General features: G+C 37.9%; 3 protein-coding genes and 1 pseudogene across 4 annotated transcripts; 2 read left to right on the forward strand and 2 right to left on the reverse strand.

Annotated features, from left to right (window-relative positions):
* Nucleotides 1-6,440: 6,440 nt before the first annotated feature.
* LOC105036994 (ABC transporter D family member 1-like) lies at nucleotides 6,441-61,435 on the forward strand (annotated as a pseudogene).
* Nucleotides 61,436-66,224: 4,789 nt separating this feature from the next.
* On the reverse strand, nucleotides 66,225-68,736 carry LOC105036979 (uncharacterized). Of its 2 annotated transcripts, none has more exons than XM_010912700.4 (3): nucleotides 68,219-68,736; nucleotides 66,729-67,006; nucleotides 66,225-66,540 (listed from the first exon to the last, which is right to left on the reverse strand). In XM_010912700.4, exons 1-2 carry the CDS (start codon nucleotides 68,666-68,668, stop codon nucleotides 66,731-66,733), a joined length of 726 nt encoding a protein of 241 aa, XP_010911002.2. In that variant the 5' UTR covers nucleotides 68,669-68,736; the 3' UTR covers nucleotides 66,225-66,540; nucleotides 66,729-66,730. The 2 variants fall into 2 exon arrangements, with proteins under 2 accessions (XP_010911002.2, XP_010910996.2); XM_010912694.4 differs by having other exon boundaries at nucleotides 66,225-66,601; nucleotides 68,219-68,735.
* A 28,426-nt stretch (nucleotides 68,737-97,162) lies between these two features.
* On the forward strand, nucleotides 97,163-106,836 carry LOC105036968 (ubiquitin-like domain-containing CTD phosphatase). Its single transcript, XM_010912687.4, has 6 exons — nucleotides 97,163-97,549; nucleotides 103,836-103,980; nucleotides 105,668-105,782; nucleotides 105,861-105,924; nucleotides 106,058-106,223; nucleotides 106,321-106,836. The coding sequence occupies exons 1-6, from the start codon at nucleotides 97,191-97,193 to the stop codon at nucleotides 106,564-106,566; spliced, it is 1,095 nt and encodes a 364-aa protein (XP_010910989.3). The 5' UTR covers nucleotides 97,163-97,190; the 3' UTR covers nucleotides 106,567-106,836.
* A 14,867-nt stretch (nucleotides 106,837-121,703) lies between these two features.
* Nucleotides 121,704-124,649, reverse strand: LOC105036959 (protein DETOXIFICATION 54). Its single transcript, XM_010912678.4, has 2 exons — nucleotides 123,145-124,649; nucleotides 121,704-122,703 (listed from the first exon to the last, which is right to left on the reverse strand). The coding sequence occupies exons 1-2, from the start codon at nucleotides 124,102-124,104 to the stop codon at nucleotides 122,161-122,163; spliced, it is 1,503 nt and encodes a 500-aa protein (XP_010910980.1). The 5' UTR covers nucleotides 124,105-124,649; the 3' UTR covers nucleotides 121,704-122,160.
* Nucleotides 124,650-144,179: the final 19,530 nt, after the last annotated feature.

A 144,179-nucleotide genomic window follows, 5' to 3' on the forward strand; every position in this document is an offset into this window, starting at 1 on the left:
AAAGGGCTCGCCTCCACGGGGCATGCAAACTTCACTTTGAAAAAAAAATTTTACAAGAGGAGACCTCACCCACAACATTTGTACACCCAATTCTCTCTCACCTAAAGTTTCCCTCACAAAAGCTCTCTCTCTCTTGGAGACCCCCCTGAACCCCTGAAGAGCCTGGCGACCGCTGTCCAGGAGCCTCCTGCTCTTTCTCTCACAGCACTCTAGCCTCTCTCTCTCCTCTGATTTGTACGGCGCGAGAAAACCAACCCACACCTCTCTGTTTCACGATCAGGGCTTTTATAGATCTTAATCACGACTTAGATCATGATTAGGACTCCTTAATCAACCCAAATCATGTCCCAGGCCTTCCGATCAAGATCGGGAGTCACCCATGCCGTCGGATCGCGCTCCGGTTCACGAAATAGTGCCGTGGACCACGAGAAATACGTAGGAAATGCCCACGCGGTCCACAGGCCCCACCGTGGACCGCACGATCCATGGTGGACCGGGGCAAAGGGGCCGCGGGCCTGGGTTGCGCGTCCCGCATGGGCCTAGGTCGCGCATCCCGCGTAGGCCTGGGTTGCGCGTCCCGCGTGGGCCTGGGCCTGGGTCGCGCGTCCCGCGCGGGCCTGGGTCGCACGTCCCGCGCAGGCCTGGGTCTCATGTCCCGCGCGCCGCCGCCTGCGGCCGCGCCGCTGCCGCCCGCCGCCGGTCCTTCGCCGCCTCGATTCTCGTGCCGACTTCAAAAGCTCGTATCTCCTCCATCCGAGCTCCGTTTCAGGTGATCTTGGTCTCGTTGGACTCCATTTTTCGCTGCGAACTTCGTTGTGGGCTCAATGTGGGCTGAATCTCGAGGCGTCAAATCTTAACAATGTTGTTCTCTAGAGTTAGGGTGATCGATGATAATATATTGTACCCAGGTCTCCTATTCTCATAGTTATCATTTTTATGGATTTCTATGCTTACTATTTGCAGGTCTCCTCTTAGACAATACTTCTTAACAACTATTGTGCAAGGGGCCATGTCTTTGGGGTGGTGCATGTTTAACAACGATGCTCCTATTCTTGAATGCAAAAAGACTTATGAGTGTGTTTGTTTCAGTCAATGATGCTTTACCATTATATGGGGCTATGAAACTAGTACAGATTGGTACTATTTGTATGGCACTAAGCTGTGTTTATGGTTGATCATATACTTTGTGTGCTTCATTATTTCTTTATTTAATGCTATTTGGGTTGATATCATTCTTACTTCTACAAGTCCTCTATTTTTTTTATTACTTACTACATGGTTTCTGTGCCCGTTTTTTATCTTGGTTCATTTGTTCTGTTAATCTATGAGAATTGTCTCTGTTGCCTCGAATTAATGAGTAATGCTGGCTTCTCATGGTGTGGGGCTGGGTTATGTTGTTGGTATTGCTACTTGATCAACAGGCTAATTTATTTTTTAAGATTTGGACTCTTTTCTATATGTATTTATGGATGGATCATATATATAATGAATAAGCTGCAGATACCTCAGGATCTTTTATTGGTTTTTAAGCTGTGCACATTGATTCTCTTGACTGTGCATATATCATCTTTTAAGCTGGATTTTACAAGATTTAGAAGGAGCTATACCTTCGTGGAGATCATGCAGTTCTATCTATATCACCTAGTTTTATTCTATATTGTGTATATGTTGGAACTACTCTTATATCCATTAAGGATGGAGGTCTTCTAGTTTGGAGATTGCTTATATGGGTATCTATTCTGTTTTGTAATTACTTGACTCAATAATCTTGTTTGCTTTTGAATTCAAGCTAGGGCCGAGCATGGATCGGATTCGGTTAGGTTGAGAGAAAAATTTCATCCGATCGAATCTAATCAGCTTGAAAAAAATTCAATCCACTGCCGACCGTCTATCATGTATAAACCGTTGGAATCCGAAGTGAACGATTTGCAGTGGGTTCGGATGGATTGTGTCGATTTGGACTTCAATATTGATCTAATATCAATTTTAAGTCCAACATTAGCCCATTTAAACTTACTTACTTTTTTTTTTGTCAATTTAATATAAAAAAAACCTAAATCTTTAGAATGAAGTCTAATCGAAGTATTGAAGTCTAAATGATACTGTCCAAAATGAAAGTGAGTTTGTGAAATACTACATCAGTTGGGTTCAATTTCATGTGTGTTAAAAATGTAGGAACCGAATCTGATCGTAAATAATCAATTTTTTATAAATTCAATCAAATTCCATTCGATTTATATCTTTAAACTAATTGAAACCAATATTTATTAGGTCGGATTGGGTTGGTTTTTTTGGATTTTGATTATTTGCTCAATCCTAATTCAAGCCTTATACTTTAATTTCTATCCAAAAAAAAATCTACACATAAAAAAAAAGTATAGTTAAGATCTAAGATGTAGGTAACATAATGCTTGTCTACAGTGTTTCGTTAAAGTTCATTTTTATGAAAGACATCATAATTACTTATGCGTAGTATTTTATAAGTTAAGTAAAGAGACAAAAAAATGCACAGCTTCAAATATTTAGATTCTCACTTCAACAAACAATCAGATTCGATAGTTTACGAGAGTAATTTTATTGATCAACAATAAGACACTTTATAATATATGCTACATAAACAAAACAATACATACAATCAAAGGCTCCTTCAAGTGTCCGTCTTCTCCATGGGTATCCAAATGAGCATTTTCTCCTTCAATTGAAGACAGCGGAGGCAGCGGAGGCCAATAATAAAAAACGATGCATTGTTGGAGAGAAATGGCAAGGGAGGAATATGAGAAATGGATATTTCTGCTATAATCATTTCAGTATTGGTCTCAACCACTTGATGTGAGAGCATGATAAGAAGATAATGAGAACAAGAGGGTGTCGATCTAAATTGCCCAATTTTTTCTCTTTATCTATCTGACCTGAGCCGGCTTTGTACTTAATTTAGTTTACAAAAAAATAATAAAATAATTTATTTGAAAAAGAAAAAAAAAATGAAGCTTGGTAGTCAATTAGCAAAATATCATCAACACTCTTAAGTTATTGGAATGTTAAATTTGTTTTTTCATTTTTTATGAAAGAATATAAAGGTGTACGTTGCCAAACCTAAGAAAGAAAAAAATTCTTGGAACTAGTTTGATTCATGAAAGTATAGAGGAAAGTATGGTCAATCAGAAGTGAAAAAATTTCTTTGTTTGATTGAAATTTTCAAAGGAGAAATATTGAATAAAAGATATTCCATAGAAATACAATTCTCATATTTCATGAAAAAAATCGATGTAAGATATGGATTTTTGAAATTTCCATGGGATGAAAATTGGAGGCTCTTTTTTTTGTTCGAATTTTTTTTTAATATATAAAAAGATTTATCGGATGAACTTTATCCCCATCATAATGCCTCAAACGCTCCTTCATCATTATTTAGAACCAAAATTATCCTTAACTATTTTAATTTTTTATTGCAAACCATAGTAATGTATAAAATAAGATAAGATTTTTTTTCTAAATTAGGGATATAATAAGTATTTTCGACACTTTTCTTAATAACTTGGATACTCAATCAAATATAAATCATTTTGCAATAAGCCAATTTTCTATAATCGATTAAATATATAAAATTATTTTTTTAATATTATATTTTTAGAAATTAGCTTTCAAAAATAATATTTCAGGGAAGCTAAACTAGTCTTGATAGAAACTTTTTATCTGAGCCCATCTTTGTCTCATGGACATCCAACAATAAGAGAAAGTCATTGTGCACCGCGTGCAATGCAATAGGAGCGTACCACCCAATAACATTGGGTACATAGTATACTTAGATGGGATAAATATTTAATACCGCTCAGCTTTTTTCTTTCTCTAATTTTCAATGACTCAAATATTTTTTTCTCTATAGAACAAAGAAGGAACAGTATTATTACTTCTTGATAACTTGTATGATTTTTCATGAAGATATATAATATGACATTCGGACTATATATATAACTTCTTTTATATTTATGATATTTTGAATAATATATATGACTTTTAATATCTTGTATGACTTCTAGTGAATATATATGACATTTCGAATAATATATATGATTTTTATAAATATACATGACATCGTGAATGATATATATGATTTCCTAATATGTTATATGACTTTCTGTGAATATATATGACATTCTGAATAATATATATGACTTTTTAATATTTTATATAATTTTTTTCAATATATATTAATCTAGATAATATATATGACTTTCTGATATCTTATATGACTTTTGCAACCAACAGAAAGTCATATAAGATATCAGAAAGTTATATAAGACGTTAGAAAATCATATATATCGTTTAGGATGCCTTATATATTACTGGAAGTCATATATATTTTTGGATGTCGTATATATTTATAAAAATCATATAAAGTGTTAGGAAGCTATATATATTCTTCAAAATGTCATATATATTCATAATAAGCTATATATATTGTTCAGAATATATATATATTTACAGAAAATTATATAAGTATTAAAAAATTATATATATCATTTAGACTGTCATATATATTTATAAAAAATTATATATATTATTGAATATTGTATATATTCATAAAAAGTTATAAGACATCAGAAAATTATATATATTATTCAAGATGTCATAAAGATATAAGAAACCACACATACATACATACATACATATATATATATATATTCATAAAAATCATATAAGATATTGAGAAGTAAAAATATTATTTTTTTATTATATAAAAATAAAATATTTTTATTATAAAAAATAAAAAAAAATAATATTAAATATTTACTTCATCAAATATGCTGCATATCTTAATATTATTGGATTATGCGTTATTCATGATACGGAAAGAATTACTTCCAACAACAATAATGCGGACCTCATCTCATGCGGTCCTCGCCCCCACAGTGGAGCGTGGGCTTTGATGCTGACCTTGACAAAGACAGGACTTGATAACCCGTCCGCTGGTCCAAGCAACTTTGATGGGCAGAGACCCCGCCATCTTCTCATAATTGGGTCATCGCGGTTACCAGCCAAGGGGTTAGGTTGCCTGTCAAGCTGAACCGGTTCGGATGACCAGGGCGGGGACCATCTTTCGGCACACTGTAGCTCCATGAATAGGCCAAGACGACTTCAAGTTGGCGACAAAAAAAAGCAGGATGATGTCAAGCAGGGACCAGGTATTATTTTTGCCATTAAAGAACTGCCGGCAAATTGATGATCCTTAGGAGCGACTGAAGGGGCATAAATTCTTGCATTCTTTTTAATATAAAAACTCTTCTATAAGGAAAGAACTCACGAGCTAGAGGCTCATGTCAAGCTGCTGTCACTTTAGTAAATATATGGCATGATGTAGATAAATGTCACATCCAAGCAAATGAATTCTTTGCAAACATGCCAGCAACATGGTAAATTAAAGATCAATTATTTTTATTATTAAGAACTAAAATGGCAGGAGGCCCGGATCTAGATCATTTTTATCAAACATTTAATGATTTTGCCAACAGTATTAGTTGGCACATGTACAAATCAACTATATTGATAAGCTGAATATTGATTGACAAAATAATGCTTGCCATTGCAAAGTACTATCATAATTTATATAAGAGTGGTTGCTACTTCAGGATCTACTAAATTTGGAGCCCCAATATACCTTCTTTTTCCAACATTTAATACATACTGCAATACATCTTTTAAAGTATATTTTATGAACAATAATACTATAAGCAAAATTTTTAATCTCATAAAATTAAAATATTTTAATTTTTATAGAATGGGATGGTCGGTTAACCTGTATCTGATTACGTATCTCATTAGATATCTTTCATCTTTTTATATATATATATTTTTTTATTTTATAAATTTTTATTTTTTTTCTTTTTATTTTTATTTTATTTTATTTTTTTATCTTTCTTTCATTTATTTTCTATTATTTCATTTATTTTTATTTATTTTTTTCTTACGGAGATAGATTTCGTTTTCAATCTTAATTTTTTAAAAAATAAAATCTCATGATGAATCATAACCTCGTGATGGTGGCTTGATTGCCAAAAATGTGAAATAGATATTATTTAACGGGGTTGGTTGGCAAGAATCCAAGGCATTACTGTCAGCTTCCTAGTTGAGCTCCCTGTATTATTTTATTATAATTTTTGTAAGTAATGTATGACAGTTATTAAGAACGCTGACCTCCTTCCCTAAACAACCCGTCAAAATCTGATCGGATGGTGGCAGACTTAAAGAACCGCCAATGAATTTTTCTTCATTCCCTTTGCGAATATAGGCGTTGGTCAAGGAATCAGACTCTCCAACTTTTGGTCACAACAATTAAAATAGCCCAACCCGGTCCGGTTCAGGTGTCACCACGTCAGTCCGCTATCCAGCATAGGCTTAAAAATATCGGCGGGGGACCAGACCGCTGCCTCAGGATACAAACGACGAAGAATCCCACCAACCCGTCCCATGACCCAACTCCGAAAGCTCCTCGTCTCCCACACTCTCGTCGTTCTTTGGTCTTCTCCTCTTCCTCCTTCCTAAATTCCTCTGCCGGCCACTGAAACCACCATGTATCTCTCTCTCTCTCCTCTTCCACCCTCTCTTTTACTAATGTCCCAATGAAATCGTAGATTTCTTTCCCCACTTTCAAGTCTTTTCGTTTCATTCCTTCGGGAGCCGGAGCGGTAGAGGACGGATCTCGTCTCCCCCATTTTCTTGCTTTGATTTCCATTATAATTTCCTCTTCTCACGTAAGTAAACTCCTCCAGTTCTTTTCCTTTGATGCTGTGCTTTCTTTCGTTTTCACTTTAGTTTCTGATTGAATTGTTTGGGCTTCGATACGTTTAATTAAAGGAGGGGTCGATTTTGGGAAATGAGGATGGTTATCTTTTGGGATTTCTTCGATTTCTTGAACTTCTTGCATTTCTTTGATTCATTAGATTGTCTTGAACTCGTGTGAGGAAATGAGGTTGGTAGGTGGCATTATTTATTTGTTACAATCATTAAGGTGGTTGGATCCAGACGGGCCTATCCGAGCTGCGTACTTGTGCCAGAACCGTAGGTATCTCAAGATTCATCTCGTGATACCGTTTATAGTCATGTTAGGTAGCATCTTCTCTTACTCAGCGAGTACTACATCCGCATGAAATGCCTGCTCTTGATTCCTGCTCAGAATCTAGTAACTAGAGAGGAAAACTGTTTCACGGTCTTTATTTGTCTGGGCTTCTCGATTTGTCGCTGGAGCACGTAATTGTACGGCTATATTGCGCAATTCTGAATCATTTGAACAGTGTCGTGCATGATATCCATAGTGCAGTTGCGCTTAGTTTATCTTTTTTTTTTGATGTCTTGCCACTTGTCTGTGTCAATATAGTTATCCTTCCTATTCTTTTATTACGTTTCTGAGCGATCCTCATGAACCCTTGGGATGGTGTTGGTGCTAAATTTCTTGTCTCTGTTTTTTCCAAAAATTTTGTCATGGAATTTCCTTCTTGCAGATCTGTTCGTATCTTGCATTATTAACAGTTGTGGGCTATCATGTTGTTATCAGATGATGCTAAGAAGAAGACTAGATTTCTTCTGGAAGGCAGGCAAATACACTAAAAAGAATTTGGAAATGTTATTTATTTTAAACGCCTTTATGGAACAAAGCTTGAGATATAGTGTTGTCATAAATCAGAAATAGACTTTAAGTAAAGATAGACAGAGGGAATAAGGAGTAACACTAAGTAAAGGATATGGAGATGCTTCAAGTAATATGATTCTAGGATCAGGTTCTGATCCTCTGACCCACAGATCTTGCACAAATTAAATATGATATGTGAAGAAGACTGTGAATTGTGTATAGAATTTGTGAAGAACATGTGAAATATCATCAACAATCAGTGGCTGATCAGGATACAAAGATGAGTAAGAATCTAGACTAAAAAGAAAGCATGAGATATTCATCGATTATGTGGATTTTGTACAAAGGATGGTAGGTGACATGTTTTTGGGATAAAAATATCTATGCTTTATGATGGGTTGCTGCAGAGTCTAGGCTCTAGAGTTTAGCATTCACAGCAAAATAAAATAACAAAGGCTATGCATATGATGAAGGTAGAACCATCAGACATATTTGGGAGATTCTAAAGAATGTTTTGTGAAGCTGCTATTGGTATGTTTCTAGAACTGTATTGCCAGCTTAGTAACAGTAGGAATGCATCTTAATTTTGCTAGATGGGCCTTCTGTCTTTGAACAACATGTTGATAAAGGCCATTTCTTTTCTATTAGTTATTTTTTAAAATACTTAAAATGAACAGAGTAAATGAGATGTTAACCACATTATGAGCCAAGCAACAAATATTTTCTTTGTGTTAAAGAAGCATAATCATGAAACACTATGATCCAAAAACTTCGTTAAGAATCCTAATTAGATGTTGGTACTCGTTGTCTTCCACTTGTGATGGTACACCAACTTCCATATTTGGCCAAAGGTCACCAACTAGGCCAAAAGTATAAGGGATAAGTAAAGCTGTAACAACAACAAACACATGCTATTATTAGATAAAACATCCAATTCTAAATGAATATGACACATGCATGTGTATGCAATTCAAATCTTGAAAGAGGAAAAATGTAAGAGATATTGTAAAAGATATCTGATATGAACTCCAAATCTGCCCCTCATTTGCCATTGAATCTGGTTGTGACAACATAGAGGGACCAAATTCTGAAGGGAAAAACTTACTAGAATACTGGATAATGTGGGTAATAACTTATTATTTCTATTTTTATTTAGTGTTAGATTCCAGTTGATATCTTTCTTCTCCTACTTGCTTCTCCTCTATCCTAATCTCGTCCCTCTCTTTTGTTTAATCCCCTAATATTTCCGGTGTCATAGTGATTGTAATATTATGTATTAATATTATTTTCTTCATGTTTTCTTGATATACCCTTTGTTAAATTATATTATGTTTTATGATTTGTTAGGAGTGATCTACATGACCATAGGGATATATATATCATTTTTCTCCTTTTGTTTTCTATTTCTGCTGCTGTAGGGCCAAACATGGGTGTGGCCACATTGGTGGTCTCTTCTTCTTTATATGTGCAGCAGTTGGATGCTAGGAGCAAATTTCATCGCTAATTGATTTTATCATTAGGGTTGTTTCATCTTCAAATTATGCCTTCACTACAATTGTTGCGGTTAACCAAGCATGGCCGCAAGCTTTTGGCTGCAAGGAGGTACATGAAATGGCTCTGTTCTGTTTTTGCTTGTTTTCTACCCCCATGTATAGATGCTTAATGCTCATATGTTAAATCAGTACAATGGACTGTAGGATTACAGATATGGTTCTGCACATGACTATAAGTTTTAGTCAAATTATTTCCGTTGATTAGAATAAAAAAATGCCAAGACCTCTCTGTGTTTGGTTACAACTGGCACATACTGGACAAGTGAGCTTGATTTTAATGCAACCGTACATATGCATTCTCGCTACAAGAGTTAGCATGCTCACTCCGGGATTTTGGATCATAATAACCTGTATTAGTTTAAAACCACTTATATTACTAAAACTTCCCTGGGTGTGTTAGTGAAGTACGAACCTATTTATACTCCAATGTACTTGGTCTCCTGTCTCCAATATTTGTTAGAAACTACTGCCTGTGGTTGCCCATTAATTTATGCATCAGATGGACTAGCAAAGACTGGAAAGACCAACCTTCTCTCATGGTTTTTATTGTGAACTACAAGCACAGGATTTTCTCCAACAAATCTGCCGTGCATCTCAAAATTCATTGACAAATTCCTGCCTCTAAAGGTATGATCCAATTCAAAGTTCTTAAGGTCTGGTGTTAAAGCAGTTCCATGGGACTTGTTGATGAAATTTTGACAGAGGTTTCACTGAATCTTTTCCTTGACTTTTGATCTCATTTCCTCACCATATTCAAATGCTATCACTCTGCACTTGTTGGACAATCAAATGACTATGATCAATATTATGCTAACAAATGCAATGGTATGATGTCATTGGTACAGTGGTAGAGAAAATAAGGAGAAGGAAAAATTTTGGTTTTTTAGCATGACGAAGATATAACTGAGTTTACTCAAACCCATTATGTTTGAGCCCAGCCAGATAAAATCTTGTTGAGAAAGACCTATCGGCTCTAGTCCGACCTTATGTAACCAAGCTAAATTAATTAAACCCATTTTATCTTGGATCTTGACTTGAGTTGGTAATAAGTTTAGATCTGTTTCTGTAGCTGGTTTGGGTAAACCAGTGACTAGCCTTATTTTGTTTTAACCAACAAGTGCAACAGGACTTGGCTACTGCACGTATAGATATTTTGATAGCTGATCTACATTCTGACTTATTTGGCCAAATGTACATAGTTTCTGTACATGTTGATATATATTTAAATGAATTATATTTTAAACACAAACAATGAATTTAGGGCATCTAGGGCATGCATTAATGTTATCTATATTATTTTGCTGTTTTAGTTGAAATAAATGCTTTCTAAGTTGTTTAAGACCATGGCTTTAAGGACCGTTTAAGTTCTTCATCCATGGTAATGAGACAAAGCATCCCATGCACCAAAGTGTTCACAAGATCAAAATCATGCATCCTAACCCTGTGCTAACGAGCCAAAGGATCTTGTCTAGTTAATACATTTGGGAGTTCAATTCAAAGAAGGTTCAATTATTTTCTCTCTTTATGGCGTCTAATTGTCTGCCACTGGTTATTAGTTGTGTGGGGCCCCAGGGGAAGTTATCATGGTAAAAAGAATTCTATGATGGAGTGGAAGGATGGATTTGTGTATAAGGAACTTGATCCTTGCCAATCAATGGCCATGGGTCTTTTTAAAAATCATGAACCACTCATTGGTTTCATTGAAAAGTTTTTCTTGCTAACGTGAAGGCTTTGTTACATTTTGTGTTGCTCTTGGTTATAGTTCAGCATTATAGCAATAAATATCAAGTAATGTATAGTTGTTATTATGTCTTGCATATATGCTCCTCGGTGTCATGTTAGAGACTATATCTTGTATCCCTAACTTAAATAGTTCGATTTTTCTAATATGGAAAGAGAAATTTGTCTTCATATAGGGTGCATGAATTTAGATTTGTGAGGTCAAACCAGCTGTTCCCATGGATCCATATATGTCAGAGTGAAGGCTAAGTATGAGTGATGAAAACAATCTCTTCAATTAAACATACTACTCAAACAAAGCCACATTTCTTGGAAAATTAAGCATTTTATCCTTGATAACCCAACTACCAGGGATTTCCTAACCATTGGAAGAACTCTTTTTTCAACTTGCATAAAGCTTTAGCCAACAGCTTGATGTTGGAGCTCTTATTGATGAAGTATTATGGAAGTAGTGGTGTGATTGAGTGCATCATAAAGATGAAAGATAAGGGATGGTAACAGGTTTGGTATAGGTTAGGTCAGCCATACCCGTATCCATCTCACAATCAAAAATTTCATGTCCATACCTACCTTGTACCCACCTTGGGATGGGTTGGATAGATAAAACGGATTGAGTTGGGTCAGGTCGGATCAGGTAAGGAACTCATCATGCAAACATTGTAAGATGATTGTAACTTTAAAAGGAGGGATTTAGATTAAGGTTGTAGTGGGTCAGGTTTGATGCGGATCATACCATTATCCATATTTGATCTGAACCCACTTTGAGTATTTTATCTAGAACCCATATCCATACCTATTTTTGATTGGGTTGGGTAAAACCCGCCCTGTTCGGGTTAGGTAAGATCTGCCCCATTCGGATCGGATCGGGTCGAGTACTTAATGGATCACTATAATTGCTATCCCTATGAAAGATGTAGCCTCCCCAACTCAAGTTTCTTGAGATCGACATGTAAAAATTAGTGTTTGTCCAATTTGTTCTTAATTTTTGCGAAAAGAGTCTGGACCTTCCAAGATTCATTACAACACACAAAAGGAAAAAAGTAGTCAATGGACCAACTCTTGACTTTGCATATTTAGGAGGAGAGGTTAAGATGTGAGTATCTAGAGAGCATCCACTTTGCATCTCATAAAACAAATAAAATATCAAGCCAAGGTTTTAGGAATTGGTACCTGTTCCTAATTGGTATAATATGATATCGGGTACCATACCGTACTGAGTGTCGGTAGGGTGTGGCGTGTGAAGGAAGTCCAACTTTCGGGATGTGCATGCAGAAATTTAAAAAATCGTAGTAAAAATTTTAGATCTAGATTATTTTTTTTAATCTATCATGCACATTATAGATCTAATCTATAGATGTCCTAGAATCTATCACATGCAAGATCAAGATGCTGAAAATAAAATCAGATCTGAAAATAAACTAATACCGGAGATTTGATCTCCATACCTTTGCACAGTCGATGATCTCCGTAGCTGATGATCGTGGTATACTCCGAGGTTCCTTGATTAGTCGCATACGGTTTCGGCCTCTACGGGTATCTATAGGAAGCCCTCGAATCCGATCAGAGGCTTGCGTCTTCATCGGGATGCTAGCTTCCTTACAGAAGATACTTTTGATGGTTGATGTTGCTGATCTCCATCATTACTCTCAAGACTTTCTCAGAGAAGATGGGAGTAGAGGAGGAAGAAGAGGATGAAGAACAAGGAGACTCTCTCCTTTTCTTCCTAGAACCCATGCATGAGATCTTTACACTATAGATCTTGACACCAAGAAAGAACTGTTCTTTCTTTTCTTTCCACGTCAAAAGAAACCCTTTTCTTTCTTTTAAAAACATGGCTTAAAGAAGGAACTCTACCTTCTTTCTTCCCTTTCCATGCCCCTAAGGAGTTAGCGTGTAACTCCAATTCCCATGCCCAAAGAGAGTCATGCATCCTCTCTTTCTTTTTGATTCTCACATAAAAAAAACACTCCCTAAACCACATGCCCTTCACTCCCTTTTATTTGGCGTTTCAAGGGAATTAGAGATAGGGTTTTAGGCGTGTAATAGGATTGGTTTCCAACTCTAATAGATAGAGTTTGGGGGGCGTGTAATACTTCATGGAAAGAAGGCATGGGGCGTGATTTATTTCGCACAAAAACCAAGGGGAGAAGGGGCGGTGGAAGATTAGTTGGGCATGGGTTTACTTGGTGCAAGGAAAGATAGAGTCCTAATGCCTTTGGACTCTCTTTTGGTGTTCTAACTAATCCCTAACTAATTAGGGATTGGTTGCACCCAATTAGAAGAGGATTCCTAGTCCAAATAGGAATTAAATTCTTTTGGTTAAATCCTAATTTAATTAGGAATTAGGTCAAATCGAAATCCTAATTAAACAAGGAATCGGTCTTCCTCATTATTGGATTATTTCATAATCTAATTAGGCTTGATTTAATCAAACTCAAATCAATCTAAATTGAATTCAATTCAATTAGACTTGATTTCAGTCCTATTGCTCAATCAAATTGAGCCAACTAGCAATTCGATTGCTAATTAATCCTCCTACAATTTACTAACACTTAGTAAGTTTGACAATTGCAACAATTACATTGGATCAATTATCAATCATATTGATAATTAGATCCCTCAGTGATTCATAATCACAGATCAACCATCTGATCGAACAAAGATCTCTTTTGTGTGTGATCCCATAGGTTCTATTTTGTCTGGTAGTGAGATATACTTTGATTTCTATAATAATATCATTGAAACTCCTTTCGATGGATTGGAACAATTCCAACTCTGTCCATCAAAGATCATCGATCATCAAGACGATGCTCGATGAGTCTCACAATCCATCAGTGACACCTAACAGTATGTAGTGGCAATCCAGTAGAATAAATATTGAACCTCTAGGTTAGTTACCATGTAATTCGATCATTCTATCGTGAGTCTCGATAAAACGGAGGTCATGGATAACTCGTCAAACCTCATCATTTGTCATATATAATATTCAATTGACTTGAGTTCATAAGTAAAACTCTATGAAAATTTTTTCCATCATTCACTCTGTCATGGTTATGGTTTTCTGAATTCAGTCTCATGAATAATATAGGACTACTCGTTATCTATCAAGGCGATAGATCCCATCTAGGTGCGCATTCTACTCTATAATGAACCTACTGCAGCTAACGTCCACTACAAGGATCCATATGGTTCGAGATTATGTTTATGTGTAGTCAAAGTACAGCAATTCTACTATGAGCAGTCAAGGCATTGCAGGTCTGAGGACTACTTACACCATTACAGCATCGAGTATGTCACCGACGAGTGGATAGACATCCATGTGACTACTCGTGTTGGTCACGTTCAATACCATTTTTCTCTAACAATCATCTGCACTCTTATTTTAGTATCCCCACACTATAGACTTGAGACTTGTCTATCTCGATGAAAGCGATCCGTGCACCAATCTTATCGGATTAATCACCGCCTCGTGATGATCCATCGATCAGGAGCATTTAGGAATTAATCATCAATGACACATGTCCCAAATTCTCGACTCTTGAGAATATGTATTATCATCTTTTTAATTTTTTAGACGATTCATGAACACATGACTCTACATGAATGAGAATTAACTTTATTTATATTATTCAATTACAAAATTATGTCACTAGAAAAGTTACATGTGTCGGCCAATTTGGGTTCTAAGGCATACATCTAACAGCTGCCGGTTTCGTATTGGCATACGATTTTTTTATTTTTTCAATCTTTTTTATTTTAATATTTATTTTTTATTAATTTTTAAACTACTTTAGATCCAAATTACTATTTATTTATGTTACACAATAAGTCTATCGTCCTGAAATAAAACAAAAAACGTCTAAAATAGCACATTAAATGAATCTAAAGTATAAAATTAAAAAAATAATATACTAATCTCAAGATCTCTACTATCTAATATCTCGTCAAGTGTTTGTAACGTTTGTAGATATCTGGATCATCTATATACTTCGGAGGAATATTAGTCTATCCCTCTAACCAAGCAGCATTGCAGTTCTGAATATTCATCCTGTAAGGTATCTTTTCTGGATTGTAAAATACCTCAGATCTCTCGTTTAAACTTTGGCTCTGAAAGGTATCTTCGGGATATGGTATGATTGTGGAGGGATCCATTCAAATATGCTGATAGTAAAATCCAATATATAAGATGCTCCGGATTGCATAGGATAGTAGCCATTGAAAGATTATGTCTTGGATGCACTATATCCATATTCATATGGATCATAAGCTGCCTGTGTGTGATAGGATCCATAATGCGAGGATGATCCAGATACACCCATGGATCCTACTTCACATGCAAGGTTATCTGCAGCTACATCATGTGTTGGATGATCTCTAGGAGGCTGTCATCTCTATGAAGTCGTATGCTCACGAGGTTTATCGGTTTGTGCACTGTGGTCCTATCTTTATGGCATGTACAAATTGGGACTTACCGATGAATCGAATACCATCCTGTGTTGCATCTTATGAACAATAGTCTCATATCCTCCAGTCTCACTTTGATCATCAGATTCATGATTACTATCATGACTCTTGCTTGAACTTTGTGTAGCATCATTTGTATCTTTAATGGTGCCGAGCCGAAGTATTTCACCATATTCCCAACCAATGTCATGCCTATATCTTTTTTCTTACTCATTTCTGCAAGTTTAACAAAAAATATCAGTTTAATAGTTATGTAAAAATATTATAATTTTTTATCATAAAAAAATTGATTAATATATTTCATATTTTTAATTTTTTATAATTTATATATATATATATTTAAATTTTTAATAATAATTTTAAATTTTATTAATTTAAAAAATATGTTATGTGCTTCAAATAATACTTCTGAATTAACTAAAATATACTACTAATTTTAGATTTTTTTAAAATTGCTTACGTATTTTTTATTATTTAAGTAATCAAAAATTCTAAAAGAATATTTGAACTTAGATCCAAGTAGAAATATGTCACGGATGCTATATATATTTTTCTAAGCCCATTAACATGCGTTAGATGTTATTTATTTATTTATTTTATTCGAAATTAAGTCTAAACTACTATACACATCATACATCAAAATCTTCACAATCAGACAAAATTTATTATAAGTAGTCTGAATCATCCTAAACAATATTCTGATTTTACAATTTTTTTTTGAATTTTTTTTTAAAATATATATATTTTTAAAACATATATTGTTAATGAAAATTAATAATTTTAGCGTCATTGTGTAGATCATCCAAAGATCTACAACATAAAAATGAAATCATACCGAAATCACAAAATTTTGCATGATTTTTTCTTATTTTTCTACTTGCTATTTTTTTTCAATTTATTTAGCCAGAGAATGGTGGATTATCTTGCTTCCGGTCAAAATATATCCAAGTCACGATTTGTCGTCACGATCGCAGAGCCAGAGAATGGGATTTTTTTTCGGCCTTTCGTCGTCGTGTCATTGGAGTCACAGAGAAGAAAACTTCTGTATGATCCGTAAGGTGAGGCTTTGCCTTTCAAGGCAGCCTCCAGATTTCCTTGGCCCACCCTCACCCACCCACTCCCCCCACATCATCAACATGGTACGGCTCGATTCAAGATTGAAGCGAGCCGAACCAATGCATACTGTCCGATTTCGGGCAGTTCAGCCGTGAACCATATTGAATCAATCGGTTCGATGCGGTTCGTGCTGTTTTTCGAAAATTCAGTCTAAACCAGACCGGTTCTTCATTGATACAGTATGGGGTGTATCGATCGGTTCGGATCGGGTACGGAATACTATGATATCAAGTAAGATTTTAAATCCTATGGAACATATTGTGTCAATTTTTCTATGAAACGGGACGTACTGCCGTCCTACCCCATTCTAACACTGGGACAGAGGATGTCCTAAGACATCCTGATCGGGATGCTAGGATGCTAGCAGGATGGCTCTCTGTCGGCACATGGGATGGTATCCCATCTTAATGCCCCGTGGGATGTCTCGTTGGGACTTGAATCCTGAGTATCAAACAAAGTCCATAATCTTGAGACTGTACACCATCTGATACCTTACTAGTATAGTACGATATGGTACTGAAATAGCCCTCTAATTCATTTTCTCACTCTTTATCTTGGTACGCTCCAATACGGGTTGGTACATCTTGGTACAGGTTGGTACACATCTCAGTATAGATTTTTGACTGACCCAAACTTGGATTTTATACTGGTTTCTATTTGGTACGGCACAGTACATTCCCTATTGGTTGGTATGGGTTGGTATAGTGGCATAATATATTCTATATTGGTCGATATGGGGCAGTATGACAGACCATACCATTAAGAGTGGGTAACAATAATGATAATGCTCCTCCTAATAAGAAAAACATGAAGATGTGAGCAAAACAAGTTGGCAGTAAAGACTTCAAGTGATTTGTGGTGGTCTCTTCTACTTATGGTTCGCCAAATCGTACTGGTCGCTAATTGGTGCTGTTCAAGTGTTTGATTCAGAACGACGGTGAAAATGGAGCATGGGAGAAGGAAAGAGATGGAGAGAGAGAGAGAGGAGGGGAGGGAAAGGCTGATAGTGGCCCGTCGAGGCCTCCGAGGCTTTCGATCCTCCGCGAGATGCGAGAAGAGAGAGAGATAGACAGAGAGAGGGGAAGGGAGAGGAGGGAGGGGAAGGCGGCGGGGAGGCTGTCGTGGCCATCGTGCGGTCCAAAACAGCCTCGCGGCCGCCACAAGTTTGAAACAGAGGTTCTTCCTTGTTTCATCGTGTTTTTTAGGAAACATGATAGAGAGTGAAGGCGACAATGAGTTTGCCGGCTTCACTTGTGTATCATGTTTCTTAAAAAACATGATGAAATAGGAGTGAACCCTTGGTTCGAACCCACAACGGCCACTGGGCTGTTTTGGGCCACTAGGCGGCCATATGATGGTCTCCTCCTCGTCTTCTGCTCCATCCTCTTCTCTTCCTTTTCTTTCTTTCTATCTCTCACTGCTCTCATTTTCTCTCGTAGAGGACTACGGAGCCTGGAAGGCCTCGACGCCCTTTGGTGGCCATCGCCGGTGTCTCTACCGGCCTCCCTATTCTTTTTTCCCTCCCCTCCTCTCTTTTTCTTCCAGTTCTTCCCTCATTTCCATGCCGGTTCGGGCTTGGTATGGCTGGTACAAGCGTATACTGGCTCGTACTGCCAGCTGGTTTGCACGGGGTCCGGTTACGAGTCAACGATCATTTCTTTCACTATTTGGCCAAAAAAAAGACTTCAATTTTTTTTTTTTTTTGCAAGAAGAGATGATGCATGAATTCCTTAAATATAAGAAGTGGCTTAACAAGAAAGGTGCTCCTTTGTCTCCGTGTTGTGAACCCAACCTTGTTGATTTCCCCAATAACACATGGTAAATTTACCCCGCTGCCAAGGTCCATACTTCTTGTTTCATGTAGGGGTTTCTAACACCCAAATAACAACGCACCATAAAAAATGCATCATTATGGGAAATTAGATGCATTCACTTGGAAAGAATGTTGGAACACTGTCTTTTTTTCCAATCCAGCCTCATTTTGAACTTGCACAACACATTTATTTGCCATCATTTTCACATAACCTTATCTCCATAGCTGGAACAGACTCTCTCTTTTTTTTTTTTTTGCCTTTTGAAAATTCTTTCTTTGTATATGGATTCTTGTGTTTTTGGTATTGGAGCTCTCGTTGATGGCCAATATGGATTAGCCCTTAATGCAATTTTAATCCTCACCTTTTCCTACATAAAAAGTTATGCATGGAACAAAGTGTGGCATAATAAATAAGATATCCTTGATCTTATGAGACAGAAGATTGGGACATGCCTTCATAAAAAGATCGAAAAGATCAGAGAGCAAAGGATCCTACCGACCCTTGATTTCACCGACTTTCAAATTTATTGCAATTGCATTAAGGGAAATCATGCCAAAAAATTGAAGGAACATGCTACTAAAAGTTTTTGGCTGCTGGAGATCATGCATACCATCATTTGTGGTACTATGTCTCTCCAATGTATGAGGGGTAGTGCCTCAAGTTATTTTAGTACTTTCATTGATGATTACATTATGGGTGACTTCTTCTCCTATTGGATAAAGTAGAGACATGAGCTTTCAATGTGTACAAAGCAAAGTTAGTATAACAATTGATAACTAAAATAAGAAGTCAAGCTGTCAAATGCTTTATGCTTTGGTTGTTAAACTAATAAAGGACATAACTCTTGTTCATTTGCTAAGTTCCTTGAGGAACAAGGCATGATATGCTTGGTCAGCCAAATTAATAATGGAATAAAGCACTAATGGCTATGGTGAAGATTATGTTTTTCTACTCTTCTTATTTGTGTATTGATGATGCTTCAAAGATTCTCGTGCATATCTGCAATGAAGTTCCTATTTAAGTTGCCAAACACATCCTTTGATATATAATTTTTTGATGGATCATCCTTTGAATTGTGAAAATATGGAGGAAGGATTAGACTTTAGAGAGTAACACTTTTGAGCTGGGGAAAAGCAGAAAACCTAGTTTGGAATGCTTATATGGGTAGTCTAGCTGAGGCAATGGTGTACAACCCAGAAAATGACTCAAGGATTACCTATTCATATTTAATTGGCTACTGAAAGAAGGGTTCAAGGGATTCATGTTCTATTCTCTCAATCCTACTCCTAAGATTGTACATACTGGAATGCTAGATTTCCTAAAAGAATTTGACATTAGGGAAGTGTGGAATCTCAATGCATTACTTTTTAGAATTCTAGAATCCCTTGCTCAATTAAAATGACTTGGTTATCTATCGACTAGATACCATTCAATATGACAATGTGGGAGACCGAGAGTAGAATTTGTTATGCCGCCTCAGTATAATGCCAAGATTTGCCGAAACATTTCAAATCACCTAGCTCTGGTTGTATCATACAGAATTGAGATGTTAAGGCCTGTTTATTCAGGGTAGGGGGGGGACCTGTATGAACTAGGACCAAGCCGAACCAACCAGTTCCACTTGTTTTCAAGTGGAACTGCTAGGGGGGAACTTATATGAACCGGGACCAAGCTGAACCAACCAGTTCCACTTGGTTTCAAACAAAACTGCCTGCTTCGCTCCACCAAATGGAACACTTCATACAACCCCTATCTTGTCTTACATCCCAACACATCGACTTGGTACCCCACCCCTCCTCTGTCCCCACCTCTTTACCTAATAGATCACCCTTGACCACCTTGGCACTAACTTCATCAAGCTCACCCTTACCATCTCAAATCATCTTGCCATCGATCTCCTGGATTCCTATCTTGGTATTGGACCCCGTACCGGTAAAATCTTGCTGTAATGTTGGTATGCGGTATGGCACGGTAGTGTTGGTACTTGGTATGCTTTGAAATAGCGTGCCTGTATGGTACGGTATGGGCCATACCGTACGGTATGGGCGGTATGGCATTCCATGGGTAGGATGTAGGAAACTCTTATACCACTCTACTCACCTTTTCTTTTTCTCTAGATTTGGGGTTGAAATGAGTGTACTTGCATGTCATCAACACCGGGCTGTTTATTGTGTTTCAGTATGGTATTGTACTATATACGCTGCTAGTTAAGCAGTACAAGTCATGATTCTGGTATAACCAACCTTGCATAATGTGAGCTAGTTGCCACCATACTCGATACTTGAACCCCTCCATGTGGTGATCAAAGAGCTACATTGTGAAAGCCATCAACTAAGAAATCAGCAATCATATTGGACTATCTCACGAGCTTATAAGAATGAGACTATGACATCAGGGTTTGGGACGATCTAATGATGTTTCCATAATTTATGAATGGAAATAAGTCCTTAAAATAGTATGATTATATGAGGAGACTGATGTCCATATACCATTTCAGGAATTAGTTGATCTACCTCTTGGAGGCAAGGCCATGAATTGTAATTGAGTCTATCAGACCAAAAGAGACTAAGGGTAAGGTTGGGTGACACAAGGTTGGACTTCTTACTCGAGGATTTATTCATGAAGGCATCAATGATCGTGAGGTGTTTTCTCCCATCTCCAAGAAGGACTTTTTAAGTTATCATGGCACTAATTGCTCATTTGATTTGGTGCTTTGCTAGATGGATGTAAGGATAGCTTTCCTAAATGGAAGTTTGAATGAGATGCAGATGGAGAACCTGATTATTTCACTTTAAATGAAGAACATCTGGTTGTAGACTCAAGATATCCATATTTTATTTAAACAACCATTTTGTCATGATATATTAAATTTGAAAATGTAAATTCTTCATACAATTCATATAGAATAGTATTGGTTGTTGTGTACTGTACAGTTGGTAGAGCAAAAATGTCTTTCTAGACTTATCCATGGATGACATTTTTACTTTCTGTGATTGACGTTGGATTGCTGTGGACAGGAAGTTTCTCTATGAAAAATTTGGTATAAAGGATATGGGGAAAGCCTCATATTATCATTAGTGTAGACTGTAGACTATAGAGGTGAAGGCACAGAAGTTTCTACTGTGGAAGTAAGGATGGCAGCATGTTATAAGTGTATTGCACAAGCTATTTAAGAAGTTATATTATAGAGCTAAGTGTTGTGAATTTCATTTCATTTTATTTCTTTTTTCATTTTGAGAAAAAAAGGTGTTGCCCTTTAATTTATTTTGTTGTGTATTCTATTTCAAGGCCACTAAAATTGTTTACCAATAATTCCTCAATTGCTTCATTAGCCAATAATGGCAAGGTATCTAATGCAGCATGGTTTCAAATTCCAATGGGATGTCCCATGGGAGATTGAAATGGGATAGTAAGTGTTGGGATAGTACCATCCCGCCATCATCTGAGCTTACCGATCAACATGTCCTGGGACATCTCCTGTCCCAAGTGCCAGGACAAGATGGGACAAGCGGCACATCCCATTGCATAAAAATCGGGAAATAGCAAAGTGTTAGACTTGACAATAGTGTTTAGACCCAAAAATATGCCATATGAGAGGTATACGCATTAGGATGAATTGGCATAGAGAACTTTGTGAGGGATTAGAGATGTTGTGAACCTGGAAACTTGTAATTAAGCATGTTACATATTTACAGGTTACAGCCATGATCCATATCATTTGTCTCTCATATTCAAGTTTAAATTATCTTATGAAGTATCATAGTTTGCAAAGTTCTTTCTTTCTTTCTTTTTTTTAATGCTCATTCAATCAATGTAAAAAAAATCTCATCAATGTGAGCCAAAGGGAGTGCTAGACTCTAGAAACAAGTTTTGGAAAACTGGTTGGTTCATTGCATAATGCTCAATACTTACCATAATGACCCTAAAATGATATGAGGGGTCTTGGTTTGGGTAAACACCACCCAAACAGCTTGAACTGATCCTAGATTGAGCAGTTGGGGTGGATCAAGGTTCGTTCACCTTGTATTGACTGTGAATCAAGGTTTGCGGACTCAGTACCGCAACCCATGCCGGTTGTGGGCCGGTACGGTACCGTATCACAATAAAAAATAAAAAAAATCTCATCCAATGGTCAAAAAAAAGAAAGAAAATCAAGCTGAATCGGACTGAATCGGTACCATACCATACTGGACTAAACCGCATGATATCGGACGGTCCGGGCTGATACCATATCGAACCAGCCGGTTTGGTCCGGTTCAGGCCATTTTCCGAAAAATCGGCCTGAACTGAACCGGTTTTCCATCGTACGGTATGGTACGGGATGTACCGCCAGTTCGGGCCGGTACGGAATACTATGCTGTGAACTGATATCGGAAATGAGCAGCACCAAGCACCACTTAGGAATTCTTTTTACCGCACCGTGGGGGAGGGGGGATGATGGCTTGTTCTCTACCATTTTTAAGTGAAAACAAGCAAATAGATATCCTAGTAACATCCTAGACCAATCATGCGAGATTCAACCATGGGTTTTTGATTTTCGAGGTTAGAACCACCATGTTTTTGTTGAATTTCAGTCCAAGAAAAGTAAAGAAACAACAAATCAAGTTGTGATGTAAATAAACTTGAGGAATCTAATTCAAAATTATGTAGAAACCAACCTCTTGGTCAATATCTAACTCAATACAGAAAAAGGGTTATGCTAATTTAAGGATTCTCACTGATTTTTTTCACAAGAAGTGGAGAAACTGAAATTTTGCAAAATATCGACATAATTTTATCTTATATAAAGTGTGTCCTTAAAAATTTCTGATGCTATTCTTAATTTGTCATATGAATAATTTTTTTAATTTGAAAGAATAGTGCTTCGACTTAATGTATTCCTTCTGAGTAGAACAGAATAATAAGATGAAGAAAAGAAAATGCAGTGGACCTCTTATCACTTGAGGTGGTTAGTGGAATAACCTTCATAGTGAATGACTGCTTGTGTGCCATCCAAAATGGCCAACCTTTAGGTTTTTCCTGTTATCATGAATAGGAACTAAAGAAAAACTACAGGTGGTGTTTGATTACACGGCGAACTTCAATTTTGCTTTCTATTGACTCCCTGTTGCAAAATTATTTGGTCGTGTGCTAACTCCTTCATGGCTCTGTGTGACTGAACATATGTTAGGATTACAGAACCTTCCAAATATTTCATTGGCAAGTTATGTCTCTACAAAGACTATTATCAGACAGAGAACCATATGCATGAATGACAACTGACAACATTTTTTTAAATGCCATCTTGATTTCTTTTTGAAGTCTCTTGGCCTAGTCAAGGAAGGCATTTAATTTTGAAGATGCATGTATGGAAGAAATCTTCTTTTCTTCTCTATTACTCCTGATTTTTAATTTAATTTGCACTAACCTAAGTATGAGGCCTTGAAGATTTATGTGACTATATTTCCTGCCAAAATAATTTATATGGAATTTCTAGTTTATTTTGGCCTAAAATCATATGGAGAATTGTAACCAGGTTTAAACTTTTGAAACTTAAAATAAAGAGTTTCAAATAATGAATCTCAATTATATAAAGTTCCATAGTTTGGTATGTCACTTATAGCCAGTTTTGTGTCATCTAAAATCAATTATAATTATATTTCAATTGCTAATTTTTACCACATATATGTTTTGAATGTAACTTTGATTAATGTGGTCTTTTCCTCGCTTATTTGAATCAATACTCCCAATCTTCGACCTTATTTCTTGCAAAAACATAATACAAAGATGAGACAACATGATTAAAAAAGGCCAAAATCAAATTTTATAGGGCAAAAGATGTCATATCAAGTGTTTTTGCGGCATATCTGTATATACCAATCAATACCCTTTGTTGGGATGATCCTCAATAAAGTGCATGCTTTACACACCCTTGGCTGATAGAGGTTTGATTCTTGATATTTCAAACCTTGCTTGGAACCTCTCTTTATGGTTGGCTATAAATGGTCTATACTTGACAAGTTGGTTTGATTTTTTTATACAACTCCACTTGTGCTTTACTGCTATGAAAGTGAACATGCCAACTTTAGGGTCTCGATGAGTTTAATGGTATTGAAACTTCTCTCCATGGGTGAGGGAAATAGAAAGCTATTTATACACCACTGTCCTTGGACTTGGTGCTTATTAGAAACTACTGTATGTGATCACGCATTCACACTTGAGATGAACTAGCCTTCTCTTCTTGCATTTATGGTCAAGTGTGAAAGTAGGATTTTCTTCACCAAATATGCTGTGTCTCAAAAATTTTCTTGTGAATTCCCAACCTTAGGTTCTTAAAAAGAAAGGATCAATAATTTAAATTGTTGTTAAAATATGTGTAACTGAGCTCCATTTTTAAGTGAATGTCACAACTCACAACACTTGCTATTCTATATTGTGGATTTATATTCTACTCCACCTTGTGTCATGGCAAGCTTGGTAGAGGGTTAAGGAGATTAGTAATATGTCATAATCTTACATGCTGTTAGAATTTAGCTATCCGTCTGATCTAATCTGTGTATGTGCATAACTCTGTCTGTCTGCTTGTCTCCCTGTCTAACTATCTGTTTGTGTCAGCTTCTTTTTCTCTCTTTCTCAGTGTATATGTTAACACCTATGATTTTACATATATCTTCATGTGTTTCAAAGCACCGGAGAGGATGATTTGATGGCTGTAGATCCTTTTAATGCACTCATTATTGTTAACAGTCAGCAGTTTGACTACGTTTTGATCTTTTTGTTTCAAAGGAATTATCAAGACTAAGATATGGTATTTTTGCCAATAGGAGAACACTTGCAGTTGTCACTAGTGTCCTCGTGGCTGGTGGAACTGTTGCGTATGTAAAATTGCGTTCGAGGAGCAGGTCCATGAGGTCAGATTCCTCTGTTAGTCACTCTGCATCTGGTGTTAGTAAAGAGAACTTCATTCAAAATGGTGTAAATGTGAATTCAATTAAGACAGCAACATTGAAAAGAGGGGGATTAAGGTCTCTACATGTTCTATCTGCAATCTTACTCTCACAAGTGGGTCCAGTAGGCATGCGGAATCTTCTAGCTTTAGTGGTTACAGCGGTAAGCCTTTTTTTTTCTCTCCTTTCCTTTCCCCTTTTCATACATGATTCACCATTTTTCTTGGAAATGTTCACTTGGCCCATACTTCTTTTGGCATATGGCTTAATTAATTTCACATGCTTGTAGTGATGGTTATAAACTTATAATTATGTTATGATAGTAATGAAAAGAAAAACAGTATGTAGAACCATATTTATAGTTAAAGGAGGGCAATCTAATCCGTTTTTTATCCAAAATGTATCTTTGGGACCATTGACTTGCTACCCTAATCTTCAGAGAGTGGCAAGTAGCTAGGGATGGTTTTAAGGAGTTTGTACACATGGTGTGAAGTTGGTGTGCATGCATGTGGATGAGACAACAAGAATGTGGAACTTGTTTATTTTGTTTTCCTCCCAAATATGGTGTGCTTGCTTATTAAGAGGGGGTGTGAGGGAATAGGGACTTACATGTTACCAAGAAATTCTTTTGTTTGGGTTATTATTTTTGCTAGTAATATCCATTGCATGTCACGATCCTAATGTTGCTAGTCATTTCCTGTTCATCGTAAAGTGTGCTATTTTTGGTTTGGAGCAAGGTTTGCCAAATCACCATCAAAGATTATGCCAGCCGGCTACTGGTTCAGTATGGTACGGCATGTATCATATTATGCTGAGGTGTACCAGAGATGGAAGGATCGAGAGAAGAGGGGAGAGAGGGAGAAAACCGTAACCCTAACCCTAACCTTAGAAGGAGGAGAAGCAGGGATGGGAAGAGAAGACGAAGGGAGATAGGGAGAGGGAGAGGGGGGGAGAGGGTTAATGTGGGAGAGGGGGTGGGTGGGAAGGGGAGGGGGTTTGGGTGGGAGTGAGAGAGGCATACAAGGTGTTGGTGTCGGTGTTGATTGATGGCAATGGTGTTAGCATGGGCTACAAATGGAGCCTTTGGCAACAGCTTGGAGGGGCTTCGAAGCTCTGGTTCATAGTGGAAGGGGAGAGAGAGAGAAGGAAGCCATGAAGGGGTCAGGGCACCTCAGGGGGTTTGAGCACCGAAATGTCCCAACTACCAAACTATCTTGGTTCTTGGCCAGTGCAGTACTGCCCAAACCTCCTGGTTCGGGATGGTTTGGGGAACCCTGATTTGGAGCCACTTAAATTTGTTGAATCTGTTGGGGTTTATCCAAAAAATCGAGGGTCCCTTAGTAATGAACTAGGTGTTCTTGTAAGATTCTCTAGATAGCCTATAATTTGGAAGTAACTGTGATAAATTGAAGACAAACAAAAATAGGCATTGTATGATGTAATTGCCATTTTGCCAGGATATGTTGTATTACCATCTGTGCACTTAATTCTCTCAGGTGACTTAATTTGGATGTGGATTTTTCTACTTCCGTATTTATGCAACACCTAGATTACTGTAAGCTGGATGTTACCATCAAATATAATATTTATTGCAGGTTTTGCGAACTGCCTTAAGCAACAGATTGGCAAAAGTGCAGGGTTTCTTATTTCGAGCTGCTTTTCTTCAGCGCCTACCATCTTTTTTGCACCTGATATTTGAAAATCTACTCTTATGTTTTCTCCAGTCCAGTTTGTTTTCTACTTCAAAGTACCTAACAGGTGTTTTAGGCCTGCAGTTCAGAGAAATCCTAACAGACCTCATACATGCTGATTATTTTGAGGTAAATGCCACTGAAGTACACTGCTTGCTTATTCTTATTTGATCAGTGAGGTTGATGTAATTCTTTTTAATTCTTTTAACTTAAGTCCTTGTTGTTTTCTAGCTTGATTTAGAATTATCAAATCCAATATATCTTGAGTTCCTTAAATTCATGGATAAGATTTCATTTAGAAGTTTCTGTTGAATAAATTCTTTTATAACTACATCTAGTTGCATGTATTTGGCAGTCAGATGGACTGCAAATATTCCTGATATGTCTTAGAAAGTTGGAATTCACAATTTGCACAAGGCAACAGATTATGAAAATAGCAAATTAAAGCAGCACATGAGTTGAGGGCAAAGACCTGAGAAGCAATTCTAAATGTTGGTATGTGATGAGTTCCACCAATTGGATGGAGATGATGGTGAAGAGGGATTGATATTAGTTGCACAGAGCCGGATTGGGATTCCAACAGGACTTAGTGGTGGGAACAATAATTTTTTTTAGGGTACCCTTGGATCTAAGTGGCAGGAGTGAAACTGCACAATGGACTATTTTCAACATCATAATCAAGAGATCTTGCTCCTTGAGACTGGATGCTACAAGATTTGTCTAAAATGGCAAGCTTATGATCATGCTGCTTCTTGATGTCTCAATGAACATAACTGGATACATGTGGTGCTTAAAAATAATATATCATAGTTTGCACTGAGATGTGTTGTATTACAGATTGTCAAATGTTTAACCAAAAAGATTACATAATCAACTAACTGTTGATGATTTTGAGTTTATGGTTAATTCTTAAAATATTTGGGCCAAGGAGATCCTTGGTACAGTTAGTTATAGAAACTTACTTGGACATTGACAAAAAGTAGGCTCTTGGGTGCAACAAAACAGGTGGAAATAAAATATAAGGGAAAAATGGGAAAATTGAAAGGAGAGTATGGTGTATCATACGGTTCAAAGGAATTTGTTGGTTGCAAAGTTCAAGAATAGAGAAAATTTAAGAAATGGCATGGAGTTCCTATTCTCATACGCTAAGGAATAATGCCAAGAAAGGAATCATATTTCATGAAAATGCTGAAAGTGACATGTGGTCTTACATATTGAGAAGAGATAAAAGCAGAAGTGAATACAAAAATAATTTATATATAAAATTAGCTGTGCAAAGGAGGTAAAGACAGAAACTATTACAAAAAAGTATATATGAAACATAAATTTTTATCGGTTCTAAATCGTTACATGCATTCCAGAATTTGATCCGATAAGTTCAAGGGAAAAATTTAGAATGACTCTTGTCATATATATGTATGTATGTGTGTGTGTGTGTACATTTGTCCGAAAGGTTATGCATCACTGCTGCTGGATTTGTTTTTTTCTATGCAGTCAAATGATGAACTCAGTTTTACTATTCATTACTATATGTAAAATCTTTCTTCATGAGTATTCATAGTTGCCCAAAAATTATTTTTGCTGTTGAATATGCTAACTAATTCCTCTTTTTAGGATCTTATAGGTTTATTTACTATCAAATTGATGCAAATATTTTCAGTAATAGATAGGTCTCTAATGTCAGTAAACAAAGAGTAGCTGTACTTTCTGAATAAGTTTATTATATGGTCTAATGTTGTGTTGATAATGAAATTTTTTTTTTTGAAGGCTAGTCAAATTGAATAGAGTCAAACTTGTTTCACACATGTACCAGAAGATTTTCCATGAGCCATGGCTTCAGATGAAATCCATTCGCATTTTGTCCAAAAGCTCAACAAATAGTTGTAGCCATTGAACATATACTACCAGAAAAAAATTCTTTAGCTTTGCTTATTTATGATTTCCATATGCAGCCTATTTTATGATATCCTGCTTATAGCTTCTTTCTATTAAGATATATTCGATTTTTTGCCACCAGTTGGTGTTTGCTTCCTCAATTGGGTTGAAACATGTTGTAATCATGAAGTTTAGATCTTATTCATCTTGACCATGTCGGTTCTTCCAGCTGCTGTACAGAATCAAATCTACAATGTGCTGTCACACCCATGAATTGGCACATGGTCACCCCCATCTTTTTGATGGTTGAGAATAACATTTCTATGTTTTAAATACTATTTCAAGTGATGCACCAATGAATTTGTGCAGTCTCGTATACAGCTTACAAAATCCAAGCACAAGGAAATTGACTTTCCTATAATCGCTTGAATTTATAGTTATGCCTGTTAGCTAACTACTGGATCCCAAAAGCTGAAGCTGTTGAGGAAGTGGTCAACATTGTGTATGAAGCCTTAACCCGCTGCCTGCGCGCCTCATTCGCCTTCACGCACTCATATGTTTCCTGGACCTAAGCATAAACGAATTAGGAATGATTTAGAACTAATGGAATTGATCATTGAACCCCAAAAGCTTAAGCTATCAGGGAGGAGGTCAACAATGTATATCAGATATTAAGATCTAACAATGGCTATCCTACAATGTGCATCATGGACCTTAAATATCTTATATTTCTTTTGACAAAAAACAAGAATGATACAGATAATGAGACCTAATATTGTAAACCTGTGGATATTGAATTCTTAGTGAATAGTGAAGGTCATTCTAAGTTTCATGCCTTATTATTCCCATGGATTCAGGAGAACTCTCTGCCAATCCATGCTGTACGAACATGGAACTAGAATTCTGCACTCACCAGCAATGGTACCTTTTTTATTTTGTTAAAATTGGCGTGGCACAACATTCATGTGTCAGCATGTAACATGTCACACCACATGCTGTGCTGGCTCATGGTTACATAGACCATTTCTGAATTCTTATTCATTATTGGATAGTTCTTCTTCTTTAGTTTCCATAGCTTTGTGAACTCTAAAATAATGAAATGAAATGTCCTGGCCTTCTGGATTTTAGCTTTTCATCACGTTTTTCAGTATTTATGATGTCAATATTTCTAGATTTTTATGTTTGTCAATAAGAAGAAACTGTCCGCTGGTTTGTTGCATTAGAATTATTGTTTAAGGAGTTTTTGTTCTTTGAAATGCTATATATCGGTTCTGATTTAGGCATTGTTGAAGGTTTCACCATTGCATTTTTTTTTGTTGAAGGTAGGTTTTATTTTGTTTGGTTCTACATGAATTTGGGGGCTTTGTGTGACTTTCTTTGATGGGGCTTTCTTATTGAAATCAATGGGCTTCAGTCATGCCACCCAAATTGCTTGAGTTTGGAGCATTCCTATGACTGATGTTCTCTATGCGCCAAGCGCACAAGCAATTCAAGAGGGGTCAAATTTTGGTCCTTGTTTTAAATGTGAAAAAAGAGATATCTAAGCATGTAAACTGAATGCTTAAGAGGATTTTATTTTTATATCAAGAATTTTGATCCTTTTTTTAAATTTACTCTTTCTTGACCCCTTTTACCTGTGACTTGTGCAGATGTTGTTGTGTGGATGGGGGATTTTTTTCTTTGTTTTAATGCTTAAGAGGATTTTAATTTTATATCCTGAACTTTAATCCTTTTTTCTTTTAGTTTACTCTTTCTTGGCCCCCTTTACCTGACTTATTGCAGATTTTATTGCATGGCTGGGGATTCTTTGTGATCATAGTTTCTTGCATATCACATTAGTGGGCATCTCAGTTGCGGGTGGTCATGTCAATGGTTTTTCTTGACTCTTAGGACTTAGGACAATGTATGCATTGGTAATAAGATGTTTGTTATTGGGCTCTTAGTGCTGGCTATTCGCCACCTGAAATTTCAGGGTACCAGACAGGCCCATTTCTTTGCTTTTATTCTTGAGCATATTTATAAATCAGTAAAGAACCTGGTTCTACTTAAAAAAAAAATGTATTTAAAATCATGTTTTCAAGTGCCAGCCATTCTGGTTCATGTCAATTTGCACATACCATGTTGGGCCATGATTGGCACTTTGTATGGGTGAGTATAGCATCTATTCAACTCTTTTTTTATGTTTTAAATTAAATTATCATTAGACAAGTAACATGCAGAAGTGCCAATCCGAATATGAAATTCAGTCATTTCTGTCTTCAATGGTTAAATGCTGGAATGTGATATGCAACTGGAGCCTTTTTCTTTTAAAATGTCAGTTCTACCTTTTTCAGCTTTTCTATTTTATGCCATTTAAAATATTGGAATCATATTCTATCAATAAAATTAACATGCATGTCCTTTTGGTCAATCCTTTTTTTATGTACTCTATTAAGTGTTACTTTCACCATCTTGCCCCGGAAATGACTTCTTGTTTTTTGGAAGAATTAGGTTATGCGGCATCTATATTTTACATTTGTGCAGTTAACGTAGAATAAACACCAATTCTTCATCACTTCTGTAATGGCTTGCATATGATGCTGTGTGAGCAGAGATTTTTGAGTGGAGGAATTTTTGGTTCATTGATTGATCACTAGATATCCACTATAGCTTCACATTCTTCTGCTGTTATATATAACATGACTGATTGTCTTTGAATAATGTTTCTTATATTGTTCATTGAGCTGCAACTTATGTTGGATGGTGATATTATATGCTATCTAACTATCTAGCTCAAAACAATGACTTATTCATCCATCTTTTGGGATACAGAATATGGTGTACTACAAAATATCACATGTTGATGGTCGAATAACCATCCAGAACAGCGGATTGTTAGTGATATACCAAGGTTCTGTTCAGAACTGAGTGACCTTATACAGGATGATCTCGCTGCAGTTACTGATGGCGTGCTATATACTTATCGCCTTTGTTCTTATGCAAGTCCAAAATATGTGTTTTGGATGCTGGTAACCAATTTATTTTTTTGTCTTCTCATAGTAGATGATAAGTTTTTTGGCTATAAGCCTATACATTGTTGTAAGCTATATTTTCCCGCATCATAATATATTACTGTAATACTTGCATAACAACCTTTTGCTATACAGGCATACGTGGTTGGAGCAGGGGCTATGATTAGAAATTTTTCTCCTTCATTTGGGAAGTTAATGTCCAAAGAGCAACAACTGGAAGGGGATTATCGACAGCTTCACTCACGGTTAAGAACCCATGCTGAAAGTGTAGCATTTTATGGGGGAGAGAAAAGGGAAGCATCCCACATTCAGCTGCAGTTTGAGAGTCTTATTAGGCACTTGAACCTTGTTCTTCATGACACTTGGTGGTTTGGAATGATTCAGGACCTCCTCTTGAAATACCTTGGTGCTACGGTAGCAGTTGTTTTAATTATTGAGCCTTTTTTTGCTGGCAATCTTCGACCTGATGCTTCAGTGTTAGGAAGAGCAGAAATGTTGAGTAATCTCCGTTATCATACAAGTGTTATAATATCTCTGTTCCAGTCTCTTGCAAGTCTTTCTACCAGTTTTCGACGGCTGAATCGTCTCAGGTTATTGCTCAATCCCTTATGTTAGACCTAGGAAAAGAAATAATCGTTCCTTGTACAGTGGTGCACCAATTTTTTTTTCCTTTTTGTTCCCTTTTTTTTAAACTTTTTTGCTAATTGATTACTTGAGTGAATGATGATATGTTTTCATAATAATGGTGGTTGTATTATGCTGGTATTAGTGTCCATATGTTTTTGTCATCGAGGAGGCTGGATAGTTGCGAGGTCTGGCCAGATCTGCTCTCCTTCCCCTCCTTTGTCCCCCCCCCCTTCTCTCTCCCTCTCTCTCCCTTAATCTTTCTGTCTGCTTGTGCAGTCCCCTCATGACTAGGCCAAAGGGAGGAGTTTGGGCCCACACTGCTCTCTTTCTCTTCTTTTTTTCAAAATCAAATGTTTTCAGCCAGTCCCAACCAGTTTTGGCTAGGATAATAAGCAGAACAACTGGGCATATTAATGGAAAGGTGTCTCACAGGTATCTCTGGTCCCAGTTTCCTGTTGGAATGACAACATACCGATGGTACTCTCATGTTTTAGCAGGTCCTACATCCTTTGGCCAAGTTAAGCTTAACTGTCTATAAAATAAGAGAGTGTGTGGCCACCAAATGAGTCAAGAACTCAACAGAAGGGAGAGGTGGACTCTGATCTGGTCTATTCTTTGGAGGGACTGCCTTTTGGCTGTCAGATGAGCCAAACAGCTCATTGAGAAAGGAGAACGGGTACTAATCTGGCCAATTCTTTTGGAGGACTACAATACCATTGGATGAGCCAGATGCTCATCCTGAATAAGGAAAGCATGCCAATCCAATACATTTCTTTAGGAATAAGCAACTTAATGCTATTAGGCGGTTTGCATCATGGCCAGAGGATTGGCACCCCAATAGTTTTTTGGAGTAAATTATGTTACCCTAACAGAGTTAAGCAAAATTTTCATGAACATTAGCACTTGGGCTGACTTTTGTATTTCATATGACAAGAGGTAGAAGAGTGGGCCATTTTATGTAAACTTAAACACTGTACTACAAATGTGTTCGGGTGGTTCAACTAGTAATAGGTTTTGAGGTTCAATTCACTAAAACAGAGTTTTTATGATGCATATATTTCAGTATTTGTGCTACCCAAGAAGTTTTAGAAGCCACGTAGAAGCAGTACAGTTGCCTACTTTTGCTGGAATTGCAAAGGAGGAAACCTATTGCAACTTAAAATTGTACAATGTCTTGCGCGTATGATCTTCAGCGCATTGTGAATTCTGCAGCTCCAGAAGTTATTATCTTGTACTCAAGATTCAGTTGCACCTGTGAAAATGGAACATATCTTTGCTGCATAGGTCACAAATTTGTGTGCTGGTCTTACTGTATTGTAATTATTTGAGTGTAGCATGGCCTTGATTCTCTATTAGAGTAACATATATAGGTGTAGTTAGAGCTAATTTTGGCTAAGAAGAACAACTTAAACTGCACTTTTTATTGCTTTGTTTGTAAAGACCTAACTTTGAGGGCTTCTATGTGGTCTTTGATATTTACTTCAATAATATATCTGAGAAAGGTCTTCTCTTCAGATTATCTTGTTCCTCTTCTTAAACAGCATAGTTCTTCAATTTTGGTAAACAAAATTATTTATTAGGTGTTTAATTTTTTTAGAGGGTTATTGAATTTTTGTTACTCTTTTCAAGAAAAGTAATTGCATTGTGTCCTTACCTGCATACTGTGGAAACCTGATACCAGATATTAGACATTGACAGACTCCTACATATTGTCGCTTATGATATGTTATGCAGGCCATGCATTGCCATTTTTCTCAACCAAGAGTACTCCAGCCAGCATTTCTTTAACTAAAAAAAAATTTACCCTCCAAATCCAAGTGAATGATGTCATGGATGTTCTTGCCAGCGTGCTGGAAAACCGGATACCATTTATTATACATCAGACAGATTCCTCGCTTATCTTCCTTTCTGATATGTTATGTTGGTCATGTACATCCATCTTTCTCAACCAAGAGATCTCCGGCCAGCATTCCTTTAGTGAAAAATCAGCCTCCAAATCCGTTTGCTTGCTCCTGGGTTTCTGATAAGATGTTTTGTACAATTCATATCTGGAACAATCATTTTAGGGTTCCTCTATGTTAGTGGAATGACAGCATCTCAAGTTTATGCTTTGTATGACACTTGTTTACCATTGTTTGTCTCTGAAATTTCATAGTAGGGAGGACATATTACACTTATACCATTCTTTGCTTTGCCTTTCATCTTATTATAAGAATTTTCATCTCATATTATACTCCCTTGCTCGTTTGAACATCTCTCTCCCATTCTTTTCCTGAAATCAACCATTTTATTCCAATGTTCCATGTAATATTTTTTTTTTTTTTTCTTTTTTCTGTGTATATGTGTGTGCTTGCCCTTCATGTTTGTGTACACACCTGCATCTATTCTGACGTGTGTTGGTGAGGGTGTGCACATATGGGAAAGATTACTTGCAATCCTCTGATCTCCACACCAGGTACAATGGACTTAATGAACTGTAAGGTCATTATATTTCTGATACAGACCTTAATTCTGCTATATCTTTTATTTTCATTATATAGTTTTCTGGATTTAATGTCAGATTTAAGGCATTGTATCAATTTAATTTGGTCATTGTTTAATGATGGTTTTTAGTCGGGTATTTCTTTCACATTTTGTATAATCATAGATTACTCTTTTCTATACATTGAGCCACTTGCTTTCCTTGTGCATGACATGTTCTGCGCATCTAATTGCTGTTTCATAGCATGTGGTAGGCTCATTAGGTTATGCTGAACTACCTTTCAAAAGTTCCCAATGTCTAGTGTTATTTATAGTTATCCATATTCTTATCAAACACTATTTTGTTTTTTTTTCTATTACAGTGGTTATGCCGACCGGATTCATGAACTAATGTTCATATCGAGAGAACTGTCTACTGATGCCACATCTTCAGTTCAAAAAAATGCTAGTAGTAATTATATTACTGAAGCAAGTTACATTGAATTTGCAGGGGTCAAGGTACTTTAATTTCACTAGGAATTTGACATATTTACTTGAAATTATGCTCTGTAATCTACTTTTGATACTAAAATCAAGTGTTTCCAGGTAGTTACACCTAGAGGAAATGTATTGGTGGACAATTTGTGTCTTAAGGTAGAATCAGGTTCAAATCTTCTTATCACAGGTATTCTGCCAATTACAGAATTACTGAAGTTTGCCACAATGAGTTTACACTTGACAACTGATCTGATCTATATAAATTTTTTCCTTGCATATGTTTTATATGGCTGAGCAATATATGATGAAATAAAGAATTTGGGTTTTGTTATCTTCTGTTGCATCATCAAGTATTTGTATTTGCTGTTTAGTAATTTAAGGTTCATGTTTTGAGTATTATTGATGATTCAGAGGATTTACACAGAAATGACATGATTAAGATCAAGTGTAGAGTAGACCAATGCTGAGCTTAGTTCTTTAGAAGATTATAACTCATACGAAGTAAAAATGCTTGTGGAGTCTCTTAAGTTGGAAAAAGTTTCTGAGATAGCTATATAATAAAAACCAAAAAGTTACCCATCTTTGCTGCATGCATATACATTGTACAGATCACAGATGCATAGGGTTACTATCATGCAAGTTGAGTTTCTCAAAATTTCTTGGCCTATATCTTAGTTGGCACCCGGCAGTTTTCTCTTTATTGTTTTGTCCTTGTTAGGTTAGAGTGTCAGACCCAATTCTAATCATTTGCCACTGTATCTCGAGTTTCAAATATCAAAGCGTAATTCGCCTCTTATCTCTTTCTCCATTGTTGGATCCATGTCTCTTGAAATCCGATAACACCTTTCACACACATTTTTTTTTAGCTAATTAATTTATTTATTATTAAGTGCATTTCACTAGTTGAGCCTATGCTAACAAAAAAAATTCTAATGAGGACCTGTCTTTCAAAATTCAGATCATATAATTGATAGAGTTGATTGTACTAATGGAACATTTTAACAGTATATATTTATATGATTTTGTAACTTTTCTTCTCTTTCTCATTGTTTAATAGATTCTCTTCTTTGCTCCAAAATAAAAGGATGAATTATTTGTCAGTGTATACTGATAAGTTTCACATTGTTTACTGGTATATCCCATTATATGTGCGAATATTCCTGTTTATGCTTCTAAGTTTAGACAAGTTGCTTTCTTGGTTGGCTTCATACTCAAAACTATCTAATCATGGATAGCAACTCGAATGTTTAGAAGATATGCATACGGTTTTCGCACAAAGTAGAGTTTAGAGAATGGTAATGAAGTAGATTATGACCAAGCAATAAGCAGAATGCCTTCACTCTGACTCCTTCGCTTTTTCTAGAACAAGTTAAATGACCAGAATGCCTTCGATTGCTTAATAAAAAGAAAAAGGAACTGTTTAGCATGATAACCAACAGGAATTGGTCTAGCTGGTTGGTACCCTTTACTTTTGGGTTGAGGCCCCAGGTTGAAAGTTCAAACCCAGGTGGTGGCATGTTACCAAGCATTCTCAAAGAAAAACAACCTGGCATTCATTATTTCGATAATTTTTCTGTATCTCCTCTTTTTGGACCTGTTCATTGTCTTAACATCCTTCCTCAAAAGCTAAAACTATTCTCTTTTGTTACCAAAAAATGGGATTAGATTTTTTTTTTCTAATTTAAGAGACTTACCAAATTCTGGTGGTAGTTGTGGACTTCCACTCTTTCAAGCTCATCTGCAATCCTAATTAATTTCCTTCTCCCTCTACAATATCAGGTGTATCTGACATTAGCTATTGGATGTAAGTAAATGCATATCTTATATTTTTATTAGTGCTTATTGTTTTCCTTCTATTTCCTTTTCAGGTCCAAATGGAAGTGGGAAAAGTTCCTTATTTCGGGTTCTTGGAGGGCTTTGGCCACTGGTTTCTGGCTACATTGTAAAACCTGGGATTGGATCTGATCTGAATAAGGAGATCTTTTATGTGCCACAACGACCATATACAGCTGTTGGAACACTTCATGACCAGTTGATTTATCCTCTTACAGCAAATCAGCAGACTGAACCACTTACCTTCCATGGAATGGTTGAGCTGTTGAAAAATGTAATACCATTTGTCTTGCGAACTGATCCATACGATAGAGTAGATTGTTTATTGATTCAGAGAAACTAGGTGAACCACTGTTCAATTGGCAGGTTGACCTTGAATATTTGCTGGGACGTTATCCCTTAGAAAAGGAAATAAACTGGGGTGATGAACTTTCCCTTGGTGAGCAACAGAGGCTAGGAATGGCCAGACTGTTCTATCATAAGCCAAAATTTGCTATTCTTGATGAATGTACTAGTGCTGTCACAACCGACATGGAGGAAAGATTCTGTGCTAAGGTTCGAGAAATGGGGACATCATGTATTACTATTTCACATCGACCTGCATTGGTTGCATTTCATGATATAATTCTGTCTTTGGATGGGGAAGGAGGGTGGAATGTTCATTTTAAAAGGTTACTATTCATAATTTGATGTTTTTCTTCTGTTTCTGTATAGAATTTCCAACACGTCGCAAACTGTTCTTTCTGGTAATGCAGGGATGATTCTTCTGTTCCTACTGAAATAGGTTCCAATTTGTCAAAATCATATGAGACTGATCGTCGTAGTGATGCCCTAGCTGTTCAGAGAGCTTTTGCTACTATTGGAGAGGTCAATAATTATTTTATTATTTCTTTGCACCTTACATATATAATGTGCTGAAACTTTGCTGTTCTCATTGTTATTTTTTTATGGCATATCATTGGAAGAAGAATACATTATTGAAAGGCAGAGTGCATCCTTATTCAACAGAGTTGATAGCATCATCTCCTGAGTTAGATGACAACATTCCATTGCCCCCTGTTCCACAATTAAAAAATGCTTCAAGAACATTGCCTTTAAGAGTTGCAATGATGTTAAAAATATTGGTAATCATCTTCTACCTGAAGAGTTTTATCTTCCTGAAACATTTTTGTATTTTGTAGCATTGCTTACAGCAAGTGGCTTTAGTGTAACATCAGGAATTAGAAACTGGATGCTATAGCAAAAAAGTTCTTTTGAAACATATAATTCACTGTTAGTTGGAGATGAGTTTATAATTTTGTCATTATCTGTTTATGATTTTTTTTTTTGGCTGCCTTTTCCTAGGTCCCAACACTTCTTGATAGACAAGGTGCACAATTTTTTGCGGTTGCTCTTCTTGTTTTTCTAGGACATGGATCACAGACCGTATAGCTACTCTAAATGGTAGGATTAATTTCTCATCATGAATTTGGCATGTGAAAGACTAAGCAACTTCTTAAGATGCATCTACTGAATGTTACAGGAACTAGTGTTAAGTATGTATTGGAGCAAGATAAGGCTGCCTTTATTCGATTAACTGGCATAAGCGTTCTTCAGAGTGCTGCATCCTCTATTGTTGCACCTACATTAAGGTATAGACTATATTTTATTCTGGTTTTATTGGTTAACCAACCAGTGAAGAGATTTAGTTGGAATATTTATGAAAGAGCACTTTCTTTTTATGAATATCTAGTTGGAATATACTTTTTTTTTTTTTTTATTGATCTACACTGAGGTATATATTTTTTTTCTATTCAACCTATTTGCAGCTCTAATGCTTGTGCAGTCAATCTAAAGCATAAACAGTTTTCATGTGGCTCTTCCACGTGATAGCTCATTCTCATTGCTTTTATATTATTAAGCCTGATATATGTTGCTGGAACTTTTCCTATCAGTCTAATGTTTTGGGTTCAATTGGTTAGTTAACATGGTATCAGAGCTTAGGTTTGCTCAAGATCACTGGTTAGAATGACCTCTAATCTAGTTTTCACATGCATGATCTGATCTACACATGAGGAGGGTGTCAAGCTTGATATACATTGTTGACTCTTTCCCTATCAGCCTAACCATTTGGGGTTAATTGGTTAACATGTGTGAATTTCTAACTTCCAAGGGTATAGGACTGGCCAGTGCTTGGTGCAATATGTACATATTGGTATTGTGAGCTTGTTGGTAAGGGCGTCAGCAAGTTGAGCTTTTCCTAATTGAAGTCAAGCTGATGCCCTAACAGTTGGTCTTTCATTAAACTTTTTCTTTGAGATTATCCTGGGTTGGATAGGCTCTAGCCAACTGATACTTCTTAGATACATATCCACATTTCAGACACTCGGGCAAAAAAAAAAAAAAAAAAAAAAAAGGAAAATCCATACATAACACTTGGCCATATATATTGTGCTTGTATATGGTTTTCGTGATCTAGTTATAACAACGTATTACTAATATAATTTCTTAATCTTTGGTAGGGCTTCTTATACTGATTGAGTCACTTATAAGGCTCATATTCAGCAAGCAAATCCAAATCTTTGCTACATCTTGCCTAACAATAAGTCAAAGAAGCTTGCTTATTGAAACCCTTATTTGTAAACATGCATGTCTAACAGGTGACTGGAAATGGGCTTTCAATATCTGTTATGCAAGGTGTCCTCAGGTTTCAAAATTAGCCTGATAAAAATGATACATCAATTGGATATGAGGGCATTTGTGGTTTAGAAAAACCATTGGATAAATTCATTTAGGGAAGATGTTTTATTACACCTTCTGTTCAGAAGCAATATTGCAGTTGAAGCCTTCATTGATTCGTTGGTCATGCTTATTAATGCAACATGGCCTTCTGGTATAAATTTTAAGAATGCTATTTTCTATAAGATGCCTATTGACTCCCTTTTCCACTTTATTTATTGCAACTTGATATTTCAGTTGCCTTTATGCCCACTTATTTACTTGTACAATCATGTCACTTTATTTCATGCATATTGGTTTTTTGTTAAACTGATACTTACATGGAACCTGACATTTTTTAGTTCAAGTGTATGGACACATCAGGTTGTGAGCTTTATCCGAAGTTGCCTTGTTGGAGTCCTTATGTTATGTAGACAGTTAGACATATACTCTTATCAGGGACATCTTTGGCCTGAACGAGAAGAATCAACTCCAAAAATATTAGTGCAGAGGAAGATCATATGGTTCTATCAGAATCTTCTGGTTTTATAAGAAAATAATATTCTTCTATCAAGGGTTTAAATACTGGTACTGACCCTCCTGCCGGTTTTGTCCTGGAAGGATACAGTGTCAGGATGCCCCATACAGACACTTGGGATTGTCTGGCCTTCTAATACCTACTAGGATGCAATTTTTTTCTCTCTTTTTTTATATTTTCAATTGTTTTTAACTTTTTTATTTTAAATGAGGTTTTAATGTATTTTGGTATGTTTTAATGTCCTTGAACATGTTTGTGAGTCAGTGGGGGTTATCTGGTGTCAATACTGATATGATATCAACACCTGTTTTTTGAATAAAATTTAAAATATTGATTTGCATTGAAAAAAATAGTTTTTTAGGTTGATGACTGCCCTTTAACGTATTCATATTTCATATCAAATAGAAAAAAATTATCATGACTTGCTTTGTATTTTTTTTAATTTTTTGGATAAATTAGTGGCAGAAAAGGAGTTCAACTTAATGCATGAGGTTTCTGATGTTGAGGAAGCCAGATCATAGTGAAGGGAGGTTGGATTTACCCTCCTTCCCCTGCTTTCTCCTCTCTCCCTCCCTCCCTCCTCCCTCCCTCTCTTTCCACATCCCCCTCTTTCTTTGTTTCTGCCCGCACATGTCCACCTTCACAACCATCCTACCTGGCTATAGCTTACTATTAAGAGTAGTATGGTATTGGCAGTTCCTGAAGTGCTCGTGACAATTTGAACCTTCCTGGTAAGGTTTTGTTGATTTATATATGATGTAACTGTCAAGTTGGAGGACTTTATCAAGGTTTGGGACTCATTTGCAATAAAAATGTTCTGATTCATTTTCCAGTTTTAATTAATGTTACATCTGGTTCAAGCTGGGTCTACTTGACTCACTTGCACATTACAGATAGGAGTCCCCTACACAATTCTTCTCGAGTTCGTCTGACTATTTCTCTTTTGAAACAACATTATTTTGGAGGGGCCTTATGGGTGGCATAGTTTTTACTCAGAACATATATGACTGAAATACGGGAACATGAGGTCGTATAAACCATAAACAATGAAGTCACAATCAACATTTTGTTAAAGCTATTTAAACTTTTAAAATAAGAACTTAATAGAGCCAACCATCATGCCATGAGAGAGAACTACATGCCATTCTCAATGATGTGTCTGTTCCTTCACAAAACCAGTGGAAAAATCATGCCTTTAATTTGCTTCCATAATAAAAATTACCATCTTGGGAGTACTCCATAATTTGATGTGGCTGAACAATGAATTTCGAGAATCGAACAGTGAGAAAAACGGCATAAAAATTTTCCTAATTTGGTTCAAGTCTTATCTTGCATTGCTCTATCATGTCTCTGTATCTTCCTAGAGTATCTTTCACAGATAAAATGCAAACTTAAAAGTGTGGTTCTTCATTGCTGAGCTTCTGCATTCTCTGTCTATTATCTAATTTTTATTTCTGTGGTATAAGCATGTCCTGTTGTCAATTATAAGTTAATATGTCCAATTATTTTAGTTGGTTGTCTTAAATATGTATTTTATTTAGTGTAACAGATTCTAGACATAACTCATTATGTTTCTTCAGAAAATTATTTGAATTTTGATTATAACCTGCTTGGTATACTTTATTTCAACATGCTGCATATCTTCATAGCATGTGATATTCCATGTGGTTCTTCTATACAATACTAAGATAACCACCATTCTACTAACATTTTTCACCTTCCAAGACTATTTTTATTAGAGTGCGTTGATATATTTTGTGGCTAATAATGTCTTTTTTAAATTTATTTCTTAAATTTTTGTCATCAACTATTATTGTTTTCCAAGTAAATGTTTTCACACTATGTTCAGAAGCTATCCTGCTTCCCAGCCAATTTCAATGCCTTGTAGATGTTTTTGAAGAATATCAGTTGCACTGTAATAACAAGCTCTTTTTATTTCAGAGCTGAAATTATATGCATTTTCAGGTACCTAACAGGAAAGCTTGCTCTTCGATGGCGAATCCGCTTGACTCAACATCTTTTGAAGAGCTATTTGAATAGGAATGCTTTTTACAAGGTAACCACTTTTCAAATTGAAGACTTCCTGAGTTCAAATTAATTGTTAAGCTCAGCTTCATGCTAGGTACTTACTGCCAGATCATGGATGTACATTTGGTTCTCCAGTATATACCTTTATTTAACAGTGTTTTTTCCCTTTCCATTCATCAAATGAGTAACATGTTTCTAATGCTAAACAAGGATTTAGATCCCTGTCGGTACTGTACATTTTAGAGTGGAGTAGTGACTGAGTCCTGGAACAGATCTGGGACCTCAAAACCATAGAAGCAGGTTGCTCAGGACTAGCCAGTTTGCTCAGGACCAGAAAAGATGCGGCCAAAAGAACCCCAGCCAGCTTTTTTTATTTGTCACATGTCCAAAGGTGGAGAGGAGGAAGAGGAAGCGAGAAAGTGAGGAAGAAGAGGAAGAAAAATCAGATTTGACACAACACAATAGACCTGTCATGTGCTTGAAAACCTCAGCTGCCCAAAAACAAAGATAAAAAGAACCATAAAAGATATTAAAAAGCATTAAGTGGATGAAAGGAAAAAAAATAAAAACATTTTTTCTGGCCTTAGTAGGGTAGTAGGATGCCATGGCATACCGAGTGTTGGTAAATGGGTATTCTGGATACCAATATAACATACTGACCTAGGCACCAACTGGTATAGGGATGGGGACCGGGTGTTAAAACCATGGTTCTGGGTTTACTCCAAGAAGAAATGTTTGAAATAAGCTAATGTTAAATAGTTGGGAAAAGGTTCGATATCTACGCTCAAGGTACAAAATTTTTGAATGTAAATAGGCCTCTTGTTAGTTCAATGCCAAAGCTGGTCTTCTTTCAGGAAAGCCAAAAGGTTTCTTTAAAATTTATTTGTTGTAGACAACTAAATCTTGAATATTTGAAGTGAAAGTGATCAAAGCAAAATGAAACCATCCAAAACTGCCTACTTGCCTCACATACTGGTTTTGGCCAGTTCAGGATGTGCGACAAAATGCTCTGGATGCCACGCTAATCTTTTTGGACTTTAGAACTGAATTAAAATGAACAAATTGCTTGTGTTTTCATTACTATTGATAGTCAATATTAATTTTATTAATCTGCAAGTAAAAAATTTTGTTTCATGAATTAACCATGTTACTTTAACTGGTGCAGTTTCTGCAGATTCTCTTTACTCACAAATACAATTGTTCTTTTTTTTCTGATGTTAACTCCATTATCTTCCAGGTATTCCCGTGTCATATAAACCTATTGATGCAGACCAGAGGATAACACATGACGTGGAAAAGTTGACTACTGATCTCTCAGGACTTGTCACTGGAATGGTGAAACCTTCTGTTGACATTCTTTGGTAAGTGTTTGCTAGTTTAATCAATGCTTATCAACTTTCTTTTTCATGGTTCTTGATCTGGTTGTGAACCTCAATCTAGAAGTTGACTCATGCATATTATTTACCGTACCATCTTTACTTATTGAGATTCGTGGAAATGTTGTTGTGAGTCTTGTGATGCTTCAGGTTCACTTGGAGAATGAAGTTGTTGACTGGCCCAGGGGAGTTGCTATATTGTATGCCTATATGTTGCTGGGATTGGGTTTTCTGAGAATTGTTGCCCCTGAATTTGGTGATCTAGCAAGTCAGGAACAACAGCTTGAGGGAACCTTTAGGTAAGATGGTGCATAAGATTGCTATATGCATCTTGTAAAACTACTAGGACTCTGTCCTTCATTTTCAGGCTTTTTGTTTACACTTTTTGAGAAACTAGCATGGCCATGCATCTACCTAGGTTCATGCACTCAAGACTCCGTACACATGCTGAATCTGTTGCCTTCTTTGGCGGTGGTTCACGGGAAAAAGCTGTAAGATTTTTGCTTGCCCTTGGTCATCTATTTACTTATTTGATACCAGTATGTCATATTATGGAATATTTGCTAATATATATATATTTTTATCATGTACATGTGTGCCATACCGCCAAATCCTCGATTATTTTAATTGTCTACTAGGGGCATTGTATTAACAAGATCCGGTATGGATCACCTAGAACTGAAGTATTGCATTGCAATTTAGCTGAGATTCCCCTTTATGATCGGACGACTGCTAAGATGTCCTAATTGTGCTTTATAGCTGATTTATTCCAATGGGTTCATGCAAGGTCTGCTGTACCTGTACTCGTACCGATATCGGGTATCGATACCGTACTGACACACGGTATGCTCCGGTATATCGGTTCGGTACTGGTACAAATTTTTTTTTGTTTTATTTTTTTTTTTTAGGACTTCAAGTTATTAATTCATAATTATAACATCAAAATTACATTATATTGCATATTATTGACATATTTGGGTTCAATTTTTGAGTTTAGTAGTGGTACAGAAAATTTTGATCCAAAATTTTAAATATATATTTATTTACATTATATTACAACTCTATCATCCTAAAATAAAAAAAAAATGTATAAATGTGTATTAAAATGTATCTAAATTTTTAAAGTACAAAGCACAAAGAATGATATACTAACCTCGAGATCTGCTCTGCATTTAATATCTCGTCGAGTGTCTGTGACGCTCGTAGATATCTGGATCATTGGCATAGTCTGGAGGAACATCAGTCCATCCCTGTAATCAAGGAGCATTGTACTCCTGAATATTAATTCCATAAGACATTCTCTCTGGATTGTAAGACATCTTAGATCTCTCACTCAAACTCTGGCTTTAAGAAGTATCCTCAGAATGATGGTATGGCTGTGGAGTCCATCTAAATATGTTGGTAGCAAAATCTGATCCGTAAGATGCTCCAGGTTGCATAGGATAGTAATCACTAGAAGACGATGCTTCGGATGCACCATATCCATATGGATTATAAGGTGGCTGCGGGTAATAGGATACATAATGCGAGAATGATTCAGATACATTCATGGATTCTACTCCACGTGCAAGATCGTTTCCAGTTGTATCGTGTGCTGGACGACCTCTAAGAGCCCATTGTCTATATGAAATCGGCCCTCACGGTCTCTATCGACTCGTCTACCATGATCTCTATCTTATGTAGCATGTGTAAATTGGAACTCACCGGTGAATCGAATATCACCTTGCGGTTATGTCCATAAGCAGTGATTTTCTGTCCTTCAGTTCTTCTCTGATCATCAGATCCATGACTACTACTACTAGTACCATCATCACTCTTCCTGATCTTCGAATCTGAGCCAGATAGCTCTCGTACTCTCGAGAGTAGTGCACGTACAACTATTTTTTCTTTCTCCCCTTGTGCCCCTCTGTGACTGAGTTTTTTGTGATTGGGAGGATGGATGTCTTGTTGCTGACCGCTGATCTCATCTAAACATTTCTCGCTCAAATCTCTGTGAGGATGTATCGGATATCGAGTCATGTGATGAATGAGTCCTTTGTGTCCCCCAGGCTGTGGTTGATCAGCTGGAACTTTATGTGAAATTTTTTTTGTTGCCCATTGCCCTGGATCCACTTTGATCTCCCTAGCTACCACATTGGTTGGTCATGGAGGGAATCCCGGCTCATCAAGCTTTGGCTCTTGCTGCTGACCTGCAAGCCATCCGATGATTGGATCGTCATCCTCGTCAGCATAATCATCTAGTGTCGGATCAATGTACTTTAGTTGTACTTTCTTCTGAACGTATTTTAGCCTCAACACTAGATTATAGTGACATATACAAAGATTATTGAGATATTTTTGTGTCAGATGATTTCTTTGTTTGCTGTGGATAAGGGCAAAAGTCGATCAGTTGCGCTCACAGCCACTAGCAGAGACCGTCTGGGAAAGAATGCGAATAGCCACATCTCTCAAAAGTTCTACGAACATTTCAAAATGAATTCACCATTCAGCTGCAAAAGCAAAATTACATATCAAATTTCATGATATTATTAGGCATATGATGTCAATCTATATTGCTCATTATTGATATGTAATTTATCTGGATTCATCTGCTTTTTGCTTACAACAGCTGATGGAACTCCAAAGCTGTCTGATTTCTCTCTAAACTATTTCATCTGTAAAAAATATATTTATTAAATTTATAAATATATTATTGAGAATAGATCGAATTCAGTTAAATAATCACATCTGTTTTAAACTAGCATACCTCTTACAGACACAAGGATATGATTTCTGGATTAGGCATCATCTTATATATCATATTACGAAGAGCAGCAAAAAGCTCATTATCCATATGTATCTCAAGAATAGTATACTGGAATCTCATATTCAAATAGTAAGCTGTAGATAAATTTTATAATTGATTAAATACACTTTTACAAGTATAAGGAAAGAAATATTTTAAAGTATTCTTGAATCCGTGCTTACTGACAGATGCAAATATCTATCCATCTGATAGTCTCAATGGCGCTCAATGATGTTAATGAATTTTTGAGCATGCTTCGGATCATTTTCATTGATTTGTTTCTTTACCCTCTCCATCATGTAATATAAGAAGCCCATCTGAGGATATCTTTTACTATCCACAGTGCGAAGCACCTCGTAATGGTTAATAGCCTTCATTATTTTCTCAGTCCACTGTCAGAATGACTGACTCGTCATCAAGTTTTTCATATGACTTCCATCAGTGCTGGTCCTCGCATATCTACTCTTCTGTCACTCGGCACTCACAAACATCTAACGTAAGGTTGCTTTCTTCTGCAGAAGACTATCAAGTGCTACGTAGTTGGTAGCAAATCGTGTGACACCTGATCTTAAGATCTTCCCTCCAGTATACATCCGCATCAATAAAAGGATCCATATTGATTGTAGATGAATCTAGTAATAGTCTGGACAATCTTCACTATCTGCTGCACCCTATGAATCTTCTCAGTATCCATCAATATAAGATCAATGCAATGTGCAGCACATGGGGTCCAGTATATTTGCAGTCGCCGCTCCATTAGCAACTCTCCGACAGTTTTATATTGTGGTCCATTATTTGTGATGATTTGCACGACATATTGCTCACCCATTGAATCAATTACCTCCTCTATCAGATCAAGGATATATGCGGCATCGTGCATCTTATCTGAAGGATCAATTGATTTGTGAAAAAATATTTTTCCATCACAGTATGTAAAAAAATTAATGATGCTCTATCTAGCAAGACTGGTCCAACCATCATACATCACTGTCAGTCCGTATATGGGCTATTTATTTTTGTAAGTAGCAATCCATCTCTGCAAGTCCTCCTTGTTACTGTTAAGAAGCTGACCATATATGTCTTAGGTCCTAGTGGATCTACACCCTGGCCAGCAGCCTCTATGGCTGAAATGACAGATCGATAGTAAGGATTGCCTGCTGCATTTGCTAAAATATGGCTGAAATGAAACCATGATCTAATAGCTCGCCACATCATTCTTCTTATCTTTTTTCATCATAGTGTCAGTCTTCTATTGCTTTGAATCTTTGTTGGAAAAAGCATGTGGATCCAAATCATGGATGGTGGCTCTTGCTGGAATATCTCTGGAGGACCTCCTCCTACTGCCAAAAGCTCTCAACAAAGATGAAATACTGTGTCTGCTCCCTCTACCATCGGGCTCTCTAACTGAGGTAGTCTTTCTGAACTCGGATTCTCCTCCACCGATCGCTGATCTAGATCTCCATTCATAGCATGATGGTCCAAATCGCTCTCTATATCTGGCCATCTCCTCCTGTCGGTACTGATCATCCAAGCTCGTCTGAATGGCTGTCTCAATCTGTGCCTCATCATCTGGAGCGAAAACCTCCTCTGATCTCTAGAGTAATAGAAAGGTCGCTCTGCAGCTCGATGATCCACCTTCGTCCTTTTCTGCTTTGCTCTTTTTTTTGCTGCTTTCGAATTAATGAAGTGCTTCTTCATCAACTGTCGGACCTCCTGTGGATATTTCTGACATATGGACACATCAGGATAACCACCAGTCAGGTGCTGCTTCAACTTAGTCACCCCTCCTCCTTTGAACTTTGTGTTGCACCATTTGCATTTCCAATGATGCCGAGCCGAGAGCATCTTGTCATGATCCCAACCAATGTCACACTCTGAATCTTTCTTCTTACTCATTTCTGCAAGTATAACAAAATACGATAGTTTAATAATTATTAAAAAAATATTATATATAAATTTAAAAAATTATAATAATTATTTTAAAACTCATAAATTCAAAAAAATATGTTATATGTTTCAAATAATATTTCTGAATTAGCTAAAATATAGTACTAATTTTATATATTTTTTATTTGATTATATTTTTTATTATTTAAATAATTATAAAAATATTTTTTTAATTTCAAAAATTAAAAAAAAATCTGAGGTTAGATTCAAGAGCTTGAATCATTTTAAACATGATTCTGAATCTCTGATTTTATATTTTATTAAATTTATTTTTTAATAATTTTTTAATGAATAAATATATATATTTAAAAAATATATAATTAATGATCCCAACTAATGTCACGCTTTAAATTTTTTTCTTACTTATTTTTGCAAATATAACAAAACACGACAGTTTAATAATTATTAAAAAATATTATATATAAATTCAAAAAAAATTAATAATAATTTAAAACTTATAAATTCAAAAAAAATATTATATGCTTCAAATAATATTTTTGAATTAGCTAAAATATAGTACTAATTTTACATATTTTTTTATTTGATTATATTTTTTATTATTTAAATAATTATAAAAATATTTTTTAATTTTAAATTTAAAAAAATTTAAGGTTAGATTCAAGTAGCTCGAATCATTCTAAACATGATTCTGAATATATGATTTTATATTTTTCTGAATCTATATTTTTAATAATTTTTTTATGAATAAATATATATATTAAAAAAATATATAATTAATAAAAATCAACGATTTTAGTGTCTTCATGTAGATTTTTCAAAGATCTATCATATATGATCAAATCATATCAAAATCATAAAATTTTGGCATGATTTTCTTTTATTTTTTTATTTCTTCGTTCTTATCCTTTTTTTAGCCACAAAAATATAAAAATAAAATATTTATTAAAAGAATAATATATTCTCTTATTTTCAGTCGAAAATCAGCGCCTCGAAGAAGTGCTGCAATTTGATAGAATTTTTTTTCTTTTTTTTAATTTTTTTGGCTCGTATCGTCGAATGCCTGGGAGGTGAGAGTGCTTGGGAGTTCTCTAAGAGAGCTCTCGGATTTCTCTCAGAGAAAGAATCTGGACTGTCACTAAATGACAGGCCAAGTCCCATCACACCCCCCACCCCCATATATTATTGTCAGTACGATTCGGTTCAATGCCGAACTATACCGAACCGAGCCATACTGCCCGATTTTGGGTGGTATGGCTCCAAACCATGCCGAATCGTCCAGTTCGGTGCGGTTCGGGTATTTTTTCGAAAAAATGGCTGAACCGGATCGGCTGGCCGCCGGTCTGGTTCGGTATGCCCTGTATCGGATGGTTCGGCCTGGTACGACATTCCTTGGGTTCATATTCTTCTTGTAACCTATCTTTAATCCTATTTTCCGATCAGCAAAAACCAACATTTTGCATCATCATCCTCCTTGGCCTCCTTGGTAACTAAAAGTATGTGCACATCATCAACATTTTTCTTTGTTTTTTTTTAGCCTACACGTTGAATAAGTATTGTTATGGCCTAATAGATGCTGGATCTGCTCCCTTACAACTTTAGCTTTTGGGGGGAACTAACACAGGATCAGGGCTAAGGTGGCTAGATATTGTCCATTCAAGTCCTCTCCAAGTCATTTATTTTTAGCCCATCTGTTGGCCATCTTGATTCCTTTCTTGTCTTGACTCATTCTGAATTGTCACATTGACTTGTCCTTTAGTTTGACTCATTTCTCCCTCTATGTACATCGTTCAGGCTGAATTTGAGAGGGGTTGTTAAGTCCTAATATACACTGTGGACCCATTCCTTAAAAACTTAAGCTTTTGGGTCAAGTAATTAGTTAACATTTAGGACTTAGACAAGCTTGCACAAAAAAAAAAAAATACTGTCACCTTTTTTAAGAGTATATTTTAGTTGATGTACATAGGGTATATTGACGGAGCCATTTTTTAGTAATAAATCTGTTACATACATGGTTCGACGAATCGTCAGATTTGGGGCGTGCTGAACCATACTAGTAACCTATCGGAATGGTTCCGAGCTTCTGGCATTCAAAACGAGAAACTGATGAGGGGGAGAGGGAGAAGGAAAGAGAGGGAGAGAGGAGGGGGAGGGAAGGAGAGGCAGAGGGAGAGAGGGCCTTTGGAGGCCGTCGGAGGGTGGTCGAGCTTGCTATGCTGCTGCTGAGCTCTGTGAGGGTGGAGGGATGGAGGGAGATGAAGAGGAGGCCCCCTAAGGCCTCCGAAGTGCCGGTGAGGTTGTCGTGCCGTTGTCAAGGGTAGTGAAGGTAGGAGGGGCTCCACCCTCCTCTCGATCAAAATAGAGGTTTCAGTCTGTATTTTGTTATTTTTTTTGGATTTATCGAGTGAAGTCGTCAAGTGCATTGTCGGCTTTATTGTTTTTTCTTTTTTTTTGGGTGGGGTGGGGGATTTTCGGTTGAAGTCAGCAACTCGAACCTAGTGCACCCATAGTGCTCTAATCTTGGTGCAAGATTGTAGGGTCCATCATGGAGTTGAAGAGGCGACAGTCTCATTCCAATATGCTAGAGTGAGAATATGCATTGAGGATAGCTACAAAGGTCATCTCATTGGAACTCCCACTCTAACTATCTGATCAAAGTGCCAGAGGGCTTTTTCACCATGACCATGCATTGCCTGGCCACGAAGCATTGCATTCCATGTGGAGGCATTCTTCTTGTGGAAGGTGAGCACTGCCATGTCTAGGCACCTCCACTTGGCATATGTGTCAACCTTGGCAGTCCCTATATGAACATCCCACTTAATTCCTCTGCACTCAATGTACTCATGGACCCATTTCCCCAAACCTAGTGTTCCCAAGCTCGCATGAGCTGAAAGAACACTGGACAAACTTATCTTGCCTGGCTCCGACCTTGAGGTACGCATCTCATGAAACATTTCTATAGCATTGTTGGGTTGTTTTTATTGCACCAGCTCACTTTTGATGCTCATCCAAGAAGTTCCATCTCTCTCTCTAGGAGCTCCTCAAAGATCCACTTTGCTTCATCCAAAACACTCCCACTTCACATGCAGATCTAAAAGAGCATTTGCTAGAAATCATGCAAAACTCACCTTCATGCTTGAAGATCAACCCATGAATTGCTTTACCCGTGTTTACTTCAACCGAAAACCCCAAAAATTTGAAAAAAAAAAAGTGAAGTTGGTAATTCTGACTTCATCCAATAAATCAAAAAAAAATTATGAAATAGGGGTCAAAGCTCCTATTTCGATCATGAGGAGGGCGGAGCCCCTCTGGCCTTCACTAGCTTCGGTGGTGCTACAACAGCCTTGTCGGCCTTTCGGAGGTCTCCGATGGCCTCTTGTTCCTCTCTCTCTCCTTTCCTGCCTCCGTCCTTAATAAGCTTGGTAGTAATGCAGTGAGCTTGATCGTCCTCTGGTGGTCTCCGAAGGCCCTCTCTCCCTCTCTCCTCTTTTTTCCCCCCTTCTCTCTCTTCCTCTCCCGTTCTCCCTTCGCCTTCTGTCTGTGTTGGTTCGGGCCCCATATGGAATAGCATGGGGATGTATTGAACCGTATCGCCGGTTGACTAGTCCGGACTTTGGTACTAGCATAGCGAACCTTGTTTACACACACACACATTCTGAATACAACATTTCACTTAGCTTGAATTTTTATTTTGTTGTTTTCTACAGTTACATATATTATTTTTATGATCCAGTCAGTGCTTTAATGATGTTTTATATTATTAACAGATGGTTAATTCAAGATTCCGGGAGTTGATTAATCATTGTAAGATCTTGTTGTGGAAAAAGTGGCTATATGGTGCACTAGATGACTTCATTACGAAACAACTTCCACATAATGTGACTTGGGGACTAAGTTTATTATATGCAATGGAGCACAAAGGAGATCGTGCTTCAACATCTACACAAGGTTGGACTAGATAAGCTACTTCAGTGTATAATATGTATTGGTTGTTCCCAAATCATTTTCTGATTTTAACAGCTTCTAGAATTATTTCAGCGGAGTTGGCACATGCATTGCGCTTCTTAGCTTCTGTAGTATCACAAAGCTTTCTGGCATTTGGTGACATTCTTGAGTTGCACAAGAAATTTCTTGAACTTTCTGGTGGCATAAATCGGATTTTTGAACTAGATGAGCTACTTGACGCCACTCAAAGTAGTAAGTTCATTGATCTTTCAATAATTGATCATTCCCCGTATGGGTGTTTGGGATCATACCTTTGACGTGATATTTGCTGTTGTTTTTATATCATCTGTAAGTAATTTACAGCTGACATTAGAGCATTTTGGCTGACGTACATTATGGTCAACCATTTAGGTCGGGCAAATCCCTTAGGTTATCTGTCTCCTTAAATGTTTTCATGCTCTTTGACCATAAAATCAACAATCACAATTATGGAAACTAGCCTGTTCCAGATTAGGTAGCATGTCATCCCGTACTCACCAGACCTTCAAGGAGATGGCCATGAGACATGTCATCTTCCTTGATGCCTTGGTACCCATGCTATCTCGGTGTCATGGCAGCTGCTCACAAGCCATTTGATGAAATGCCTAAGAGGAACATGATCTCGTAGAATGCTTGAATTCTTATTTGGCGCTTTCCAAACAAAACAACTTGAGATGCAGTAATTACAGTTTCATGTAGGCAAACAATTAAAATTCAGCTGCATGCTGGTACAATTGCTGCAATTCCACTCGCATGCATCTTCCATTGCATCGTATTTCTGATTGCAAGGAACCAAACGGCCCCTAAATTTTTTAAGGTCCTTGAACATGTTTTTTGAGTTGATGGTGGGATGTATGGTGCCAATATTGGAACTGAAACCTATGATTTGAACAAAATTAAAAGTTACTGATAGATATAAGTGAAACATGACCTATCACTTATCAATCATAAAATGAATAATAGAAGCATGATTTTCCCCATGTTTCTTAATTTTTAGCCAACTTAGTGGAAAAAAAAAGGGAGCAAAGGACCTTATTAGGTACGTGAGATCTCTACCATGGAGGAGGTAAGATCTTAGTGAGGACAGGACAGATCTGAGCTCCATCTCTCTCCCTTCTCTCCTCTTTTTCCTCTCTCTCACACCTTTTCTCTCTCTTTCTGCATTGGATCACCTCCCATGACTAAAATGAAGAGAAAAGAGAGCAATAGGAGGATAGGTGCTCTCTTTTTCTCCACAATGCACTGGGATCCAGCCAGGTCCTGATTGGTGCCAGCCAAAGTGCCTAATGAGTGGCTTGTCTGGCACATATAATTGGTCTATGCTGTACCTTCGTGTAATCTTAATAAAAATTTCAAAATCCTCATGTTACAAATTTACTTATATTGCTAAATTTTATCCTTAAATAATTGAAAAATAACTTCAGAAAAGCTGGATATAAATAAGATATCTATGTAAAAATGTTATATTTTGTTTTAATCAAGCTTTATAATGGTTAAGTTTGTTTCAACAATGATGAAGTTTTAATTCAATTTTACAATGACATTTTAAACTATCTTATTAACAGTGGTCTGTATTCCTTTGATTTCTATTGCTTGTACCTTTTTTCTTATTCAATTAAATTTGTCTAAACCCTTTCCAATGATAACAAGAATAGAATTATTTTTCTATTCTTTTTTCTTTTCTATTGTTAGTACAGTATTTCCATTCAGTCAAATTTTCCTAAACCTTTTACTATGATAATAAAAGCAAAAATATGTAGCCTTTCTGTTTACTAGCACCAAGTTTCTTTTACTCCTTAACTCATTCTCTATCATGCATGCATATGTAGATAACATGCAACTAGAAAACAAGTTCATGACAAGTCATGGTAGCTTGCTGTCTTTGTTGCTTGCAAGATACAAGTGAAAACTATCATCCATAAGCTAAGAAGCATAAACATGGATATGGACATCAGACAATGCGGATATATCATTATAACAAATCTTGAAAATACAAGATACAAGTTAGTTGGGAATTGGCATATGATAATGTTACTGTCACACGAATGTATGGTGTAGTTATGGTACATTAGAGTTCAAAATGAAAATAAAAACATTGTTTGTGATATATAAGGTCTACAATGCCTCCAACAAAGAAGTATATGTTTAAAGACTTCATGCCCATGGATCAAGTTGTCGAACGCATTGCACTTTCTATAACTAAATTTCATATGATTTTATGCATCGGGAGATATCCAAAACATATAAATTTGTTTGTGGGCATTTTAGACCTTGTAGATCATATCCAACAGCGAGGTTTAAAATATCAGTATCTGGATCTGGACCTCATACCAGCTTTTTGCTGGAATTATACAGTATTGGGTACCAACATATGACATGGGACTTTATCCTATCAATACACTATATACCGATGCTGGAAACTTGCCGGAATGGTCCTATACTGTTTGTACCATCCCATTCTGGCGGTACTTGAAATCTTGTCTGACAATCTAGATTACCATTTGGCAACTTGGCTTGGATAATTAAATTTTTGGTAGTGGTTACAAAGTCCTTTTTTATAAACTCTATAGCACACCCACATGCACACATATACAGTACATATGCATGTTTGTATATTTTGATAAGAATTCAAAAAGCATGTCTTTTTATCACAATAACAGTATGTGCAACAAGCATTCTATTGTCCCAAAAAATACAGCGACATCATGGAAATGGGCACAGCATAATAAAATTAAACATAGCAACATAATAAAATAAATACATCAAACATTGAGATTAGGGGTGATTGGTTGGCTCCTTCAATGCTTGAAATTCACGACGAAGCCCGCTTATCATGGGAAGATTGAAGAAGGGAAGAAATCCCGGCATCAAAAAAAAAAAAAAAAAGGTCGTCTTCAATCATGTCTGACAAGGATGAAGAAGAAAAAGGCTTTGGAAGAAGATGGAAGAAGGGAAAGGAAAGAAAACATTATCCTATCTATGCTGATGTCTTGCTGTTGGTATTGCACTGTAGCTGGAGCTTTCCTCTTTTACCTCTTATATTAATTAGGGCACAAGAGATAGGGGCTAAAGAGAGGGGGTCTACTTGAGTCTTAAGTTAGTGGGTGCACATCTGAGTTTAAACTACATGACCCCGGTTTGATAGGCTCCTAGGCCTAGCAGCTTTAAAATATCATAGAAGTATCTAGATCTCATTTTTAATCATAAAAAATTCAGGATACCTAAATTTCCATACTAGATATTTCAGGAAACTATCTGATGCATATCGCTATTTGATGCATATTAGATACATCCATGACTACTGTTTTGGAAAATCCATGCTTCCTAGTTAATAAAGGAATGTGATATAAATTTATACCTATCATAATGAATAACTTAGCAAGGTCCATAAGGCCAGTACCGGGAATTGTACCCATATGTTACTGATTTGTACCGTATGGTATGGTACACACCTCATACTGACACAGGCTCCCAACACTTTCTTCTCACTCCTAGCCATGGTATGGCTTGAAACCATGGGGTACGTGTCGGTAGTGGGTGGCACTAGTTGGTTCTGCTTAATTTAGATTGATGTGGACCGATTGAGTTCATATACCGAATGAACCTTGGTACCTTACTGACTTTATCATACAGTACAGTCAGTAGGGGGCAGCAGAGCAGACCTTGACCTAAAGAGACATAAGTAGTTGATGGGCTTGGTTTCTTAGTATTTTTATAGCTTCAGGATCTAATGATTACTTGGCCCTCTGTATACCCTATACTGTGAGGTTCATCTTGTGCTCCTAACTGGAGTATGCTATAAACATGCGCTATGATATCATTACAAATAAAGAGCTAGGAGAGGATAGATATCACAAAACTTGTTGTTCAAACAACTCATCTGAAATTGCAAGAGAAGGAACATTTTGAGGCTGATAAATGGTTGCTTTAGTAGGATGTGATCTTCCTTTCAATTCTTTAACTTGGGTTACTTGTAAGATTTTCCTGAACGTAATGCAATAAATGCTTCAAAACCTAAATAAAAGGGACTGAAGAAATGGATGCTCCAATTTGGTGGTCGGTTTAGATATCATTTGCATATAGTTTGACACTTCAAACTTTGCTTTCTGTTGCTTTCTTCAAAATTTCATTTTAATTACTATTTTATCAGCAGCTTATGGGATAATCTACTTTGATCTTTTCACAGTCAAGGATACCTGGTCTCTGCTCATATATATGCTTTGCTTAGTGTGCTTATGTTGGAGTTTCATTGTGGAAATTGGTCATCTAATGTCGTTTTTCTTGATACTAGTTGACTATTTGATTTCTGGAAACAAATGTTAGGCCCTTTTGTTAACTCATGGAACTGTCAGTTGTTGAAGATGCAGAGGTTCTCACATCAGATGCTCCTGCATCTACTAAAATAGATGATAGTCCTACTCGAGATTCCATATCTTTCTCTAAGGTTGATATTATCACCCCTGGACAGAAACTGCTGGCTAGAAAGCTGACATATGAAGTTGCACAAGGGAAAAGCCTCCTTGTAACTGGTAAGTAAAATTTTCTAGTTTAATTCTATCATGTCCCTGATAGGCTTTCTCATAAAATTTACTCTTTTGAAGGACCTAATGGTAGTGGGAAGAGTTCCATATTCAGAGTGTTGCGAGGTTTATGGCCCATTGTGTCTGGAAGACTTATCAAACCCTGCCAATATATTAATGAGGAATTGGTATCAGAATGTGGTTTATTTTATGTCCCCCAGCGCCCATATGCCTGCCTGGGGACCCTGAGGGATCAGATGATCTACCCTCTTTCTTGTGAGGAAGCAGAGCAGAGGATGATCTCACAGTTTGAAGGTGTGTTAACTAAATAATTGTCTTAATTATATTTCTCACTTCTCTTTTAAAATAATGGAATATATTTGTTTTCTACCGAATTTTGAAGCCTCTAACTTACTATTGACATTGCAAATCCATAAAATTTCATCCTATCGACTAGGAAAGAAACCGTAACCATAACAATCAAGCTTTTTCTCAACTATCTAGTGTTGACTGTATGGACCCTCATCTGCCAAGTGTTCTTATTTAGCACTACCTGTGACCATAACATTCATGAGCATCAAATTTGGATCTTTTTCATATCTTAACATGATTTTCACTACAGGTTATCAACATAATATCAACACTGTGCCTTTTCAATATGAGCTTTGGACTAGTGTTATACATACATATATACGTACATACATATATACGTACATACATATGTACGTACATATATGTATGTAATCTCTAGTAACGATGACTATGTCCAACAAAGCTATCCAAACTGGATGGAGACTATTAATGACTTCCACTCTATGAACACGTCTTTTGTTGTCTCACGTTTTACATCTGGGGATTGTTAAGCTATCTTTTAACTTCCTTGCCCCTTCAACAAAATTTGAGCCCCTATCTAATGAAAACCTCACTTATTTACTACTTACACCGACATATCATATTATTGTTTCTCCACTTGTGTTTGATTGTCAAACTCCTAAACTTCCTCTAATCTACTAATCCTCAATCCTAATTTCCTTTTAGCATACATCCACATGAATTTAATCTAGTACAAGCTGTACTGAATGCTACATGATGAAGAATCAACATGTTATGGGCATTATATATCTGACTAAATTTTACTTTAGGAATCCTCTTAGATATATCCTTGGTTGTTGATCAAAGATATTTACCAATATAAATAAATTTACACAATGTAGTAAGATTTATGCGAAACATTATCTAAAACATTGTTTAAGGAAGCAGTAGGGACTAGGAAGAAAGGATGGATCTGGTTGGTAATGTTTGCCTTGATTTATTATACTATATAAGTACAAATTATAATGTTTGGTCCTATGAATTGGTTGTGATGGATGCAATTGTGGCAATATGACCATGGTATAAGAGTTACCTTGTTTAAGGAAGCAGTAGCGAATAGGAAGAAAAGATGGATCTGGTTGGTAATGTTTGCCTTGATTTATCATACTATATAAGTACAAATTATAATGTTTGGTCCTATGTATTGGTTGATGTGGATGCAATCATGGCAATATGACAATGGTATAAGAGTCAGTTTAAGGTAGGACTCAGATAAATTTAAGTTTGGCATTATGACAAGCAGGTATCGAGACAAAAATGGAACTCTTAATTCTGTGAAGAGATATATCTGTAAATGTAAATGCATCTTTACGATGGTAAATAAATCTGTATGCATTTAGGTGCATGTCTATACATGGTTTGTTGCCAGATTGATTAGTCATTCTAATTTAAAACTACCAAAACCTACAATGTTGTGTGGCTCAAAGTGTTAGGCACTAAAAAAAGTACATGAAAACAAATTTAGGGAGAAATGAAAATGTTGAGATAGATGTGTGGTATAACTAGGAAGGATGATTAAGAAATGAATATATTAGAGGAGCTGTAGGAGTTGCACAAATTAAGGACAAAGTGATGGAAAACTAATTGAGATGGTCGGACATGGATGCAGAAAACTAGGTTGTGCGAAAAGAAGAGGAAGATCTTAATTAACATGGATGGAGGTTGCGAGGAAGAATGTGGGGAAACTTGGAATACATTAGAGGTGGCCTTGGATAGGAATACTTGATGAATGAGGATCCATAAAACCAGCCCCAAATAGTTGGGGAAAGGCTAGATTTTTGTTGTGCAACTACCTTAGCACAATCAACCTTATCATTGTTGTCCATGAAAATTCATCTTTTGTTTGGACCCCTTCAGTGGAAATAGTAAATCTAATATCTCTATCCATAGCATGTTCAGAATCTTTTATCATTCTCAGTCTCAGGTAGTGATGATAAAAGTTGTCTGAAAACTGTCCTCTTCAGCCACTCCACCTGACTCTTATAAGTGTTTATGACTTCATCTTTTCGAACAAAAGGACACAAATAGTCTAAGATCCTGGAAGTTTGCTTTTAGATGTAATCAAGGCATCATTTTCTTTTGCATTCCTACTCAAATTATGTTGTTTTTATTTTTTTTTGAATTTAAGGCTCTTGTAGACCCAATATTTCCTTCATCTTTCAAGTTTAGAATTCAAAACCTAGTGAATTTAAATCTTCCCATGTTTTAACATATGTAGATTATAATGCATCAAGTGGATTTTCGATTTATGTACCCTATGATGTTTTTTACCACAGTAGTGCAACTGATATCGTTTATTTTTGTACCAAATTGATAATTAGGTTAGAGTCCAGGAAAACACATGAATTTCTAGTCTCCAGGCTTTTTCTTGATCATGTTCAATGGTTTTGATCTTGAATTTGGATGTCCTATCTTTCATTTTGAAGGACCATCTAAACTATGTCCTCTCTAGAGTATGTTAGCATTACTCATATATCTGTATGTATGTGTGTTACTTGTTTGTGCATGTGTAGCATCTGCATATTGAACAAAGCAAGAGAATGTCCTTTGATCTAGTATTTTATTTCATATCCATTCGTACTGTTAATCTCAAATATTCTTGTTGACCTTCATTCTTCTAGTTCAGTGTTCAACCTCTTTTTATTTTTCCGCAGTTTTAGATTTAGCATCTGCTTGTGGCATGCAGCAAGGGGACTTTCTTGGATCTAGTATTTTATTTCATATCTATTCTCACTGTCAATCACAAATTTTCTTATTATCCTTCATTCTTCCAGTTCAGTATTCGACCAATCATCATATTTCTATGTAGTTTCAGATTCATTTTGCCATTGATTTATTTTGCCTTGTTATGGAAAGAATTTCAAGGAACTCATGATACATAGGTGACAACTGTAATGCTGCTTCTCTTCTGGATGCTCGCTTGAGGTCTATTCTAGAAAATACTCGTCTAGTTTATCTTCTTGAAAGAGAGGAGCAAGGTTGGGATGCTAGTCCAAATTGGGAGGACATTCTTTCTCTTGGAGAACAACAACGGCTTGGCATGGTGAGATAAGGAAACCTTATTCTAATTATCTTAGTCCATCCTTTTTATGTTGTAATCCTGTTCCTAATACGTCAGTGATCCGATGGCTTCCAGGCACGCCTGTTCTTTCACCACCCTAAGTTTGGCATCCTAGATGAGTGCACAAAGTATGTGTTCCAATGAACTCTGTGTTACTCTGTTGTTGATAGATCTGGATTAAGATTGCTTAAGGATCATGTGCATTTTTCTTATCACAGTGCAACAAGTGTCGATGTTGAAGAACACTTGTACAGGCTTGCACACGAAATGGGTATTACAGTCATTACATCCTCCCAAGTAAGCACAGAATACATCTATATCTACCCCCTTTTACAGAGCTCTGTCACATTTCCTAGACTGTTTGTTTTGATTGAACACATCCCACATTTTCAGCGGCCTGCCTTGATACCATTTCATGCAATGGAGTTGCGATTCATCGATGGTGAAGGCAAATGGAGGTTGTGCTCAATAAATCAATTACCAAGCTGAAATCATCCTCCACCATTTACATCATAGTTGTGATTGTTTCTTTCATTGGTCATAATTACATTGAGTATTGCAACAAACAATATGCTGAAGACATTGGTGCATTATGCCACTGGTATCTTGTCCAATAATTTTAAAACCTTGCCAAGAGATCAGAGAACTGCAAATCCAGGGAATTTTTAATTTTCTGGAGTGACAGATGGCGATGATTGTTTTGAGCTGGAAGTAATGAAAATATTGTTAGGTTTAGGTTGTAACACATAAAGGGAATGGCAGAAAACTGAGAAGCACGCTCTGTAATTTCCAAAGAAATTAAAGGATGCTTTCTTAAAGTGTATGCAAAGAAAATTTGTTGTACATACATGCTGCATATATGAAACACCAGCATCTCATGCAATGAATTTGTATTGTTTGTTTAAATTTGTGTGAAATAACAAGGGTTGCAACTCCATTTCTATTGTAGGTTATGATATGCATTCCCAGGCTGGTTCATTTTTGGATATGAAATTTTCCTAATTGAAATTGATACCAGGAAGTTTTTTTATTCTGATTAGTTGGATTTCTTCAGAACCTTTGATTGCACCATCTGGCATTGTGAACATTTGATCATGTATCCTTGTGATAATAGGTTTCCTTGTTTTCTACCATGAAACCGTTAGAGCTGCCTTAGTTGGCATTCGTGCCAGAGCATGTTACAGTTGGACCTATTACAACGGTACCTGCAGCTAATACTTTGTCAGTTTTCTTATATTGAAGCTGAAAAATTGGCATCATCTGTTTTTGATATATTTATTATACTCTTGATCCGAGATCGCGAGTTAGAGGGCATGACAACCATTATATATTCATGAAGAACTCTTCCCATAAGCATATAAGGTATTTCATCATGATATCATGAAGCAACAATGGAATAAAATTTAAATAATTAATATTTAATTTTAATTAAAATAATAAAATCAAATATTTTATAAAATAATATTTCATAGTTTTGCATCAAATCTCAATAAAACCTAATCTAAAACAAAAATATCAAGTATACTTTTAGTTTTTTGTCTCATAATAAATATTCAAGTTAAATTAGTCCTCTGAATCTGTAAAAATAATAAAATATAGAATAATGAGTTAGACAACTCAATAAGTAATATATTTTTTGATTAGATAAATCAAGTAATAATAATATATTAAAAAATAAACTTGCAAGATATATTAATTCAAATATACAACATTAATCAAAATAAGATTTATGCAAATTCAGCCTGTTTAAAATTTATTTTCATTCATAAATTATTTTCTTTCAAAACATTCGGTTCATATTGAAGTCACGAACTAATCAAAGTACCAACGTATAATTTTCACTGATAGGATATTAAATAATAGTATTTAACCCTCCACTCGTAGCTAGCATTTAATCATTCTACTGATAGGATATTAAAGTATCGATGCACAATTTTCACTGGTAAGATATCCTACTGATGGGGTATTAAAGCACCAGCGTACAACTCCTACTGACAGGGTATCAAACTACGAGCATTTAATTGTCTCACTGATAGGGTATCAAAGTACCAGCATTCAATCGTTCTATTGGTGGGGTATCAAAGTACTAGCACATAATCTCAACTAGCAGGATATTAAAATATCTGCGTTTAACTGTCCTACTAGTAAGGTATCAAAGTTTTAATGTTTAACCCTCACTGATGGGATTCAATACATAGTTAAGCTGCAAGTCAAAATTCATCTCAAATTATTATATTTTTTTCAAAATATATTTTATATTTCAAATCGAATAATTCATAAAGTCATGGGACATCGAAATCAATCAATATGATTCATATTAGATTCGATACATTTAGTTATAAATCATTTAATATTTAAAAAAAAGATATATTCGATAATTCAAAATACATGCATCTTGATAAATTTAGAAAAAATATAGCATTATTTAACTCATATGTATTTTAATAAATTTACATAATTTTTAGAATTTTTTTTTTCAAAATCTTCAATTCATATATTACATCGCAGGATCCTATTATTAGATATTTTCTTATCGAGACAACTACAACTCTATACATAATTAAATTCAATAATCAAAAAGGATATGAATAATCAATGAAGATATGATGAATGGTAGTCACATCCAATGGGTTAGGTCGATCCAATCATATTGATTTTATCTGATCAAGATTAGATTAGGATATAGGTAGTTCAACAGAGATCAAGAGTGATCAAATCTGTAGTACCTAACAAAAGTCAAGATGGAGGTCAATACGATTCTTGACGATCAGTTTGATCAAATAATTTTATTTAATCAAGATCGGATTAAGATACAATTGGATTCATAAAGATCAAATAGATCAAATTTGATAGTATCCAGATCCGATCAGGATGGAGGTGGATGTCGATACATTGTCTGATAATTGCGAATCAGGATCCTTCATTAAACTCAATCAAAATTATAGAAAAAAAATCTTTTACTTAATCAATCTTAAAGAGATAAATTTTGTAGAGAGAGAATAATTCTAAGGAAAGAAAATTTGTAGAGAGAGAAAATGAGATTTTTCTAAAGGAAGAAAGTAGAGAGAAGATAAAGAGAGAAAGTGGGAAGAGAAACAAGAAAAATGGTAGAAAACCAAACTGAAGCAGAGGAGGGCTTTTTTTAAGAGAAACCTAGTAATTGCTGGCCGAAAAACAGGGTTTGATGCTCGAGGAAGGAGAAGACAGTAAGAAGAATTTTTACCTTATCTCTGTCAACGTTTGGACACGATTTCAATAGATTTGAAGGAAAATTTTAGAAGAAGAAGAAGAAGAAGAAGAAGAAGAAGAAGAGAGGAAAAAGATCTCTCGGTGACGAATAGTGGCCCGTGGTGGGGGATTTTACAAAAGACTTGGTCTAGACGTCGATGGGGGAAGAGTTAGAGTCCCTCTCGGTCTCCGATTAGGAGTCTGGATGGGAGAGAAGACTCTCGTTGAGTCTTCTCTCTGTTCTGTTGTTTCTTTATTTTCCCATCACTTTAAAATTCGCACGATTGTTTCTAATTGGTTCTTGGTATTACAGTACCATGGAGCAATGTACCTGTTCATCATCTCTGTATGGTCTTAATTGGTTATACTTCATACCAAAGATTTATGATGTGATGATGTGTTAGTGGGTTGGCTGATTTGAGTTGGATCAAAAATTTTTCACTCCAAACCTGATGTTGTTTATTAAATAAGTCAAAAATCCTAAATAAAATCAATATTTTTATTAAATAGCTAACCTTCACCGATCTGCATCTATGTATTAAATACATTCAAACAAGTTAGACATGTTAAACATGTCCTTAATGAGTTAAATGAGTTTTAATAGATTAAAGGGTTGGATCACGATCCAATCCAATTATTAAACTGACAAAATAGGTCCAGTATGTTAGAAGTCTAAATGCGAGCCCGACCTTTTGATAAATGGATCTAGGCCGATCAACTCGTCTATGATCCAGTTCCGTTTGTCCCATATCTGAACCTACTTAAAGTGGGTTGGTTGCATTTCTGGTTGATGGGTCGGGTCATAAATTATCACCTTTATCTTTGAGCAATTTTTAGGACGTGTTAAAGATGATTAAGATTTAAAACAAATAAGCAAAGAGAAATCAAACATGTTTCTGCATTAGGTCAAGGTTTTGGTCGATGCCTTGGTTGGTTCAAGCGTGGCGGTGTAAGTGATGTCAAGCTGGACTCAAATTTTTCTGCGGAGAATATATTTAAGCTGGTGATTGCTCCTCCTGCCCCACCGATAGAACCCTCAAACCATCCCCAAACACTATAACAAAAGGACCATGAACTTTGAAACTAGCAGCTAGGACTATACCCATATTTCCTGAGCTCCATAAGCAAATAGCAAATTTCACATGCCAGATCATATTTCCAGTTAAACCACTAACCAATTCAACCACCACCTTTAACTAACTTAATCCATAATCCAGAGTTATGCTGTTAGAACCCTTGTACAGGTGTTTAGTTTCACATTGGTCAGGTGTTAGGAGGTCTAAGGAACTTAAGCAGGGCTAAGGACCCTGATAGATAATCTTTTGGATAGCCTTTTATCGGTGAGATACTGGGTTATTACAGATAGCATCCGGATCAACCTAGCTTACCTCCAATATGGCTAGTACAATATCGTGACATGGGCTCTATCGGGTTGATCACGAGCCAGTGTGTGTGTGTGTGTGTGTGTGTGTGTGTTTTATTCTCTTTCTTTTCTTTTTTAAACCTTGTAGGTGGTAAAGGAAATAAACAATGCCTGTCCAAGGTTCCATCTCTCTCTAAACATCCCATGGCTAACTATGTTAGCAGGATGGCTCTCCAATGCACAAGGCGATGACAAGCTTCCAATTCATGGCTTTGTTGGGTGGCAACACAAGCCTTAGATCTCTCTCCCATAGGATCGCCTACACTGCAGCTCTCCTTGTAAGCATGCCAACTAATGGAAACTGCTGACTTGTATGATCTTGCAGAATTCAAAGTGCTCAAGCTCTCTGCTATGGGGATCAAAGACCTACTACCTGTCAAAATCTTGAAACTACCTCGTCCAAGGTAACAGGATTTGCTAGGTGCTCAACATATGAGAAGATTTCCTTGGAACAAAATATAACAGCTCTCTGAGGAGCTCACAACTTTGACAAATGCAGTCATGATGCTGGTGGCAACCTTGGCAACAAGGAAATCATCAAACAGCTTAAAGATGGTAGTAAACAGTGAATTCATTAGCAAATTAGAGATGGAAGCAGAAGAGTCCATTTATGTGTATGTGATTCCAGGTTCTTCTGCATCTTCTCCCCCACAGCTATGGAACTACTGACAGAAAAATGTTTCGATCGACTTTATGTTTGTAGTTGTCCCTGCCAAATGCAATGCAATGAGAGCATAAATACTCAAAATAAACAGCTGTTGGGAAGACAGGACTCCTAATGTCAGTAGGACTTGACAAACATGCAAAACCGACTTAGCCTATAAACTAAAGCCACTGGGTTTCTAGGTTCAAGCATCTATATCAATCATTCTTCCACCTACTATTTATGTCATGTGGGAGTAAACTTCAGCTGTTGGTCTACACTACAACTCTTTTGCATAGGATGGAAGCAGAGGTATATATATATAGGATTTTCTGAAATAACTCCTTCACTGCATAAACTGTGTTATGCAAAGTTAGCTTTCAACATAGATCTATATTTGCCACAGCATCAAAGAAAGCAATACCAGTCAAGTCTCCAAATCATATGATGGTTTATTGCTCCACCATAATTAAGCTGCTCCAAGACCATGGCTTTCAATGGCTTTGCACTTAATCGTGGATCCAAAGTTGTTCACTGGAAATTTCATGTACAAAATTATTCCAAAGCCTTAACTGTTTTTCAGAAGTTCAGATCTCCAGTTGTTCTTTAAGAACAAAGGTTTACACAATCAGACTTAACAAGTTTTTATGTTATTGCCATATATTCCATGATACCATTGCATGTATAGACATGCTGATTAAGTCTTTGAAATCTTGCAGTATTTGAATGCTTTTGCTGTCATAACCAACTGAAATCAAGTAAATGAATTGGTGAGTTCCGACTCTGCTGGATGTCTTGGAGAGATGATGCTGCAAGCATAAAGCAATAGTTGTAAGAGAATTTCTCGCTCGCTCTCTGCTCATCCTTTTTTTCCCCCAACAAAGCTCGCTTTTTTTATCTACAGTATAAAAATGATATGGTTGCATTCTACATAACCTTCAAGTAGAGGGATCAATGGCGATTCTCGCATTCATATCAGCAATGCATTCAGTTGGAAGTCCAAGAAAGGAGTTCATGAGAATGTCATTGATTGGATTCACCAAGGCCACACCAACCAGCCTGCACCTTCCTTCTCCATTTATTCTCTCCCCCCTCCCACCCCTTAATTTTCCTGCGGACTCCTCTGATGTTAGTGTGGTCTCCACCATCAATGGAGGAGCTTTGTAGATGCTTCCAACTGAGAACCAGAATTTTGCTCTGAACTGCAGATCAACCTGCAAATAATAACAATGTCCTCCTTCAGCATAGCAAGTGCTAACCAGTACACCATAGTTGTTGTAAGAAGACAAAACTTGATTCCCATTTGAAGATAATTGGCATTAGAGCTAAAAGTTGTTTAGCAAGATACCCACGATTCTAAGGTTTAATGATAAAAGTAACCAACAAGCTCTGCAGCTTGTGTTCTCAGAAGCTTCCTCTCAGACAGTTCACCACAGCCTAGATGATTTTTCTAGTGTACGGACTAACTTAAGGCTTGTATACTTGCACAGCTAGCATGTCATGGTCCTTATGATGTCTCATGAGTAAGAAATATAGACATGGAGTCTTTGAATGGTCCATGAAGACAAAGCAAAGGAACTGGAATTTGGAAACACTGTGAATCCAGCATAGCCAAAATTGTTCTGAGAACAATGGTTAGCATGCTACCAATCATCTCAAAGAAATTATGCCCAAGATATCCTGTCAAACACTTGGATAAAACCTCCCAAGTTTTCACCACATAACCTCTCCCAGTAAGAAGAAGGGGTGCACCCCTCGGGCGTATGGCCCAGTTTGCACAATGGCCAGCCTTTTGGGATATCAAAAACCTTTGCATATCCTGAGATCGAAGAATCAGTGACCTCTACGATCCCTCTTCTCCCTTCTCCTTTTTGAAGGGAAAAGGGAGGCAACAGAGAGCTACCCTCCTAATTTATTTCATAACAAGAAACAGATACAGATTACATGATATATACAAGAGAGTACTAGTGAAAAAAGAAAATAACAGATTCTGGAAGGCAATGTCCAGCTTTTAAGTTTCTTTCAAAGGCTCTGTACCTCAGAATTAGTCTTACATGTACAAAGAATGCTCCAGCTTCTCAAAGATTGAAGGATGTTTTGCAAAGGTAGAAGTCTCTTCACCCTTTTCCCATCTCTTCTTCTAGGCCAAATGGAAAGTTCCACGCTATAGTTTTCAATATACAAGACATATGTTACTGTTATCCTTTCTAAATACCCTAAAAAATATACATCATTTTCCTTTTCCTTTCCAGTCACCTTTTTCTATAGGCCATATCTTCTTAGCCTCCAACTCAACATTATAGCTGGTTTTATTTACATTATGTTCTTTTCTTTTGGAGAAGCAATCAACGAAAGAACACATCCACAACACATACAACTATTTATAGATGTTAAGAGAAGTAATATATCCTTTAACATTTACTAACCTGTCCACTCTCTTTGCTGATGGTTCCCTGGAAAAACTCTGGAACAATATCTATTCTAAGAAAAGGTGGCAATGGCAAGCCAAGGAACTTTGTCGTCGCTCCGGCAAGCGGTGGGATGTACAGTGTTCCCACATCGAAAGAGACCAGCATGGTATCCTCGTCCTCCTTTCTCCCCATCCCTGTACCAATGCCTCCTCTGGCATTGTATTCAAAATCTGGATACCGGGAGATGCCCAGCTTGCAGCCTTCAAGAGTTTCAAACTTGACGTTCCATATGGTAGTAGGACTTTGTTCAACTTTGCCAGGAGCTTCTTGCTTGCTTGGACTGGTGTAAGAAGAGTGGGGTCTGTACTTAAATCTGAGAGAGTTTGATGATGTATTGAAGCTGGGTGAATTGGTTGGAAGCCTGTGGGGGATTGGAAGACTTGAAGAGTTGATCTTGGAACTCATTTGGGAAACTGAGGGAAGAACTTGAGCCTCTTGACTATGGTACTGCGGAAGTAGTTTGAAAGAAATGATAAGAAGATATAAATTTGGGGCTGAGCTGGTTGGTCTCTATAATAGCCTTATCTTGTCCTGCTGCCTGAAAGACCAAAACAACCATCCAATTTAGACCGAGCCCAACTGAAGGAATTGGCACTGCGCATTGCTAAGTGGCATGGAGAGGTCTCTTCGTTAGAAGGAGAGGAGGGCTATCTTTTGGCCTTTAAATGTCAATTAGGCATCTAAACAGAATGCAGTTTTTGGTATTTTTGACTCAAGTCTCCTGTAAAAAAAATTGAAAAAAAAAAAAAAAACCAGTGCTATCACACCATTGGAGAAAAAGGAATTCCCTCTTATGTTATAAATTATAGAACGAGGGAAGAATATATCAAAAAGAATTTCATCTAAATTTTGATCAAAATATCATAGAATTTAATTTTAAAAAAATTACTAGAAGACAAAGGATATAAAGAGAACATGTGCAGCTAAAATGTGCATTTAATTTAATTAACCTTCTAACGGAAGAGATCCATTTCATGAAATTGCTCGAGAAAATTATTAAAAAAGAAAAAGAGGGGAAAAAACTCAAGTATTTTATATTTTGATAGTCATATTTTTATTTTATTTTATTTATAAAGAATTTACATGTTTTTTTTAAGAAAAAAGGAGTGAAAATTCACAATCCAAGATTTGAACAACAATCTTTGGTTGCTAGGGGTGTGATCATTGAGGCAGAGCCCCAATTCACAAAATTCTAAATATGCATTGCCTGTGCCTATTTGCTAGCACTTAAGAAAAAAATGATAAACCCTCCAAACGTTTATCCTTCTCACAATCTATTTTGTCCCAAGACTCCTCTCTCTCTAACCTGTTAGGTTTGAGTTTTTAAAATTCATGTTCCCGTAGCTGTTGGTTTTCCTCTGCTCACAAGTTTGTTAGTACTCAAACATGAACTCAACAGCATCTTATTTATGCCAAAAAACTGAAGTAATCAGCAGGGAAAAATTGTTTTCTTTAGTTTGGAAAAGTACTGGCAATTTATAAACATCATTAACATGACATCATTTGTGAGCTTAGTAAAAGCATATGCATCAACGATTACCAAGCTTAGAGTCGGAATCATTGTTCTGGGATTTTAGTGATAATAATCCTTCGAGATGTAACATTAATTTTCCCAAAATTTAAAACTGTCTCTTGCTGTAAGAGTAGGCACTGCCTCCTTGCAACTGAGAAAATGCTTGCCTGTTACATCTTTCATGTCCGGATGTAGATCTACATAACAAATGGTTGATGCACCCTGCACTTCAAGAATTTATTTAATGTCTAGATGATTATGTATCTAGACTATTGATTATCACATACAATTACATAATTGCATGCAAAGTGTGTTGTTTGGTGCTTCACTGTTTGGATAAAGAAACCATTGAATCTTTCAAGGGGCATTTTGAGACCTTCAAGTCAGCATTGACCGGGAAGCAACCAATGGTAATCCGGATAGCCCAGTCTACACCCTACAGAAAGTTGATGCAAATGCAGCAGTTTGGCTGGGTATGGTTTCTACAACAATGCTGCTAAACTGAGTTTTGCCTTCCAGGCCTCCAAAACATTTGCACTTGATTGTAGCAAATGTGTCCATGTAATTGAGGAGGAAGAGTTTCAATCATCATGTATAGAAATGTTAGAGAAATAAGACAATCAATGACTAGCAAAGCTGTATGGGGATAAGGAAAAATGGAAGAGAAATTGTGTTTTTTTTTTTTTGACAGAGAAATTGCTTGATATTTCAATATTAAAGAATTATCACCACATAACATCTGCAAGAGGTGGAGAAAAGATGCCAAGGCTAAGAGCACTAGAGAGAGTTGTGAATTTGCTATTATGGGCGACCGCACATCATCTATTGCATACTGTTATAGTTGTGTGGGTCACATTTTTCATAAATTGCAGCAAGGGCAGCAGAATCTGTGGAGGCATATGCATTAATTGAAGGCCAATTAGGCCAATTTATGGGACACATACACTGAATTTTGCAAAATAGACCTTTTGAGAAACAACCTTTTAAGAAACAAAATTAAGAGAGCACAAGTTTTTGAAGAGTACTGATTTTAGTCCTTTCTGCTATGCGATTGCTTGTTAAATACAATCCAGATTCCATTTGATTTTTGATGTATGGCAACCAACAACTGATAGCAATGCACGGTTAGGTGAGGCTAGATTGGCTTTAAATTTAAGTACTTACACCAAGGTTCCCATTGACAATTTGAAACTGGCATTTTGAGTTTACTTGTGATTAGGGCTGGCAAAATATGATCCAATCTATCAATCCGACCTATGTTCCACCTATCATAAATAGGTTCAGATTTAGACTAAATGAATTTGGATCATAAATAGGTCGACCCGTATAACCTATCTAATATTTAGATTCGATTTGGATTTCAGATATCTGATCTGTTTAATCCGTTTAATATTCAGTTTGGGTTGAGTTAAATAACCTATCTAATCTATTTAAGATCTATTTAACTTGTTTAAAATCTGCTTAATCTGTTTCTAACCCATTTAATCTAACATGTTTAATCCATTTAACCTAATTTGACCTGTTTAATAAACATGTTAAGCAGGTTGGGTCGGATTACTTATTTAATAAACAGGTCGGATTCAGCTATGAATTTTTGACCTGTTTAATAAACAGATCCAATTTGGATTAATGATTTTTTGATTCGATCCGCATTGATCAAATCCATATCCGATCCGATCTAACACAATTACCACTCTTACTTATGATCTACAGGGCTACTTTTCTCAGAACTTGCAGTCCTAATCTTTTTTGTAGCATTTTTCAGCTGGATTACAAAAGCAACATTGGCCAAGCTTATTTAAGCATTTGATTTAGCAATGGCCTTGAGCTCTATGATGATGTCAGATCAAAAATATGCAACCTTAGTGGTGATTTGAGGCCACTCAAGTTCTATCCCTTCAGAATGGGTTGATGAGTTCTATTCTCCTTTTCCAACTCTTTAATCATCATTGTTGGGGCAATTCAGCCGACTCTCCGATTTCGACTTTTGATCGGCCTAATAAACACGACCTGCCAACTATCAATCGGTTGGTCAACTGACAGTCAGCTATTTGCAAATTTGACGAACTCCAACTATGACGACTCGATCGATTTCAGATCAATGACCATCGGCATATCAGAATTACCGATCGACGCTCATTTGGACTTCCACAACTACTGACATACGATCGATATACTTTGATTATCAATATATAGTCAGCTTACCTGAAACTATCAGCACAGAAAGTGCATAATGGTCAGAATATGATCAGTGATGGATATAACCACCCGTCCCACGATCACATAATACCAAAATAAGCAGGACTCATGTGTCTAACTGTTACAGACAGTTAATAACTACTCGTCTATAAAAGAAGATTAATGAACAGCATTTGATGAGATCTCTTGAGAGCTAAAACTCTGTCTCTTTGAATTCTTATCTGCTGTTCACCACTCTCTACTGACTTAAGCATCGGATGGTCCCCACCGAATATAATTTCGATTAGTGTGGACTTCATTTTGCAGGTGCTCTTCACCGGCAATAAACGCAACAGGAGATTGGCTGCAACAGATTGGCACACCAGAAAGGAGAAGAATATGAGCAATCATGGCTAAGACCAGAGCTCAAAATTTTACAAGATCAGTGAGATAATCTTTTCGTCAGGAAGATCTTCCTCCCCCTCCTCCAATGACAGAGCCCAGCCCCTCACGTCTGGTAATTACTACGGACGTACAATTTGCTGCTCTAATACAGCAAATGAAGGTGTTGACAGAGGCGGTCCACAGCCTCCAACAACAACAGACACAGCAACAGCAACAACCACCAGTGGAGGAACCGATGGCTCATCCAATGCCGTCCTCCATGGCATTCACCCTCTTCATCTCCAAAACGACGGCCGTCTCGACACTCTCATCGAGTCGAGCAACCGCATATTTCCGTCACACCGTCCATCCTTCACGGCGATCTTCTTCTCCTTCCCATGTACATAGTATCAAGAAGAAAAAAGATCGCGTAATCCTTCTCCTTCTCCGTCCTCAAATTCTTCAGGAGACTCTACCCTCGGATTATCTCAGCAATGACGGCTCGACGACTACGAGCGCAAGTTCAAGAAGATCGACCGTCAACTTATTCGACTTTAGGTAGAAGGTCGGAAGTCTTCCGATGACTATAACTTTCACACTGCCCAACCTCTCTCTCAGTGCATCCTGGATGGACCGATTCCATCTTGATTCAAGATACTATAGATGGAGCCATACGATGGCTCCACCGACCCAATTAATCACCTGGAGAACTATAAGGCTCTTATGATGATCTAAGGGGCAACCGACATCCTCCTATATATTGGCTTTTTGACTACTATTCGGAAGGCTGATCGAGCCTGATATTCTGGACTGCAGTCGGAGAGCATAAACTCCTTCGAGCAGCTCAAATATTTTTTCATAGCCCATTTTAGCACTAGCCAAAAGGTGCCACATATATCGGACAATCTCTTCTCAATCAAGCAAGGCAAAACAGAGACATTGAGAGATTTCATGGCTCGCTTCAATGCAGCTGCACTTGAGGTCATGGACCTCAATGAAGATATGGCCATATCGGCCATAAAGAGGGGTTTGAGGGGATTCAGATTCACTTATTCTTTAGATAAAACTCTCCTTCAGACCTATGCTGAACTTTTAGAGCGCGCATACAAGTATATTCATGTGGATGAAGGTGCTTCTGACCAGTGCCAGATAGAAGAAAAATGTCAAAAAAAAAGTAAAAGAAAACTGAAGTTCCGATCGAACCAAGTAGGTCAACGACTAATAAGCGAGCTTCACCCCATCGATGGAATCCAAAGTCGAACAATTTTGGCAACAGGTATGACTCCTATACTCCTCTTTCTGCTCCTCGTATGTAGATCTTAATGGAGATAGAAAGAGAGGAGTATCTATGACATCCCCCGCTGATGAAAGTGCCACCAAGGAGTCGTGATAGGAAAAAATATTATCGATTTCATCGTGATCATGATCACGATACCGAATAGTGCATTCAACTCAAGGACGAAATAGAAGCCTTGATCCGACGTGGCTACCTCAAAAAATTTTGACGAGATCGTCCGACTCAACCTTCCACTGACCAACAGCCTCAGCCACAAGCTGAAAAAATGATCAATAATCGACTAATGGCAGGAGTGATCAATATGATCTCTGGATGATCGAAGGACTGGAGGACAACTTCTGAAAAAGAGTTGGCAAAGAAATGATGACTTGACAATATAATTTTTTTTTGAAAGATGATGTTAGAAAAATACAAACTCTCCATGATGATGCTGTTGTTGTTTCGACGATGATAGCAAACTATGATGTAAAAAAAAATTTAATTTATAATGAAAGCTCAACTGACGTTCTTTTTTATTTAATTTTTTTCTGAATACAATTACCGACTGATCAACTCAAAAAAATCTCGATGTCATTAGTCGGTTTTACTAGAGATGCAATTATCGTGGAAGAAGAAATTACTCTCCCACTAACTGCGAGAGTAGATCTACAATAAAGTACTATTCTTCTGACATTCACTATTGTCCGAGTTCCATCGGCTTATAATACCATACTTGGATGACCAGGACTTAATACCCTAAGAGTAGTAGTTTTAACATATTATTTATTGGTCTGATTCTTAATAAAAAATAAAATCGAAGAAATGCATGGAGATCAACAACTTGCTTGACGTTGCTTCTTGGTCTCTACAAAGAATAATCAATCTGAAGACTTTTTATCCATTGATAAATTGGATCAAAGAGAAAATAAAGAAAGAGGTGGACCAGCCGAGCAACTAGTTTCTATCCTATTAAAAAAAAAGATCTAGAGAAGATGGTACAAATTGGATCGCAGTTGTTTGATTCGGAGCGACAACAATTGATAAATCTATTAAGAGCAAACGCTGATATTTTTGCTTGGTCGGCAATGGATATATCAGAAATTCTTTCGAAAGTAATAATCCACCGACTAAATATTGATCCTAAAGTTAGGTCGGTGAGATAAAAGAAGAGACCTTTTACACCTGAAAGACAGATCATCGATGAAGAGGTCAACAAGCTCCTCACGGTCGACTTCATCAGAGAAATCAATTATCCCAATTAGCTTGTCAATATAGTGATGGTGAGAAAAATTAATAAAAAATAGAGAATCTGCATCGACTATATAAATCTAAATAAAGCTTGTCCGAAAGATAGTTTTTCGTTGTCAAAGATCCACCAACTAGTTGATGCGACTTCGAGACATAGACTTTTAAGCTTTATGGATACCTTTGTAGGCTACAATCAGATTCAGATGACACCCAAAGATGAAGAACATATTACCTTTATTACCAATAAAGATATCTACTATTACAAAGTAATACCATTCGATTTAAAAAATATCATAGCTACTTATCAACGGCTAGTCAACAAACTATTCAAGGTACAAATCAGATAAAATATAAAAGTCTACATTGATGATATGCTAGTGAAAAGCTCTCAAACTTCTGATCATATTCAGAATTTGAAAGAAACTTTCAGCATACTTTGACGACATCAGATGAAATTGAATCTGACTAAGTGTGCATTCGGAGTAACTTCTGAATTTTTTTTAAATTTTTTATATCACAATAAAAAATTGAAGCCAAACTCAAAAAAATAAAGGCTATCATCAATATGAAGCATCCAAGCTCCAAGAAAGAGATACAACAACTTAATGGAAGGATCATTGCACCTAGTCGATTCATCTCAAGATGGACAGAAAGATGTTTGCTCTTCTTCAAGATCTTGAGATGAGTAAAAAATTTCTCATGGTCAGACGAGTACTGACAATCTTTCGAAAGTCTAAAAATATATTTAGCATCTCCACTATTACTTACAAAATCAAAGATTGGAGAAATTTTTTATCTCTATTTGGCAACTTCGACAGAAGCAGTTAGTTCGGTACTCGTCTAGGAGGATAAAAATCGAATTCAACGATCAATTTATTATACCAGTAAGGTGCTTCACAATGTTAAAATAAGATATTCAAGAGTGGAGAAGATGATCTACGTTCTAATCATATCATCACAGTGACTTCATCCGTACTTTCAAGAATATCCTATAGTTGTCTTGACAGATCAACCGTTGAAGATAATTTTATACCGATCTGATACTTCGAATCAAATGACAAAGTGGATAATAAAACTCAGAAAGTTTGACATTCAATTTATCTATGATCGTCAATGAAGGCACAAGTTTTGATCGATTTTATCATCGAATATACTATATCTGATAATAACTCTGAGGATGAATCCAATGATAAATTAAAATAAGTTGAAACTCCTAAGATCGACTTAATATCGGTGTGGTTGCTACATATTGATGGAGCATCTAACACATAAGGCAGTGGAGCTGATCTCATCCTCACTAATTTCGAAGGAATTGTAATCGAATATGTCCTTCGATTTAATTTTAAAGCTTCAAATAACCAAGTCGAGTATGAAGCTCTCCAAGCTGGCTAAAGATTGCCAAAGAGCTTGACGTTGACAACTTGAAGATCTTCACCGACTCACAGTTGATTGTTGGATAAGTTAAGGATGAGTTTGAAGTCCGAGATCCTGTTATAATGAAGTATCTTCAGAAAGTGAAAGATCTTATATCGCCTCTAAAATATTTTGAGATCTCTCACATTCCAAGAACAGAGAATGCTTGAGCTGATGTACTTTTCTGAGTTACAACCACTTCATTCAACTTGCTGGATCGGACATTCATCGAATGTCTTGAATAATCGAGTATTAATAAAGTCAAAGAAGTACTATAAATCAATGATGAGGCAAGCTGGATGGATCCGATCATCTAGTACTTGACTGATAGAATTTTATCTGCAAATCCTTCAGAAGCCAAACGACTACGATGGATGACCTCGTAGTATATTTTGATGAATGGATAACTTTATAAAAGATCATTCTCTCATCCTTTGCTGAAGTGCCTGAAATCGTTGGATACTAACTACGCACTCTGAGAAGTTCATGAAGGGACTTGTGAAAATCACTTGGGGATAAATCATTAGCTTATAAAGTCTTATGACAAGGATATTATTGGCCCACCATGAAGAAAAATATAGTTGAGCTTGTCTGAAGATGTGAACCATATCAGAAGTATACTAACATATAACATTAACCGACCAGTCAGCTGACATCAATTATTGTACCATGGCCCTTCGCACAATAGAAAATTGACATACTTGATCCTTTCCCTCCGACATTTGATCAAAAAAAATTTATAGTAGTTGCCATCGATTACTTCACCAAATGGGTTGAAGCTGAACCCTTGGCATAAATTATTAAAAGTAAGATGGAAGATTTTATTCAGAAATCAATCATATGCAGATTCGATCTACCACAGACTATCATCATCGATAATGATCGATAATTCAACAATCAAAATTTTAAAAAGTTTTGTACAAAATTTCATATTATGCACAAGCTCTCATCAGTCGGCCATCCATAATCCAACGGTGAAGTAGAAGTAACAAACCGAATAATCCTACATGGTCTCAAGACCAGACTGAATGAAGCTAAGGGCCTCTGGGTGAAAAAATTATATCTGATCTTATGGATATATCGAATAACTCCTCATATACCGACAGGAGAATCACCATTCAACCTAACCTATGGGATGGAGGCAATGATTCCAGTTGAGATTGGATTACCATCAGCAAGAGTGGAGCAGTATAATGAGCCAAGCAATTCTGAATATCAGAGAGCCGATCTAGACTTATTTTCAAAAATTTGACAGTAAGCTCAAGTTCGAATGACAACATATCGACAAAGAATAATCCGGCACTACAATGCAAAAGTCAAGCTGAAGATCTTTCATCCAGGAGATTTGATCCTAAGAAAGGCTGAAGTTTCAAAATCTCTAGATCAGAAAAAATTATCTTCGAATTGAGAAGAACCCTGTAGAATAATCGAAACACTTCGACCGAGAGCATATCGACTAGAAGCCCTTGATGGGACGGCTATTCCTCGAACTTGAAATGTTGATAATTTGAAGATGTACTATTAATAAAGTTGTTCATATGTATGACATTCGAAATAAAATGTTAGGATTCAGAATCATGAAAACTTCAGTCATCCACATAGTTATCTACAAAATGGCATTGGATCGATAAATAATCGATCAATTTTTATCAATTATATCTTGACTATATCTTGATTTTTTACTATAAAAATTGACTTAAGTTGAATGACAGCATCAAATCAATAAATAATCAATCAATTTGTACCGACTATATCTCGATTTTTTATTGTAAAAATCAACTTATCGACTATATCTTGATTTTTTATTATAAAAACTGACTTCAATCGAATACTGACTTAGTTTTAACTAAACAGAATACTATATGAACTTGACTTTGATTAAGTAGGAAATACATTGACTTGATTACGGTCAGTTGAAGGATATTTGGCTTATCATTGTCTATTAGATACTTAAAAAGTAAGCTAAGTCAGCTAAAATCTGACTAGCAGATAAACTCTACTACGACTAGTGGACGACATTCAATTCACTGACGGATGATCGAAAATCTGACTATTATTCCACGACATTGACAGTACAAGTAAAAAAAAGGAGGATTCCATACTTGTAAAAATTTCATTTTATTCATTAAAAAAAATATTACAAAAGTGGACCAAAGGTCTGATTACAAAATTGGACTGTCTGGTTACAGAAAAAAAAAAGAAAAGTATACCGCTCGCCAGTCGGCTTCTTCATCATCCTGTTTTGGTACAACCTCGGTGGTTGGAGCTGGTTCGGTGATTGGAACAGGTTCTGGTGTAGCCGATGCATCTTCTTTAGTTGGTGCGGTGGTCTCCTGAGCAATCTCTTCTTCCAAACTAGAGGGGATGATGCTGCTCAAGTCCAAGTCTAGATACAATCTCCCGATAGTATCTTTGCATCCTCGTATCCGATGCAGTAGGAGGCGAATCCACCCTTGAGAATTTTATCCATGAATTCTTGTGAATCTTTGAAATTCACGATGGCTAGACTCAGAGACCTCTTACCAACTCAGCTTCTTCTTTCGTGGAGGCCGACTCTGCATCAGCCAGCGCCAACCTCTCCATGGTGGCCCGATGCCTCTCGCGCTCCGCTTCTAGCTCCTCTATACATCCATCTCTCTCCCTCCAAAGTCGACTGATGGAATGCTTCTTGCTCTTGATCCAAAATTCAAGAGATGCGATGCTCTGATAAGCCGACTTAAGTTTGGCTTTGGAGGACTGTAGGTCAGCCGTCATACAGGAGATCTCTTCTTATAGCATCTTCTCCCGTTCAATCACCACCTGAAGTTGTTCAACGGTAGCAGTTTTTTCGATGTTGGCGGCCGCCACTTTATTCATCCATACCCAACGAAGGTTGGTGATCTTCCGATATCCGCTCTCTAGAGTATATATATCATGTGCCCACTGAAAGAAAAAGACAAGTCAAGTCGGATAAAAAAAAAAGAGAAGAAAAATTTTGTTGACTCACCCTAAGCATCGTCGGCCAATCCAAAAAGCAGTTTTTGGACATTGTTCAATTTCTCCTGTTCTTCCTATCAGTCTAAAAAAGTACAGCTTCGATGAGTCGTCTGGTCAATAACGGATTGGCCAAGGCCTACTCACTGACGAAGATTTGGATGTCGAAAAGAGCGGAGAGGCCCGCAAACAACCCATCATCGACAGAAGTAACTGGCACCTTCCCTCGATCCCCAATCGACGGTTGTGCACTTGAGACCATCACAAAATCGGTGCTTGACTGCGTTCGAGATCGCTTCGCTGGAGGAACAGCTGGCACAGCAGCAGATTATTCTGGTTCGATCGTGACTTCTGACTTGGCTCGAACCCCAACTAATGGAGCTACGATGGTTTTGATGGCACATCTTCATCTTTCGCTGTCCGGACTCTAGCTGACGGCACTTCAATTAGAGGAAGCATTGTCGGAGTCGACAATGCTATAGCCGGCTCGAGAGCTATCACCGATGGAACATCGGGTTCCCTTGCCAATACCGATTGAGAATCAATCCGACTTCTTCTCGATGGTCGGGATGATCTAGCATCGGTCGTTGCCCTCTTCTTGGCAACATGTAGGTGGATGTCGGCAGCCGAAACATGCCCTCATCCATATGGCTGCAATCAAAGGACAAAGTTCAATATAAAATTCAGAAACAAATAAAAAAAAGTGACGTGACCGATTATGCTATAGTAAAAGAAGTTACCGAACTAAGTCTGACATCATAGAGAGCCTGCTCTGTCATCAGCTCTCGTTGCGGTGAAACTTTCATATCTTTAAATCAGAGAAAGTCTTTCCGATCGATGGTATCAACCCGACTATGCTCGTTGAAGCTGGTTCTTGGATCACCTCAGCGTGAAAGAAAGTCCAAAGAAATGAAGAAGAAACAAAAAAAAATTGGTTCTTCCATCCATGAATGGACGATGGAAGATCGGAGATAAAAGAAAGATCCTTTCTCGGATTGAAAAATCACCAACTCTTGATCTTGGGATGAGGATAAAGAACAAAAAAAGCTTGAAAAAGAGAAGGGCAAGGATTGGTCGGGATTAGACGACACAATAAAATGAAGCTAAAAATCAGTTGGATGGAGTTCAGAGCCAGCTGAGCAGGACCGAGACCGTAACAATCAAGAAGATTTCGAACGAACTCCAGAATCGAAAATCGAAGATTGATCTGAAGGTCCTCAGTATAGAATGCAACCTAGCTTGGAGGAAGAGAGTTCACCCGACCGTCCACACTAAGAGTAGAAAGCTGATATTATTCCAGAATACAATACTATTCCTGGAGCCGTTCAACATTGGGCCCGAATAAGGAAGAGACTTCCGTCTCTAGACCCGAAGGAGAATCGTCGGTTGGATTCTCCTACCGATTATCCTGAGAAGATGAAGCTTTTATTTTCCTACTTGCCATTGAAAATGAAAAAGAAAAACTAGAAGAAGAAAAAGAACAAAAACCTAAGAGGAAAGAATGGAAACTCAACCTAGAACTAAGGATGATGCGAAGAACAAGGAAACTTAGAAAGCTCCTAACACTGGGGTAGAATCTTCTGTTGTAGAGAAGAATGACAAATGCAAAAGCAGAAAGTTCAAATGAAAATGACTTTATATATATAGGACCCCTCAACGATCTGGATGAAGTCATTCAAATCAGGATTTCTTCAGATGTTGACACATGGCTATATCAAGACCGACCATTGATCGGACGATTCAATGTACCTTCTCTTAGATCACGCCATATTACCATTATTCACGTGAACAGCATAGAGCCAATGATATCTGGACATGTGGCTAAAATTTACTAATCAGAATCAAATCATCCGAATTCTCTGGATGCCAAATTATCTTCCTGAAATGACACCCCAATGATGATCTTACAGTTATCGGAACAACAAAATGATTGGAGATTTTTCGTATTTCAAAAAATCATTAATGTTTGCAGTCGAATCGGAGCTCGGGACAACACGTGGCAACTTCCTTAGTCCAATGTGATAGACCACGTGACAACACGCATGTCAGACTACCTTAGACTTGGGAGTGGAGGACAACTATTGGAGCAATTCAGTCGACTCTTCGATTCTGACTTTCGATCGGCCTGATAAACACGATCTACCGACTATCAATTAGTTGGCCGACTGACAGTCGGCTATCCGCAAATTTGACGAACTGCAACTACGATGACTCGATCGATTTCAGATCAATGATCGTCGGTATATCAGAGTTACTAACCGATGATCATTTGGACTTCCACAACTACCGACATACGATGGATATACTTTGATTACCGATATACAGTCGGCTTATCTGAAACTACCAGTGAAGAAAGTGCATAATGATCAGAACACGATCAGTGATGGATATAACTATCCATCCCACGATCACATAATATCAAAACAAATGGGACCCATGTGTCTAACCGTTATAGATGGTTACCAACTATTCGTCTATACAAGGAGATAAATGAACAGCATTTAGTGAGGTTTCTTGAAAGCTGAAACTCTATCTCTTTGAACTTTTATCTGCTGTTCATCACTTTTCACTGATTTAAGTATTGAAGGATCTCTATCAGACATAATTTTGATTAGTGTGGATTTTATTTTGCAGGTGCTCTTCACCGGCAACAGACGCAGCAGAGGATTGGCCGCAACAATCACTGTTGTGGATGGATAGTACATTTAGTTTAACATCAATTGTAAATTAAAAAGGACTCTGATTTATATGAAATGGGGCATTCTCTTCTCTAGCGAGGCATCTTTTGCATAGAACAAAACGTGCGGCACCTGATATGATCCAAAGCAGACAATACGTTGTGCGTGCAAGCGCAGAGATCAATCCATTCAAGCCATCCGAGCTCTTGACTGCAATATTGACACCATCTATGAGAACCACCTTCTGCCCATGCACGTAAAGTCTCCTTTGATTGGAGGGCTACTGTTGTGGGAGGATGGCACCTTTAGTCCCACATCGATTATGAATCAAGAAACATCTTTTACATAGAACAAAATTATACAGTACCTGATATAGATCAAAGCGGACAAAACCCCGTATGTAGGGGCATAGAGACCAATCCATCCAAGCCCTTGACTGCTACAATCACCGTAATATATTTCTTTTGAATTATACCCTATCACATGTAACCTTGTTTTATGATGATTGATTTATGCCCTTCTAGTTGCAAACCATCACTGCTAACCTATCTGCTCATTTTGAAATTGTTCCCGCTGGACTAATACATTCCTTTCTAGAACTTTGGCCATTTTGGGCTGTAATACATTGATGATTGATGATGAAAGTATGTGTAAGAATGACACTAGTTTTTTAGAAAGTAAAAGGATGTGACCAATTCTTTTTCATCGATGGTGAAAGTCCAAGTATGGCACTCTTTCTACAAAGTAAATGAATGACTGATTTTCTCATCAAAGAGTGTATATTTGTCACCGAGCATGTAGCTAAACTGAGACAAGTTAATAATTGGAGCTTTGCTTGATGAAGCTGACCTATTGGATTTGATTTGGTCAGATCATACAAGCCAATCATGGCCTGATGCTAGACTTGGTCCAATTTGTCCTGGAAAATCATTCAGCAGTTTGTTCTAATATCCAAATTTTTTTGTTGGAATTATTTTTCTAAGAGTTGCTTCAAGGAAAACAGAGAGAGCCCTGCACGATTCTTATTGTTTTGGACAACAATGTGGACGCATCTAAATTCAACAATTAACAGGTCAAGTCCTAATTAGAACATTTGAACTTTGTGGTCGAATCTTGCAAACTACTGGAAAGCCTTAATTTTGGTTACTTCATTTGCATCTCTTTTGTTTGATCTTTTAAATTTTGTGAAGAACAGTGTAATCAATGGTATTGTTGCGGCCTGACTTCGGTGGGTAGTCGATAGTCGATCGGAAGCTGACTAGGAGTTGCACCTGTCAATTAGCAGTAGGATGGCCGATGAATGAGGTATCGTCGCCGAAGAAGGTGCACACAGTCAAGATCCAGATGAAGGGCGATAATAGAGTTTAGAGTGAGATGGTGCTGAGCTTCGCTCGATGTCAAGAAAGAAAGACCTGCAAAACAAATCCCGTCGGAGGTGGGTCTGGCAAAAACTCTTCGATGCTCAAGTCAGTGAATGATTTAAGAGAAAAGAGTGACAGAGTCTCTAGATTTTGAGATAGTGCGTCTATGCATTCCTGGAGGGGGGTCCCCGCTTACCTCCATTTATAGAGAGAGCAAAATGAATGATGAGAGGACAGGTGATCATGTCTTGTCTATGGTGTCGCACGATACTGTGTGGGCATCTTTAAATACCGGTGACGGGCGTGCCTTTTATTCGGTGCGCACACGATGGCAGATGCTACAGAACATGAGGCGTAATAAATGATCTCTGAGGCGCATTTAATGAGATCATAGTATCCCATCGTTGCATGTAGCTAGCCGATCAGGGCTTGATGCCTGAGTGACATGACCTTAATGTGGCTTGTCAGAATCATATGATGGCCACATTTGTTGCTCAGTTAGTCGGTAGAGGTCCATCTTGTCGAAGTCGGTAGGACAGAATTATCGAGGTGCCTTATCTTTGATAGGCATAGTCGGCTGTTAACAGACCATTAATTTTAGTTGGGATCGTGCCAACCAAGGACGGCCAACCTTCAGTCGGTTGGATGTCACGATGGCATCCAATGTCTATCCAGCTGGGGTGGAACTTTGTATATCTGAGCCGGATTGATTGTCGGTTAGTTGGTGCAGCTTCCTTAGTCAGCATAGAGACGACCGTCAAGATAGTCGGCTAAGTGATGGGAACCTCCCCAACACTTGCCCCCTAACTTCCGAGTCCGACTTAGCATCTAGTCGAGCGAGAGGAGTTCGTCTTCGGACCATCATGAGCTACTTTAGCCGACTACCACTCGATCGATGCTTCATGGGGCGGACAGTTGTCATGTCTTTTTACATGGCAGTGCTATCTTTTTGCAAATCATGCGGCAATAAATATCGTGGAGCTCAAGATGATCTTCCGTATAAATGACAAGAGATCGGCTAGCAAGGCAATAATGAGCATGCATACCCAAATCATCCATGTGTCAGCCGCCCATTGGCCTAGTTTGTGATCACGTGAATTGAGCCTACTCGACAAGATCTGAATGATGGTGCATTGAACAGATGTTGGGAGGACCGGTCGAGATTGCCGCTACATGTCATGATCTCCGAGTTAAGCATGGGACTCGACATCAATCCTGACTGTTGAGAAAACCTATATATAGGGGTCGATCTTCCCTCATTTCTGACTTCACTATTTTTGCTCTACTTCGAGTCCACACTGCCCCCTTTTTTTTGTCGAGAGTCTAGCTATTGGCAAATCTCCACCTTCGACGTCGGTCTTCCACCGTCGTTAGCCTTTGTCGCCGTTTTTTTTTTATTTTCTTAGAGGTTTCCTCCTTGATCCTTCTTCTTTTTTTTGTCTTCTCTTTTTCTATCTTTTTCATGACTTCTTCTGATAGAAAGTTTGGAGATGAGAATCCATTTGGTGATCGGAGTTCTCGAGCTCCAATAACCCAGAGGATGATTGAGGAGATTAGTCGGGATGAACCTGATGGGGTGTCTTCTCGACAGGGTCAGTCAGACCCAAATGAGTCGGATGAATAACCGGCTGCCAAGAACAGCTTTGGACCTCTCGTGGAGATGTTCGAGCTGACTGAGTCGGTAGTTGACCAATTAGGAGGATATTATCATATTCCTAGTCAATATCGGTTGATGGTGCCCAACGAAGGAGGACGGATCGTTCGTTCTTCCGATGGCTATATTGCCATCTATGAGGAGTTTCTTCGATCGGAACTCTGATTCTCCCTTCATTCTTTCTTCGTCAATATTTTCGATCTGTACAAGGTCATTTCTGCTCAACTTTATTTCAATTCTATTCATATTCTTTCCTGTTTCATTATCCTTTGTCACCTTGTTCGGGTTGAATCCCGAGTCTCTTTATTTCGGGCCATTTTTGTCTTGAAGAAACATCCCTGAGAGCGGGGGTGGTGGTTCTTCTGTCTTCGGCCCCGACAATAACTCTTTAAGAAGCTCCATTCTTCTATTCATGGGTGGAAGAGTAAATTCTTCTATATTGCTGTCGACCACCCATGGGGCTTCGATTGGATCTGAACGACTCCAAACTTTTCTCTGGATAGGAATGACACAGTCTTGAATGAGGATTGGGAGGCATACGAGAAATTTTTTAAGATCTAGGTCCCTGCGCATCAGGAGCTACTTAAGGAGCAGTTCCTTTACGATGTCGAGATTAGTCCGACTAGTCATCTCGGTAGTTTTTTTTTTTGTAGACCCTTTTTATGGTTTCTGCTTTATTCGTATGCTAACTATTTTCTCTTTTGTTGCATTCATACAGGCATGTGGGTCACGACAGGATCGTTGAAGGAGGTGGTCTGAAAGAAGAGGAGCAAGGCAGCATCCGGGTCTGGAGGCCCATCTCGACCATCGAAGAAGTCGATAGAAGAGTCTCCAATTCGAGAGTCAAGAAGCACATAGCAGCCGTCGCCGTCCCAAGCACTGATGGTGAGCTTGTCTCCGCCACCCTCCGTCGAGGGTGTGACAGTCACGAATTCTCCCTTGGCCGATGACAATGTGATGGTCGTCAAAGCACTGATGAGGTTGGTGGAAGCGGTGCAGGTCCTTTCGATCCAAGTTGGATCTGGAGGAAGTCAGGAAGCTAGTCGAGAAGCTACCGACAAGGGTGCCGACGGGGGTAAGGCATCAATGCTCCCTAGCTTCACCACGGGCTATGGTCTAGATATGCCTTCCGAGGAGCCAACGATCATGATCGAGATGCACTTCAAAGCCACCGATCAGGCACTCTAGGACCCCTAATTCATCAGGGAGTTGGCGAAGATGGTGATGCTTCCCGCAGACTAAGAAGTTAAGAAAGTGTGCCCAGTCTCAGAGATTCAATCGGGCACCTACATGTCATTGATCGGGGTAAGTATTCGGCCTTTTTGTTTCTTAGCTGAGTAGGTTACTTAGTTATTCTTTTGTATTGCAGATGATCCATACATTATAATACTGTCGAAAGGATTGATCAAGTCTGTCCAAATCAACCACAAGTTGGAGGACCAGGCCCAGATTGCTCGTGCGCAGGCCAAAGTCTTCGACGAGCTTCTTCAAGCTGTCGAGGAGCGAAAAAGAAAGAGCAAAGAGAAAATCTCTCTGCTGGAGGCCGAGTTGGCAAATCTGACAGCCCAGCAACAAAGTGACAAGGAGGAGTTCGACAAGTTGAAGGTCGATTATCAAAAAAAGATGGAGTCAGCCGAGAGCCCTCATCGAGGAGAAGGAGAGGGTACTGATGGCAGAGAAGACTATTGAGGAGGCCGAAAATGCCACCAAAGAAGCTAAGAAGATCGCAGCCGAACTTCGAGAGAAACTGACATCGACAGAAACTCGGGTCCAGAAAGCTGCTTCTCAAACACTGATCGAGTTTCACGAGTCAAGAGAGTACGAAGATGAGCTTGCCGACGTCGGGGTGGACATGTTTCAACTTGGCTTCATGGAGTACAAGAAGCAAGTCCACCACATCATGCCCAAGTTGGACCTGAGCTCCATTCAGCCCGACAAGGAGTCAGATGAGTCGTGCGACAAGGATGCAGAGGTCGAAGAGGACTATCCCCAGCCGACCTCCTAAACATCTTTTGTATTCTTTTTTTTTTGTTTGTGCAATAAATTTCTTGAAAATGAAATGAAATCTTTCTTTATGATTTATCTGATTTATTTTGTTTGTGTATAATTCTTTCTTGCTTTTTTGATAATCTTTTCAGAAAATCGACTAAGTAATGAAGTCGGTAAAATAGTTGGCAGGAAGTGACGAACCACATTGGTTGTAGCTTTTCCACAAAATGGGCTAAGTAATGAAGTTGGTAGTAAAATAGTTTGTAGGAAGTAGCTAACCGAGTAGGTTGTAGCCGAATTAATTAAATTTGAGAAAATTCTTCAAGTCACATAGTCGACTCTCGTAGGCGAACTCGGTTCGAGCGAAGTCGTAATTATAAATCATTCGTCGTAGATTGTCTCATTAAGTAGGAATTTGTAGGCAGTTTTTGTTTAGGATTGGTAGATCTTTGGCTGATCGATGTTGAACTGACTTGGCACAATTTATTTTCACTGAGTCGTATGACGAATTGCAACTTTCATGCTTGCAGCCCTTGGGCCGTTGCAAGTATGGTAGCAGTTGTCGGATCGTGCGGCTTCGATAATCGATTTTTGGCTGATTAACATAATGATTTCGTCTAAGTCTCACATTCAATCTGGCGCTGTAGCTTTTGGTGGGTGCGCTTATGATTGAGGGATCCACTCATTGTTAAGAACAGACCCACTCCCAGCTTTGTTAGTAGGGTATGAGTCGACTAGCACTTCGTCGGGTATGAACCGACGAGGGAGTGGTTGTATTGTAGTTTGTCGAGAACTTGAGTTGTAAGGCATATAACTAGTAAGAAGAAAGACCTTTTTGTTTGATGAAGGTATTCTTATTAATAATATATTTGTAGGTTTTCGACATTCCAAGTTCGAGGGATCTCGGTGCCATCCAAGTTTTTGATTGTATATGCCTTTGGTCGTAGGACTGTCGAGACTCTGTAGGGTCCTTTCCAATTTGAAGATAATTTTTCTTGCTCAGTAGGCTTAAAAATTTTTGCTCTTTTTAGGATCAAGTCTCCTACTCAAAAGATTTTTGGCTTAAACTCGGGAGTTATAATATCGCACTACCCTTTGTTGGTAGGAGGCTATTCTCAGTCGAGCTTTTTTTTGAGCTTCTTCAAGTAAATCCAAGTCTGCTCATCTCTTGTCCGAGTTGGTTGATTTGTCGTAGTATTCTACTCGAGTAGAAGATAGACCGATTTCAACTGGAGTCATAGATTCGGTTCCAAATACCAACTTGAATAGAGTTTCTCTGGTTAGAATTTGAGAAGTTTGATAAGACCAGAGGACACTGTAAAGCTCATCAACCCAGCTCCTTTTAGCTTAATCGATTTTGATCTATAGGTCTTGAAGAATCATCCTATTGGTCATCTAGCTTCTCCATTGCATTGGAGATGTCCGACCAAAATGAGCTTGTGGATAATATAATATTTCGCATAGAATTCTTTGAATGTGGCATTATTGAATTGTCAGCTGTTATCGGTGATGATTGTCCGGGACAGATTGAATCGACAAATAATAGATTTTCATAAGAAAGTTGGTAGTCTTTTGTTCTATTATTTGTGCTAATGGTTCGGCTTCGACCCACTTAGTAAAGCAGTCGATGGCCACTATGAGAAATTTTTTTTATCCGCTGGTAGGCGGGAATGAACCGAGTAGGTCCACACCCCATGGATCGAATAGCCAGGATACCGAGATGGCCGTGAGATGGCTGGATGGGAACCTCTGAATGTTGGCAAACTTTTGACATTGGTTGCACTTCTACACCAAATCATACGCATCCTTCTGCATAGTTGGCCAGTAATATTTCTGTCAGAGGATTTTGTAAGACAGTGACTTGCCCTCCAAGTGGTTGCTGCAAATGCCTTCGTGCACCTTCCGGAGGGTATAGTTGGCCTCGAAAGGTCGGAGACATTTGAGTAGGAGTAGAGACGTTGACCTTCTGTAAAGTTGGTTATCAATGATTACGTACTGAGTTGCCAACTTTTTTACTCGACGTGGGGCAGCAGGATCAATCAGCAAGGCTCCGTCTATCACGAAATCGATGAACGGGTCAATCTAACTCGACTCTTGTCCAACTTCAATCTAACGGATTTCTTCCTCTGAGTCAACGCTCGGACTCTCGAGATGCTCGATGAAGATTTTTTCAAGATCTTCACAACCAGAGGTGGCGAGATGAGATAAAGAGTCAGCTTGGGTATTCTCAGAGCGAGGGATGTGAAAAATTTTGAAATAGTCAAAATATAACTGTAGAGATTTAAGCTTTTGTAGATATCTAGAGAGAACAGGATCTCAGATCGCATACTCTCCTCGAGATTGTCCGACGACGAGTTACGAATCGATGAATATTCACAGACGCTTGACATCGAGATCCTTAGCAATCTTGAGTCTGGCTATTAGGACCTCATACTCTGCTTGGTTGTTTGAAGCCTTAAAGCCGAATCGAAGAGTATATTCGATCACCATCTCGTCAATATTGGTCAAGTCAGGCCCGCACCGCATCCTTGAGCATTTGAAGCTCCATCAACGTGCAAAATCCAAATGGGCTCTTGAGTGCTCTTTGGGGAGTAACCTTCGGCTTGATCATTGTCTATCAGAGTACACTCAATGATGAAGTCAACGAGAATCTGAAATTTCATTGATGTTCTTGGGACAAAAGAAAGATCAAACTCGGTGAGCTCGACTGCCCATTTTGCCATTTTTTTCGAGGTATCCAGTCTGTAAAGTATAGATCTTAGGGGGAGGTCGTGAGAATTTTTATTAAATGGGCCTGAAAGTAGGGTCGTAATCATTGAATAGTAGTCATGATTATAAAGACAACCTTCTCAATCCTAAAATATCTTATTTCGATGTCGCATAGCACCTGACTTACATAGTAGACAGACCTTTGCACTTTATCTTCTTCTCAGATCAGCATCAAGCTGATGGCTTCAAAAGTGACCACCACATACATGAGCAATTCATCGTCGGTGCTGGACTTCATCAAAAGTGGAGGAGAGTTGAGGTATTGCTTTAACTCGTCGAAGGACTTTTGACACTCCTTCATGTTGGATTTCGGGGTTTGATGCATGCATATATATTTTTAAAATTTAATTTTTTAAATATCGTAATAGAAAATAATATTAAAATAATTTTAATCTAAATTTTATATGCATAAAAATATAAAATTATATAGATCTATTTCATATGCTGAAATTTAGATTATGATCAAATTACATACCTATTTTGCAATCTCTTTCTTCAAAGCTGGATCTGAAAGAGACAAGGCTCTCTGTTAGCCATACAAGTATCCGATCTCTATGAGTATTTACTCAAAATCAGTCTGGAATAGTCTTCTTTAATCTAAATTTTGATTCTCCAAAATTCAGCCTGCTGAATTTGAACGAAGTCTGGATTCCGATCAACATTTGATCTTCTTCTTCTCCTCTTCTCTAGAATTTTTTCTTACTATGTGCTGCTACCAGACGTTAAAAATCAGTAAAAAAGAGGCATCCAAATTTTTTTGGGCATGAAACTCCTTGGGACGCACGTCCTAAGGAAGGGGTGTATAGAACACCCAAGAGGAGAGAAAAGGAGAGGAAAAGAGAGCATTGGGAGAGCCTTTGGGTGTGAGGAGCTGCTTGTTTTGATGTTCTAGAGATCTTAGAGAAGGTCTCTTTAAATAGGCATAAGGATTGAATCCTATTCAATCTCATAATACAAGTCTTACTTGCATTAGGATTTCTATTAACTTAAGTTATCCAACTTACATTAGAAAGTCCATTAGGCACCAACAATTGGAGTCCTTGCACCCATAATTAGACATCCCAAAATACACCCAAGAGATGCCCCATATGAAAATAAAAGATCTTTTAATCAATAGACACGCCCAAATTGATCAAATCAAGGTGGCGCCCCACAATAACTATCAAGAAGATTCATAAGGGACTTGCACCCTTAATTTATGTGATCCATAATCTTAGATACCCAATAATTGAAGTCTCATGAATCTTATTTATTTAAATTATTAGCAGATAATTAATTTAAAATTAACTTATCAAATAAGTAATCCCAATGAAAAGAGAAATTGGATCCAACTATGTGCTAGCAAGGTTATCATGAACCTAATGGGTTTCTCTAATTCCAATTGATATTTCATAAGCTCAATTACTTATTCCAGGCCTAATTCTTTTGTTCGGTGATCTCATAGGTTCAATTCTATCTGGTTGTGAGACATATAATAATCTCTATCATCGTATCATTGAAACTCTTTTCAATGGATCAGAATAATTTTACTCTAACTCAATAAAGATTGTCGATCAAAAATAATTCTAGTGAACTCTCACAATCCACTAATGACACCTAGCAGTATATAGTGGTAACCCAGTAGGACTGAAATGAACCTCTAGGTGTAGTTAACGTGTGATTCAGTCCCTCTATCATGAGTCCTGACTAGATGGCAGGTCATGGATAAATCGTCAAATCTCAACATCGGTCATATGATAGATTCAATCAACTTAAGTCCATATGTGATTCTATGAAAATTTTTTTCCATCAATCACACTACTATAGCCATAGACTTAAAGACTTAGCCTCTTAAATTCTATAGGACTACTTCCTTCTACTAGGATCGATAGATCTCATCTTGATGCACACCCCACTCCTACAGTGGATCAATTATTGCCAACATCCACTACAAAGGCTCCTTGAGACTCATGTTAATGTGTCAGTCAAACTCCAGTAGCCTCACTACGAGCAGTAGTGTCATCTCAGATCAAAGGACCAGTCATACAACTATAGCATCGAGAAAGTTACTAACGAGTGAGCAGACATCCATATGACTTCTCATGTTGGTGATACTCAGTGCTAGTTATTTTCTAACAATCACCTGCACTCTCGCTCCAGTGTCTCTACACTGCAGACTCAAGACCTATTTGTCTGAAAGAAGCGATCCGTACACTGATCTATCCGGATCAATCACCATCCCTATGATGATCCTATGATCTGGAGTAATTTAAGAATCAACCATCAATGACATATGCCTCAAATTCTCAACTCTTTGAGAATATGTGTCATCATTTTGTAAATCCTTTGGATGATTCATGGATACAAAGACATGAATGGTAATATAACTGCTCAATAAGTATAAAATCATATCCTAGAGATATGAAATGTATCAGCCAAGATTGACTGCTAGGACATACATCCAACACTTCGTCCAGGTGAAGTCTTTCATTTGCCTGAGGGTCTTAAAGAAAGGGAGGCATCATTTCATAGATTTGGAGATAAATCGACTTAAGGACGTAATTCACCCCACCAATCTCCGAATGTCCTTCCAAAAATTGAGAGGTTTCATATCGAGAACTATCTTGATCTTCTCGAGATTAGCCTCGATGCCTCTCTTTGTTACCATAAAATTGAGAAACTTTTTCGATATGATGTCAAAGGTGCACTTTATCTATTTTAGCTTCATCTGATGCTTCCTCAGGGCGTCGAAAGCCTCGATCAGATCGCTGATGTGAAAGGCAGCTTCGGTGCTTTTCATGAGCATGTCATCAATGTAAACCTCTATATTACGTCCGATGTGACCTTTAAAGACTTTATTGACTAGTCTCTGATATGTTGCTATGACGTTTTTGAGGCCAAAAGACATGACTTTGTAGCAATATAAATCCTTCTCGATGGTAAACGTCATTTTCTCCTCATCCTCGGATGCTATTCAAATCTGATTGAAGCTAGAGAAGGTGTCCATAAAGCTGAGTAGCTGATGTCTGACTGTCATGTCGACTAACTAGTCTATTCAGAGGAGAGAAAAGCTATCCTTGGGACAGACTTTGTTCAAGTCGGTGTAGTCGATGCAGATATGTCATTTACCATTTACTTTCTTCTCTATAATCACATTCACGAGCCAAACTGAGTAGGTTGCCTCGCGGATGAAATCGACTGTCAATAGCTTGTCAATCTCTTCATAATGGCCTTCTGTCATTCTGGAGCAAAGCTTTTCTTTCATCTCACTGGCTTATGGTTAGGATCAATGTTTAGTCGGTGGACAATAACTTCAAGAGGCATGCCCAACATGTCAGAGATAGACCAGGCAAAGACGTCGATATTTTTTCTTAGAAAATCGATCAGCTCCTCTTGCAATTGCTTGCTCAGTGAGGATCTGATTTGAATGGTTTTAGTCGGGTCTCCATCAAATAAGAAAACTGAGATGAGATGTTCTGTGGGTTCTCTTCAGCTTTCAATTTCTCTTTGATCCAGCCCCTCGTTGATGAGAAGAGTTTTAGTTAGTCTTTTTCCATTGATAGTGGTTAAATAGCATTGTCGGGCTAATTGTTGGTCTTCTTGCATCTCACTGGGTCCATTCCTTATCGAAAAATGTACGAGTAGATGATAAGTTGAGATGACTGCTCGAAATGTATTCAATTCGGACTGCCCCAGGATGATGTAGTAGGTAGACGGGATTCGAACTATGAGAAAGTTAAGGTGAACGATCGATTACTGAGGTGGTTGTCCGACTGTGACGGAGAGTTCGATCTCACCCTCCACTTTAACCAAGTCACCTGTAAATCTGACTAGAGGAATATGAACGAATTTAAGAAGTTTTGCAGAAAGCCATCGCATTTAGGGAAACAATCATAAAAAGTCATATCAGTAAAATTTTCATTATCGATAAATATCTTTTTACATCATAATTGGCAATCATCATTGACAAAACTATAGCATCATTGTGAGGAGTCTGGACTCCTCATAGATTTGCTTTAATAAAGATGATGTCATTGTCAGCGTGTTGGCACTTGGAAGCATTTTCGTGGTCATCTGTCCCCTAGAGTCACGGTCCCACCAAGATCATGTTGATCACGTCTACCATTGGTTGGACGTGAGTCTGCTCTTTGGGTTCCAGATAAGGAAGATCGGAAGGCAGCTGTGCAGGGCACTCCTGTGCATACTTCCCAAGATATCCCTGCCTTATCAGATTTTGGATCTCGTTCTTGAGTTGGTGGCACTTCTCTGTGTCATATCTATGGTCGTGATGAAAGTGGCAGTAGCGCTTCCAATCATGAGATTTTATCCTTGTTGGCAGGGGTCGATGAAGAAAACTTTCTCCTTCTATCTCCATCAGAATCTGTGATCGAGAAGCAGTCAGAAGAGTGTAGGAGTCATACTTGCCCATGAAGTTTTTGGGCTTCTAACTTAGTCAGGGAGGTGGAGTCTCATTCTCGACACGGATCTGACTAGGCTCTCCGGAGCCTGCTCCCTTCTTTGCCTTCTTCTTCTGACCCTTTCCCTCGAACTAGCGTCGGTTAGTTATGGCTTCCTCGATGTGGATGCACTTCTGTGCACGCTCGAGGTGCTCCGCGTAGGATCGAGGAAGCGTCTTGTCCAGAAAATAGGTGAACTTAGAGGTCCGGAGTCTCCACTTCATCACCGCAATGGCCATTGCTTGATCGAGGTCTTTGACCTCCAATGTGGCGGTGTTGAAACATGCCACAAACTCTCGCAAAGATTCTTCATCCTGCTGATGAATAGAGAAAAGATTGTCAATAGTTTTGGACACTCTTTGGTTTATGCCGAAGTGTGTCATGAACAACTGCTCAAATTGTCTGAAAGAATTGATGCCTCCTAGCCGTAGCCTCGAGTACCACACTCGCATGATTTTTCAGAGCGTAACTGAGAAGGCAATGCAGAAGAGGGCGTCAGATGCCCCTTATAGAAGCATGAGAGCTTTATAGCTCTCAAGATGATTGAGTGGATCTATAGAGCTATCATATGGTTTGATTTGCAGCATTTTGAACCAACTGAAAACTGGCTCATCGAGGATCCGTCTTGAAAGAAGGGGATTCGTATTGACGTCGAATTCATTGATTAGGTCGCGATGGTTGGTTTGGAGCCATTTCAGATGGCGATCTATCTCCTTCAATTTTTGATTGTACTTATCCAACCGTTGTTGCGACATATCAGGATACCGCGAGTAGCCTGGAGTAAAGTCTTCCTCAGAAGAAGAAGATCTCAAAAGGGACCGTGGCCTCTTCCCCTTGTACTGAGTTCATCAAGAGGAACGTGGGGATCGACGATCACCTGAATCAGCATGCAAAGTGCGTCGAGACTCTGAACATGGTGGCCGTCGGGCAAGCAGAGAACTCTCTGGATGAAAATACTGCATAGAGTGGTGGGTTAGAGATCACGATCGGTGGCTGCGCTTGGAAGGTGCATCACACGCTGCAACCTCTCCCAACTGTTGTTGCTTTGTTGGAGACCTTGAACAGCCTCCGCCAGATCTTTTACTTGATGCATAAGGGCAGCAAATCCAGGATCTGCCGTCATCAATGGTCGCGAAGCACTCAACTCTCTACGGGTCGTCGGAGGTGCATCACATCGTGATGAGTGTCGAACTGAACCAGCAGAGACATTCTATGCCCTTGTCTTGGCCATGGAAGTTCTTGAGAGAAAAAATTTTTCTCTACTCAATCCCCCTTCCTGGCATGTCAAATTGTTACGGTCTGACTTCGATGGATAGTCGGTAGTCGGTCAGAAGCTGACTAGGAGTTGTGCCTGTCAATTGACGGCGGGATTGTCGATGAATGAGGTGTTGTCGTCGGAGAAGATGTACACAATCAAGGTCAAGACAAAAGGCGATAATAAAGTTTAGAATGAGATGGTGTTGGGCTCTGCTCGATGTCAAAAAAAGAAGGCCTGCAAAATAAATCCCACCGGAGGTGGGTTGGATGAAGATTCTCCGATGTTCATGTTAGTGAATGGTTCAAGAAGAAAGAGTGACAGAGTCTCTAGATTTTAAGATAGTGCGTCTATGCATCTCTGGAGGGGTCCCTGCTTATCTCTATTTATGGAGGAAGCAAAATGAACGATGAGAGGACAGACGATCATGTTGATTATATCTTATCGTATGGCATCGTACGGTGCTGTGTGGGCATCTTTAAATGTCGGCGGTGAGTGTATCTTCTATTCGGCACGCACACGACAGCAAATGCTATAGAGCATGGGGCATAATAAATGACTTCTGAGGTGCATTTAATGAGATCATTGTATCCCATCATGGTGCACAGCTAGCCAATCAGGATATGGTGCCTGAGTGACATGATCTTGATGTGGTCTGTTAGAATCATATGATGATCACATTCGGTAATCAGTTAGTTGGTAGAGGTCCATCTTGTTGGAGTCGGCAGGATGGAATTACTGAGGTGCCTTATCTTCGATTGCCATAGTTGATTGTTAACCGACCATTAATTTTAGTCAGGATGGTGCCGACCAGAGGTGACCAACCTTCAGTCTGCTGGATGTCAGCGATGGCGCCCGACGTCTATCCAGCTGGAGGAAAATTTTGTATATCCGAATCGGATTGATTGTTGGTTAGTCAGTGTAGCTTTCTTAGTCAGCATAGAGATGAGAAGCTAGGGTAGTCGGCTAAGTGACAGGAACCTACCCCAACAGGTATGTCAGAATCAGACATTATAAGCCAAGATTGCAAGCCACATCATAGGTGATTCTTAGTTCTATGATCATTACAATATTTAGGGGATGCGATTTGATGAATATGTGCGCATATGTAACCACTTCAAATTTCATTATTCATGACTCTGGAAGAATTGATACTTATACATTTGTAATTAAAATTATAATCAAGATTGTATATATAGAGAGAGAGCGCGTGCGTCAGGCTAGAATCAGATTGATTGGATTTAGACTCACATTTGATCAGATCAAAACTCTACAATAAGAGATCATACATCAACGATCTAAATCATTGGATGTGATCTACTACCTCAAAATTATTTGTATACAAAAAATTATATGATCTGGAGATTTCTAACCTATACATCAAATGATCAAAAATTGAACAGTCATATTTTTTAATTATTTATTATATAAATAATTTTAAAATATTAAATTGTATTTAACAATTAGAACCATCGATATAAAATTTTATTATCTAAATTTGATCTGATGAGTCTTTATATAAATTATATATATATATATATATATATATATATATATATATATATATATAATATATATATATATATATATCAAAACAGCCACGTGCATCAAAAGATCCAAATTGGCTGATGGGGTCACCTGGTTCCCAGAACAATTGAAATCATTAGGGGGCATAACAGTCTTTTAGAACGATGAGTGCGTTTCGGTTACACTTGGACGCTACGCGTTGGTGATATAAATATTGCCCAGCCTCCGGACCGCTACTTTGTGGAACAATCCTTGAACCGACGCGAGAGCCCCATGGAGAGTGGGAGGGGCACAGAGCGCGCGATGGAATCCTCCTCCACGCCGGTTCCAGAGGCGGCGCCGCCTCCAGTTGTGGCGGCGGATAGCGCGATCGCGAGCAGGAGCGGAGGGGAAGTGGAGGACGGTGTGGAAGAGATGACGCTGACGGTGCGGTGGAGCGGGAAGGAATACACGGTGCGGGTGTGCGGTGACGACAGCGTGGCGGAGCTGAAGCGCCGGATCTGCGAGGCTACCACCGTTCTACCCAAGCGCCAGAAGCTCCTATACCCCAAGCTCGCCGCCAAGCTCAACGACGACTCCATCCTCCTCTCCCAGCTTAACCTCAAGCCCTCCGTCAAGATGACCATGATCGGGTCTGTCCCCCTCCTAAACCCTAATCTTTTTCCCAATTAAAACCGCTTTTCTCCCACTTCTCTGCGTCTATTTCCCATCGCGCCCAATAGTATCGTTGATGGTTTTGTGTTGTTGTTTTTTTCTCACAATCTAGTTGGTAATGTTGAAGAAGAAGGGTGCTTGAGAATAGTATGCATTAAGAAAAGCAAATGATGGATGTAAAAATTCGACTTTTTTTTCCTGTTTTAAGTCTTGACGTTCTACCATGACATTAATGTAGGTATTTGTTTATTATTTTGATTGGTTTGAGAGGAGGTATGAGGAAAGGGAATCGAAGGATTAGCTAAATCAAATCTTCAACTTTGTTATGCCCTCGTTTTTCATTTTTTTTTTTTTTTTGGTTCATGAGTCTTTTTATGCCCTCCAAAGTCTAAGAAATCTCCGTGACCCAAAAAAAAAAGGTCCAACAATTATCACGTAGTATCAGAAAAGAAAGCAAATATGATATCTTATTCCTTGCCCTCCCCAATTCATTCATGTCACATTACAAAATGGTGGAAGGCTTCGTTTATGAATGAAGATCGAAGGCTTTTCCTGAAGTAGGGATTTAAAGGATTTTCTCAATTTCTTCATGGTAGTTTCTTATCTGTCCGTGGATAAAACAATGAGACACAACGTCTTCTATTTTATTGTCTATTGCAGAGCTACCATGAATTTTCTGTGTTCCTGAAGTTGATGACATGCTCCTTTTCTAATGCCACCCCAATGCTAAGAGAAATGTTTGATTTATTAAAAATCTTTAACTTTGGAATTATTATCTAAGTTCATACTGAAGACCATTACCTAGATAAGCTGGACTTCATTACATATCATGAGTTCCCATGTGTACAATCTCTTATGTTCTCCAGTTAAGAAGGACTGATAAGTGGGGGAAGATCAGATAATCCTCTTCATATTCTTTGAATCCCTCATCATGCTGGTTGAATGATCACATTCCCTTCTGTCATATTAAAAGCTTATAAATGTTTTTTTGCTAGTGATAGTGAAAATAGAAAAGGTTTGCTAATCAAGCATCGAAGGTATTGATCAATATAACATAGCTTACCAGAGTGTCACTCTATAAATTATGCCAAACCTTAAAGATAATTTTATAATTTTTTTTCTCTAAAATGATTCAATCTTTTTAAAGCCCCTTGAGGTGCAGGTGGATTAGTCTTGGAGTAGCATTAGATACTGAACTCGATCAAGGTAGAGGTTTTGAAAAGCAATCAATTTTCAGTATAGATTGGGTTTAGATTGGTTATAATCATGCACAAGATGGATCTGTTAGGTTGATTAATTTGGTTTCTAATTTAAACAACTCATGTCCAGCCCATGACAGGATAGCTTGATTAAGTTGGTTTTAACTTAGAAAACAAATTGGTCTTTTATTACCTAATATGAAAATTTCATAAGCTGTTTGACCAACTAAACAATATTTAATGAGGATAAAAGGTGTGGTGTTAGCTACATCAAAGTACAAGATTATGATCTTGTTCATTCAATGTTAATCAACTTTGTATTAGCTAATATCTAGATTTAAGGTTATAGGTTGTTATTGAAGAGGCTTTGTTCTGGATTGAGTCAAATGTTCTCAAACCCATTCTAGCCATATCCACTTTTGTGGATTGGCTCAAATCTTCATTCATCAAATTCTGAAATATCCGTGCTCAACCTTTGACAGCATAAGATTCCAATATTGGATCTGATCTGATAATTTTATTTTAGCCTTTTCAGGCATAGGCTGGTCAGTTAATTTATGGTTTGATTCACCCAAAGCACCCATAATACAATCTAAATCCAACCTGTGCCTTTAGTATTTAGCCATGATCACTTCTCTCCTATTTCACTTTAATCTCTTGGAACATTGCCAAGCCTCCAAGGCCAGTTCAAAGATCCATCATACCATGCTTGATCATTTCATGCTTGAGACCAGCAGGAGATGGCTTGATCTTTTGATGGATACAGTTCTTTTGATCATGTTTTGGTTGATTAGTGGAGAACTAATTGGTCTTTCTTTGTTTCCTCACACAATTTTTCATTAAAGTGAATGTTCTTCAAACATAGTAAGGATGGACATTTTGGTTCTTACTCTTTCACTATATATACCCTCCTCATTGTTGTTAGTAAGGATTCAGGAACCGGTACTGGTTCTCATATCGGCTCATGACCAATATGGTATCGGATGCCATACCGTACCGAGCGTCAGTATGGTGTGGCGTGCCAGTTCCATATCGGCATGCAAATTTTTTTTAGTATGTTTTGATTCTAATTTTTTTTTTAATTAATTTTTAAATTACTTTAGATCCAAATTAATTTTTATTTGTTATATAATAATTATGTCATCCTGAAATAAAATAACAGAAGTCTAAAACAATACATTAAAAGTATCTAAAGTACAAACTACAAAGAATAATGTACTAACCTCAAGATCTCTACTGATCAAATATTTCGTCGAGTGTCTGTGATGCTGGTAAATATCCGAATCATCCACATATCTTGGAGGAATATTATTCCATCCTTCTAATCAAGCAGTACTATAGTCTTGAATATTCATCTCATAAGGTATCTTTTTTGGATTGTAAGACATTTCAAATCTCTCGCTTAAACTCTGGCTCTGATAGGTATCCTCGGGATGATGGTATGACTATGAAGGGGTCCATTTAAATATGCCGGTAGTAAAATCTGATCTGTAAGATATTCCAGGCTATATAGGATGTAGTCACTGGAAGATAATGTTTTGGATGCATCAAATCCATATCCATATGGATCATAAGCTACCTGCGGATGATAGAATCGATAATGCGAGGATGATTCAGATACATCTATGAATCCTACTCCACATGCAAGGTCATCTGCAGCTGCATTGTATGCTGGACAACCTCTAGGAGGCCGTCGTCTATATGAAATCGTATCCTCATAGGCTCTATTAGCTTGTGCACCGTGGTCTCTATCTTGTGTGGTATGTGTAAACTGGGATTTACTAAATCGAATACCATCCTATAGCTGCATCTCATGAACAATGGTCTCGTGTCCTCCGGTCCTTCTTTGGTCATCATATCTATGATTACTATCATCACTCTCTTTGATTCTCTAATCTCCGAATTTGAGTCAGCTAACTCCTGTACTCTTAAGAGTGCTGTAACTGCCTTTTCTTTTTCTGTCATTTTGATTTCTCTCGATGCTCCTCTATGACTAACTTTGCTGTGCCTAGGAGGATGGATGTCTTCTTCCTACTTGAGATGACCGGCCTTGTCTTAATATTTTTTGCTCAAACATCTGGGAGGATATTTTAGACATGGAGTCACGTGATGAATGATTCCTCTATAGCCCCTCAGGCTGTAACTGATCAGCTGGAATCTTATGTGGAATATTTATATGTGCCCATTATCCTGGATCCATCCTGATCTCTCTAAGTATTATACTGGCTGGTTGTGGAGGGGATCTCGGCTCGTCAAGCTCCGGCTCCTGCTGCTGGCCTGCAAGCCATCCGATTATTAGATCGTTGTCCTCATCAGCATAATTATCTAATGTCGGATCTGTGTACTTCAGCTGTACATCTTCTTAGATGCATTTTAGCCTCAATCTTAAATTATAGTGAACGTATATAAGATCGTTGAGGTACTTCTGTGTCAGAAGGTTTCTCTGTTTGCTGTAAATAAGGACGAAAGTCGATCAATTGCGTTCACAGCCACTAGAAGAGACCGTCTGGAAAAGAATATGGATAGCCATATCTTTTAAATTTTTTACAGATTGCGGACAGTTTGGTATGGGTGTACCGGCCGGTTCGGACAAATGCGGAATATCATGGTTGTCAGTAATGAAATTTGCGAGTTCCATATTGAGTTGAGAGTTGGTAACAAAAGCATGCTCATATAATGAAATTGCTCTATTCTATTCACTTTGTATTTGTCACAGTATTTTAAAATGTGGCTATCATATGTGGATGGTCAATGGATTGCATAGTGGACTGCATATGTGGGTGTATATGCAGTTATTTATTTTTAACTAAAAAATAAATGTAATAGAGATGGACTTGGCTGCACTCAAGTGGATCTCCATTCAAATCCGATTAGCTCTATGTCAGACCATGGGGTTTTCACATCGATGATCCAAGCCATTGGATAGGATTTATTACCTTTAAACAGCTTACACACAAAAAATCATGTGATTTGGAGACCCCTAAACTATGATCAAGTAATAAAAAAATATAAAATTTAATTTTATTTAGACTGTCTCATTTTTTAATTACTTGATACATAGACTAGGGGCCTTTAAAGTCTAAACTACACGATTTTTGGTTTGTAAGCCATTTAGAGATAGTAGATCACATGTAAGAGCTTGGATCATCGATGTTGGGCCCCCACCGTCAATCTATATCTGCTCGGATCCAAGTGAAGATCCACTTAAGTATAGCCAAATCTAGTTCAATATAATGTATTAAATCAATAATAATAGTGATATTTTTAGATGGATAATAATAATATTAATAACAATAACAATTGATAACTAGTGCTTGTTGCTTAGTACCTAATATCTAAGGATGGAAATAGGCTCGGGTAGGGCTACAGGTTAGGTTAGAAGAATATTAGGCTAGGTTTGGGCTCGGATATGGAGATCATTTTTTTTTCGGTCTGGGCTCAGGTGTACCGTTGGCCTATCCTGAGTTTGAGCCTGAATATATGCCGATCCCAAGGGTCCGAATATAATATAAGGGAAGGGTTAACCACTTAAGTTAGGGTTAGACTCGGACTCCGATGCTCAATCATTTAGAAATTAGCACCTAAGTTGATTTAGCTCAATGGAACGTGGAAATCACTCTTCTTCTTTTCCTCGACTTGGGGCCTGGCCTAGGGTTCTTCTCCGAGGACAATATTTGAATGCAAAATCGGTGATGTTGGTGGTGATCCAACGACCGTCGACCACAAGTGCCTAGTGGGGCTTCTTAGTAAAGGTGAGTAGCATGAGGATTGTGGTCCAGGTGACTATCGTGGCCGGCACTACCACCGCGAGCACCACCCCCATGGAGAGTAGGCTAAAGACCCTGCCATAGAGCATGGAGGCATACAGGGCTGGCTAGCTGGCAGCGAAGTTGTACTAGGAGCAAGGGAGGAGGAAGATGGTCTAGCCACCGATCCAGATCTTAATGCCGCACCTGTAGGCGATGAGGGTGTGCAGGAGGGCAGGGATGTAGGCACTATGGACACCGAAGGTGGTGCAGAGGACCAGGAAGGAGATGCTGTAGTGGATGCCGAGATGGGTGGTGAGGATGAGAGGGGCTAGGAGGATCTTGTTGCCGAGGATGATAGTGGTGATTCCCCCCATTGCAATGACGATTGGCAAGTGGGCTTTGTAGAGTCCGAATTAGGGTTGGAATATTTGGGCTGGCCCAATCAGGCTTTGGCTCAGGCCTGGATTTTTCAAAAACATGCAGGCCTAAGCCTGGCCCGAAGCCCAAAAAAGTTTCGAGCCAGGCTTGGGTAGGGGCATGGCCTAGCCCAGTTACAGCCTTACTAATATCTAATAGCAGTAATTTAGAAAATAAATATTCGATATTAACATCATTAATACCGTTGTTATTAGGCCCACCTGAAACTTACATCAAATCCCATTAGCTTGAACACACTTCAGTTGCATTGGTCCACATATGCGGCTCCAACATGCTAAGCAAACTCCGATATAGTTGTGCAAGACTATATAGGCTGTGTGTGCAGTCACTCAAATGAGGTGGACTGCCTTTTTGGTCCATTTGCAGTGTGACCATATACAATAACTGCATATGCATGCATATGTGGCGGTGTGCATGTCTATTTAAGACACTGATTTGCTGTTATCACGTAATCTTGACTATAATCATGACTTGTAGTGTATAGTCTGAGCTAATGATTGACAATGGGATTGATGTGCATCTGCAAGGTCGCATGGGAGTTTACCACTCTTTGTTGTGGGATACTCTTAATGCCCATAGGGTTGCATTTTCAATGTTAAACAATCATTGTTCACTTTTGGTGGCCTTCATTGTTAGCCATACTGATTCTTGTAAAATGAGATAATAAAGAGAGGTACTGCTTAAGGAACAATCTGGACTTTCTTAACCTTATAGAATGCACTGTCCTCTCATAAGTTCTTAGAATTAATATTTTTATTAATCAAAATATGCTACTGCTCGTGTTTGATTGTGTTATTGTGTCAACTTCTTTTAAGTTGTTTGTGACATATTATGTTGTTGCTCAGAGCATTCACCATTGTGCTAACACCCTTTTCCAGAACTGTTGAAGATGATATTATTATAGACCAAGTAGATTCTCCAGAGATCATTGATGATTTTGAGATTGGCCAAGATGAAGTCATTGACATTAAAGATAAAGATGTAAATAAGCAGAAGTTAAGGCGGCGAATCAGTCATTACAAGGTTTGTTCTTGAGACAAATTGCACTAAATGCATTACTGGTTTATTCTTTCCTTTGTCACATGTGCTTTCTGTATGTCATCCTATTTAGGAGAAAATAATACGAGTCCTAGCCTAGACACTTGCTAGAGTCATTAAGACAAGAAGTTATTTGTTCAAAGTAATTCTGCAGTCCTATTGAGTTGGATGGCCCTGGACAAGTTAAAACTGCTCAAAGCATCTGAACTTCAAAGTTTGAGAATTTGTGAAGCAGTGTGCTTTCTTTAAAGGAGCTTGCTTATGTGCCTTTTTTTTGTTTTTTTTTTTTTGGGGGTGGGGGGTGGCCTCATGTAACGTCTGGGAAGACAAGGATATATGGTACCAGTGACAGAAGATTTCTTTTACCTGAATATTTGTGCTACTGTTTGAACAGATGACTTCTATTTTATCCTGTTCTCTTTATGTAGTTTTAATTTCTCTGAGACCATGACTTTTTTTTTCCCTTTTTTTGAAAATCCTTGGTTTTGTTAGCAAAAATGTTGAAAAATAAATTTCAAACTTGGGTTACAAAGTTGTCACTCTTGATAGGAACAAATGCTTAATTAAATTTTATAAAGATGACTTGGTATAGTCAATTTAAACAATTTTAAAATTTGATATGAAAAGGCTTGTATATACTTTAGAAAGAATTCATATATTTTTCATCCGCTATGAAGGATCATGGTAATTTTGCTTGCATGGTTGGATAAGGCTATATTCATCTGGCTGACAATCATATGCAATGCTTTTATGTAGGTTTAAACTATTTCATTTGTCTAGTACAAAATATATGGGAAAAGCTATTCATTAACTAGAGCTAAAATAATTTAATCCAAAAATTTAACAGGATCAATTAACTATTACTAATTTACCTCAACATCTACAGTCCATTAATGTAGTAAGCAAATAATTTTGTTCATGGAACATATTGTCAATCGTCCTTTTTTTTTTTTCAACTCCATTTCTAATTTTGTTTGGTAAATAATGCACATGAACAATCTTTTGTAAGCGGCAAGAAAAAATTTGAATGCTTTAAGCTTTTGCAGGCATCATCATAACCTTTTGCAGCTTCCAATTTTGTTGTCAAAAGTGCTAAAATTAATGTAGTTCCTAAATATGCAGATGTCTCCTGGTTGTGACATTCCTAACCACCACCTAGCTGCCATTAAATTGAAAAACAAATTAAAGCTGAAATCAGGTTGGATGGTACTAGGAATGAAAATATTTAAAAATATTGCGAACTCATTGGGTTCAACGTGGCTATGGGCAATGAAATAGTGAAGTTAAAAGGTGGTTTTCAACCTATAAGTTCTTGGTATTGTCTATTACCATTGACAAAGTCAGGTGCATAAAAAATCTCTCCACCTTCTATCCACATAAAAGTCACATTAACCTTTTGTTCTACTTTGTTAGCATCATTCTTGGCATGACAAGTATTTATCCTTTTTGAAAAGCACATAGACACGTGTGTGCTTGCACATGCATTCATGCGTGTGCACACGCACTGAGAGGTGCTTTTATTTAGGTACTAATTCTGTGGTCAGGAAGCTAGACTTGAATCCAGTAACAACCCTGACTAATATTTATGTGCGCAAAAGAGGCGATTTCTTTTTTTTTTTTTTTCTTTTTCTACAGTAACACTATGCTCTTCTATGCTTTATACTTCCATCAGATCAAACTCCTGAACCCATGTCGTGAAGGAAAGAAGCTGCTTGTTTTAGACATTGATTATACTCTTTTTGATCACAAGTCATCAGCTGAAAACCCACTTGAACTCATGCGACCATGTAAGTGCATGGGTACCAAATTTCAAATGTTTTTGTTTTAACTATTCAGTCGTGACATTATGCAATTTTCCTACGCAGATCTTCATGAATTTCTCACTGCTATCTATGCAGAGTATGATATCATTATATGGTCTGCAACAAGGTGAGATTATGTGATGCTCCCTTCTATAGAATGCAAGCTGATGCTATTTTGTTGAGTTCTTTTAGTTCCTTGTGCAATCTTGTAATTGATAATATTGTAACTTGGAAAGACCTTAATTGTCATTTCTTTGCAGTATGAAATGGGTCGAGTTGAAGATGGGGCAGCTTGGGGTTCTGAATAATCCTAACTACAAAATAACTGCTCTTCTAGATCACCTGGCCATGATAACAGTACAGTCTGATTCACATGGGACTTTTGACTGCAAGCCCCTGGGCCTAATATGGGCTCAATTTCCTGAGGTTCAGTACTAACTATAATCTTGCCAGTACATACTTTGCTGTCTGGAAAAACAAGATTGACAGGATCTTTTATCCTCTTTTTTTTTTTTTTTTGCAGTTTTACAATTCAAAGAATACTATTATGTTTGATGACCTTCGAAGGAACTTTGTGATGAATCCGCAAAATGGCCTGACAATCAAACCTTTCAAGAGAGCCCATTTGAATCGTAGCAGTGACCAGGAGCTGGTGAAGCTGACACAGTATTTGCTGGCAATAGCAGATCTTCCTGATCTTAGCCAACTTGATCATAGGTACTGGGAATTGTATACAGAAGATAGTACAAAAAGGCGCAGACACAGGTAACATGACCATGAAGAGCAAAAGGAACCATAGAGCAGCTTTCTTGACTTACATTTTATCATATCTGGTATTTTTGTGTAATCAAAACTGGGATATATAACTGCATTATGTAATTTATGTTTTGGCAGTGAATTGTTCCATGCTTATTGCATTACTCATTAGGTTCAAGCTATGTCTTCACAGAAAATATTGATGACATACAATTCTGTTAACTGTCTTGAAGCTCGTACTTTCAAGGGCTGGCTTATGTAATTTATTCAAGCAGGTTCATCACTCTTTAGTTTTGCTCATCATGAATATTGTTTTTCCATTGTGGCATATTATAATTGAGTATTACTTTTGATAGTCCTGGCTTCCTGTTTTTGTAATGTAATATATGACATTTGGATCTTCTCACGTGCACAAGCACAACCACCCCCCCAACCCAGCAAACGAACCTTCCTAGGGGCCAAAAAAAAAAAAGAAGAAAGAAAAGAAAAAAAAAATACTACCTGTTTGTGTCATAACAGGTGCTTGCTTGGTTACAAGGTTTATGATGATTTGGTAATGAATACAGTTTACTAACAAAAGGCTCCAATATTTCATAGGAAAGAAAATTATTGGATTTGCAACTGCTACTCCATGCATGACATTTGTTCCAATATTTTGTATTTTGTATCTTTATTAATTAGTCAGATTGCTGTGGCAGCTACATTATTATGCCTTATATAGAGTTTTGTCTTTTTTCACATTGTTCTTGTTAGTTGTTCTCATTATAGTTGTCTCAAGAAGTTGTGATTAAAGAGAGACAATTGCCAGGACACAATGATAATCATGTTACTCAGTTGATATGTTAGATATGTTCTGAGAAGATTCCCAAGCTTCCTTATTGATATAGTGAACCTCAGTTCTATGCTCTAATCTAAGCAGCTAGTTAACATGTATTCTCTTGTTACTTTCGTGGCTGGAAATTACAGATTAGCAGAAACATCTTGCTCTGGTCTGAAGAGTGCACTCTATGTGAATGATAATTCATGCAACCTATTCATGTGCCCATTATTTCTGTGTGATCCTTTAGTATTAGATTTATAACTTTTGATCTTGGCCAGCATAAAAATCCACTTATTTGGAGAGTGGGTCCTATTTCTCATCTTTAGATATTATGGGCATTGACTAATTGGATGTTGACAAGGTGAAAGACATAGCCATTCCATTTGGTTGATTATATGTTCTTAAAGAACAGTAAAAAATAAATTTATATTATTAAGGGTCATCACTTTAGAAAGGTTACCTGTAATATGGTAGCTATGTGACACATAACAGATTTATGTGCTGAAGAATTTAGGTTTATATAATGGGCTTGAAGCAGAATATATAGATTTCATAGTAATTAAGTTTATTTAAAATAACACCTGAACAGTGGAGAAGCTTTAGGACTTACCTGAATTTTCTTGATAGGATTTAGTGTCACATAGACTCTACAAATATCCAAGCCAGTAATTACTCTAGGAAAAGCTCAAATGTGATGTATCTAAATGGAGTTTCTCAAGTAGTTTGTCTTTGGTTAAATTACTTGTGGTTTACACTGAAAATGGAGAGGAGAGAAGGCAACACAAGTGTATCCCAGGTAAAATCAAACTCAGACCCTCGTAGAAACTGCCATGAAGGGAGGAGGAAGATATCCTTCTCGAGGAAGGTTTCTTCAATATAAGAAGGCCCCATTCATCATACATGGTGCAGGAATTATATAGCATAAAAGGGAACAAGTTTCTAACTTTGTACATTAATCACAAATGAGTTTCTAAGAATTTAAAATCTAATCAACTACCAACTACCTAACTAATTCAGGAGAAGTTTGTAAATTGAAAAGAAAATAAATAAACCATTCAAAATTCAAATTTGGCATGCAAAGAACTTCGAAATCTCCTGGAATGAGGATTCCATATGTGTTGAGCTAATTTGACATTTTTGGGCTTTTGGTATGATTAGACTTAGTTGGGCTTGATCCATGGGCACCTCCTGTGTCAGTGGTGGATTGATTTGTTGATGACCAAATAGCCAATTTACGAAGGTCTGTCTAACTGCCAACATTTATATTAAGATTGAGGGTGAAGATGTGGCCCTTGAGCATATTATCATGAGCTTGATTTATGAAAGGTATGTTTTCGGTGACAATCGCTTGTAATGAGATGTCCCATGTTGATGAGCTTGGTGTAGCAACAAGGAACAATGAGAAGCCGAGAAGGTTGCAGAACATCGATATAGATCTAGTTGAATAATTCCATGTTGTGGTGAATTTTTATGGTTTGCTAATATTGCAAGAAGCAGGAGGCTATGAAGAATGTTCAAGAAGGTTAGAGGAAAAGAGAAGAAATATAATATGTATGTATATGACTTGCATGGTACGAGGTGGTTCTTGCTGCAACAACTGTTATTCTTAGTCTTAAATAATGATTTCTAGATTTTGGATTTATAGTTCTCTATTCCGGGTATTGTATTAAGGAAGTGCTCTTATCGTATATTTGTTCGTTATACCTAGTTACCTACCAAGAGATAGAAGTTGGTCTATATGACAACTAGGGAAGAAACTGTGCAAACTAAGACTGCAAAGGTGTTGAGACTCAACAGTAGCTATGCTGATGAATGGAGTTGACTGCATTGTATTGCTAGCTGGAATCCTTCTATTTAAATTACAGGATGGCCCAATATACCTTGTATGCACAAATACATGCTGACGTACCAAATGATCAATCATGATGTGAATCTATCAATGCTCAGGAAGGCCTGATTAGAAATAAGAGTTTTAGAAGAATGCCATCCCTAGAGGTGCTATTTTTTTTTTCTGGATCCCAGCATTAAGTGGAGTTAAAGATTCTTAAGAGTGCCCTAGCCACATCATGATGGGAAATGAAATATAAAACTAAGCACAAAGGCCCTGTTTGTTTGGGGAGCACAATTATCTTGGAATAGGGCTAAAGTAAAGAATAAAATAGGGTAGCAAGTGGAGGAATAAGTTTATTCCACATTTTCTTGGGATATTTTGTTCTGATTTGGAGTGATCAGTGAGTAAAAAGTTGCTTAAAAATCCCAAAGGTGGCTGGAGGCCTTTTTTTTATATTTTGGCATGGTATAGTTGTGTTTGGTGGGATTGTACGGAATGGACTGGAAAGATAGGTAACTTCCCCACTTATTCTTGTATATCCAGCAACTAAACAAGGACAAAGGAAATATGAGGACGATGGTGTTGGACTATTTAAATTATGCATAGTGGTTGAGAGTCTTGAGACTTAAATAATTAAGTAGTATGACTCTGCATATGTTTTGTACATAATCGGTCCCAAGCTTGGATAAAAGAGGAGTGCGGTGGGCTGATGGCCAGTGTAAAACTATAGTCACATCATATGAGCATGAATCCTAAGAAAAGCAAACTGGCCCTTAGCATATCTGACTAAGATCACAAACGCCGTTTGGGGGAGCAACATCAGGATACCCTACTTAGTGGGTTCAAAAACATGCATATTGTGATCTCTTGTTTATGTAGTGTGTATAAAGCAATGGCAAACTGTGGGTAGATGTCCATGAAAGAGTGCAACTAGCATCGTGTTTATTACATTCAAAAAACCATAGCTGTATTCTTTGAACAAGTTGGTCCTTATCTTTTTTTGAAAAAATGGTTTTGGTGAAAAGCAAAGCAATTTGTTTGTAGATAGTTTTAAAGCATCATTTTCATGTTCATGCTGTCTAGGAGGTCATGTTTGGGTGTTGGATGCACTACCAAGAAGAAATAACTACTGCCTATTTATTGATAAAACTATGTTAAAATATTGATAGATAATGACCTGTCGGAATAGATTGCATCAAGCAACATGCATGCTGCTCCCTGCATAATATTCATTTTACCAGCATTTTATTTTAACTTGAAAATGCTCCTCACATCCAACATTTTTGTAGAATTTGGTACCGAAACTTTATTCTAGAACTAAAATTGGTGCTAGCAGTCTGTCAATCTGGGAGCTTATTTATGTAAATGAACAGCCATTGATCCTTATTTTCTGTTATTATAAATGCAGGCTTAAACTATTTGACCATTTTTATACTACACTGGAACATTTAAGCATTCCATTCTGTCATTAACTCAACCATGGGCTTGTATCATCATCATGCTGGCCAATTATTATGCTTAATATGTTTGTGATCCCAAATTCATCATTTTTTCAAGTTGCGTAGGGTTGTTTGGTTATTCAGGAATTGCAATGAAAGTATATGGGCAATTTGGATGTTCAATATTTTGCCTTGTTAAATTGGAGCTCATGGACTGAATCCAAAATCCTCTTGCACATTACTTATTTTTCTGTTGGTGCTTAATAGTGTGCCATGCCACCGTGACAACAATTGTTGCATTTGGTGGATGGATAAAACTTCTATTATGAAGTCTGGTTTAAGCCTTTAGTACCTTAAACCATCAAAAATTTCTGTTGGTCTGCTTGAAAGAGTCTGCTGGTGGTAGACCCTCTTGCCTTTGTGAATGAATATTTTGGCATCCGCATGGTATAAAAATTGGCTAAGGGTAAAATATATGCAAAACTGCACGCCTGGGTAGGAAATTCTGTCTGCAATTTTCTTTTTGAGGCCTTTCTGTAGAAATAGTGAGCTTTCTGGAATATGCGTTGTACTTTTAGATTCTATTCATCATTGGGACCACCTACTTTTCCTTACCAAACAAAAGTTTCTGTTAAAGTGTCTACCCACTCCTAGTCCCACACAAAAAGCTGCAGTTGCCGGACACACCCCACTCGACACTAGAAATAGACACCAACTAGAGCAGGATGTCTATTTTATTGTTTTGTGGTCCACCCAAATAAGATAGCCATAAAGTTCATATACAAATTAGAGGCCATTAACCATTCATTTTGATCTCCAAAGCATTTCTGCTTTCCCAAGCCTTTTGATCATGGGTATTGGATTCCCATCCCTCCCCTTATATTATGAATGAAAGGTTTTGCAGATGCATCTGTGTCGTTAATAGGGAACATGCATAATGTATTTTATTTTTGATAATGTTATTCAATGAGACTGGTGAAAAGATGATGAGTTAAAGGAAATTTAGAAGATAGAATTAGCTGGATGAGAACAGGGTAGTTTATTCATCTAATCCTGCTTCTGCCTCATTACATTGAACTAGCAGATCAACGATCAATCATGCGGCCACTTAAATGTTCTTGACTGGCCTGCCTATTTAAAAACTAGCCATGGTAGTGCTGTGCTAGTGCTTCTCTTCTTTAAAGGACAGTATGGATGTTTTTTGTATAATGTTACACACCTGGCAGTCTGCCTCATTATGTCCTGAAAAAGTTATATGGTTCATGGGTCTCGCTTGAGATAACATGTCACAGACAATAATTATCTCAGAATAAAAGGATCACTGTAGCTAGCTTAGAAAGAAGCGGGGAGGGGGGTGGGTGGACATCAACTCACAAATGATATACCATCTGAAGGAAAGGCACGTGTGCTTTAATCTTTTGCCTAACTTATTCAATCAGTGCTTTAGTGTCTTCTCATACGTATGCTGCAGGCCATTTTCTACTCATAGATGTACCTGCTTAACTTGTAAATGTTTTAGTAGTTGAATTAGTTATGTAGTGGGATTGTAATTATGTTCTTTGATCTAGTGAGATTATAATATGTTCTTTGATGTACTGATCTTTAATCTATAATGCACTCTAATATATTTAGTTGATTATTGATTAGGTATATGTATGAGCTTTTCTTGCTTGGAGTACTTACAGAATAATAGATTGCTCTCTTTTGAATAATAGGTTCTCAAGTCTAACTAAGAAGATATTCAATAAAGCATCTTAGTAAACTTTGTAAAGCAATATCCTCATGATTGGCTGACACTTGCGAATTTAAATCTTGTATGGTTGTTTAATTTCTTATATGTTGCCACATAAGCTTGAGTACAGGGAATGCCGTACCGGGCTGAATCGTCCGATACGGGGCATATCGAACCGGACCGGTGGCCAGCCGATCCGGTTCGGTCTTTTTTTTGGGAAAAGATGTCCGAACCAGGCGGTTGGCATGGTTCGGGGCCATATTGCCCGAAATCGGGCAATATGGCTCGGTATGGTTCGATTTGGCGTTGAACCGAGCCGTACCGACAAAACCCACGTGGGGGGTGTGGAGAGAAAATGACAGTTCAGATGTTTTCTCTGAGAGAAACCCGAGAGTTCTCTCAAAGAACTCCTGAGCTCTCAAGCATTCGACGACATGCGGAAAAAATTAGAAAAAAAAATTCGTCAAATTGCAGCACTGGTTCGAGGAGATGCTGATTTTTTGTCGAAAGTAAGGTAATGTATTATTCTTTTAGTAAATATTTTATTTTTTATATTTTTGTGGTTAAAAAAAGATAAAAACGAAGAAGTAAAAAAATAAGAGGAAATCATATCAAAATTTTGTGCTTTGGTATGATTTGATTATATGTGATAGATCTTTGGAAGATCTATATGATGACACTAAATTCGTTGATTTTCATTAATTATATATTTTTTAAATATATATATATATTTATTCATAAAAAATATTAAAAAAATAAATTTAAAAAAGAATTAGAGTTTCAAAATCATATTTAGAATGATTCAAGCTACTTGAATCTAACGTCGGATTATTTTTGAAAATTTTAAAATTAAAAAATATTTTTATAATTATTTAAATAATTAAAAAAATATTATCAAATAAAAAATATGTAAAAATAGTATTATATTTTAGTAATTCAAAAATATTATTTGAAGCAAATAACATATTTTTTTGAATATATAAGTTTTAAAATTATTATTGAATTTTTTTTTGAATTTATATATAATATTTTTTTAATAATTATTAAACTGCCGTATTTTGTTATACTTGCAGAAATGAGTAAGAAGAAAGATTCAGAGCATGATAATTATTGATTTTCATTAATTATATATTTTTTAAATATATATATATTTATTCGTAAAAAAATTATTAAAAAATAAATTAAAAAAATAAAAAATCAGAGTTTCAGAATCATGTTTAGAATGATTCAAGCTACTTGAATTTAATTTTGATTTTTTTTAAATTTTTAAAATTAAAAAATATTTTTATAATTATTTAAATAATAAAAAATATTATCAAATAAAAATATGTAAAATTAGTATTATATTATAGTTAATTTAAAAATATTATTTGAAGCATATAACATATTTTTTTGAATTTATGAGTTTTAAAATTATTCTTGAATTTTTTTTTGAATTTATATATAATAGTTTTTTAATAATTATTAAACTGTCGTGTTTTGTTATATTTGCAGAAATGAGTAAGAAGAAAGATTCAGAGTGACATTGGTTGAGATCATGGCAAGATGCTCTCGGCTTGGCATCATTGAAAATGCAAATTGTGCAATACAGAGTTCAAGAGAGGAGGGATGATTAAGTTGAAGCAGCATCTGGTTGGTGGTTATCCTGATGTGTCCATGTGTCGAAAATATCTACAGGAGGTCCGATAGTTGATGAAGAAGCACTTCGCTAATTCGAAAGCAGCAAAGAAAAGGGTAAAACAGAAGATGATGGAAGTAGATCGTCGAGCTGCAGAGCCACCTTCTTATCACTCTAGAGAGTCAGAGGAGGCTTCCACTCCAGATGATGAGGAGGCACAGATTGAGATTGTCATTCAAGTGAGCTTGGATGATCAGTACTGGCAGAAGGAGATGGTCAGGTATAGAGAGCGATTTGGATCATTATGCTACGAATCGAGGTCTAGATCAGCGATCGATGGGGAAGAATCCGAGTTTAGGAGGACTACCTCAGTCAGAGAGCCCGGTGGTATAGAGGGAGCAAACACAGCATGTCATTTTTGTTGGAAGCTTTTGGCATTAGGAGGAGGTCCTCTAGAAATATTTCAGCAGGAGCCACCATCCATGATTTGGATCACATATTTTTTTCAGCAAGAATTCAAAGCAGCAGAAAATTGACACTATGGTGAAAAAAGATAAGAAGAAGGATATGTGGCGAGCTATTGGATCATGATTTTATTTCAGCCATATTCCAGCAAATACAACATGCAATCCTTACTATCGATCTGTCATTTCAGCTATAGAGGCTGTCGATCAGGGTGTAGATCCGTCAGGACTTAGGGACATCTATGGTCAGCTTATTGACAGTAACAAGGAGGATATGCAGAGATGGATTGCTTCTTACAAGAATAAATGGCCTACATATGGACTGACAGTGATATGTCATGGTTGGATCGGTCCTACTAGACGGAGCATCATTAATTTTTTGACATACTATGATGGAAAAATATTTTTTACAAATTAATTGATGCTTCAGATAAGATGCACGATGCCGTATATATTCTTGGTTTGATGGAGGAGGTGATTGATTCAGTGGATGAGCAGTATGTCGTGCAAGTCATCACAGATAATAGGCCACAATATAAGGCTGCTGGAGAGTTGCTGATGGAGCAGCGATCGCAGATATACTGGACTCCATGTGCTGCACATTGCATTGATCTTATATTGATGGATATTAAAAAGATTCGTAGGGTGCAACAGGTAGTGGAGATTGTCCAGACTATTACTAGATTCATCTACAATCACACATGGATCCTTTCATTGATGCGGACGTATACTAAGGAGGAGATCTTAAGATCAGATATCACATGATTTGCTACCAATTACATAGCACTTGATAGTTTTCTTCAGAAGAAAGCAGTCTTACGTCCGATCTTTGTCAGTGCCGAATGGCAGGATAGTAAATATGTGAGGGCCAGTACTGATGGAAGTTATGTGGAGAACTTGATGACGAATCATTCTGGCAGCGGGCTGGAAAGATAATGAAGGCTATTAAGCCATTATACGAGGTGCTTCGCACCATGAATAGTGAAAGATACTCTTAGATAGGCTTCTTATATTACATAGTGGAGAGGGCAAAGAAACAGATTAGTGAGAATGATCCAAAGCATGCTCAAAAATTTATTAACATCATTGAGCGCCGTTGGGACTATCAGATGGATAGAGATTTGCATCTAGTCGATAAACACGGATTCAAGAATACTTTAAAATATTTTTTTCTTATATTTGTAAAAGTGTACTTAATCAATTATAAAATTTATCTGTAACTTACTATTTGAATTCGAGATTTCAGTATACCATTCTTGAGATAGATATGGATAACAGCTTCTTGCTGTTTTTCATAATGTGATATATAAGATGATGTCCAATTCAGAAATCGTATTCTTGTGTCTGCAAGAGGTGTGTTGGTTTAAAACAGATATGATTATTCAACTGAATTCGATCTGTACTCAACGACATATTTATAAATTTAATAAATATATTTTTTTAAAGACGAAACAGTTTAGAGAAGGATCAGATAGCTTTGGAGTCCCATCAGCTGTCATAAGTAAAAACAGATGAATTCAGATAAATTACATATCAATAATGAGCAACATAGATTGACATCAAATGCCTAATAATATCATGAAATTTGATATGTAATTTTGCTTTTGCAGCCGAATGATGGATTCATTTTGGAATGTTCGCAGAACATTTGAGAAGTATGGCTGTCCGCATTCTTTTTCAGACGGTCTTTACTAGTGGCTATGAGCGTAATTGATCGACTTTCATCTTTATCCACAGCAAACAGAGAAATCGTCTGACACAAAAGCGTCTCAATGATCTTGTATATGTTCACTATAATCTGAGGTTGAGGCTAAAATGCATTTAGAAGGAAGTACAACTAAAGTACACTGATTCGACATTAGATGATTATGCTGACGAAGACGACGATCCGATCCTCGGATGACTTGCAGGTCAGCAGCAGGAGCCCGAGCTTGATGAGCTGGGATACTCTCCACGACCAACCAGTGTGGTAATTAGGGAGATCAAGGTGGATTCAGGGCAATGGGCAAAAAAAAAAAAATTCACATAAGGTTCTAGCTGATCAGCTACAGCTTGAGGGGACACAGAGGACTCATTCATCACATGACTCGATGTCCAATACATTGTCACAGAGATTTGAGCGATAAATATTTAGACGAGGTCAGCAGTCAGCAACAAGACATCCATCTTTCCAATCATAGGAAACTCAATCACAGAGGGGTACAAAAGAAAAAAAAAAGACAGTTGCATGTGCACCACTCTCGAGAGTACAGGAGCTATCTGGCTCAGATTCAGAGATCAGGGAGTGATGATGATACTAGTAGTAGTAGTCATAGATCTGATGATTTAAGAGAAACTGAAGGACAGGAGATCACTGCTTATTAGACAGCCGCATGGTGATATTCGATTCATCGGTGAGTCTCAGTTTATACATGCCACACAAGATAAGGACCATGGTGGATGAGTCGGTAGAGATCGTGGGGAGCCGATTTCATATAGACGATGGGCTCCTAGAAGTCGTCCAGCACACGATGTAGTTGTAGACGATTTTGCATGTGGAGTAGAATCCATGGATGTATTTGAATCATCCTCGCATCATGGATTTTCTTACCTGCAGTCACTTTATGATCTATATGGATATGGTGCATTCGAGGTATTGTCTTCTAGTGATTATTATCCTGTGCAGTTTGAAGCATCTTACGGATCAGATTTTGCTATCGACATATTTGGATGGGCTCATCCACAGCCATACGATCTTCCGAAGGATATTTCTCAAAGTCAGAGTTTGAGTGAGAGATCTGAGATGTCTTACAATCCAGAGAAGATACTTTATGGGATAAATATTCAGGAGTACAGTGCTTCTTGGTTAGAAGGATGGACTGATGTTCCTCCAGACTATGCCAATAATTCAGATATCTACGAGCATCACAGACACTCGACGAGATATTAAATACAGAGCAGATCTTGAGGTTAGTATATCATTTTTTGTGCTTTATACTTTAAAAGTTTAGATACATTTTAATGCATATTTAGATATATATTTTTTAATTTTAGGATGATAGAGTTGTAATATAATATAAATAAATATATATTTGAAATTTTATATCAAGATTTTCTGTACCGCTACCAAACTCAAAAATTGAATCCAAATATGTCAATAATATGCACTATAATGTAATTTTGGAGTTATAATTATGAATTAATAATTTAGAGATCTAAAAAAAAAAATGAAACAAAATTAAAAAAAAATATACTAGTATCGAACCGGTATGTCGGAGCGTACCGTATATCGATACGGTACGGTACCGGCCCGATGTCAGTACGGGCATCGGTATCGATACAGCAGATCTTGCTTGAGTATATTTTGCTTTCCAACTATATTAGGAGTTGGACTCTCCGTGGTGTTTTACCATTTCAATAGTTTAAGAAGTCGGTCTGTTCTTGCTCTCTCATCCTCTCAGCCATTTCCTTTCTTTTTTTTCCATTTTTCTCTTTTTTAGCCAATGTCCTTGTTGTTTGTTTGAATTGAACATTTTTTCTAAATGACTGTTGCAAACTTGTGCTTGTTGGTGACATTATACATGCTTCTTTTTTAGTTTAGGTGATTGTCATCCCTTGTTAATATCAGACCTTTGGTTTATATTTATGCTCGCATTTGCGGAGCAACAGCTGAGGTGAAGATATGTTCTAAACTGCAAATGGATTCTCTAGATTGAACATATCTTACTTACTAGTTAATAATGTTATCTCAATTGGATAAGATGATAATGGCCATTCATATTAGAATATGACGAATGGCACAAATTATATTCTGCTTGATGCAAGTACATATTGATGTGGTCCTCTTTTCAGACTTGCTCAGGCCCTGGGCTCCTAAACAGTCTCTGACTGCTTTGTCTGTTGGAAGTATATTATTTTCTTTTTCCAATTCATATATGTTGTTGACATGGCTATTTCAAGGAGTTGTACGTAGGTCTAGTGCTTGGTATGTTGTCCGGAGGTACAAATCCTTGGTTTAATCCCACTAATATGTCTTTTTTGAATGAACAAGATGGTCAGAGATCGTCAGTAATTTTATTGAAAGTTTGTGTATATATGAAGATATTTTTGTTTTCCAGATCACTTTCCGTTTTGTATGAGTTTGCATTTAGTAGGAAAAGTGGTAGATTAGTGTAACAGTGAGCAAGTGATCAAAGATGAGAAGTTGAGCATCGGTTACACTAATTTTTAGCTGTCCGATTATTTTATATAACTACACTCATCGAGGGATTCATGGAAGAACTGGAGATACAGTGAGTAGGATCCATCAAGACAGCCCCAAGTAGATATGCTTGTTTGTTATGTTGTTGTGGAAAATCTACCTGGCAATTTGTCTCATTGTGGATATCCAAAAGCTGATACATTGGCTAATGAAGGGGCCCGTGGAGAGTACACTCATAACTACGGCTAATTGTGGGGACGCGGGACCCCATCTGACGTTGTTTTAAGCTTGAACCGCATGACTGTTTGTTACTTTAATGCATCTGTTTTCATTCTGTAACATTACCAGAATGAAACAGCTTGTTCTTGTAGTTATGATGTTATCATATAAAAGCAGCCTTTCCTGAATTCCAGTCTTTCAGAATTCATGGTCATTATGCTTTTAATGATTCATAGGGCGAAAACAGAATTTTCAAACTCCACAAGACTTTTCCAGGTGAGCTCACTATCCCTTACGTCCACCATGTCCAGGATCATTCTTGAGACTTGAAAACGTAATTGGGGAATATTTGCTTCACTTTCCGTTGTTTCATTCCGGTGATAGATCTTCTTCCTCTTTTTCTTTTTTTTTTTTTGAGTATGTGTTAGAAATTATTATTTTATCAAAATATTGGATAGATTATAAACCAAGGTTTACCATACTTAGGGGTGTAATCGAGCTGAGCAGTTGGAAGCTTGACTCGACTTAAAATACTTCGATTCAAAATTCGATTCGATAAAAAATAGATAAAACTGGAGATCGACTCGATTGGATTTAAATATCAACGAGTTCGAATTTGAAATTTAATTTTAGTTTACTAATAATATATATTTTAATATATATTATAAATAAAAATAATATTATTAAAAATATATATAAATTTGAATAGATTCGTGAGTTTTTGAGTTAAGTATCTTACTATTCGAGCTCGATTTGAAAAACTATTTGAGCTTGATAATGATTGAGTCGAGTCGAGTTGAATTCGAGTCTAGCTCTAGTAGTTTGCAGCAACTCAATTCATTTGCACCTATAGCTATATTGGACGATGATACCAACCATGCCATATAGGTACAGGAATGCATCGACACTCCAACACTCGCGATATCCAACAGGCCCCATATGTCGAGACAGGCATATCTTGATAAACCTTTCTCAATGCTGATTTGTTATATATTTTCTACTAGGCAGTGTTGCCTGACACTGGTGCAATGGATGTGCTTTATGGAAGGATGGATCATGCAGTATGGGATGCAAGTGGCTGTCTCCATAAGCTTCTCCACTTCAATATCAATATCCCAGCCTAGAATATTCCTCTGGAACCACTATAAGGCATGGTGCTCGTTTTGGCGGGCCCTCACCTCTGTGCTCATTGCATCCACGCAGCATGAACTCCTGAGCTAAAAGGAAGGGTATATAAGGCTGCTCGTTTGGGTGGCAATGCTTTTTGGACATCCTTTTCCAAAGCCCCTGCGGACAAATTTATGTGCCATGAGTATTTAGATGCTGGTCACTGATCTGTACCATTAAAAAGACTGGTTAGTGACCAGGGGGTTCCTATTTACTCGCTGGACCCATCGCAGAACATATGCGGTCAGGAAAGCTCCTGTGGGAAGATGGCCCTCCGTAGCCAGCTCTACCCTAAAAAAGCCTGCAGAGATGAAAGCTTCCCACTTAAACACTTGGAACATTGCAAGCGATAACCAAACAGGACTAGTTCTGTACTTCGCTGTTTCCTGGTCTCCCTTTTAACTCCCTGGAAACAAACAGTATTTAGGCGTTGTGAGCAGCTCTCATGCCTGTGTTGTCCCATGCCTTCTTTAAAGCACTTTTACTGGCGATTAATCTGATCATATAAATGACTGATCGAATAATTTTGACGTCTTTCTGTCCGTGATGAAAAATAGTCGCTGGAGTTAGTTTGCGATTGACGGACGATGGTTGATGAGATTGTTTAATCTGTTCTGGAGGGATGGTGACATGAAGTGATGGCGGTCGAGAGTTATCCTAAGATGGAGTTGGTGGATGGCTCGTGCTGAAAGGTTGGTGATACCTTGCTCTCATGAAGAGGCCAAAAGTCCCAGCAGTAAAAATTGGCCCCAGGGTAGAAGTGTGTGGTTCTGGAATGGCATGTCAAGGAAAAGAGGAACACATTCTCTGTTGCTCATTTACTTTCTTTTAAGCTCGTGACTTCCAACTATCACCTGAATGAATTGAATGAGACATTTTCGGGCCCTATCATTGGATATCTAAGTCTAAAACCCGGTGGCATGAATCAATAATTATTCAACAACCACTTTTCGTTAAGGGAATCATGTGATGCATGTACTCCATAAGTTACCTTGCCCCTTATCTGATGGTGGATGAGAGAAGGATGAGTACCTATTTATGGGTTAGGGTGCACAGATTTGACACCTTGTGACATCCTAATCAGAGGTGGCTCATGAAAACGCTTTAGATATATTGCGGTACAGTCAACTCAAAGTTTTCAATTCAACGTGGAAAAATTGATGAGTTTAGCAATCAAAAGGCGTGCATCGACAATATAATCTCAAATTTTTTCGATAAAGTGCAAATCACGTCATAAAACGTTCGTAACGTGGTTGACGTCCATCCTTTCTTTCCTTCTTCTTGTTTTTTTTTTTTTTTTTCCTTCGCTTTCCTCTTTGTAACCCACCTGCAAGGCAAATCTGTTCTTACTACTCTAAAAAGGAGTTCTACTAGACTTTGCGTGTGGATGCCATAATCTCATGCATGATAGAAGCTATGAAATTATAGCAAACCAAGCTAAAGTATGGGCAACCTTGTCTGTAGCTCTCATCTGTTGTTCTCATGGCGAGTGATATCCCAGGATGGAGAATAATGATCGAATAAACGTGTGATATCCCAGGATGGAGAATAATGATCGAATAAACTTGTCCAACACTGCGACATTTTTGTTGCCATATGGAATGTTAATATGAGAACCTATTGGTGCAACATCATGCACGCGCACATATGGATACATATAAATAATTACGTAAAACCATATCAAAAAGTAGATGTCTGTGGAGACAAAAAGATGCTTCCAGCTGAAGTAAGGACATTGGTGCCTTCCATCATCTCATGCCACCTTTTGCAAACAAAGCAGTGGCCGCTACATGGCATCACAAGCTCCAAATTTAGTTACACCTATTCATTACCCCACTTCCTTTAGACATCCATCTCAGAACAAGCGAAACAGCAAAGAGAATGGAGGAAAAGATAAGCCAGCCCATATAGGCCCACCATGTACAAAGAAGCAGCCCAAAACTAAGAGCCATCCTTCCAACCAAAACAAGTCCCTACTTTAAACACTCTAACATCCTTATCTCATGCATTCACCCACCACTGCTTGCAAGCAGCAAAACGCCAAGAGTGGATCCCTCCACCACCTCCAACAGCCAAAAGTACAAGTAAAAACCATCCATCCTTCTTATCCAATAGCAGTATTAATGTCTTGTTCTATCTATACTCCCTCCACACTACTATCAGCTAATAAGAGTCCCTTCTTCTCTTCATCAGCTATATCTCCGAGCTCCGAATTGGTCAGCTTCTTTGCTCTCAAGGTCTCCACCTCCCAATCCGTCCTCCCCAACACCACCACCAGCACCGACACCACGCAGGCCACCTGCGCCGAAAGGAGCCCATACCAGAGCCCGCCGAAGCCCACCCGGAGCCAGAAGGCGAGACCGACGGCCACCGGGGTGCCGACGAGGTAGAACGACAGGAGATTGATCCTCATACCGACGACCGGCCTCGCGGTCCCCCGCAGAACGCCGCAGCCGGTGGTCTGCGGGCAGTTCCCCAGCTCGCACAGCCCCATGAGGGGCATCACCGCCGCCGCCAGGCTCACCACCGACGCGTCCTTGGTGAACAGTCTCGCCCACTTCTCCCGGAATATCACCGTCCACACCACGTGGACGACGCCGATCACCAGCGCGCAACCCAGCGCCACCAGGGCCGCCAACTTGGCCCGCCAAGGCTTGCCAGCTCCCAGCTCATTGCCAACCTGCATTAATAAATATAATTTAATTACATCACTAACAACCATAATTGAGATACTAATTACATTAGTAACTACGAGCTAATTTAATGTGTAAAAAAGAAAGAGAAGGAAAGTATTCTAGCAAGTAGCTAGGAAGGAATGCTAAAGATGAAGGTGGGAATCGATGCCAATGGAACAGTGAGTGAGAAGTTGGAGGTGATGAGATGTACTAGGGATGGTACAATGACTACGTGGCATGATGCGACTGGGTGGGCCACGAAGGCTAGGAGGAGGCTAGGAGCTTAATATTCTCCCTCCCCTCTCAATATATTTTCCGAGGAAATTAATCTTGATGCGTTTTTTTACGCATGATGTAGCATGAACATGATATGTGATGACATGATGCCATTAGTCGACGGTGAGATGCCCCCCGCGAGAGCACCGCATGCACGAATTTTGACGCACCCGAGTGGAGACGCAGGCGGCGAGTGCCATGGGGACGGTGTACATGAGGCTGGTGGTCTGGATGAGGACGGCGGTGGCGCCGACGGCGGAGGTGGGGTCCGGCAGGTAGCCGGCGAGCACGGTCATGATCTCGTACCACCACCACTCGAGGCAGACCCCCGCGCAGCTCGGCAGCGCCAGGCGGAGCACCGGCGCCAGTCCCCTCAGCGCCTCCCGCGACCACCCCCGCCACGTCAGCTCGCAGACCCGCCGCCTCCGGAGATACACCAGCAGGAACACCGCCATGTTCAGGTTCGTCGCCGCCGCCGCCAGCGCCACCCCGGGGACCCCCAGCCCCAGCCCGAACGCCAGCAACGCGCTCAGCGGCACGTGCAGCGCCACCGCCAGCGCCGAGCATGCCGCCATCGGCCGCGTCACCCCCTGCGACCGGAGGAACACTCGGAGCGGCTGCAGGAAGGCGTTCGTCACGAGGTCCGGCAGGGAGTAGAGGCAGTAGGACGAGGCGACAGCGGTGATGGCCGGGTCCTGGCCCAGAGTAACCATGATGGGCCCGAGATTGATCCAGAGGAAGGAGATGGGGAGGGCGGCCAGGAGGAGAAGCAGGATGGCGCGCTGCAGCGAGAGAGACAGAAAGTCCCAGTTGCGCGAGCCGTAGGCCTGGGAGCAGAGGGGCTCGAGACAGGAAGCGAGGCCGACGAGGACGGAGTAGCCGGTTATGTTGGTGAACCCGATGGAGAGGGCGCCGCCGGCGAGCTCGAGTCGGCCGAGTCGGCCGAGGCAGAGCACAGAGACCATGGCCCGTAGGTACACCACGCAGTTCATGGCGGTGATCGGCAGCGCCATCCCCCACAGCTCCCGCAGTTCCTCCGCCACCATCCTCCCCATCCTACTCCACCCCTCGCCAGCGCCGGCGCCGCCGGCCTCCTCCACGTCCCTCCCCTTCTCCTTTCCCTCCGCCATTTTCGATAACAGAGGAAGTCGGGTTAAAAAAAGTAGGGCTTTTTACTTGCGTTTCTTTCTTCCACCCAAGTCCGTTCGAAGCTTCGAGTCGGGACCTGAGATAGGGGGTTTTAAGGAGGAGAGCGGGCGGTGACAAAAATTATACGGGTGGACCGGGGGGTGATGGGACCGTGCGTGGGTGGGAATTGCGATGTTGTGCCTGCGCTGCTAATTATGGGGGAACTGTTGGGCGGCGGAAGGCGGCTAGGGGTGGTAGTAGCACCGATGAGGGAAGGGCAGTAGCGGAACACTAATAGGGTTTGGCACGTGCGAGGGCGAGGGAGACGGAAGGCCCTGGGGGGTGGCTCCGACGGGGGAGGTGAGGCGTGTAGGGGTGTCGTTTTGTGGAGGTCTGACGGGGTTTCGGATTCTGGGCTTGGCGGGAGGATCCGCCAAGCGCGCAGGGACGCAGAGCTGCTGCTTGCAGCGAGCTCTGCGATCATGTGGACCGTGGGCTGGAAATGGAATTACTGCTTGGTATTATTATTCGCTGGGATTATACACACATACACACGTACGTGGAGGTTAGATTAGGATAACGCCGATGGGATTTATACGTGGAGGTAGATTAGGATAACGTCGATGGGATTTATCTCCAAAAACACGGAGGTAGATTATAGGGTATATATATACACACACACACCATCCGATCCCTCGGTACATACGGATCTCTATGCAACCAAATAAAAATTAATGGATATTTTTTTTCATTCATTTAAAATTTAAAAATATAAAAATAAAGTTATAAATATTGATAGGATGGAAAAATATTTAAAATCATTAATGTAGATAAGATGGGCAAGATTAAATTTGTATTTATTCTTAAGGACAAGATTAAGTTTGTATTTATTCTGAAGTATTTCTGTTTATTCTACGGTACTTATATTTATTTCAAAATATTTTAATTTATTTTATTATTATTTATTTTAAATTTATTTATATTTTTTTTGAACGAAATTATATTTATTATATCGAAAGTTTATATTTATCTTATATAGTTCATATTTATTGTATTTATCCTATATAATTTATGTTTATCAAATATAATCTATGAGATCAGCTACTTTTCGCGATAAACAACTTTAGATGTAATAAATACAAACTCTTTTAGAATAAACATAAATTTATTTAAAATAAATATAAATAAATTAAAAAATATAAATAAATAAATAAAAATAAATAAATAAAATATTTTAAAATAAATATAAACTCTACAAAATAAATACAAATACTTCAGAATAAACATAAATTTAACTTTACCTCCATTCTATCTGTATTAATAATTTATTTTTTTAATATTTTTTCATTCTATCTATATTAATGATCGAGCATTTTATATTTTTTATCTTATTTACATTAATGATCTGACTTTTTTTATATTTTTTATTACATTCATGGATTGACTTTTTTTTTATATTTCTTCGATCCATCCACATTAATGATTTAATTTTTATATGTATGTGAGTGTGTGTATATATATTTCATCCCATCTATATTAAAGGCCTAAATTTTTTATATTTTTCAAAACCTAAATTAAAAAAAAATAATCATTAATTTTTTCCTCTATACGAGGATCCATGCGGATTGCATGGTGGAGAAGTCGGTTATATTTGGATTCAAATCCAATCGATTAAAATCTAATCGATCTCTATATAAACATGCTAGTTGCTTAATTAGCACGCCTTACTACTAATAGCTAAAGGAGACTAAAAAGATCTCCAAAAGACGTGTTCAAATTTAACAAATATGACTTCCTCGCCGTATCTTAGATATTTCCGCAATGAACATGAAAGCTTGCATGATTTTGTATTACAAATGTTGTATAGTACTCCATGACTGCCATCATAAAATAGATGGTGTTGGTGCAAAATCTGCTTGCGCCGGAGAAGCTGGAGTCGCGGTCGCCGTCGAACCTGTAAAAGAAGTCTAAATCGGAGGTGGGGTTGCTCCGGTAAGACCCTCCGACGCTCAAGTCAGTTCTCTGCCTCAACAAAAATGGAGTGCTCGAACGAAAATTTTAGCAGAGTTTCTAGGTAAAAACGAGAGCTTATAAAATAACGTATCTGGGGTCCCCTTTTTATAGGCGGATGGGACAATAAACTGATAGCGATGCTTGTAACCGTCTGGCAGCGGGCCGTCCAGAGTCAGGAGAAATTTATTACGGAGAGTAGTGGAGCGGACCCGTGGCTATCACCGGGGCGTGCCACGTGGAGTCTGCCACGGGGAGCGGAGCAGCGTCCGTTGTCGCGACTTGCCAGAGAATGGAAGAATCATGCGGTATCCGTCGCAGGAAGTGGAACAGGATCGTGGTCATTATTACGGCCTGTCAGGGAGTGATGGAGCCGCGTGGAATCTGTCGCAGGAGGTGGAGCAGAGTCGTGGCCGTTGCTGCGGCCTGCCAGGGGGTCCAGGCCTATCGGCCGGAGTTCGGCTGGGGTGTTTGACGGGGAGATGTGACTGGCTACCTGTCTGAGAGGAGCTTGGAGTACGGCTCTCGCAGGAGCCCGGATGGAGTCCTCTTTCCGTTGAAGTCGGGGATGAAATCCGGCTCCCGTAGGAGCCCGGGCGAAGTCTACCTGCAGCTCGGGTTGTGGGCGGAGTTCGGCTCCCGTAGGAGTTCGGGCGAAGCCTTTCTACATTCGGAGTTGGGGACGAGACCCGGCTCCCATAGGAGCTCAGGCGAAGTCTACCCGTAGCTCGGATCGTGGGTGGAGTCCGGCTCCCGTAGGAGTCCGGGCGAAGCCTTTCTGCATTCGGAGTTGGGGACGAGACCCAGCTCCCGTAGGAGCTCGGGCGAAGTCTACCTGTAATCACAGTCAGGGGTGAAGTCCGGCTCCCGTAGGAGTCCGGACGAAGCTTACTTGCAATTAGACTCAGGGACGAAGTCCGGCTCCCGTAGGAGTCCGGACGAAGTTTACCTGCAGCTCGAGTTGTGGGCGGAGTTCGGCTCCCGTAGGAGTCCGGGCGAAGCCTTTCTGCATTCGGAGTTGGGGACGAGACCCGGCTCCCGTAGGAGCTCGGACGAAGTCCACCTGTAATCACAGTCAGGGGTGAAGTCCGGCTCCCGTAGGAGTCCGGACGAAGCTTACTTGCAATTAGAGTCAGGGATGAAGTCCAGCTCCCGTAAGAGTCCGGACGAAGTTTACCTGCAGCTCGAGTCGTGGGCGGAGTCCGGCTCCCGTAGGAATCCGGGCGAAGCCTTTCTGCATTCGGAGTTGGGAACAAGACCCGGCTCCCGTAGGTGCCTGTGCGGAGTCTGCAGGTGAAGTCGTGGGCGCGGTCCGGCTCCCGTAGGAGTCCGGACGTCGCGAAAAATCTGGTCGATGCTGGAGGGAGCCTGTCCGTCGGCAAAACTTGGGAGTGTGGCGGAGGCTCGGCCGCTCGGGAGGTTTGAAGAGATGTTGCCGGAGGTCGAAAGTCAGTTGGATCCCCGGAGGGTCACTTCCATCACGAACTTCGACTGGGAGTATTTATACCTAACAGACAGCTATCAACAATGATGCATCGTGCATAGATGGACATCCATCCATCTCTTAATGGAAGGCACCGTGCATGGATATCCAATGCTGGTATGGTATACTGTGATTTGCCACGTCCACGGTGCTGATACTCTTCCAAGAATAATTTTGTTTGCAGAATGGTCCTCCATAGAAGGCCTAGAGGGAGACTCCCGTGTTAAATTCTACAGTCTCCTCATCCTTCGAATTCTAAGTAATAAAAATCATAGGATTCTTGGAAAGAGGCCTCATAGAGAAGAAAAGAAGAACCCATTCTCATGGGTAAATGAATTATGAGTTGGTCCAAACAGATATCTTTTAGTTGGTAATTCTTAATAAATCTCCTTCCAATACTATTCTTATGTAAATTTAACTTTCTTTATCCGATGGACCATCCATTATACAAATTTTCACGTAAACTACTTCGCCAACTATGGAACCTTTTTTTATCTCATTTCTAACAAGAAAAATGCTATGCTACATCATTATATTTTCTTCTCTATTTTAGGTTTGATACGGCATTGATTTGCTGTATCATCTGAAGAAATCCTTTGCTATACATGTGATGCACCATACAATATGGTGGACGATGTGTGCAGCTGCATGCGACATGCATGCACAGTTATATGTGCATGAGCATGCATGCTATGCACTGCATCGTGCAATGTACAGTAGAGGATCAATTTGCGGTCAATCATGGATAAATTGCACGAACCAACCACATATCCGCCAATCTCATTCTTCCACATTGCATGGGAAATGCAATGTGAAGTAATTATTTTTTTTTTCCATTCCTTTTGGCAAAAAGCATTCATATATCCACAATATTTGAATTTTGCTTTGTTTGCATCCACTTTGCAATGCGCAAAGCTAAAAGGAATGTGGAAGTGGCGAGGTATATAATTGGATCCGTTGACACGTCCACATCTACTCTTCAAAAATTCAAGTCTAGGGTGGCCCTTTTGGTGACAAAACAACATCCAAGCTAAAAAGAAAAAAAAAAAAAAAAAAAAGCTAGCCCAAGATGATCATCAAGACTTGATGGGATTGACAAGATAGACACTGCAAAAGGGAGAAAATGAAACTAAAGTGGGGCGTTCTTTTGGTTTGCCTTTGAAACAAGGTTCTAACACCCAAGTCCCCCAACATAATTCTTAGCCACCGCATTGTCAGTCGCAAAGTTCTTTGTGCACCATCCGCGACGTTGAAAATTTGGTATAGAACGTGCTATTTTCATATGATCATTATTTTTTAATATATATTTAATATATATTTAATATTTATAATTTTATTTTTTTATTTAAAATTTTAAATATAAAAATATTTTTTTTCAAAAAATTATGATATTCTATACTGTACAAGATACCATAATTTTTTCATAAAATATCATAAAGATAAAAAAATATTTTCATCGTTGAAAAATGAGAGCGTATACGAAACTAAAATAAAAAAAATACACAATTGGTAAATTATCTCCAACTTAAGGAACAATTAATGATACTTAGAAAACATGAGCAGAACACATAAGAAAGAAATAAGAAAATTAAAAAAATATGGTCATAGATGACCTTTTTTTCCTTTTCTTGGAGTATATTTTTATAAAATATACTTCAAAAATATTTTCTATTTATTAGCATAAATGGGCCACTCTTGTATAAAAATATCTTTTTAAAAAAATGATAATTCCATAATTTACTGTTAATAATTGTTGCTTTTCTATTCACCAGCATAAATTACTTTTAAAATATTTTTGATTAGTTTGAATCCAATTCGAACTATCCGGATTTAATCTAAATCTAATTTGAATTCGATTCGATGTCTTGGGGGCTTGCCCAAGTAACCACCTCTACCGGCAAAGGTGGTCAATAACGAAGGAATCAAATTTTCGCTACTTGAATACTTTATATCCTAGGCACTCTCACCTTAGCTTTGAAGGGTACTTTGTATCTTTGACTAATCTTTGAATGTAAGAATAGACAACTATTGTTGCATTCCAATTCTGATGCTAATTTCCTGCATGCATAAAGACTTTATATCTCCTTGCTACGAGGGTATTATATTATGATCAAATCTATTGGTCGGTATTCTAAGTGCTTGTGTCTTTTTATGTGGTTTAGAAAATAACCCTTGTCATTTTTGAGCTTAGTTTAATATCTCTAGCATAATTCAAGGAAGCCAAAAGGGCTAAAAAAAATATAATGACTTTGATCTTAGTGGACCTTATAGTTGACAGTTTTGACTTCCATGTGATAGGATGGATAAGCACATGAAATTCTATCCATTGTGGTTAGTAGAGCTTAATGAAGCAATTAACTCAAATTAATTATTTTTTCAACAAAATCCTCCATGTTTTGCTCTTGTGATTGAAAGAATTGTGGTCCAAAACCTGGTCTGCATGGCTTTCTTTCAAACTTCACCCTATGGAAGGATAGGCTTGGACCAGCTTACTGGTCTAGCAAGATAAGGTTTTCACTAATATGATAGTAGTCTATACTTGAGGTTACCAAGTATTGGTGACCACATAATGTTTTCTTTTGATGCTTAGGGGTGCAAAGTATTTGATCAATAGGCAGCTTTGATTATTTCTAAGTTCCTCATAGCTAACATGGGGCTCATCAAAGAAAAAAGAAGTGTGATGGAATGTAGGGGAGGCTGTCAATTTAGAGCCTGTCAAATTACTTGTTGAAGGTAATTTCTACTAAGATATTTTCCATCACAAGAAAAAGGCATTAAAAAATATATATTTTTGTAAAAAATTAAAATATATACATAATAAGTTATTTTTCTTGCAATCAAATATATTCTGACTCAAAAAAGCTAAGAAAAATATATACCTATAAAAAATATTGATTTTGATATGCAATTACATGCATATCAAGTTTATCGTCCTATATATTTACATCAAGAAAAAAAAAAGTTCTCTAACTCAAAAAATGCAAAGAAAATATATTCCTATTTAGAATATTGATTTTGATATCCAAATACGGGCATATCAAGTTCATTAACCTTTTCACATAAAAAAAAAAGTTTCTTCAGCCTTCACTTTATTCTGGCTTTCCACTATGCAAAGGATGAAATCCGTTGAAAGTTTTTTTGGATCAAAGAGGTCCATGGAGCACTTTACAGGACCTTTGCTTTATGTGTGCATGCATGTGGTAGTGGGCTGTTGGTGATACGCCGTGCAAGATATTGAAAAACTTTGCCATTTGGTTGAGTATAATTTATTATTTTGAAAATCTGAATAAGTAGACCACTTTGATCTAGTACCCAGCATTACGAACTTGTGTGAGCCACTGGTTTGAGTGGTTCAACTATAGAAATCATCTAAGTTAATGACTTATTAGTTCAACCAAGGTTCTGTGTCTCAACAGGATGGGGGAGTCCCGACTGTCCATTTCTATTCCCGAGAGTAAACGAGATCGAAATGGATCGGGATTTCGAAATCTATCCATATGGGGAGAGAAGAGAAAGAGGAAAGAAGGAAAGGAAAGATGAAGAAAAAGTGAAAGGAACGAAAAAAGAAAGAGAAAAATAAAATAAATGAAATAAAAAAATAAAGAAAAAAAAAAAAAAAGAAAAAAAAAAGAAGAAAAGAAGAAGAGGAGAGAGATAAGAGATAAGAGAAAGCTACTGGACCACTATCAGAACGAGATGGGAAACCTTGGGTTCAACCATTAAGCCTAATCTCCATTCTCTTGAAAAAAAAGTAATCATAATCGCTTTCAATGATAAGTACATATGGTTCAGGATATAATTTCTCCTCGTCCAAACTAATATACCTCTTTATTCTTCTTATCATAGAGTTCGAAGAGTCCAGAGCGCCAAAGAGAAAAAGAAAAAAAACACTTTGATATAATGATGACCATCTAGAATCTCTTCCTTTGCTCTTTACTCCGAAACAATACTTTTCCATGTCATAGGTGGTTAAAGCAAAGTCTAGAGGCACCAAACACCTAGATGTAGATATCTTGCTAACAAATATTCGAGGAGCTAGAAATCTCATTCATGCACATACTGAGAAAAGACTTCTAGATGGTGATGATACCCAAAGCCAAAGCATTGGAGGTGAATGACCCACTAGCCTATTCTAAGCAATGTTTGGTCAATGCCATCCACCAAATAAAGTATTTAATCCCCACTCATATATTCTACTTAAAGTAACTAGGATTCCCTCTTGAGCGCAATGTATTATCATAATCACATTTCCTTAGCCATGTGCCTCTCTAATGTCGTCGAAATTGTAGACCTATTGACATGTAGGGAACCATTCAATGAAACCCTAACAAAAGAAGAGATTGACCTATGGAATTGTTAGGACATTTGCTCACTGCTTTCTTTGATATGGTTTAGGATAATGTTTTCTAAGTTAGCAGGGAGGTTTGCCCCTAGTCTAGCAAGTTTCAAATTATCCTATGTTGATAGGAATGCTTTTGTGCACCTCATCTGTATGGAAGTTCGTTTTCTTGTCATGTCTTAATCATTCTTCCTCCCACTTTACTGGCTATTGGATTTTCTCCTTGTGGCACTCACAACAATAGATTTTAGCCTCATTAAGCTATGATTAAGAAAAATACTTTGGGGCAAATTCTTTTTATTTGCTTTTCTTTTTCATTTTTATGCAAAGTACATCCAACTCTACTACATACAAAACAAACACAAAAATTAGGTGCAGATATATATATCCTTTGTTGCTATTTCAATCTTCTTCTTCTTTTCTTGACTTTTTTTTTTTTTACTAACTATCCTTTATTTTTTTTAATTCCTCAGGATCATGCATGCGTATGAACCAAATTGATCTAAGTATAATATTGCTTGGCTCAACTCGATATATTAGACGGGTTGCTTGAGCTTTTTGGATGAACCGTTCAAGCTCAGTTCAACTAAGTTCCGAGCCAAGCTTTAATCAAGTCTCCTTTTGATATAATCTCTTGTTGTCTTGGCTGTTTTGAGGGCTTTGTTTCATATGTTAATTCTTCTCTACGTTCTTTCTTCTATGTATGTAAACTTTTTTATCTATAATTAAAATTTATACATGATAATATGGCTGAAGCTCATTAGTCTCTTATTCTCTGAAACAAAAAAAAAAAAAACTTTAATCGAAACTTTTCATTGTTTTTTCAAGCTATGCCACTTTGGGCTTGGTTTATTTATAGAGCCGAGTATCAAAAGAAGTTCTAACTCAACTTATCAGCTGCATCGGGCTTAAATGAGAAAATACCTAGCCAAGATTGAGTTGCTCATGAGGAACTCGGTTCGTTTGCAACCTTATCTGGCCCTCCTTGGATCAATTTTTGTTTTGAGGACATACCTTCCAGTTTGACAATTCATGCAAGGCTGAAGCCCAAGTCAAACCTAAAACATTGCCTACTCAAGCCCAAAATTACTCAAGCAAACCAAACAAGGCAGCTTGGAACCCTTTGTTGCTATTTTTGTTAGAAAATATGTCTTGAGATTGGATCCATATTGAGCCTAAAGCGAGGTCCAGGATGACGAATGGAGTCCAACGAGCCCAAGAACAGTCCAAACAGAGTCCAAAAGATGAAGATACGCACGAAAGAAGGACGGTACAATGCACGAGGCGGTGGCGGCCGCGATGGCGTTGTCGAGCCCAATGGAGGCATGCGCGGGCAGGCATGCACAGGCGACCCAGCACCCCTGCACAGTCCACCATGGATTGCGGGGCGTTGGGCGGTCCATGGGACCAGCGTGGACCGAACATGCAGTCCAAGCACGGTTCAGACTGTTTTTTGTGCGATCTGACGGCCAGATCGTAGTCGATCATGATCGGACAGCTGAGGTTGATTTCGGATTTGATCAGGTGATCTGTGACCCTGATGTGCACTATCAGACGGCTCTGATGCGAGTCGGGTACGATCGGACGGTCACAGATGATTCTAGGCTTGATTGGGATTTTGTTTCCTAGTGTAACAATGTTTTGAAGTTTTTAGAGTTTATAAAACTCTGATTGACGAGCCACTAGTTGCGTTAAGAAGCTAGTGATGTCCTGGAAGTGCAGAAAGGTTTCAAGAGAGGTCTCAGAGAGCTTTTGTGAGGATTTTAAGATTTTTCTTGAAAGACTCTTGTATAAGGGTTGAGTGGTGAGTTCTTCTTGTATCGATTTTATTTTATTCTCTCATAGTGAAGCTTGCACGGCCCGTAGAGGTAGGCTTGAGGCCAATCCATATATTTGTATTATATTTCTTATTTTATTTTTTCTTTCTTCCTGCTGCACCGTGTGGTACGGATCTTGACGTAATAATTGGTATCAGAGCAAGGTGGTGTCAGAGCATAGGTTGCAGTAGTGGTGATCGAGATAGAAGATGAGAAGACAAGCACAATCAAGATGGAGATCAACATGTTTGATTAAAAAGTAATTTTTTTTTGTGGCAGATAAAGGTGAAAGACGTGCTCATCCAGTAAGAGTTGATAGATGCTCTCTTATGCAACGAGAAGCTGACCACTATAGAGGTGCAGGATTGGAAGCAGCTCCAGATGCAAGTGGTGAATATGATCTGCTTGTACCTAGCAGATGAGATAGTGATCCATATACTTGGTGAGACTTCTCCGATGATATCGTGGTCGAAGTTCGACGAGTTGTACATAAGAAGTCCTCACCAATATTCTTTCCTCTGGAGGCAGTTCTATCAGCTGCGGATGACGAGAGACAGAGCGTGTAGGAGCATCTCAGCCACTTTTAGAAGATCCTCACCACCTCCTCAGCGTTGGCGAGAAAGTTGAGGAGAAGATCAGGACGTTGGTCTTGCTAACATCGCTTTTTCCTTCATATCAGTCTTTGGTGACTATCTTCTAGTGGGAAGAGCACCATCAAGATGGACGAGGTCACTGCGGCGATTCTTTAGAACGAGATTCTCAGAGGGAGAATCCAGCTTCGAGCTCAGGTGGCGGCAACTCAACTTTGGTGATTTCTGGAGGAGCAAGAGGTGGCAGATGGAGCGACAGGAGATCGCAGCAAGGAGATCCAAGTCCAGGAAGAGGGACTTGAGCAAGATCAGATGTTATCGATGTAATGAGTTGGGGCATCTAGCTAGAGATTGCCCTCAACTCAGGGATCGGACGAGAGCTACTGTAGCGATGGCCAGTAGCGAGTCAGAGGATGATGTTCTAGAGATATTTGACGAGGTATCTATTTTTTTCAGTAGTGAATTTTAGATTCTACATGCACCTATCATGTAAGTTGCAGAGAAGAGCAGTTTGACTCCTGGAGAGTAGTGAGAGCACTGTTTATCTGTCGGATGGATTGAGCTGTACGATCAGAGGTATCGGAATGATCAGTTAGAGGATACATGATGGTACAGTGAGGAGATTATGAGAGATCCGATACATATCCGATTTCAGACGGAATCTTATCTCACAGAGCAGACTGGCTTCGAGAGGCTATAGAACGGTAGCTAGTGAAGAAATTCTGAAGGTGTTGCGCAGCGATAGGATTATTTTAGAGGAAAGAAGAGGACGAAAGGATATTACTACCTAATAAGGAGCCTAGTGCGAGATGGAGCTTCATAAGCCAGGAGGAGCCCAGAACGATGTGGAGCTACAGGTGGATGTAGATCAGGCACGAGATACGAGACTCGAAAGGATGAGAGACGACGTCGTAGGATGAGATTTTTATTACCGCAGGAGACTTTTTCGAGCAAGTCTTTGGTCAGAGTGGATACAACCCATGATGAAGATGGGATCGAGCGATCTGGCTCGACTCCCACATTTGTCCATCTATGAGACAGCAGGCATGCCCCAGGGTATGGGGGTGAGACAGATCACAGGCTCTCAGAGATAGATGGAGGTCAAATATCGAGTTGAGATGGAGATTGTTAAAAAATATACCTCGAGATTCAATCCACATTAAGCCCACAGCAAGGTCCAAGATGACGAATGAAGTCCAAAAAGCTTAAGAATAGCCCAAATGGAGTCCAAACAGAGAAGATACGCGGAAAGAAGGATGGCACGAAGCACCAGGCGGCGGCGAATCGGCGGAGGCCAGCGGTGGCGTCGGGCCCGATCGAGATGCGCACATGCAGCCTAGCATGTGGACCGGCCCCAGCATGGCAAGTGACCCAGTGCCCCTGCACGGTCCATCGTGGACTGTGGGGCGTTGGGCGGTCCATGGGATCGGTGTGGACCGAACACGCGGTCCACGCACAGTTTAAGCTGTTTCTTGTGCAATCCGATGGCCTAGATCACAGTCGATCATGATCGGATGGCTAAGATTGATTCCCAATTTGATCAGGTGATATGTGGCTCTGATGTGCGATTGTACGGCTCTGGTGCGAGCCGATCACGATCGGACGGCCACGGATGATTCTAGACTTGATTGAAACTCTATTTCCTAGTGTAATAGTATTTTGGAGTTTCTGAAATCTATAAAACTCTAATCGACGAGCCGTCAGTTGGTTGGGAAGCTGGTAACGTTCTGAAGGTATAGAAAGGCTTCAAGAGAAGTTTTAGAGAGCTTTTATAAAGATTTTGGAGTTTTTCTTGAAAGATCTTATACAAGAGTTGAATGGTGAGTTCCTCTTGTATTGATTTTATTTTATTCTTCATAGTGAAACTTGCACATCCCGTAGAGGTAAGCTTGAGGTCAATCACATATTTATATTATATTTTTACTTTATTTTTTTTTCTTCCTACTACACTATGTGGTACTGGATCCTAGCGCAACAATTTTCAATCTTCTTCTTCTTTTCTCAATTTTTTTTTCACTAACTATCCTTTTTTTTTTTTTAATTCCTAGGATCGTGCATGCATATGAGCCAAGTGACCTAAGTATAATGTTGTTTGGTTCAACTTGGTATATTGATGAGTTGCCCGAGCTTTTTAGATGAATGTTCAAGCTCAGTTCAACTAAGTTCCGGCCAAGCTTTAATCAAGCTCCTTTTGATATAATCTCTTGTTGTTTTGGCTATTTTGAGAGCTTTGTTTCATATGTAAATTCTTCTCTACGATCTTTCTTTTATGTATATAAATTTTTCTTATCTTTAATTAAATTTATGGATGATAATGTGGCTGAAGCTCATTAGTCTCCTATTCTCTGAAGCAATAACAAAAAAAAAATCTTAATCGAGTCTATAAAACCTGGCCATTTGGGTCTGGACCAAGCCAATTAAAAAAAAAAAGAATGAAACGAAGAAGACTCTCGTTGGGAGTCTTTTTAACCCAAATCATCGGAGGAGAAGTCGAATCCGAGGGAGATTCGACCTCCCTCCGCTCTATAAGACCCCCTCTCTCCCTCTAAATAACCCACTATGATCACCGATCTCTCTCTCCTTTCTCCTTGTTTCACCAATTAAAGTCGAGGCCTCCGTACCCATGCTCGTCGAAATTGAAGCCGACAACGCTGCTAAAGCCTGAGGTAAACACCAACCTTCTTTTCTCCTTCTTCCTCATCTTCTCGTGGCTTGGATGCCACCGTCAGCCACCAGATTTGTCGAAAAATCACAAAATAAGAACCCCTTTTTGCTCTATTCGGTCGGCCACCTTCCTTTCTTTTTCGACCACCGGTGCGCGGTTGCGGCATCTCACCCCTAGGATAGGATCCTCGTCCCTTTATCTCTCTTCTCTAAGGTATTGGCTGCCGGTGACCAGCCAATGACCGAAAAATAAAAGAAAAATGGTGGTATCCTATTTTTTTTATTTTTTTGATTTTTGCCGGTCGAACCTTACCACCGCCATCCCTTACCTCACCGTTGACCGTCACTGTCAGACATCCGACCAAGCTGTCGCCCCTCGTCGGAGCCAAGCCACGAGTTCTCCTTGGTCCATCCTCTATTCGACGGGAAGAGAGAAGAAAAGAAAAAGAAAGAAAGAAGAAAAGAAAAAAAAAAAAAAGAAAAAAAAATAAAAAATAGAAAAAAAAAAGAATAGAGAATTTTTTCTCTCCTCTCCCTCCTTTCTCTTCTTTCCTCTCTCCTCTCTCTACCTTTCTCTCTCCAATTTCTCTCTAGATTCTCTCTCTATTTTCTCTCTCTAGATTTTTTCTCTAATTTTCTCTCTCTAGGTCTTTCTCTCTCTCTGATTTCATCACGGACCTAGGTAACATGAGATGAAAATATGATGATCTGAGATTGCTCCGAAATTCATATAGTAGATCTGATCCAGTCCAATCCTATTCAAAATTTATAAATTTGATCCATATTGAGTCATTCTGATAGGACCTTGATGATCTCGATCATGATTGCCTCATCTGAAGGATACGAAATTCTCTCTCTACTTTCTCTCTCTAATTTTTTTCTCTAAATTTTCTTTCTCTTCATGGATTTTCTTTCTCTAAAGTCTTGTGGACCAATGGAGGGTCTAGATACTTAGACAAATCCTGATTTTGGATAATCTTAGGAGAAGTCTGGATTTGTGTTATTAGATCGTTTATCCGTAATTTCTCATATATGATTTTTATATTTAATCCTGATCATGTAAAGATGTAATTATTGTACAAGAAGACATGGAGTAAAATATTTGATTTTGGGTTCGTAGATTGAGGAGCTGATCAATTCTATATTTAGAACGATCATCGATAGAGATAAGAATCTCTGTACATGATCACCATTATATATATGCATTTTACTTGGTTGATCTTGTTGTATCGTCGATTTGAGATCGATGAATTTATTATATCTAGATACTACTATTTGATTTTGAGCATGAGTATGTTATGTCAATATATATGTATCAGAGATTGATGGCATGATTATATGATATGACGTATCTAAATTGATCATAATGTAAGTCAGAATTGATTCGATAAAATCAACACATAATGATTAAATGAAAAGAGAGATATGGTATGGACTAGTCTTATCATGTGGAAAGCCTGCTAAGAGTTGTACTTGGACAGCCCCACTGGCTTATAGGTGGATCAGCTGGCCAAAAGCTCATGCTTGGGATAGCTGCCAGGAGCTTATGCTTGGGACAGTATCTCATGGGCTTTCGTATGTGGACAACTGACCAGAGCTCATCTGGGACAGCCTTGAAAGCTTTTAAGTAAAATTAATTCAGATGATGACTGAGGTATAGACTTGGTTAGTCCAGAACCAGAAAGAAATGTTAAAAATATGTATAATGAAAAAAAATGAAAGATAAGATATGAACAATTGTTGAACAAAAGTTTTCACCTGTTAGCATATGATGATGCATTTCTTTTGACAAGATAGATAATTTATAGATATTTTATTATTCTGATATTGAATATGAAATTTTATATTTTATTATTTATCTTATTTTTGGATTATATTACTATATCAGTGTGATATGAAATTCTTATTGGCTGTAAAGCTCACATCCTTCATCTTTCTTTTTCTTCTCAGAGTTACAGAATGCTCATGGTTGGCTATGGTTTGGATTTGCGGATGAGCAGCTGAATAGATAGAATGTTATGATATCTGATCAGAGGATTGAAAGAATTTCAATTGTAATTATACAAGTTTTACTTGTTATTATTGAAATTAGATATTATGGATGTTGAGGTTGTAATGAAATATTTTTGACCTTGCATATTTTTTAGGTTGGTTTAAGGAGTGTGCGACCATCACGTATCCGATTAGATATTAGGTTCGGGTATGATAGAGTTTTTTCATTATTTTTTCCAGCCATGCCACGTTGGGCTTGGTTTATTTTAAGAGCCAAGTATCAAAAAAATTTTAGCTCAACTTTTCAGCTGAGTCGGCTTTGAGTTCGGTCAGCTCGGCTACTCATGAGCAACTCGGTTTGTTTGCAACCTCATCTGATCCTCCTGGGATCAATTGTTGTTTTGGGATGTACCTTCCGATATGACAATTCATGCAAGGCTGAAGCCCAAGTCAATCCTAAAACATTGCCTACTCAGCCCAAACAAGGCAGCTTGGAACCCACACCATCATAGGTTCATGGATGTACTATTTAATTTGCTTAAGCTATAAGCACAGCAATTGTATCGTTTCAAAACAAAGCCCGAGCCTGAATACTATAAAATCTGCTATAAAGCAACTTCGCTAGGTGCCTTGGGCACAAAACCTTTCCTTTTTCCATGAAAAAAGTTTGTGCCTAGATTGATATTTTCCTTTTGTCACCGTATCCTTTGGAAGATTGAAGCAACTTGATTTGCGTGTGAAGGATATTGGCAAAAGTAGGATATTTATGTTCCCTTTTCTTCATTAATAGTTAAAAATAAGATATATAATTATAGTTATAAAAATAAGGCTAGTCCCTGGATTCCACATTTAGATTTAATAGATCTTGTTTTCTAAAATAGATATGACTAATAGAAGTAAACTTGAAAAAGCTAAGATCTTTTAAAAAATAAATCTCGATTTCTATATCACTTTGTCTACTGTTGTTCCACCGAATTTTCTTATATTAAGAAAAATTTAATCAAAATTTTTCTAAAAAAATAATTGATTCAATTAATCTATTTCATGACTTAAAAAATGAAATTTGAGCCTGATCGCTGGGAGCATAGCTCTCCTTAGGAGTCATCACATCAGTAAAACTTGAAAAGTTATTCAATTTTAAAAAAATTAATCATCCCAATCAGACAGCATACATCAAATTATGGTTTATGAAAGTTTAACGTATAATTTATGATAGATCAAGCTTTTGAACTCTATCCTTAGTGACCAAATAATTTACACCGAGTCTAATAATTATTTTGGATCAAATTCAATCGGCCACCTTACTTCATGCAGCGAAAGATTTGACAAGCATTATGATGCCTTTCACTAGAGCGCACCAAGGATTTCACTAACGCCTGAGAAATTGTTGCTAGGATGAGGGAATCGCTTTCCTTTGATGATTCTTTCTATGCCCAAGGCTATTACATCCACCATGAGGCCCCATTAACCAATTGTATTCTTGCATGAAAGAAAGGCCTATTATTAGACTGAATTATGGAACCTACTGAGGCAGTTGGTTGAATGAAAGGTATCACCTATGTTTGTCTTGTCCTGTTGTGCCGGGAATGGTTCCTATTGAACCAGAATGGACATTGTTGCTAAGGTAACAATCCCTTTGAAGTGTCATATCAATGTCATCCTTGCAACCCTGAAGGGGAAAAAAAAGGATGGAAATAAAAAAATTTTCTTGAAATTTTTGAGTATAAGTGGGTTCCTTGAAAATGGACTAACAATGGATTCATTCCGGTTCTCAAAGTGCCACATATGTCTACATCCGAAAAAATTAGTGCTAAATTGACTCTTCCCCTGTGTTGCAATTTGGGCAAATGTTATTGGGCCTGGATTCTCTGCGGTGCACGGGTGGCTTCGCAAAGTACCATCTAGCTGTGAGTGGCCACCATTATGTGATGGATCGCAATCAAGGATTTAGATTGTATCTTTCGCATGAAGAAATGATGATCTTCTTTTGCAACTTAATTATTGGATCGTGCTTTGCATAACATTCAAAGCATAATATGAGCTTGATGATCTATTTACAGATGAATAGAAAAGTCGTCATGTTTTAAAAGATGTGCAAAATACGATTCAACAGATGAGGTCGTGAAAGAAGATAATTATTCTTTCGTGCAAAAGATACACTCAAACTGGCAATCAAATAAAACACACACATGTCATGTATGGCATGCATTGTCTGATGGCCATCATCTTCTCATGGTGGCTATTTAGGGATACATAACACTTTGTAGTGCGGCCATGCTCATAGAGGATCCTGGTTCAATGCTATCAAGGTAGTGGTTAATCCAAGACAGCAAAATCATAAGAATTTTCAAACAAAAATTCATATATTTTACAGATATAGGGATGACTCACAAAATTTTCCAACCAGTCCATATATCATAGTGTTGGACAATGGATGAAGCAGGTAACTACATGTAGACTTGACAAATCCACAATCAACCAGCATGCTTATTGGTGGCCCAAGTTGAACAATAGTGTGACCCAAATGAGGCGGAATTAGTAGTATTGGGGCCATCGTTGGTGGACCAAAATGGGCCATGAGCACCTGCTGGTCCAAAGCTGTCAATTAATCCACAGTAGTACTAGGTACCATAGAATTAAGTATTCAAGAATATGATGTCTGTGGCCAGGAACAATTGTTGATTTCAGTAATTTTCACACTTCTTAAGTTAGATGAAGCCAATCTTTGATGTTGCAGGTGACCAAACTCAATGAAACCCTAGATAAAATGGTTTATTTTGTATAACATTTCCTACGATCTAAGATCACGAATGCATCGACTGGTTGAGTTAGTAAATTCATTGGGTGTTGGTTGCTAGTGAGCTAGGTTTGAATCCCATCTTTGCCATGTTTTAGTGTTGCTCCTTAAATTGATTTTGATGATTACAAAGCATTTGAGGGGTTACTAATGATTTTGATTTGGAAAAAGATTTATTGTATTTCAGGAGCAAAATCATAATTTTATAAAGTTCTGATTCGGAAGCCTCAAGAGCAAGAACAGAAGATTTGTAATCTATTGGAGGTAATTTCAATATTTTTGGATGTGTATTTTGAAAGAAAATTATATTTATAAATTTAAGTCGATCCCATGAATTGACTCATGTCAAAAGGGACTGAACGGCACGTTATTTTTTGGCTGGCACACTCTATGAGTCGACCTCATGAGTCGACCCCTGTTCATGAATCGATCCTATGAGTCGACCTCTGTTGCTGTGCAAGCCAAAGATACAGAACAGTCATTTTTTGTTCTGTGCCATAGAAGTCGACCCCATGAGTCGACTCATGAGCATGGGTCGACCCCTACGATGGAAAAACTCTGCAACGGCTAGTTTTTAGCTCATTTTGGCTGCATTTAATGCTCATTTAATGTGCTCTAACGGCTCTATTTCAGCCCAGATTACTCTCCACCATCATTTGAAGTTATAAAAGGCACTTAAAGGAGGGAATCAATAAGATTTTGAAAAGGTTCTTCAAGCATTCATTTCAACCCTAAGCAAGAGCCCTCTTAGAAGTTAAAGAAGCTTTTATTTTAAGTTCACCAATCCCTCGAGAGCTCATTCAAGTCTTCAATTACCTTGAGGAAAATTAGAAAAGTTTGCTTCTCTTTGTGTAAAGTGTATTTAAAGCTTTATTTGCTCATTAAAGGAATACATCTGTATTTTGTTGTGATTAATTGTTATACTCTATTTTTGAGTTGATTTTTTATTTGGAAGGGTTCCAAAATATGGAAAGGTTAATCCGAACCCTCAATCGGATTGTATTAGGTTGGCTTGTACCCGAAAAATAAGTGTTCTAGCTTGGAATAGTTAGAGTCGGAGGTTCCGACGTTGTATTGGGTTGGCTTGTATCCGAAAAATAAGTATTCTAGCTTGGAATAGCTAGAGTCGGAGGTTCCGATATTGTATTCGGTTTGAATACGGTTTTGTGGATTTGAATTCTCAAGTAGGAGCTTGGGGAGTGGATGTAGGTGCAAGATTGACACCGAACCACTATAAATCTTTTTATTTGTGTTGTACTTACTTGCTCTCCTTTTAAATTTCCTTATCTTCTTGCATTCTTGCATCCAACTTTTACACCTTGCATAAATTTTACTCTCCATATTTATCCTACTCATTGTTAAATAATCTTCATAGTTGTAAGTTAATTTTAAATTCTTAGAAACCCAATTCACCCCCTCCTCTTGGGTTGCTTAGCTGGGCAACAAGTGGTATCAGAGCTCGGTGCTCTAGCCCTACTTTGATTTAACCATCCAAGAGCTAAAAATCTATGACAACTCAAGTTGGCACTTCACTAGCCGAGGGCAGTCCACAAACCGACCTCCACTTTTCAATGGGTCAAATTATACCTATTGAAAAGCTCGGATGAAAATCTTTATTCAAGCACTTGATTATGATACGTAGAGTATCATAATAAATGGACTACACACACTCACTAAAATAATTGATGGTATGGAATCAACCAAACCTGAAAAAGAATGGGATGAGGTTGATAAGAAAATGGCTCAACTAAATGCAAAAGCCATGAATATTTTGTATTGTGCTCTAGATGCTAATGAATTTAATCATATTTCAACATGCATGTCAGCTAAAAAAATATGGAATAGATTAAAAATAACTCATGAAGGAACTAATCAAGTGAAGGAATCAAAAATCAATATGCTTGTGCATAAATATGAACTTTTTAAAATAGAGCATGATGAATCAATAACTGAGATGTTTACTCTTTTACTGATATTATTAATGATCTAAAAAGTCTTGGTAAGTCTTATTCTAATAGTGATCTCGTAAAAAAGATTCTTAGGTCTTTACCAAGGACTTAGGATGTCAAAGTGATCGCAATCCAAGAAGCCAAAGATCTGAATATCTTATCCTTGGAGGAGCTTCTAGGATCACTGATGACTCACGAGCTAAGCATGAAACATCACCAAGAAGAAGATGTCAAAAGGAAGAGGATAATCGCCCTCAAATCCACTGCTCAACCTGATGAAGAATCCGATGATACAGAAAATGAAGAGCAGGATGAAGAAATGGCCCTCATTACTAGAAGGTTTAAGAAGTTTTTGAAGAAAAGAAGATAAGAAATGAGAAAGAGGCCACCTACAAAAGGAAATATAGTAAAGAGAAGGATAAGGGACAACCCCTTA

Source organism: Elaeis guineensis, chromosome 1 (genome assembly GCF_000442705.2).
Source record: "Elaeis guineensis isolate ETL-2024a chromosome 1, EG11, whole genome shotgun sequence".
NCBI lineage: Eukaryota > Viridiplantae > Streptophyta > Magnoliopsida > Arecales > Arecaceae > Elaeis > Elaeis guineensis.

Bases quoted from the DNA above. Each gene is read 5' to 3' on its own strand.
- LOC105036979 (XM_010912700.4), bottom strand. From the start codon at position 68,668: ATGAGTTCCAAGATCAACTCTTCAAGTCTTCCAATCCCCCACAGGCTT. The intron at 67,007-68,218 runs GTTAGTAAATGT...TATTATTTGCAG, and splicing joins TCAGCAAAGAGAGTGGACAG to GTTGATCTGCAGTTCAGAGC.
- LOC105036968 (XM_010912687.4), top strand. From the start codon at position 97,191: ATGGAGAGTGGGAGGGGCACAGAGCGCGCGATGGAATCCTCCTCCACG. The intron at 105,783-105,860 runs GTAAGTGCATGG...TTTCCTACGCAG, and splicing joins ACTTGAACTCATGCGACCAT to ATCTTCATGAATTTCTCACT. The intron at 106,224-106,320 runs GTTCAGTACTAA...TTTTTTTTGCAG, and splicing joins TATGGGCTCAATTTCCTGAG to TTTTACAATTCAAAGAATAC.
- LOC105036959 (XM_010912678.4), bottom strand. From the start codon at position 124,104: ATGGCGGAGGGAAAGGAGAAGGGGAGGGACGTGGAGGAGGCCGGCGGC. The intron at 122,704-123,144 runs GTGCGTCAAAAT...TTATTAATGCAG, and splicing joins CCGCCTGCGTCTCCACTCGG to GTTGGCAATGAGCTGGGAGC.